At 39.1% G+C, this 142,235-nt stretch overlaps 9 protein-coding genes and 4 long non-coding RNA genes across 17 annotated transcripts; 8 read left to right on the plus strand and 5 right to left on the minus strand.

The window, feature by feature from the left end:
• The first annotated feature begins 1,295 nt into the window (after positions 1-1,295).
• On the plus strand, positions 1,296-4,611 carry LOC118557323 (fructose-bisphosphate aldolase B). Its single transcript, XM_036127178.1, has 9 exons — positions 1,296-1,392; positions 2,027-2,139; positions 2,229-2,440; positions 2,533-2,587; positions 2,666-2,826; positions 2,905-2,988; positions 3,065-3,239; positions 3,940-4,139; positions 4,366-4,611. Exons 2-9 carry the CDS (start codon positions 2,028-2,030, stop codon positions 4,459-4,461), a joined length of 1,095 nt encoding a protein of 364 aa, XP_035983071.1. The 5' UTR covers positions 1,296-1,392; position 2,027; the 3' UTR covers positions 4,462-4,611.
• Positions 4,612-4,793: 182 nt separating this feature from the next.
• On the minus strand, positions 4,794-11,177 carry LOC105920146 (membrane-spanning 4-domains subfamily A member 4D). 2 transcript variants are annotated; one of them, XM_036127179.1, is made up of 7 exons: positions 11,082-11,177; positions 10,737-10,893; positions 10,525-10,644; positions 8,181-8,237; positions 7,932-8,057; positions 7,711-7,824; positions 4,794-6,204 (listed from the first exon to the last, which is right to left on the minus strand). In XM_036127179.1, the coding sequence occupies exons 2-7, from the start codon at positions 10,863-10,865 to the stop codon at positions 6,148-6,150; spliced, it is 603 nt and encodes a 200-aa protein (XP_035983072.1). In that variant the 5' UTR covers positions 10,866-10,893; positions 11,082-11,177; the 3' UTR covers positions 4,794-6,147. The 2 variants fall into 2 exon arrangements, with proteins under 2 accessions (XP_035983072.1, XP_012711109.2); XM_012855655.3 differs by having other exon boundaries at positions 10,737-10,962; positions 11,082-11,151.
• Positions 11,178-16,684: 5,507 nt separating this feature from the next.
• tmco6 (transmembrane and coiled-coil domains 6) lies at positions 16,685-23,284 on the minus strand. The gene is made up of 12 exons (XM_036127524.1): positions 23,108-23,284; positions 21,292-21,392; positions 21,111-21,223; positions 20,833-21,016; positions 20,625-20,729; positions 20,118-20,209; positions 19,880-19,996; positions 19,666-19,780; positions 19,149-19,329; positions 17,340-17,434; positions 16,863-17,251; positions 16,685-16,770 (listed from the first exon to the last, which is right to left on the minus strand). Exons 1-11 carry the CDS (start codon positions 23,196-23,198, stop codon positions 17,063-17,065), a joined length of 1,383 nt encoding a protein of 460 aa, XP_035983417.1. The 5' UTR covers positions 23,199-23,284; the 3' UTR covers positions 16,685-16,770; positions 16,863-17,062.
• Positions 23,285-24,978: 1,694 nt separating this feature from the next.
• Positions 24,979-34,170, minus strand: tcof1 (treacle ribosome biogenesis factor 1). Its single transcript, XM_021312366.2, has 8 exons — positions 33,919-34,170; positions 31,259-31,311; positions 31,076-31,146; positions 29,090-29,166; positions 28,820-28,994; positions 26,275-27,876; positions 26,102-26,202; positions 24,979-26,005 (listed from the first exon to the last, which is right to left on the minus strand). Exons 1-8 carry the CDS (start codon positions 34,024-34,026, stop codon positions 25,976-25,978), a joined length of 2,217 nt encoding a protein of 738 aa, XP_021168041.2. The 5' UTR covers positions 34,027-34,170; the 3' UTR covers positions 24,979-25,975.
• Positions 34,171-35,920: 1,750 nt separating this feature from the next.
• Positions 35,921-37,875, minus strand: LOC105920141. The gene is made up of 3 exons (XM_012855650.3): positions 37,731-37,875; positions 37,216-37,446; positions 35,921-36,942 (listed from the first exon to the last, which is right to left on the minus strand). Exons 1-3 carry the CDS (start codon positions 37,822-37,824, stop codon positions 35,951-35,953), a joined length of 1,317 nt encoding a protein of 438 aa, XP_012711104.3. The 5' UTR covers positions 37,825-37,875; the 3' UTR covers positions 35,921-35,950.
• A 23,494-nt stretch (positions 37,876-61,369) lies between these two features.
• Positions 61,370-67,047, plus strand: arsia (arylsulfatase family, member Ia). Of its 2 annotated transcripts, XM_036127669.1 has the most exons (3): positions 61,487-61,628; positions 61,708-61,855; positions 64,742-67,047. In XM_036127669.1, the coding sequence occupies exon 3, from the start codon at positions 64,860-64,862 to the stop codon at positions 66,144-66,146; it is 1,287 nt and encodes a 428-aa protein (XP_035983562.1). In that variant the 5' UTR covers positions 61,487-61,628; positions 61,708-61,855; positions 64,742-64,859; the 3' UTR covers positions 66,147-67,047. The 2 variants fall into 2 exon arrangements, with proteins under 2 accessions (XP_012711102.2, XP_035983562.1); XM_012855648.3 differs by having other exon boundaries at positions 61,370-61,855.
• Positions 67,048-67,578: 531 nt separating this feature from the next.
• Positions 67,579-68,813, plus strand: LOC118557532. Its single transcript, XR_004927911.1, has 3 exons — positions 67,579-68,105; positions 68,191-68,523; positions 68,775-68,813. It is a non-coding gene; the product is annotated as an uncharacterized LOC118557532 (long non-coding RNA).
• Positions 68,814-76,381: 7,568 nt separating this feature from the next.
• Positions 76,382-81,896, plus strand: si:zfos-741a10.3. The gene is made up of 4 exons (XM_036127459.1): positions 76,382-76,499; positions 76,574-76,915; positions 79,757-79,864; positions 81,145-81,896. Exons 1-4 carry the CDS (start codon positions 76,454-76,456, stop codon positions 81,162-81,164), a joined length of 516 nt encoding a protein of 171 aa, XP_035983352.1. The 5' UTR covers positions 76,382-76,453; the 3' UTR covers positions 81,165-81,896.
• Positions 81,897-85,080: 3,184 nt separating this feature from the next.
• LOC110367215 lies at positions 85,081-87,059 on the plus strand. The gene is made up of 3 exons (XR_004927918.1): positions 85,081-85,262; positions 86,675-86,804; positions 86,923-87,059. It is a non-coding gene; the product is annotated as an uncharacterized LOC110367215 (long non-coding RNA).
• A 966-nt stretch (positions 87,060-88,025) lies between these two features.
• Positions 88,026-88,613, plus strand: LOC118557563. Its single transcript, XR_004927916.1, has 2 exons — positions 88,026-88,186; positions 88,280-88,613. It is a non-coding gene; the product is annotated as an uncharacterized LOC118557563 (long non-coding RNA).
• Positions 88,614-90,457: 1,844 nt separating this feature from the next.
• LOC118557564 lies at positions 90,458-92,432 on the plus strand. The gene is made up of 2 exons (XR_004927917.1): positions 90,458-90,579; positions 90,689-92,432. It is a non-coding gene; the product is annotated as an uncharacterized LOC118557564 (long non-coding RNA).
• A 5,835-nt stretch (positions 92,433-98,267) lies between these two features.
• On the plus strand, positions 98,268-108,899 carry LOC105920136 (hemicentin-2). 2 transcript variants are annotated; one of them, XM_036127347.1, is made up of 8 exons: positions 98,268-98,353; positions 98,991-99,332; positions 99,495-99,755; positions 106,928-107,248; positions 107,332-107,589; positions 107,673-107,765; positions 107,858-107,962; positions 108,080-108,899. In XM_036127347.1, exons 1-8 carry the CDS (start codon positions 98,308-98,310, stop codon positions 108,259-108,261), a joined length of 1,608 nt encoding a protein of 535 aa, XP_035983240.1. In that variant the 5' UTR covers positions 98,268-98,307; the 3' UTR covers positions 108,262-108,899. The 2 variants fall into 2 exon arrangements, with proteins under 2 accessions (XP_035983240.1, XP_012711099.2); XM_012855645.3 differs by having other exon boundaries at positions 107,861-107,962.
• Positions 108,900-119,489: 10,590 nt separating this feature from the next.
• LOC118557400 (uveal autoantigen with coiled-coil domains and ankyrin repeats-like) lies at positions 119,490-121,883 on the minus strand. 2 transcript variants are annotated; one of them, XM_036127349.1, is made up of 2 exons: positions 121,436-121,883; positions 119,490-121,315 (listed from the first exon to the last, which is right to left on the minus strand). In XM_036127349.1, the coding sequence occupies exons 1-2, from the start codon at positions 121,575-121,577 to the stop codon at positions 120,042-120,044; spliced, it is 1,416 nt and encodes a 471-aa protein (XP_035983242.1). In that variant the 5' UTR covers positions 121,578-121,883; the 3' UTR covers positions 119,490-120,041. The 2 variants fall into 2 exon arrangements, with proteins under 2 accessions (XP_035983242.1, XP_035983241.1); XM_036127348.1 differs by having other exon boundaries at positions 119,490-121,883.
• Between the last annotated feature and the right edge of the window lie 20,352 nt (positions 121,884-142,235).

A 142,235-nucleotide genomic window follows, 5' to 3' on the forward strand; every position in this document is an offset into this window, starting at 1 on the left:
CCATGGATTCTTGAAATAATTCCCTGAGGATTTGGAAGTTTTTTTGTTTTTTTCAGATATGTTGTGGCTGCTCTGCAGATTTACTCATTCAACCTAATGATGACAACATTATGCTGTTTCTTTTTATTATAAATCCTATATAATCTGTTATAACTAAAGAAACTTGCCAGTTTGAACGGCGACGTGAGAATTTCCCACCACAAACCCACACACAACACGACGCTCCTTGTGCTGTTCGCTACAGAGAAGATTTACAACTTGGAGGGCTTTGGAAAACTGGATCAACAAAACATTCAAACCAGCAATTGTCCCCTGCAATTCTTTTTTAATTACCATCTTACTTACCCGCTGGGACAAGCAACATTCTTTGGATATGTTTTCAACACTTTCCAAAAAGTGTGAAAAATAAAATCACACACAAAGGTTGAACTCTGAACTGCAGTAAGAAAGTGGACATTGCACATGGTGCAGAGTACAGGTTGTGTAAAAGCTGTCTCATCAAACCTATGTCTGTGGGTGCAGAGGTCCCCATCTGCTGGGTTACGAAGATGTCTGTGCCATATAATAAACTTTATTTTTACGTTTCATTTTTTTAATTAAATGTTTGGCGAATTGTACGAAGGAGACATAAGCTGGCACAGTAATAATCAACATCACTTGTGCAGAACTATTCACCTCTAATAGTAGTTTGAAGTGAATATCAGATATAAAATAACCCCATATGTTTCAAATGTGTGCAAAACAAGGACATAACATTTTTTAAGGCAAACCAAATTTTTATCCATGCATTTTGACTTTAAGGAAATAGTTTTTTAGTGGTGAGACATCTGCGCGTCTGAACTGTTTTCTGTGCAACGGTTGAATCCTTAAAACACATCTACAACACACACATCTTTGCTTGTGGATGTCTCCAACTCCCCCAGAAGGAACAAGAACCAAAACCTGAATTGCAACATTGCAGCCGCGCTCTGCTGTTACATTTCTGCAAAGCTAAGGAAGGAGGAGCCTCTCCCTCATCTCTGTTTGATTATTTCGCTCATGCAGACTTTGACTTTACACTCACACAATGGCCCCTTTCATGTTTCCCCCCTCAAACTCCATCTCAGGACCTGCGATGAACTGCGAGGTCGGCAGAACCAGCAGATCACCATCATGGAGACCGCCTCTGTGGGTTTTGGCGGTGTCCAATCGCGCCTCCACGGTGACGCCCGCCTCCCCCGGCCCGCCCCCCGCCACATCACGAGTACCTCCCCCCACCGCCTTCAACAGGAATAAATACAACTCTTCACCCACTTTCGGTCTTCTTCATCATCATCCCGATCAGCCCTGGGTGGAACAAGGACGCCGTCTGTCACTTCAGCTGTCGTTTAGGAGAGAAAAATAAAAACTCAAGTGAGATGCGTTTTGGTTTTGTCAGAAATAGGAAACTTGGTTGATTGTACAGAATTTGGCTGATTTCTGCAGGATTGCTTCGTTGTGCGGGTTCGCATGTGGCTTTGCACATGTTTGCAAGCTGTAAATCACTACCGTAGAACGGGTTTATTGTTGATTATGTGCATTGCTGATAAAAACCAGGATTCAAATTTTCTTTCAAATAGCACTTTGCATCAATGTTTTTTTCTGATTGGGTGGTGTATTAAAAGCCACGTCAAGTGCAAAAATACAGAATTTGTGCAAATACTGCCTATTGTTTTCCACTGTACTCTTTGTTTTTGCTTTTTTTTGCTCTGCAAGTAAATTATGGTCAAGATTTTAAATGTGAGTGACTTCCTATTGTGATCTCCTGCACAAAAAAAACTTTGGTAAACTTGTTGCAAAGTGAACTCTGAACCCATGGTGCACACCCAAAAGGGAGAACTTATCTGTTTTGAAGGCCAAAGTTTAACCGTGCATGCCAAATATTTAACTGGAGAGGTGTTGCAAGAGAACCAGGATGTGTAATAGCAGACGTTTGCTCAACGTTGAGCAAAAGCAAAACATTTTAAAGTTTTAACTTTAACACAATATTCTCGTTTGGTTCTGCAAGGATGACTCATCAGTTCCCAGGCCTGTCTCCGGCGCAGAAGAAGGAGCTCGCCGACATTGCGCAGAGGATCGTGGCCCCGGGAAAGGGAATCCTGGCGGCGGATGAATCCACAGGTTTGCCTCGGTCCTGGTTGTTATTTTGTCGTGAGGTGGGACTGCAAGTTGGTCATGTGAGACTAAAGGTATGGGCTCCTCCCTTTAAGGCACCATGGCGAAGAGGCTGCAGAAAATCAACGTGGAGAACACGGAGGAGAACCGCCGCACCTTCCGGGAGATCCTTTTCTCATCCGACCCCTCCATTGCCAACAGCATAGGTGGGGTCATTTTCTTCCATGAGACGCTCTACCAGAAGTCAGACAGTGGTAAACTCTTCCCCCAGGTCGTCAAGGAGAAAGGGATGGTTGTTGGCATCAAGGTGAGGAGATCTTCATGCAAACCTATAAGACCTTTAATAAAACTTTCAACATCGTTAGATTCTACTTACCCTTGTTCACTTTATTACCATAGGTAGATAAAGGCACAGCTGGTCTCAATGGAACAGATGGGGAAACCACCACCCAAGGTACCTACCCTTAAAACATTTGGTTTTCTTTGCAAATTTCCCAAAACTATGCAGAGTGAGCCATTTTATGTTGTCCAGGTCTCGATGGGCTCTCGGAGCGGTGTGCCCAGTACAAGAAGGACGGCTGTGACTTCGCCAAGTGGAGGTGCGTGCTCAAGATCTCGCACGGCTGCCCATCAGCTCTTGCCATTGCCGAGAACGCCAATGTCCTTGCCAGATACGCCAGCATATGCCAACAGGTTGGTGTCACAGTTTTTAGCTGCAGCAGCGGCCAACAGATGAGGAAAAGTCATTTGTTTTAACCTGATCTTCTCCAGAATGGCCTGGTGCCCATCGTGGAGCCAGAAATCCTCCCTGATGGTGACCACGACCTACAGCGGTGCCAATATGTTACAGAGAAGGTTAGTATGGTATAATAAATATGATAACTTTCCTAATTACAGGAGATCAGTGCCCACTCAACTATTTCATCTGTAGGTCCTGGCTGCTGTGTACAAGGCTCTGAACGACCACCACGTGTACCTAGAGGGCACTCTGCTGAAGCCCAACATGGTCACCGCTGGACACTCCTGCACTAAGAAATACACCCCCGAGGATGTCGCCTTGGCCACAGTTACCACCCTGAGGCGCACTGTACCCGCTGCTGTGCCCGGTAAGCCCCATGCAACTGCCTCCTCCCACATGCAATCTCCTTAAATTGGTGGATTAGGATTTATGAAGTGAGGTTCTGGTAGGTTAGAAGCAACAGATAACTCTTTCTCATTCAATATAAATCAGATTAATTGCTTGTGTAAAAGGGGCCAAGACCAAGGTGGACATCTATCATCTTAAACTACCTCTCTAAATTCAAATAATCTGCAGCAGTTTATGTCAACAGCATTTTAGGTGCCTTTAAACTGTCGTCATGTCTACATTGGACGGTTATTTTCACAGCATATGTAGTTAGGAGGAGGTGCTCCACCAAGGACTTTCCTATAGGAAACAAGGAATGAGAACATAACATGAATAACAAGTGTTTTTCTGTGATTGTACCTGTTTGATGTTAAAGTAAAGCAGTATAAAAATCTTTTTACCAGGTAAGTTGCTCACAGGAAGATCATTGGTGGTACACCACCTTCAACCTCCTTTTATAATAATCAATGGCTTCTCAGTAAATATAACCACCCATAGCGCACCTTAAATAAAACCAGTTACACAAATGGATAGTAAATAAAGAAATCAAGACGTTTTGTTCTGATGGAAACTGTTAAGTGTTTGTAACCTTATTTTAAAAACTGAACTGTGCCTCCAGGAAGCCCTCATGCGTGTGTCCTCTGGCACCAATTACAGCCTCTTTTTCATGACCTTTCCAGGCATCTGTTTCCTTTCTGGAGGCCAGAGCGAGGAGGAGGCCTCCCTCAACCTGAACGCCATCAACCAAGTGCCCCTCCACCGCCCCTGGAAGCTGACCTTCTCTTACGGCCGTGCACTCCAGGCCTCTGCTCTTGCAGCCTGGGTGGGTAAAACCGCCAACAAGAAAGCTGCACAGGACGCTTTCTGCTCCAGGGCCAAGGTGAGTCTCACACGCAGATTGGCAGGCATCACAGTTCCCACTTATCAATTAGCAAGTCTGGACTTTAAATATTTCTTATCTTGAATTACTCAATTTAACACCGTTTGGTAAATTATTGATTCCTTAAAGCTTTTTGCCCGTTCAGTCTTGCACTCCTGTGACGCATGCAACTTGGCTGATCATTAACGCTCGTGTTTGACTTTGCCCTTCTCCTCTCTCCCATCAGATCAATGGCCTGGCCTCCAAAGGAGAGTACAAGCCCGCCAACACGGCTAGCCAGGCCGCCATGCAGTCCCTTTACACCGCCAGCTACGTCTATTAAATACTACGAACACTAAAAATTACAAATGGACCAAATGAAGATGTTCAGTTTCCCTGCATCATTAATAGCGAGAGAGGATTTCCACCATAATGTCGAGCAACCGTTTGCTAGCTTTATGAAATAAAGGGAAATAAACTAAAAATGCCAAAATATTTGACCTTTTGTCGTTCTTTTAACCTGCCCAAATTATAGAGCCACATAATTACTATTATGAAATATTATTACTATTATTATTGCATCTTTTTTAATGGCTGGACGGCTGTTAGGGCAGCTACTGTCTAGTTTAGATACGACAATTCACAGGTGTTTACAGAAATCACGCACAGACGTGCTGAAGACGTTCTCTTTATTTAATAAACACATAAACATTTATAACTCTGTATACTGATACGTACAAAAGCTACATTTATTCAAGCAAGTTTTTGTGTTAATAACACAACACTATCTCTCAGTTCAGCTAAGATAAATCACAGAATAAAAATGAAATGAGTTAATCAAAAATGTGTAGCTAATCAGTGTGAAAGCTGATATTTTGATTAAAGAAGACAAAAAAAGTTAATAGCAATCAGTAAACAATTGGCTAACCACACTCCATAACAGACATTTTTTATTGCTACAATGAAAGTATTTCAAATGTCAAAATGAGTGTTGGTGTTGAAAAAAAAGAATTTTCTGGGCAATTAACTGTACACACTGCATCCCAATAGTATTTATGTGTTTGTTGCAATGTTAGTACCATAAGCTACTTTATTTCTTATTATCTGAGATAGGCCAGAGCAAAGCTATTAATAATTGTGATGTCGAAGGAGCATGATACATGGTTTCCAAACCTTTTTTTTTTTTTTTTTTTTTTTTTTTTTACAAATACAAAATAAAAATGTGATACTCATTTGTAATCAGCCACCTCCATCCTTCCACCCAAAATAAAATCCAGTACAGCCAACCTGCCTCAGAAGTAATCTAAATTTTAAATAGAGTCCACCTTGATGTAATTTAATCACAGTATGAATACAAACGTTCTGGTAAGGCCTCATGGTTTCTTTCAGAACATTAGGAAAACAATATAATAACCTTTTAATATGGGGGAAAGAGTGCAACTGCAAACAAACCAAAATAAGGATGCCAATCTAAACTGACAGGCAATGAAAGCAATAACCCGTTAACCGTCAAGAGTCCATGGTAGATATAAAGTAGGTTCAGAAATGTTCAGTTTAAGTTGATGGGACAACTTTTAGTCAGGGAAGCTGGTGGTAAGATGGATGGAGCCAAATACATGACAATCCTTAAGGAAACGTGCAAAACCGGTAAGAAACATATCCCTGAAGACCTGCAGCTGCAACCTCAGTAAAAAGTGGAGCAGCACGGTGTTTACTCAGGGAGGCTGAACACAAACTTTACTTATTTTAATTGTGAAGCCTTTCCTCTGTTTTCCTCAGCTACACACAAACAGCAAAACAGATGGTAGAACACAGGCACACACACACACACACACACACACACACACACACACACACACACACGCAGACGCACACACATGTTGGAAGTTTAGAATATACATTACAAAAATGTTGCAAAACTTTACATAGTGAAATATGTATAGTGTCTGCCGTAATTGATAAAAAAAAAGTTACGTCAAATCAACAGTGCTGGTTAGTGAATGTAGAATACTGGAGGTGAAGGTTGGTCCTAGTTTGCTGTTGCTTCACTCTGTGGACTCATCACAATGTGCTGGACAATAACGTGCTATAAATAGAAAGCAAAAACAGCAATGAGTGACACATAACTACCAGACAACATTGTGATAGCTATGTTTTATTATTAACATTATGCTATTTTTTTTTGAATCGGTTAATTTGTTTTTCATATTATTGTCTAATAAATGCCAGTTTAAGGTGTTACTTTGCCAATTTCCACAACATGGAAAAAGATAGTTTACCTCCCTGCAAATGGATTGTCAGTAAATTAAATTCCCCCGTTGAGCAAGGGGGGAGTGGAGTATGTTTTTACAAAATGTAGTTCATATCCAAAATGATTTAGACCCCTGGCAGATATAAACAGCCCTTTTGTGTTTATCATAGAAAATGTAGTACTTTAATCAATCCCACAATAGAAGAAATCTCTCTCAGTAAATTAATTTTACATCTATTTGTGAAATGAAAAAAACAATCATAACACAAATATTTTACTGATAAAAAGATGCATTACATTTTTATAATAGGTCACACAGGATCAGAAAATGGTGCATTTATATCATAGGTACTCACTGGTACTTAGTAAACTAATTACCAGCAAGTTGTATCCTTTTTTATATAGGAAAGTTTAATTGCACTACACCAAAAACGTCACAGTATACAGTTCATTAATTTTCAAACTCCCATTGTCTGTCAGCATTACAGGTGACAGACAATAGGTAAACTGTGACTGATTGGATATAAAGTTCAGATAAATAAATTAAACTTGTTATAGTAATACTGATAATCAAACAATTCACCAACAACAGTCAAATACAGGAATAACTCAGTGAGATGTAATTAGTCCTACACTTTAAATTGGGCTACTGTGAAAACATTTTAAACTGAATGACAAGTACTTTTTTTCACTAAAGAGTGTGTCAAAAAGAAAAAGCTTCTCTCTCTAAAGGTTTTAAACTGCTATAAGGCGAACTAGAGGTATAAAAATGTGTCTTGTTAAAGCTTTTTTTTTATAAACCCTGATTTGAGCCACATAACCTCTTCCACAGCCACACATAAACATTACAAGGGAGGCGTGAGATTTAAACATTGTATAAATAAGGTACAGTTAAGCCCAAAATTGTTAATACCCCTTGCAGATCACATAACCAAGAAGTCTGTTTCTGGTAGGAAATGTGACAGACATCTTCCGAAATATAAACACTGTCATATCAAAATTATTCTCAATAATAAATGGAAAAAAATCTTTATTGGTATTACTGCAGTCACACTCTTCTTAAAAGCACTTGAGGTGGGGTGACTCATTTGCCATCACCTCAATCTTTAGCTTCCTCCACAGTTTCTCTGTCAGATTTAAATCTGGACTCTTTGCCTCTCCAAAGCGCTGGCATCACCATTCTGGCTAATATTCAGTCCGCAAAAAAGTTGCCATCTTTTCGGAAACGTTACAATTAGCTCTTACTTAGTTACACCATTGATCTTCAGCATTAAAAGGTGGAAGGTGAATTGTAACTTTTAATTATTTTAGGTGACACAACATTCAAGAATGCAAGAATACCTGGGTCTTTGTGGATTTCAGTGCTAAACGTGCAATGGTGCTCAAGAAGATGAGAAATGCAAACACACACAGAGAGGATCCAAACAATATGTATTCCACACAAGCAACCTGCACCTGCAGTAAAAAAAAAAGAGTTATACATTACAATATGTGGGTTTTATCCACACAGACAAGAATGTGAACACAGACAACGGATGAAGGGAGTAAATATTAAAGCTCACATCATAGCCGTTCCTCCCATGCCAATTGCGTACAAAGCTGTAATGCATTATGATGGATATCCGTATTCCAAAGGAGACTATAATTCCCAACATGGAGACCACATACAGGGCCAGGCATGTGGTTACCTGTGCAGCCAGATTATACAGTTTACCGAGTTTAATTAAGAAACATTGTGTGGTCAGTGATAAAGTTTGACAAAAAATGGAGTTAGTGAGAGTAAGAAAAAGAAAAGAAAACTGCCACATTACCATTTTCTTGGATGGATGTAACTCGGTGTAGATTGACAGGACTCCACATGTAAAAAACTTAAAATACAATCATTGAAATTAATCAGATGATCCAATCATTTTCTGTTCAGATTAATTTATATAGTCACTTATCCAGTCATGTCCATGGCCAGAACCAGATGAAGATGTAACAGGTGCATTTGCACAGAACGGGTGAGTTGTGTCTGTTGTTCCCTGAGTTAGTGGATTTACAATTCACAGTGAGGAAATTTGTGCTTGGACTCAACCAAATAAATTCAAATCTCTGGCAAACTCTGATAATTAGGGAACTAATTGTTTTATCTTATGATTATTTTTGAGGTATGGGGTATTGACAGGGTACTTTGGATGAGTCGGCAGCCTCAACCTACCTAATTTAAGTGCACCAACCCGGAAGCTAATTGTGTGAAGAAACTGTGAATGTGAAAGTGGAGCTGTTCAATAACTCCTAATGTACCCCTACGAACATTTTCACTCAGAGTTGGTTTAGCCATGACACCAAATTTGTACTTTTTAATGCTGGCATTTCAATGAGACCACCTTAACAAATCTAATGCTTTCCTCAACAACATACTGTGAGGATCCATTCATCGAATAATATATGTGTTATATATATAATAATATATATGTTTCAGCAACAAGACAATTCAAAGTGCTTTTACATGATGAACACATGAGAAAAGAAAACATGTGAAAAAGTACATTGCAGTGGCATAATTATGCAAAGTAAAACACAGTTGGACTATAGAACGAAATTAATGATGTTTCAGTTAATAGTTTAAACAGAACAGTAAAATTAACTCTAAAAATGTGAGTTTTAACTTTGATTTAAATTAACTTGAGCATTTTTGCAGTTTAACAAAAAGAAAGTTTTCCTTAAAAAGTGCAACCTGTACACTATATAATTGCAGACTTATGAGTTTAGAAAACCCATTAGTTTATGATGGCGCAAGGGATTATAAGGCTTTTGCCAAAAGCGCCACCTGCTGGATCAAGAGTTTTTGTAAGCCCTCAAAAGAAAAGAAAACATTTTAACAATAAATATTAAAAAAATGAGAGTAATGATTGTAACAGGTCTCGCTTGTGAATGAGAACTTGTCTCTCAATGACACTTCTTGTATAAATAAAGGTTTAATAATAATGTCCTGATGCATCTCAATAATCTAGGTAGAAAAATAAAAAAATAACTTGAATAATTCCTCTGGCAGGGTTCTTTTTTGTTGAAACGTTCTGTCAGATTAAAGAAGTCTCTTGGAGGAGAGAAAAACAAATTCTGAACCCGTGCAGAGGACTTTCTTATCTTTAATTTTTGTTTTATAATAATAATAAAGTACAGCCCTAGCTGGCACTATTTCTACAAACACTGTTTTGAAAATAAATAACTAGTTAAATACAAAAAAAACAACAAATGGGCCTAATTCTATCAAATAATAACATCAGTTACACATGAAACTCAGCTTGTCTTGTGCAACTGCAATGTTTTGGTCCATTTGTCCACACATGGAGGTAATTAAAGTCTGTTTAAAAATGGCAACACACTGGCTAAACCCTTAAACATTTCCAAAACAAAAACAGACAAAACAATGTGAGCTGTTGCACACACACACACACACACACACACACACACACACACACACACACACACACACACACACACACACACACACACACACACACACACACACACACACACACACACAAATGCACGTACACATGCACACATGTCCTTTTTTTAAATACTGAGAGCTTTGCCTTGACTTCCATTTATTTTTCAACCCGTTCTATGGCCTAAACTTGATCCTAAAACTAAGCCTAGGGGCCTAGTGGTTAGAGCATTATGCTTAGGTCCCAGAGGTTCTGAGTTCAACTCCCACAGCCTGCCACTCTGGGTCCCTGAGCTCCCCAGGTGCCGCACAGTGGCAGCCCACTGGTCCCCAAGGGGATGGGTTAAATGGAGAAGTGGGATCAATAAAGTTCAGTTATAATACCAGTAGATACCAAAGCTAATGGACACATTAGTCCCTAAGCCTAGAAAAAACATTAGGACCAAAAAAAAAAAGGTCCATAGGTTAAATCAAAGCCCTCACTTCACTAGTAAATTGTGCAAAAATGTTAACACTTAACTGCAAGTACAAACACACACATGCACACCAAACTTCAGTTGAATGCAACGTTAGACCGATTCAAAAGTATACCACTATTTTTTTTATGGCAAAGCCTAACCGGTTGTTTCCTTCTATTTTATCTGTCTGTGTTAAGATAAATCTAACAACAGCGAAATAGCTGATTTCTTTAAATCAAATTTATGGGAACAATTTAAGCTTACCAGAATTCCTTGCCACAAGGGAACATATAGTTTGAATGAGTTTGTTGGGTAATCTGAACTATCAAAGGCCAGCACAAACCCCATCATGACCTCAGCACAGCCAAACATCAGAACCACAATCTGAAAAATACAAAACCAAGATGCATTTAGTGTGTACAGTGCCATCACAGTTCACAGCCAGCCTGTTTTTTTTTAACAATAAGATGAATTACCCCAAGAGTTCTGGGCTGTTTTTGGACAAAGCGGTGCAGAGGTTTGCTGGACATCAATAGTATGTTACTTGTCTTCTGATCCTCATCTTCCCCTGTTCGCTCCACTGTAGTTGACTCAATTTCCTCCATTGCTGTGCTGTTACACAACTGTGTTAGGCTGTGGGGGGAAAAGAACAAGAGTTTGCCGTGCCAGGGGTATGTAATCTTCAGACAGTATGGGATGATTCTAAAGACAGGAAACAGACTTGTTGTAGGAAAGGGAAACCAGACACCCAGCGCACACAGAACAGTAAAATACAGCCACAAAAAAGCATTAACTCTGATAGAAAACATGAAGCAACTCACCGAGATTTCGACGTAAGAAGAAGTGCATGCGACAACAGGATTGGGATGTTGTTGGTCAGCAGAGGAAATCAAGAAATTTGAGAACTCTTCCTTTTTTCCCAGCAATGGGAGGAGCTAAAGACCCTCTACTGATAAAGGGAAACTATCAAGATTAAAACTGGATTAAATAGAGCAGTAAATTACAATAATACACAAGTAACCAAATAATAAGCATTTATAGAAGAACACTTACTTTAATAATGTGTATTTACATTCTTTGTATTGATCAATCAAATAATATAAAACTGCTTTTTTTTCACAACACAGTTTACTATTACAACTTAATGAGGATACCTACCATCTGTGACCAAAGTATGTATTCAAGACAAACACTTCCCATCAATTGCAGTAAACAATTTAAACTGGGGGAAAAAAACATTCACAGAAAGAAAAATAAAGTGCCCAAATACTAAACCCATTTGTTAATTAAAACTAATTATGTTTCATGGTTGGTTGAGGGTAGAGAAAGACACTATTGCAGGATAGAAACAAGACAGAACAAAGTCAAAAACACAAGTCACTCGTACACATATAGTACTATAACTATAAATTTACTTGCTTTCAAAAGCCACAATTTGTCCTAAAAGCAGTGGCTGTTTTTAATATGGGCAACATCAGTTTGACTGGGGTTGGGGGTTGGGGAAATAAATAAATTAAAATGAGTAAATCAAAGGGAAAACAATATATAAAAAAAGGTTTTATTTTAGTTGTGCCCAAATTAATTTCTGTAGGTAATCCACATGTCAAGTTCTTTTTTAGCACTTTAATAAAAACCTGTATGTATAACGCGCCTGGCGTTGATATCTTTGCGTTATGCTAAATTACAGGGCCACACAGATTATTGTAGCACTAGCCTTCATGCACAGTTCTCTTACAATAAATGTGTAGAGAGAAGCATGAAGCATGACGACATGCATTGCAATGGAACTTGTTTTAATCTGCCCTTTATGCAACTTCTATTATATTCTAATAGAGCCTTCTTTGATGCTTCTCTGGTGTTGGGGCAAGTGTGAAAAGCCCCCAACATATAGGCTGACCCGATTTAGACTAAATTATTTCATACTGATCACAGATTCTTTAAAACACAGTCCTTTGAAGGCTGCAGAAAGAGGCCATACAACCAAGGTCTCAATTCATGGAAGAATGGCCACAAATACTCACAATGGTCACTCACCCTAAACATACTGCTAGATTAGTTACAGAGTAGGTCAAGAACAACAAAGTCAGTGTTTTAGAGTGGCCACCATAAAGAGTTTTGTCATGATTTGTATTGGATGAACCCAGAACACAGCACACACACAGAGCTAGTTTCAAGAGTTTATTGAAGCAGCAAGAAGTGGATGATGAAAGCCAGAGTCATTTACCAGACGGAGGTTGCAGGGGTACAAGAACTGGCAGACGGGAACAGACAGGACCAGGACCAGGACCAGGACCAGGAACTATATAGTAGTGTCTATATAGTAGTGTGAGCAGATGGAATAAGTCCAAGGTGATTGCAGCCTGCCAGGTGTTCCCAATCAGGGCTGCACAGGGGAAGGAGCCAGAAATGTTCAGAATGCAGCCTGCAGGCTTCATTATGACAATTTATGGTGACTTTATCTTCATAGCTCCAATCAGAGGCCCTCACTAAACCATCCAATCAGTAGTTGCAATGGGTTGTGTGTATGGAGGGCTGGAAATAGCATCTTGTCCTGACCTTAGTGCCATTGAAAATGTAATACTAGAGCAGAAAAGATGTGTGCAAGCAAGGCGGCTTATAAACTGACCCGGTCACACCAGTACTGTCGGGACGACTGGGCCCAAATTGCAGCACCTTATTGTAAGAAGCTTTTGAAAGTCTACACAAAACATTTGAACCAAGTTGTTCCATTCAAAAGGCAATTCAACCGCTGAGGAAATGTATACAAATTTCTGAATTTGAAACAAGTTTAATACAAAGTTATGTAAACTAATCTCTTGTTTCTTCTTCTGGCATTTGAAAAGTACAAATAGCTCTGGTTATCCTAAAGATTGGCAGTCTTTTTATGAGAATATATCATCTTTTTATGTGGTTATTGCCATTTTTACTGTACGAGACTGTAAACTATTTCACAAAACAGAATCATACAGATAGTAACATGAAGAAACCTGCCATGTTTTCTTTTGTGAATGAGTAAAGTGAAACTGTGAGAAGGAAGTTTGGCGGGAAGAAAGGGGAAGAGTGAAATTCTGATGTATTTTTTTCACTAAGAGCTAACAGAATGAAAACCTGAAACTCTTGAAACATGGTAATTCATGAGAAATCTGCTGCTGTAAGTAATACCCAGCATTTTTGTGTGAATTCTTTTGTTTTGTTTTATTTTGCTGACACCAAACAACCTCAATTAGCAATGAAACAAAGATTTAAAAATTGACTATGTCTATGTCTAACGGTGTCTAAGTCTATGACTGCAGTTGGCTTGAAGATGCCACTTCATAGGAAGCTCAAAATCCTCGATGGTGCGCTTAAATCACAGTTCTGTCCAGTTCAATCTCATTACATCGCAACTCTAAATGCAAAACAACTAGAAGGCTCTCTGAGAGTTTCTTCAGTTTATAAAGACATTTCTTTTTGCATTTTTAGTGGAGATTTTTCCATTGGTGATTTATGCAAGTGCTCAAGAACATTTCAAACACTTTTCTCTGCCAGTGAACTAAACAAATTGTATTTCACTGTTGTCTATAAACATATATTTCATGAAAGACAATGCAGCAGGAAAACACCAAATTGAAACAGAAAAACCCCCCTCAGACAAAGTAGAATGTTTTTTGTATTTAATGCAAACATTAATCAAAGTAAAAAAATGCTTTACTGATAAAAAAAAAGATGCACACACAGCAACAGGAAATGGTGTAATCTTATTGCAGAAATCCTGAAAATGTACTTCGCGCAACACTGAAAAGTAACTGCATGCAAATCATTATTTTCAAATCACTGATAAAGTTTAAAAGCACGTGTCTGTAAGCAAGCATGAAGAACGAAGAACAGTCAAACAAGTGGATTAGAACTGTAGAAGTGATCCTTATAAAAGCAACATAATTCAGCAGTAACTCAAATGATTAAAGACTGGATCAGATGGTTAGTGCAATAATTGTACAATAATTTCTCTGGTATTTATTTTTTACTTTTACTCTTGGCATTTGACATTTCTTGGCAATCCTTTGTTGTTTCAGAACTAAATTAAATTATCTTATCCACCCCCCACCTCCCCCCCCCCAACTGTACAACGTCAAATTCAATCAAATCATACAGACAGATTGGTCAAAAAGTTTCCTACCTAACCCAGCAGATTGACAAGTCTTGACAAGCAGTTTTTACTCCATGCCAAAACATTTCTACAAGAAAAATCATTGGTTCTATGTAATACTCTGTGAAACTAATTTTGGGATTTTCATAAGATCTAAACTTAACAAAAATAAATTATGAAAACATGTCACCCTGGGAGGAATAAATGAAAAATGTCACGTTTCACTTAAATTAATTTATTAAAATAAACAACCCTTTGGACAAAAAGTTATTGAGTTGCACTTACATGTCACACAATTCCAAACAAAGTTGTACTTACATTACATTACATATAAATACTGTACAAACCCATTGTAGGAAAATACAATTTAATACAATACACTGTTTTACTGGTTTTATGACTTATGGTGTCCTGGCAGATTCAATGCTGCATATTTTGCTTGTCCTAGTTATAAAGCACAAAGTCGGAAAAGTGAGCTCCACGGATATTTGCAGGCTGATTGCAATAGCCAGTATTGTATCAAAGGTCCTATAAATAATTATTTTGGATAGAATAAATGGGTTTGTTTCAGTTTGGTTATTAACCAAAGCATGGCACTGACGTGCATATATGCACTTAAGAAATAGCAAATCTGTACAGGGCCAAAAACTCATCTGTCTTTATGTGTTTTATTGATGCTTCTAGTAATAGTAATATCATCTTTATTGTCATTGAAACATACTTTGAAACATAGATTACAATGAAATTTGTTCTCTGCTTTTAACCCATCCCCTTGGGGAGCAGTGGGCTGTCATGTGTGGCGCCCGGGGAGCAGTCTGGGGTTAAGGGTCTTGCTCAGGGACCCAGAGTGCAGGCGCTGGGAATTGAACCGGGTACTTGCATCCTTCCGAGTGCAAGCGCGCTGCTCTAACCACTAGGCCAGTACTCCCCATACACTGAGACACAATTTAGGTAGGCAATTTGGGGTTAAATGCCTTGGCCGGGGGTACATCGACATGTGGCAAGGGAAGCTGGAATCAAACCCACAACCTTCTGATTGCCAGACAACTACTCAACCCATCAAGCCACAGTTGCCCTTAATATCTAAAAGGTGTGTTGCACAAGTTTTGAGGTTTAATATGTATTTTCTTTCCCACATATGCCTTTACAATTTACTGATGTGTTAAATGAGTTATCTTCTATTTACCTCAGTTGGTTCTATAGGCCCCATTAGTCAGTCAGTCAGTCAATGAGAGAGAGATATGAGCCGAATCCTTTGGGCAAGCATGTGACGCGCCGCGCGCTCTCATTCAAACTGTTCAACCTGTTGTTAAACTGTTACTTTGTTGGGAGTCTTTGCTGCTACTGAGGCATTAGAGAACACTGACACAAAAGACCAGCAATAAGCTCTTCTCAGACCCCATCAGACTCCATACAAGAGTAAAAAAAAAATCTCTAATGCGACAAAAAGGGCAAAATTGGACTCAGATCGGTAAAGAAAGAAAACCAGAGTAAATATCAGGGCAGTTTTCATGCTATGGAGGGATCTCAGTTCTGCCCTGGGAATGAAAAGGGACCTGCGGTTGGCCCTGTTTTTGTTAAAAAGATAAGAAGCTGGGACAGAGATATTTTTACCTCTGACAAAATCTGTATCTGCTGCGTTGGGAGCGCTCATTCAGCAGAAATAGCTAATCCAGTCAACTCCGCCTGATTTCCAACCAACAACTTGATAACTCTTGATAACAATCCACAGAGTTCATGCGCTGGCTCGCTCGTCTTTTTTCCGTGTTATTGGCGACTTGGGGGAGCCGTGAGTCCCTTTCCACTTCAGTCTCACAAACAGTGGCCTTGTTCTGGTTGCAAACCCCGCTATGAAGTTTATACCTGCCTGCAGTCGTAGCGAGGGTTGCAGCCAGGATGAGGGCGACCTCGTTCTAGCTGCAAAGACAGCGGACAGCGGTCTCACAGGCACCTCTGTCTGTGAGATTGACTGCAGAAGTGGAAAGGGAATCACGGCTCCCTTTCCACTAAGATATTTCATATTTTTGTGGTTAGTCAGTTTTTTTATGCAACTATGGACGTAAAGTTTGTTAATAAAGATGTATTATTATTATTATTATGAATAATAATAATATTACATAGTGGAAATGTAAACGTAATTTTACCTTTACAATATGACAAATTGTGCGGCACTAAAAAGCAAGAGTATGCAATGCATTGCTTTTAAAAGATCTTAAAAAGCTGCACTCAAAAATGAATTGTGCCGGTCTTTTAGCAGTAGGGAGATTGTAAAATGTAAAACAAGACAAAATGTAAGCATTTTCTCAGTGTCCTTTATCGATATGTCTCTTTATTTTATATCAAACGTCTTAGTGCGGGGTCGGGGTACCAGTAAAGATTTCCACCTGCAACACAAATGTTCACAATGATTTCTTGCAATCCCTGAAGTCAACAAATTTAACAACATTGAGACAAACACATAAAAGGTATAACATACTATTTTTAGGGGAGTATGTGCTGCTCCAAGAGGTAGGCTGCCCTTCGCCTCACTTCTCCTTCGCTGTTGTACTGAATGGCTTCTAAAACTGAGAGTCCACCTTGCCTCACAAACTGCTCCGCTATCTGCATGAAACATGAATATTTAACACAGATTAACGCAGTTACAGCAAAATAAATAAACAAATAAAACGAAATAAATTAAAAAATTTCCTTGCATACCTGTGGCGAGTTAACAATCATCATGAACAAGAGCTCCAGACTCAGAGTCACCATGTCTTGGTTGGCCATCTTGAGGGTGGCAGTGATGGCTGACAGCAGTCCGAGCTCCGCCAGCCGGGTGCAGAACTCCTTTTTCTTGTGGGCAACATTAGCTAAAACTCTTAGGACCTAAATGAAACACAAGAGAATGTTACATGTTGTACCTAAAGGAGAAAGCACAACAAATACCAGCGTTGGGCTTTTAAGTTTCACTCACCATCGTATTAATGCCCTGAGAAAAGGGCAGAAGCTCCACCAGTCTCGGCACCAGGTTGAACGTTAGGAGAGCGGCGCAGGATTCAGTGCAGTGGGCTGGAATAGAGAGGTTTGGCACACTTAGATTAACCCAGACCAGCAGTAACAGAGATTGATGCTTCTGATTAATTCCAAAGAACTGACGTAATCACTTGTTCGGATGATTTAAATGATAGTTTAACAACATAGTAAGGGATCCAAAACATTCAGACATGAAAGGATAACCAGATAACGTTTCTCTCTTACACAGCAACAACCTCTGCTCTTTTGGAGCTGCTTAGATCTTAGCAAATGCGGCTTTTTCACTTAGTCAGTTTTTCTTGTACAGGTTTTCCATATTTCATCACATTACAACTACAACTTTCAATGCATCTTGTTTGAAAAGTGTGTCTTGCATTTTATTCAGCACCTCTAAAAAAATTTTCCTGAAAAAAAGAAGCGTTTTCTGTATGAAGTACTGTCATCGGATCCGACGATTCACTTATTAGTTCAGGTTTTAGACTTAGACTGGGCCATTCTAGCATGACTAGAGTGGCACAATAAAACCAGTAAGTATTAAATAAAAGGTCCCTGGGTGCAATTGCAAATACACTGCTTGAACAGACTTCCTGTGGCTTTTATTTCCAAAAATTTATTTATTTTCCGTGCTTTCAGTAAGGTCACAACTAATAGTTGTCATGTCGACAGGTTCTCCCACGCGACACGTGGATTCCCTACAGCTTATTTAGCTTTAGTTGGATGGTCACGTCCAGGTTTGCAGTTGAAGACACTTTTTCCATTTACGATTGTTAGGTTTTATGTCCAGACATTCAAAAATAATCTATAGGCTATCTGTGGTTTAAGCTTCTATACAATTGTATCTCTAACCTGTGAAAAGTATTTAATTGTCATTGCGTGTTAACTTGGCGAAATTCCAAATTATCCATTATTTTGCGTTATTCTATTATATAAAACCACAATACCATTGATTAAAGTTTATGGTTGTAGTGTGACAATATGTTAAAAACCTTTTAGCAGCATTAATACTTTTGCAAGGCACTTTAAGTCTAACAATAATGCTCTAAGAATATTGACATTTACAGCAGCGCCTCCATGTTCAGCAGTCTTGCTGATGTGACATATAAACCCAATAGGTGTCCCTCCCAGATGCTGTTCACGTCATGCAGGTACAAAAACGTAACTTATAACCACAGTAGCTGTGTTTCCATCCAATTATTTTTTTCCGCCAACATTGCAAAAAAGAAAATGCGCGTCAGACATATTTCCATCTACTGGTTTATAGTGGACTACCAGGCGACGCACAGCGTAATGACATCATACATTGTAATAAACAGGAAGTGGCAGTTACTAACTAGCACGGACCACAGATCAGTAATGGAGCGGGGCCTTAATGAATATGCTGATTTTTTTAATTTTTCATGGATGAGAATTGCTCGTGTCTCTTCGTCGGTCCAAACGTACCGGTTGTTGCTTCCAGGCCTGTTTTCGAGCGTTATGGGAAAATCTGGGAAGAGGCCGGCAACAGAAACAGCTGATCAGTCATGTGAGGTAAGCGGTCGCTACATCAGAACTGATTCGACAAATGTTTCCATCTCCTCTTTAGCGTATTTACATTTTTCGAAAAAGTCAAAAACTTTTTTTTTGTGAAATTAGTGAGTTACATAGCATTTTGCTGTTTCCATCAACCTTTGCTAAGGCGATCTTTCAAAATACGCATTGAAAAAGGTTGACGGAAATGCAACTACTGACTGAGATTGGAGATGAATCAAACCTGTGAGGTTGTTGAGGACCCAGGCCGCCTCTCGGGCCAAGGCCGGCAGGGGTTGCAGGAAGGCAAAGACAAATTGACACAGTGGCGCCACGAGATGAACATCACCCAGCTGAGCGCTCAGAGCTTCAACAGGGCAGGACGGCAGGAGGTTTCCAACACACCTCAGTAGAGGACACACGAGCTACAGGGGACATTTTTTTCACTCATCAGTTATAACGGCACAAAATTAGCGACATTTCAAAGTGGGAATAAAAGAACAACTACTAATTACCCAAATGAATGCTTTACATCTTTTTCTTGGCTGATATTTGAAATAAAACAGGATGTACTCCTAATCTGCCCTTTTAAACTAACATGTCTAGTTTGCATTGGGAAAGATTTCAAATCTTGATGTATAGAAAATACGACAGAAGGTCAAAAGTAAACCCATGTTAAATTCTCATTACTTTAATATTAAAAACAACCAGTGTAATGTGACAAACTGAACATAAAAGCTTAAATCCAAGAATTTACATACCAGCTCTATACCTTGCTCAGTGTTTCCATCACCCACAGCTCCACCTAGTGACACTAATAAGGAACTGCATTTCCTCAGAGCCCCTTGTGCCAACAGCACTCTGTGATCCTCGGTGCTGCCGGTAAATGCAGGCGTATAGATAGAAAACAAATATTATAAGCATGAAACGTGCAACGATAACAAACAGCGCTTCATGGTATTACAAAGTTTTCACCTTGATGTGAGGGAGTGCAGACACCAGGCGCACTCTACAGCAGGAGCCAGACCAAACTCGGGGTCCGGGGTAAGGACAGATAACAGCAGTGAAGGTAAGTCGGAGGCCAGGACCATCCTGCATGCAAACAGAAAAGTGTTTCAGAACAAACAGATGTGTATAACGTTTAAGGTATCTCTGATGTGTGGCTGAGAGCGTTGCTTTCCCCAGAGGACCCTGAAGCCACGAGCTTACTGACGGGATAACTTTCTGCGCCGCGTCTTTGGTCTGCAGAAGCTGAAAGAGGGCGAAGCCTGCCGCCTCCACCACAGCCAGGCTATGTCTCTGGTTCTGCGACGGCAAGTAGAAAAAGACGCATTCGATTACAGACCGCATGCGCGTTTTAAGACCTTTAAATACCAAAAACATTTACCTTCTTGATTTAATGGTCTGTATTTGCTACAAATCATTACACAGCAAGAGAACTGGTTTACTTATTTGTTTTGCCAACTTTAAAACCCAAACACTGAATGCTTATTCTTTAAAGCTCACTTAGTCATTTTAATTTGTAGAAAGCTTCATTCTGTGCGTAACAGGTCAGATTTAGGAGTCTCCAGGCCTTGTTTGGCACCTAAATCTCACCCCGTTTCAAAACTATAAACAAATCCAGTCTAAAACTTATCCTCGGGTTCTCCGCTCATGACGCTGGACCTTTTGATTTAAATAAAATTATTTCTTATTGTCATTATCAACACTGACAGCCTACCTGCATACAGCTGGCCAGGGCTGGTATGATTCCCTGGGCCAGAAGCCTCTCTTTCACGGCCTCACCGTCTGGGCAGACATTACCCAGTGTGTACAGGCACAGCTCCTGGGCAGACAGAAATGTGCACAAACCGCAAGTTAGAAACAGTCTCTGCAATAACACAAGGCGTCTAATAATTACGAACACGAGATGTTGGGCGAGCACCCACCGTAAACTTGGTGCTCTGGCCCGACAGGTACGTGAGCAGATAGGGAGTGGCGGGCAGAAAGGCGGACGCCACGCTGGCGTGCGGGGAGTGAGACAGCTCGTGGAGACAGCGGACAGCCAGCAGGCGGCGCCGCGCGTCGGAGCCGCTGAGGAGGCTGACCAGCAGGTGCATGCTGTTCTCCAGCCTAATGGCACACATTCAGACACACATTCAGACACACGTCAGAGGTAAAACCGACTGAAGTCTGTTTTCATGGCGACAGGTGCTTAAACCCGTACTTGATGAAGGTGAGTTGAGCTGATGGGCTACGCAGAGCTTTACTCAAGGCTCCTAAGAGGGCCTCTTTTTCTGTGCCGCTGTGCTGAAGCTGCTGGAGCAAGCGCACCACATCCTGGGGGAAAATGGAAATCAGCACATTCCTATATCGTCAAACATGGGGACAAGGCTCAGGAGACGTACCTGTTCTCCAGGTGTTATCTCCATAGAGTCCTGCTCTTCATCTTCATTAAGAAGGAGCCTCTTGCTAACAAGCTGGCTGTCTCTGCGGGCTTGTCTCAGCGCTGAAGCGGAAAGGACGATAAAAAAAACCCAAAAAACCACAATGGTTTAAAGCTCAGCAGTCTGCAAGAAGCCTATCATAGTTTACAACTTTTGAGATGCTCACTACTTTTTTAAAAACTGGAATAAAAAGTTTCTTTCACAAAAAAAAAAAAAGATTAATTTAGCTAATCTGTTAGTCAGTGATCTAACACAGGATTAACAGAATGTAACCATTTCCCACAGCCTCAATTTCCTGTCTGTACTTTTGTTCATTGTTGAAACTTGAATTTGTTCTTTTTTTCAAGGATTTCATACATACATCCACAAGGTCATTATCTATTGAACAAAGTTCACCCAAAATGAAAAGGCTGCGAGTGAATGAACTAAGTAGACTCCATAATTCAACAGCTTGCTGAACCACCTTTAGCAGCAATAACTTCAAGCAGTTTTCTTCTGAAAGACTTTTTCAGTTCAACACGGAGGAATTTTAGCCCAGCGTTTTTTCCACCTTTGTTTCCGTTCGTTGCCTTTTTACAGACAACCTGTGCACCGCTGGTCTTTGCCTGGGCCCTTGCAACACCTTGATTGCACTCTTGTGTATTTGCTGCTTTATTTGGGATTATTGTCCTATTTATGGCCCAGTCTGTGAATAAGTCTCAGCCATCAGACTAAAACCTTATTACAGAGTAATTTGGTATCCAGAGGAGGACGAGTAACCTAAATGACGGCGAGGCGTCGTGTCATGTGGGTACAAAGCAAGCCCTAATCGTTGCCCCTATTGCGACTAACCTTGAAAGCTGATGTAATTTATTTATGTGCTGGTATACTTGGTTCGTTTTTTGTTTTTTTTTACGATGGCCAGGAAGTGCAAACCAACAATACAAAACCTGAAACAGTTTTCACCAAACATTGCAACTTGTTTATTACCCAAAGTGAATGAAAGCACTCTGCATGCTGTAAAGACTAAAAAGAACCCCCCAAATGGGCTACAGATTTTTTTAACAGTTTTTTTTTTATTGTCTATCTATCTATCTAGCTCTGACATTGAAGAGAATTTGCAGCATTATAAACTGTCTTAAACGCTTTCTATCTCTAAAGAACCCTTTCCCTTGCAGACTTTTGTTGCTTTACATTTGCAGTCGGATCTCGGAAATCCCGACTTCAGATCGAAAAAAACTACTGTAACAGGTGGAAAGTAAAGCTTTAAAGGACGCTTACAATATTTACTAGGAATAAAACAACAGCTTTCCTGGCCATCAGCATTTTGGAATATTAACCTTTAGTTTATTTTGTTTTTATGCTGGAATCCCGACTTCTCCGATTGTGTTAACTGGAACGCCTTTTACTCGGGTTTATCCCATTCTCAGCGCCTATTTTGGTTTTCCGAGGCAGCTTTACAGCCTTTCTCAGATCAATCAATCAATCTCTATTTGTAGAGTACTTTTCATACAATGAAGACAGCAGACAAATACAGGCTAAAGAAAGAAACAAGAGGTGAAACGCATTTGTGTTCATGAGGATAATAATGAGTAACAGCCCTGCTTATATCTCCCCCCGCTGGCATCGTGTTGACGCATTAACAGGCTCCAGATCAGCAAACATCCCCTTATGAGGTGGTTCCACTATCTGCTGATGGTCAGTTTGTGACGCACAGAAGCTGCTTTATTTTCAATGAAACAAGTCGGGCTGTACTTAGTTTATCCACGCATCCATGATTGACAGCGAAGTAGTTTACCTCTTTCTTTCTCTCTCCTCCTCAGCCTGAGCTCCTCCTGGCTTCCAGCATGCCGACCCGCTTTATGGCAAACTTTCTTTAACCTCCACATTTCATAGGCAATAACACACAATTAAACATTAAAAAAGCAAACTTTACATCAGATACTCAGTTCATTATCGGAGGTGCAGCCAGCACTGTAACCAGGCGAATGCCATTCTTCTTCTTTGATATTTCTTGGCGGTTGGCAAACAACTAAATTGTCGCATTACCGCCACCTCCTGGTGGCAGAATGACTCACGGGAATTAAATTATATTGTACAGCAGTATTGTTATTAGATAACGAAATATTGTCTGATAAATGTTATTTTTTTAATTACTTCTAAATAAATCAACTAAACATTACTTCTATTTGCATTTTGAATTAATCATTATCTCTCTTCCTCATATTTTTTTGTTTTCACAGTGCAACATAACATGCTCTATTGTTCCCTCTATTCCACAGTATTCACATTTACCATTACAATGTTTCCCTAAAATAAGAAGAGTGAAACTGAACCCAGTATGCCCAAATCTGAGACAAGAAATTACTGCTTCTTCCTTCCTTGTCCTTCCTGTTATCATTTCTCCTGTCTTCTTTTCTTTCTCCCATTCCTTTTGTCATTTATCCATAATTTTCTGTTTAATTAACCTTTTTATTTCTATTTTACTAAAATTAATAGCTAAATCTACTGATAAATTTAAATAAAAACTTTAATATACTCCTAGTATTGGTCTATAAATCCCTGAATGGCTTAGCACTAAAACATCACAGACTAGTTATCACTGTATGAACCATCCAGACCTCAAAGACCTGGGTTTGATTTTCAGCCCTTGCAAACTATAGCTGGTAATTGTAGGCAACAAACACTTCTGCTTCTTTGAGAAGCAACACATTATAACACGTGGCGAAAAGGCTTTGAAACTGAACTTCTTCAGTCCTCAGTATCAAGCTCTGATTTCATGGACGATGAAATAGATTTCTAGACCTGGATTTTGGTCTAAATTAACATTAAGGGTTAGGACACATCATGCAGAATCCACATTTTTAGCTCTTAAATGTATTTTATTGTGGACTTGGAGTCAACGCATAGTTCTGCTGCTTTAAAATGCAAAGAAAAATAAGGCCCACGATGGTTACATTTAACAGAAAAAGGCTTATTGTAAACTTTTCCAGTCCTCAAATGCCTACTCCAGCTTCCCAGTTGACGAGGAAATCTTCTGGTGAAGCCTTTGATTTTGTAGGCAACGGTGGTGTTGTGGAGAGCATAGCTGCTTGCCAAGCAGTTGACCTCGGTTTGATTCCCAGCCATTGCAAGCTATAGGTGAAAATTTTGGGCTTCTTCTACTTTAAGGAGCAACGCATAATAACACAAGCAGAAAAGGCCTTAAAACTGAACGTCAGTCCTCAATCTCTAGCTCTGAATTCATAGACTATGCCTTCCCTTTTGTTGACCTGGATTTAACCATTTCATGACTTTATCGTAACATTAAGAGGGACATATGCAGAATCCATTTTTTAGCTTCCAAATACATATTGTTGTAGACTTTGAATCAAGACACACCTCTGTTGCTTTAGGCTATTTTTTTCTTACAAGTCAGATCTTCCAATCCTCAAATGCCAACTCTGGCTTTCCAGTGTAAGGTGACATTTTCTGGTAAATCCTTGTGGCAATGGTAGTATAGCGGTCATTATAATATTTTGCCAAAGAGCTGACATGAGCCTGATTCCCAGCCATTGTGTGTTATAACTGGTAGAAACTCATACAGTACTGCATAACCCAGACAGTCAGTCATGTATTACTGATGGGAATCTCGACAGTCTGGTCAGATTAAAAAAAAAAAAGTCAATGTAAGTTATTTTATTCACCTTGTTTAATGGACAATTTGCATCACAAACTGTGCCACTTGTTCATCTTTTTAAAAAACAAACAATTATTTGACATATTTTCAATCCACTGAATATACATATGTAGTGAAATTGAAGGTTGTATTTTTTTTTTTAGCAAGACATTCTGCTACTGCAATAAAAGAAAGTGTAAAAACCTAGAAGTTGTGACACGCGATCCTGTCAGGTGGAAGAAAGCATGCGGCTAAGATTGTTATTCATGTCGAGAAGAAAATACTGAATTCTTATGACTGAGAGCTCCTATAAGAAAAACTGTTTTTCATTCCGGTCCAAGTTCTGGTATGTCTACCATTTCTGAGAGCAGAAATCACAATTCATAGTTTTTGATATGGTAGAACCAAATAAAGGATACTGTCCATATGTACTGTAGCAATTAAATGCTCTACATGGTACAACACTAGAGGGAAGACGAGTACAGTCTAATACAAAACTATGGTGTTTATTTTGTATTACAAGCAGTCATGTGGTTGAAATGTTGCAATAAAATAATCTTTGTTGGAGAAAATAAGCTTTTTAAAATACCCTAAACCCACACAAAAAAAAAACAATCATAAAACTTTCCTTAAATACAAAGCTGGTAAAAATGTTTGCCTATTTTCCTTATCCGCAAAATATTTGTGTTACACAGAATACATCTGGACGAGTAAATTAAATACAGTTCTTGAATCACGATAAAAAGTGAACTCTGGGTTCAGGGAATTCCTTTAGATGGTTCCCAGGTGAACTTCAAGACACTAACGGAGCATATGGAGAAACACACATTTACTTCTTACAGAGTGCTTTAAAAAAGTATTTAAAAAAGTAAAAACTGTACCACAGTTAAAATATCCATTGCTATTTACAGTTTTTCACGGGGAGCTTCTAACCGTGCAGTCCTGGTTAGACAGGGACAGAAATGGCGAACGGCTTCGTCCTGAGCAGGGTGGAGGACTCGGGTCCTGTCAGGACTCTGTGCTCTTGGATTTTTTTTTCTGTGGAACAAGAGAAATTTCCGTCATGATTGAACAGCAATGGAATTGATCATTTGGGAGTTCATTAAAAACTGCTGATCCTGGGTGTTTTTGTACCTTTTTGTGGACGTCGACTGAGTTGGTTTGTGTTGCTGAGACGTCTTGTGGAGAAATGTCAGCTTCCTCCGGGAGCTTGTCTGTTTTTAATTTGTTTTTCTCTGAAAGAAAGACGAGATATTGGTAACCAAACTCAGAGAAATTGCCTTTATTACATTAGGCTACTGACTCACTTTTCTTCTTCTTTTTTGCAGGAGTTGTGGTTTCCAGGCTGCACTCTGATGTCTCTAGTGTAGATTTATTTTCAGTACAACCACCTTCATCGTTGGGGTTCTCTTCTTCTACCGACCGCTCTAAATCGTTCTTATCGGACTTCTCGTTCTTGTGTTTTAGTTTCTTTTCCCGAGCCACTTCCTCTGGGACTTCTTCGCTGCCAACAGACTCATTTTTCTTCTTCTTCTTTTTTGCAGGAGTCGTGGTTTCCAGGCTGCACTCTGATGTTGCTAATGTAGATTTATTTTCAGTGACACCACCTTCATCGTTGGGGTTCTCTTCTTCAACCGTCTGCTCTAATTCGTTTTTATCGGACTTCTCATTCTTGTGTTTTAGTTTCTTTTCCCGAGCCACTTCCTCTGGGGCTTCTTCGCTGCCAACAGACTCTTTTTTTTTCTTCTTCTTCTTTTTTTTCTCACTCATTTGCTCAGAATTTTCTTTATCATCAACATTTTGTTCGATTGTTAAATTTCCCTCCACATTTTTCTTCTCTTTCCTTTTCTTTGCCTTCTCTCCCTCAACATTTTGCTCGGATTTCTCGTTGTCTCCAAGTTCATTTGTATTTATTATTTGCTCTGCATTTGCTTTTACATTATCATTTGTTTGTTCTGCATTCCCTTCATTATTAACCATCCCTTTCTTCTCTTCCTTTTTTTCATCTATTTGGGTGGAATTTTCCTTGTTGCCCGTTTTCTCTTTTTTCTTCTTTTTCTTTTTCTGACCTATTTGCTCTGAATGTTGTTCATCTATAATGTTTTGCTGAATGTTTGCTTCCTCTGCCGCAGTTACATGCTCTAAATTTCCCTCCGTATTGTTTTTCCCTTTCTTTTTCTTTGCTTTTTTATCCTGAGCACTTTGCTCAGAGTTCTTGTCGATTCCAACTTCAGTTGCAGGTAGGTTTATTTCTCCAACTAGTTGCTCTGTATTTCCTTTATCACCAGCCGTATTTTTCTTTGTCTTTTCACCTGTTTGAGCTAAATTTTCCTCACTTCTGGCTTTCTCTTTTTCCTTCTTTTTTGCTTTCTTTTTCTGTAAACCTAACTCGGAAATGTTCTCATTGGTACCGTTGCTCTCTCCAATCTTTCCTACTTCGTTCTCTGTCTTCGCATCTTCCCGCTCTGTGATTTCACTCCTCTTCTGCTTCCTGTCATTTCCTGTTCCATCACCATTTGTCTTCCCTTCTGTCTTGTCCTCCTTTTCTTTCTTTTTCTTCTTTTTCTTGGGCTCAGGTGCCACCTCTGTTCCATCTGTTTTATGGTCCTCGGCGTTCACAGGGACAGACATTTCTTGTAATTGTGTTGGTTTTTCAGGTGGAGGCATGGAGGTGTCCTCTACACTTTTTGCTCTTTTATTTGGGCTCTTCTTTGCCGTATTCTTCTTCGTTGGTGTCTGTGTCGCAGCTTTCTCCTCGCCCTTTTCCTTCTGTATAACCGTCTCACCCTTTTGCTGGACAGGCGTGTTTGCTTTGGACAGAGGCTTGGCTCGTGACTTTCTGACTCTCTTTTTCTTAGGTTCAGGGGCGGTCAGAGCGTCGATGGTTTCCAACTTGGCGACGTCGGCCTCTGCAGAGACGCGGCAAAAAGAAACTTGGCTGAAAGATCCAAATATCTATGGGAGTCACAGGTCACTTTAACCTTTTTATGTTTTGCTGGGTTACATTCACAAACTTCAATGTCAATTTGGAGATTTTATGACACAAGATAAAGAGGTGCATAATTGAAAAGTATCAAAAATTATATACAGCATTAATTTAAAAAGAAAAGATAACCTGTTAACAGGACAAAAAATAGTCATACGCTTCCACCATTCTGGCCTTTATAGCATGGTGTCAAGAAGAAAGCATTAAAAAGTAAATTTTGCAGGTAGGAGCCATTAAGAAAAAGGTTTTCTGCTCAGACGATTCCAAAACTGAACTTTCGGGCCTACATAGTAAAAGTAGGCAAGAGAGGACGATAACTGACACCCCAAAAGCACCATCTCCACTGTAAAACATGGTGGCGGCAGCATCATGCTCCCAGGATATCTACCTGGTCAGAGCTGATGGGGAAATGAATGGAGCTAAATATAAAGCAATGCTGGATAAAAATCTGTCAAACGTTTTTCTGCAGGGCAAAAAACTCCTAAGATACTTAGACCCAGTCAAGACCTAAAGCTAATCTGTGAAGACTTGAAAACTGATGTTCACATACTCTCCGTATCCAATGTCACTGAGTTTGGGCTATTTTGGAAAGAAAAAACGGACAACGAATTTCTTCTCTAGACGTGTAAAGGTGGCAGAAACATATTCAGAAAAACTTGCAGTTGTAACTGAGGCAAGCCGTCCCTGTTAAGTGTTGAATCAGAGGGGAGCTGAGCGTACATATGGCACGCATCTGAATTTTGTTCTGCCTGTTTCACCTGTTGTTGTGATGAGACACAACGTAAAAAAAGTCCGAGCCGTACGAATATTTTAGCACAGCGAGATACAAATATTCATTTTGCCTAAACAAACTCAACTTTACAGACCTGTGAACTGGTAAAGCAGTTTCTTCCACTTCTCGACGTCCAGACTGCTGTCAGAGTCTGAGCCATCACCCACAGCAGCTGCAGCTGTTTCTGTTGTGTTAAGCTTGGATTTCTTCGCTTTAGGTACACTTTGGCCTGCCTTTTCATCAGCTTTTTTCCTTTTTACTGGAACAGACTTATAAAAAAAAAAAAAGAAAAAAAACAGTGAAAAGTAACTGGAGGTATTTAAGAAGTGCTACAAAAAGAAGAGGATGGTACAGCAAGGTTTACCTTCTTTGGTGATGACTGAGGCAAGCTGAGGTTTTTAACTGTCTTTTCTGTCTTCTTTTTAGGTGTGGCTGACTTGGCTGTAAATGACAAGCAGACAAAAAATAAAAAAAAAAGGATCTGAATACTTCTAGGGGTCGAAATCTCAGCAATACATACAAACATACTCTTTTTTTGGACCACATTTGGCAATCCGTAATTTATTACAATGGAGATATAGAACCAATGTACATATGGGGTTATTGTTTGATAAAACTGTTGTCATTGCACATTTTACAAAACAGGAACACAGTTCAAAACATAGAGAAAATAAATGTTTCTTTTTACAGATCAGAATGGTCTGATCATGAATCCTCATGGGTTACCAGTATGACAGAAAGATAAAATGATTGAGCACTGATGTTGCTTTTGTACTATGCGTCAAACACTGTCTACTAGGTGGAAAACATACCTAAATACATGGATAAAAAGGCCATTCATGCTCGAAAACCCTCTAATGTAACTGAATTAGGTCAATTGTGCAAAAATGAGTGGGCCAAAATTCCTCCAGGACGCTGTAAAAGCCTCATTGCACGTTATCGCAAACGCTTGGTTGCAGTTGTTGCTGCTAAGGGTGGCCCAACCAGTTATTAGTTTTAGGGGGCAATCACTTTTTCACACAGGGCCATGATGGTTTGGATTTTTTTTTTCACTTTTAATAATAAACACCTTCATTTACAAATTGCATTTTGTGTTTACTTGTGTTGTCCTTGACTATTGTTTAATTTGGTTTGGTGTTCCGAAACACTTAAGTGTGACAAACAAGCAAAGGAACAGGAAATGAGGAAGGAGGCAAACACTTTTTCACACCACTGTATGCAGATTCCACTGCGGGAGGACACCTTCCTGATTGGCTGCCAAGGAGCTGTGAGCGCATTGGACCAGCAGAGGACTGCCATGCCAATCAGGCCGATGATGAGGCCCACCTGCACCATATAAAAGACTCTTGGACTCATTCCTTCAGTGGGAAGCTAGCTAGTAGGAAGCTACTTGTGAAGTTGTCTTCCCTCTTGCTGCATTGGGTTGTTTAAACCACTTGTGCTTGCCTTGGGCTTTAAGTTGGTTTTGTTTTGGTTGAGGTTTGACCTTATAGTTGTTCAGGAGGTTTTGAGGCTCCCTTTGTGTGTACTTTTATTTTCTCTATTAGTCCTCTTGGGTGGTTTGAGTTATCCTTTATCTGACACGTTGAACCTTATGTATTTTCTTTTGTATTCAGCATACCCAAAGTTAGTAGCCATTTTCTTTGGTTCTATTAATTCTGTTAAAGTATTGTGTTTTGGTTATTGTAAAACCCTTCCCCTGTAAATAAACCCTTTCACATGTTACTCCGCTTCTCTGGACACAGTTTTGTTACCTCCTCTGAACCCCTAGACAGAGGGGGCGTAACACAGCCCATGTGGGTTTTAGTAGTTCTCTGTGTGAAGAATGTTATGTTGCGTGACATTTGACAGCTCTGCCTATGAAGTTTGATGCAGGAGTAGAGCAAAATGTGCTAAAATACAGGCCTAACAAGTCATCATTGACTTGTTAAATAAGCTCACCTGCCCCCCCACACGGATTGTAAACAAAAGAAAAGATTCAAAATTGTGCACAACCCCTCGCTAATCATATCAATATTCACTACTATTAGGGCTGAATGATAAAGAAAAAATGCATATGAATAAAATAGAAATAATATTTATCGGAATTGATAATTATCAAAAAAATTGGTGACAGAGTCTTCCTTTGTGATTGGCTAAGAGGATGTAATGACTGCAGTATTAACTGACATGATAGGCTGAAATGCAAACGGAAGGAAAACTGATGGAACTTTCTACTAACCCCTTTTCTTTCCTATCACACCACACGTCTATTGATCGCAGTATATTGTTATTGAATTATGGTCCGGCCCTAACTACTATCATTTCCAAAATTGTACAACCCTGTAAGAGAGCAATAGGAAGGCTTCACCTTTAGCAGAAGACTTTCCTTTTCCTGGTTTGGAGCATTTCGATGAGTTACGCCCTTTCCTTTTTGGGTCTCTGTCAGGAGAAAAAATATGGCCATGTTTTTGAAGGCAAAAAAAAATTAAATTACATAAAATAAGTTACAAAAACACAGCAAATCATTGTTTATTTAATAAAAAATACTCACTTTAACCATGAGTTATAGATGTCCAATAAAGACACTGATGGGCCTGTCTCCCCCTGCAGGAAATTAAAGAAATTTAGGGCAGACATTTAAAATATTTCATACCTCAAAACAGTTTTCTGATATTTTTTGCTTTTGAAGGAAAAACAAAGATAAATCAATAATATCTACATATTATAATATTATAAACTGCCCGATGATCAAGTTTAGCTGCATTTAGAGTAAATATGCCACCTTTTAAATTGGCTTTACTTTAATGGAGTAAAACAAAAAAACCTGAAACAATTAAGAACAAGTACCAGTGGTTCTCATATATTTATTTGACCTTATGGGTCAAAAAAGGACCAAGCTCGAACAGATTATGTCACAATATTTGAGTGATGGCCTTTTAAATGGCACATTGTTCTCAGTTTTGGTCTGAGCTCTTTCTGCTGCCATGAGCATCCTCAGTGGTAGAAATGTACGCCGCCGTGAACATTTCTGGGCATCCACAGTAGAGATCAATCAGTGAGGAAAAAATAAATAACTGTTTTAAACAAGATACAAAAACAGCGTTGAGAACATTATTTTTACATCTAACAAATCCTGTAAAATAAATAAAACTGAAGCTTTCTTTTTAATGTACATTTGTAGAATTTAATTTGATCAGAGTGTCTAGAAAATAATGTTAAGACTTCCTGTTTTTCTGGGTGATCAATATGTTAAATTTAATGATTGGCGGATCGCATGGTAAAAAGATGTGGATCGAGGACATAATTAACGAAGGTCATATGGTAATACTGCCAGAAAACACTGGCTCTTAGAGTTCATGGTGATATTATTTATTTTGACAAAAAATCTACTTCACTCAGTTTGCAGATGGATAATAACTGCTTATACAAAAAAAGAGGATTCAAAAGACCTATTATGAACTGATGCAAACAGATTTTTATCTATCTATCTATGCAATTTAACATTCTTTTTTTTTGTGTTCTAATTCTTTAATTATGTTTGTGCGCATTACAAATTTCTTCCAAATGTCCTGATGCAACCTTTCGTTAAGGCATGTCCAAACTCCAGCCCGGGGGCCATTTGGACTGATTTTGTGTAGCCCCCCCAACTGCATTCCAAGAAAGTTTTGGTCCTGCAAAAATTATTACAGGTTAAGATCTTATAATAGAAAATGTTAGATAAAACACTGTGTTCATCTTTTAATAACCACACTTTTGTATTCTCTTTAATATCATAGTAACTAGGATTATATCTATCTGAGGACTTTAACTCAAAAGCAAACATTTGTGCATTAAAACTAGTGTTGCACCGATACCAATACCAGTATAAGACGGGGCCCCGATCCAGCACTAAAATGGTGGTATCAGTATCGGCGAGTACCAACAAATAGGGCAGCGATACCATTTTGATGTTTGTTTGTCACTTGAACACAGCCTTCTCTCTCCCGACTACTATTATACATGTTATATAAGTTCATGGAAGTTGCACTATTTTGGCCTTTGAGAGCCAAAAGTTTATTCAACTATTGTCACCCATTCCAGGTTGGCAATAAAAAGTTCTACTACCCTAAGTAGTATGCAGTTCTTCATATATACACACACACACACATCAATTTCAAACAGATGGTATCGGTATCGGTCAATACTGCACAGCCAGGTATCGGTATCGGGGCCAGAAAATGGCATCAGCGCAACACTAATTAAAACCTGTTTTAAATTCACTTATTAAAATCAGCTAAATACAACAAGTGTTTTCAAAGAAATACTGGCATGAATCCTGTTCTTTATATTGCTAGACCAAAAATAATTCAGTTTTTTTGCAACAGAGCCTAAAATTATTTGCATAATGGGTGACCATATTTTAATAAAGCAAATAAGCAAAACCTGTTTTTTTTTGTTTTTTTTTTTTTTTTACTTTGGATCTATAGTTATTTACACATCCCATTACTTCAGATAATCTGGGAAAAAAAGATCATATTTTGAAGAGCTCGTAAAAAAAAAAAAAAAATCATTTTAGGTTGTTTTACGTATTTCTTTCTTTCTTTTTTTTACTTCTTTTTTAAACGTTTTTATCCGGTCTCAATTTTTTTGACCCTCGAGTCCTTTTGACTTGACAATTTCAGCCCAACTGCCAAAAAGTTTGGACACCTCTGCAGTCATAGCCTAAAGTTGTGGCTATATTTAAAAACAGTTAAAGTTGCCTTTCCCCCCTAAATTTAGCACAACGGCATTAAAACACAACATGCACATGTGTAATAACGCGGTTATATACCTACCAATCAAACACTACCTGCTTGGTTTTCAGCTTTAAGCGGTCTTTTCAGTCACAGCTTTACTTTCTATCAATGTTACTGAAGCAAATGACAGAAAGAGACTATTTTACAAATAGCTTCTAATGCGTGAAGGTATTTTTATCCAAATAACTATCTGCGCTGAAACAGCAGGAGTCTTAATCAGGTCTTAGGATGTTATCTGCAGAAGTTTTGTCACAATAAAGCATAAAAAGACATCATGAACTCACTGATCATCTGATGATTCGTGCTTTTTGAAAGTTTGGCGCATTTTTGCAAACTACAATGTTGCAAACTTCTAACCTAAGTGACTGTGTGTGTGTGTGTGTGTGTGTGTGTGTGTGTGTGTGTGTGTGTGTGTGTGTGTGTGGACTGTGTTGACCTGTGGGCTGTGCCTCTGGAGCTCCTCTGCAGCTGAAACGAAACCATGCTCCTTCAAATGGCGGTAGATCAGCTGGTTCAGGACCAGCTGTGTTGCGTTCACAGACATGTTCAGGTCGAAGAGAGATGACCAAACTACAACTACAGAAACGACGACGGTGTGCTTAAAACTAGCCACATGGTGCACGGCGTCGTTTAAACTGAACCCCGCATGGTGAACTCTACCGCAGGATGTATTTCTTTTCCCTTGCCGCGGTGCATCGTGGGAGATGTAGTTCATAGCGATGCGACCGCCTTTCTCCTTCCAGTTTCCACCCTTTTAAAACACATGATGATGATGAAATGTATCTGGATATACATTCTTTACGGATTATCAAAAACACACCTTAGAGGGAAGCAAATGAGTTCGTAATTGTAGGTCAGAATTACTTTGTGCTTATTTCGCAGTCAATTAAACAGCTTTTGAAACACAGCATGTGATATTATTTGCCATGAAGTAAATGTGGACTGAAGTACACTGATAATACTTCAGTCCACAGGACTGTATAGGTTCGGACCCGCACGGTGGCACAGGTTTCCCAGTACATGAAGGTTTCTCTCTGGGTACTCCGGCTTTCCCCCCACCACCCAAAAACATGCCGTTAGGCAGAGCTGAACCTGGACATTTGGGGGCCAAAACCACAATACGCTAGATTGTGAAAGATAGTGAAAAGCAAGCGATGTTAGCTATTGTATATCTTATGCACAACATGTTCCCTCAATGACAATTGTGTATCATATTTAACTGTTAACTGAGCACACAAACGGAAAATGCTGTGTGGTAAATGAGGGCACAGCCTGTGTTGTAAAGCGCCCTGAAAAACCTGGTTGGCTGAAAAGGATCAGTCCATTTACTTGTTGGTCTGAGTATATAGACCGATTCATTGTTATTGTTTTGATTTCGGTTTTTCGTGCTTGCGCACTTGACTTGTAGGCAAAAGGCGAACAAAATGGGGGACGAAAACAGAGAAAATGATGAGTTCTCGACGTATTTTTGTTCTTTAGATAACGTACCACAAGATCGTTATATGAGAAAGTTGATGGTTGATGGTATCAGATTGCCAGATCCACACAGCAAAAGCCTGAAGGGATGGAGTGAGTCTGTGAAATGATGGCCAAGGGTTCCGTACAGCGACATATACAGCTGCCTTATAAACATGCAGGCCAGTACAGACGAGAGAGCATGAAAGCCATGAAATCACTTGACGGCTACGATTATTTCATATCGGGACATGTTCGGACATGTTTGTGTAACACACTGGAGGACACGACTGTGAAAGCCAAGGCACCCCCATCCCAACGGGCCAACGACAAGCCACATGAGCCATGGGTGTGCCTGAACAAGAAGCAGGGATACATTATAGCTGCACATTGTACATGTGCATTATTTATTTTTATTTTATTACTTTTTCTAATGCGGACTGGTCGCCGCGTTTATCAGCTAAGTTGCTGGAAGCCAGGCAATAAACGCTGAAAGGTGACATGGCCACAGGTGGAAATAATTCATTAATTAACAGCAGGAGCAGCAACAGACACACTTACCGATGGAAGTTGTCAGATGGTCAATCCGCTGAACTTTCCGATCTGCTGGTTTGCATAAACCCAAAGAAAACCTTTGACCATCGCTACTTTCATTCATACCATCTGTGGTCAGTTTGAGATGCTCTTCCAAAAGTTAAAATGATTGAACACCGATAAACCTCAGACTGGTAGATGTCCGCTTTGCAAAGACCCGCCTTACTCTCTGATTGGCTAATGTCCTGGCTCTGCCAGGTTTCATTGGCTGAGAGCAGCTTCAGTTTAAAAAATTGAATAAAGAGTGTAGATGGAACAATTTGCGCTCATTTTCCAAATGACGGTAATCCGTCGCAGCGACGGAGAACTTTAACCCCTGCAATACACCCTGTAGTGGGAGCTTTATTATAACAACAACTTTACCAAATAAAAAAACTGTTGACAGCTGCTTGTGTCCCATATGTTTATTTATTGAAGTGTCACTCCAACAGTTTAGGCAAAACATTTGTAATTGCACAACATATGATCAGTATAGAATCAATATGACGAGACAGTGTTAATGGCACAGCATTTTTCAAAATTCCAAATCGTGTTACACGCTCAATTGCTCTTTGAACATGAATCCTCAGCTGCAATAAGCTCCTGGCCTCTTCCACTTCTTTTTGCGAGAATTGTTGCTTTCCTTTGGCAAATGGAGGTATGGCTAATGATGCCCCATAAGCAGCCAGTTCTTCTGCAACTAGAAATCCTTTATCTGCCAACACCAAATCACCAGGCTCAAGTCTATCATAGAAACTGGATTGTTCAGTGAGTTCTTTATTGGAAACTCGTCCACCCCAGTTGGACGAAACGAAACTAACAGTACCATAAGGGGTGATGCCAATCAAGAATTTTGCTGTATTATGATGCTTGTAGTTGGACCATGTCTTCGTCTGGGCACTCAAATTTGGAGGACTCTGAATGAAAATCTCAATACAGTCAATTATTACTCTAGCTCTCCTGTAGCGCCGCCTGAACACATTTGGCATATTCTCCAGCACCTCACCTTTTGTTGGCCACTGTATGAGGAATTCCAGTTTTTTAGCTATTATGGGTATGGCACTATTCAAGATAGCAGACACCTGTATCGGGGCAACCTTAAACCGTATTGCCAAGTCTTTGTTGGTACAGCCAAGTTTCAGTTTCATCAAAACCAGCAGAAGAATGTCACCAGAACACAATTTACCGACTGGTTTCAGATAGAGACACACAAGGGACATTAACCACTGGAATAAGTCCATAGTAGGAAGTCCTGTCAATGTTTTTATCAATGGGTTGTTGAGGTTTGTGTAGGTAAACAGACTTGCTTCACGTTCTGCCTTGAGATGTCGATTTTCATCCATGACTCGTTGATACTCCTGTTGAAGTCCTGCGTAATCCCTTTGCAGCAGATCATACTGCCGCTGAAGAGGGTCAGGGTCAGGATTTGTTCCTGAAATGTATGAAATTTTCTTTCTTAAGGATGGTTCAAAGCCTTACTATTTCATTTTACAGTTAAACAACCATTATTTGAAGAAATACATTTCAAAGTCAAATATTGCAGAATTGGACAAATAATGTAGTATATCCTCTTTAATTACTTCAATACATTCTGTATTGAACAACTACAATACAACATTGTTACAATGTAAATAATTAACTATTTGCAACTAGTGTTCGTTAGTGTAGGTTTTCATATTATTATTAACATTAATATCTTGCCAACCTGAATCTTTGTATGATGGGGTATGATGTGCCAGATCCAACAAGTCCTGGGCGGCTGCTTGTTCATGATGGCTGTTCGGTACAGTGTCCTTCCTTTGATAGGGTGTCAATGCCAATCTTCTTTGCCGTTTGGTCACCCGCTTGAGCTTTTCCTTAACTGGCTTGGTCAATGGCATGAAGTTGAAAATTGTGGGCACAAAGTCGGGATGGTTTACGTCTGTTGAAGGCTCACCTAAAATATTGGACAATACAGTATAAATCTCAGATCTAAATATTTTTAGAGTAGTCGCTGTAAAGTAGCTCTAAATCAACAATTCAATACATATTCAGTTACCGGATAAATTGTCTTATTAATCCTTTTCACAGACTCATGCCAGAGGGTTTGCATACATTGTACATGTACGTACATTATTACGAAACAAACTTTTACGTCTTGACTTAAGTATATATCCTAATTTTTACTTATATTATTATTTAAGTAGATCAATGACTAGTGCAAAATTAAGTTGTATTTACCGGAGATGAAGTGTAGACTGCAAATTCTGTTGTGATTTGATGGCTCCCTCAGTCGTTTGGGATTGTCTGCCTGCGTCCTTTTCATTGCAATCATCCATTTGTTTTTTCTTTCTTCGTCCTTCGGTATACGAAAGAAACGTACATTCGACGATTTGGAATGCCTCTGTGTGCAACCGGGAACACAACAAGTCGTAGGCATTGTTTAGATCCCAAAAATAAACTAACTAAAAGTACGCTCTAATTCACCCGTTTTGTCACGCTGTTTTGTCTCCCGTTTAGTCTACATCCGGTTCACCAGCGTGACCCGGATGTAGACGTAGACGCCTCGTTGGGCGGGTTCTGCCCATAGACATAATATAAGAGTAGACGCGTCATTGGGCGGGTTCTGCCTATGCTGCGATGCGTCAGAGCGTCCGCCATCTTAAATGTGGCAAATCTGCAGTTACTCAGTCACTTAAACAGTATCAGAGGGACTTTAATCTCTGAATATACTTTGTATTCGTAGTATTTTTTTTTGTAATATTACAAGTTTATTTTCGTATCCCTTTAGCTTCATTCTCCTGAATTTATTCTCCTAAAGAATAAAAATATTTAAAATAATCTAACCTGGCCCTATTACTCCAGGAGTGAAATAATTCTGCAAACTGTGACTATTCTGGAAATTTTCCCCCTTAATTCTCATAATATGATGTTTTTATCATAACATTATCACTTTTGTGTTTGTTTGTTTATTTTTACTTTATTCACCTAGGACTTTTTTTTTCCTCATGTTATTAATTTTACCTCTTTAATACTCACCCAAAAAGTCTGTTCCTAAAGGTTCACATGTGACACGGTTTTTTGAAATAATGAAGACCACAATGTTAGATTTAGCAAATTGATCCTTATATTCATAACACATACACACACACACACACACATATATATATATATATATATATATATATATATATATATATATATATATATATATATATATATATATATATATATATATATATATATGTATGTATGTGTGTGTGTGTGTGTATTTATTGCAGCACAGGAATGAGGCATCTTCTCTGATCCACGTTCACAATAACAGAACTCAACTTTTTTCTGCCACATACAATATGGCGGTGACGTTGACGTGCGAACCTGCGCTCTATGACGCGTCTACGTATATTATGTCTATGGTTCTGCCTAAAGTCCCTTAAAAGATTTAAGATCATTTAAGGGACTTTAGTTCTGCCTATGCTGCGATGCGTCAGAGCGTCCGCCATCTTAAATGTGGCAAATCTGCTGTTACTCAGTCACTTAAACAGTTTCAGAGGGACTTTAATCCCTGAATATACTTTGTATTCGTAGTATTTTTTTTTGTAATATTACAAGTTTATTTTCGTATCCCTTTAGCTTCATCCTCCTGAATTTATTCTCCTAAAGAATAAAAGTATTTAAAATAATCTAACCTGACTTTATTACTCCAGGAGTGAAATAATTCTGCAAACTGTGACTATTCTGGAAATGTTCCCCCTTAATTCTCATAATATGACGTTTTTATCATAACATTATCACTTTTGTGTTTGTTTGTTTATTTTTACTTTATTGACCTAGGACTTTTTTTTCTCATATTATTAATTTTATCTCTTTAATACTCACCCAAAAAGTCTGTTCCTTAATGTTCACATGTGACACGGTTTTATGAAATAATGAAGACCACAATGTTTAGATTTAACAAATTGATCCTTATATTCATAACACATACACACACAAATTGATCCTTATATTCATAACACACACAAATATATATCCATCCATCCATCCATCCATTTTCTGATCCGCTTTATCCCTCATGGGGTCGCGGGGGTGCTGGTGCCTATCACAAATATATATATATATATATATATATATATATATATATATATATATATATATATATATATATATATATATATATATATATATATATATATATATATATATATATATATGCTTGTAAATTTGCTAAAAACAAACCCAACCTCATTGTTTTTAGAGTTTATGTAAGATGTTTTTTGGACTCCTTAAAAATATGCACCAATTCTAAAGCTATGAAACTTCTAACCCTAAGTGATGAAGTTAATTTGTAATCTGTAATTTCCTTTTTCTGTTTCATGGAATCCTGTGGTTCTGTTACCCCAGCACCTCGAGCATACTACTGTCTGCAATTGTATATTCTTTATCTGTAAATAAAGTTTGTTTAAAAATAAATAAATAAATAAAAATTTGGTAAAACCTGTTAAATTGTATTAACTCCATTTGACCACTAGATGGCACCAAACCAATCGTTTTGAATAAAATATACAGTGAACATCTCAGAACAAAAATGAACCCAGTAAAACATTATAGCCATTTTTTCATATTTATTCTCAAAATAATACCTGGTAACATGCCAGCAGTAAAGCCTCCTGATACAATCAATCAAGCAGTGTTTCATGCTTCTTTACAATTTTGCTGAAAGCACTGCCATTAATGAAAAGGGGAGTCAAAATATCCAGAGACAATTTGGTGATCATCTGCATGGTGGGGCACCGTGTTTTAAAGCAAACATGATGGGAAAGCTGTTGAAAGAAAATTGACATATTGGCACTACTGCCATGAAATGCAGGAAGGAAAAGATAAGATAAGATAAGATAGGCTTTATTGATCTCACATTAGATAAATTCACATGTCACATCGGTTCAGTAATCAGCAATCAGAAGAAGGTGCCAAAAGTAGGACAAGGTGCATCAGGTATATACAGTGTGTCCTCGTTTATACAGTGGATCAAAAAGAAGTAGATAAGAAAATAAGAATAAAAATACAAAATAGAAATAAGGCAAAGGATGTCTTATGTAGTGATGATGGTATAGTGGTGAGCATAGCTGCCTTCCAAGCAGTTGATCTGGGTTTGATTCCCAGCCATCGCAATCCATAATTTGATGGGTGATGGTTTAAAAGCAGAGAACAAATTTTGTTGTAATGTATGTTTCAATGACAATAAAGATGATATTACTATTACTATTACTATGAACATTCATGGTGACTTATATACATGTGTATATTGACATATATTCATGTGCAATAGCAGCAGAAGTCACTTCTTTCAGGATTATTGCACAGTGTATTAAATACAATTGCACATTAGTTATTGCAAATTGGTTATTACAGTTACAGTTATAGTTAGTTGTGGTTACAGTTATAGTGCAGCATTGTATAATCTGATGGCAGCAGGAATGAATGACTTGCAGTAGCGCTCCTTTTTACAGACAGGATGTCTAAGTCTGTCACTAAAGGAGCTGCTCAGCTCCTCTACAGTCTGGTGCAGGGGGTGGAATGATACAGCAAGAATCAGCAAGCAACTAAAGTGTACATCTTTACCAACTATTAAATTAATATAGAAATGTCTAATAAAATGAGAAATTCCATTTTGAAAAAAGAGAGAAATGTTAAAGTGATGACTTTGACTAACAATGTCTAATGTGAAAAAATGAATATGAATAACTTTGACATGTGAATAAAAAGAATATTCTATACTTATTTTATTTTTCATGTAACCACAAATAACCGAGTGGATTTAAAAGCCTGGGGATTGAAGGGTGGGGCAAGGGTTGGAGTAGGGTTGGTTGAGATCCCCTGCATTACCTCTTTGAAGTTTGAAGGTAAGTTTGGTACAAATGAGGAATTCAGCACAGGAAAGCATTAAGTACAGCAGGTTTTAAAAGGGCAAAACATAGTGCTGGAGATGGAGTATCTTCAGTTGAGTCAAAGGCAATTTACTATCTCATAATCAGCTTGGGATCTGTTCTGGGTTCCATCAGCTGTTTATCTCAACTGGAAAGGTCCTCAGCCTTGGTTTGAGTCTCTTGATACTCTGAGGCCGGAAGGCTGTGGTTCCGAGCTGTTCCTTGCTTTAGAGGAGTTTTTGGCTCCTCACAACCCCAATTGAGCATTTTTCTTGATAAACCTTACATACTGTTGTGCAATTATACACTGTTTAAAGTTATTAAATGTTTATTAAATAACTCTCTGTTAAATATTGTCTGGTGATGATCAGCTCTTTAGCTGATATCAGGACAATGGTTGAAAGTGATGAATTCAAGTACTAGCGATCTTTTAACAGCAAACTCTGCACACACATAGAATAAAGGAGTGACAACTTCTTCAAGTTCAAGAATTTATAAACAGAAATTAAATGAACATCCAGAGAACATCACTATGTAATGCTGTTTATCTGAATTAACACAATATTTCGATTAACAAATCCTCTCTACTAGGCTAGTGAAACTTAACTAAACTACTAAGCAAAATGAAGATAAAAAGAAGCTAAGCTAAGGAACTATTTACATGAAAACGTAAACAAAAGACAAAACAAGCGTGGTTGAATATAATCAGAATAATTCAGTGAATCCCGTTCATTGCAGATCTGATTCCAAAAAGCATTGAATGGTGTTAAATTAGCTCAACTAATAAAAAAAACATTTGGCATGTCCATTCACCATGCGAATCCTGAGTTAAACAAAACATTATTTGATGAAATAATATTTTGTTTAAGTTAAAGAACCAAAGTTCACCTTAAAGAATGTGAATTGAGGTTAAATTACCTTAACTAATTCAGAACAACATTTGACATGTGTTTCAACCCATTCACAACGCAAATCCCAAGTTAACCAGAACATTATTTAGAGTTTTAAAGCCACCATGTTTAACGCAATACACAACATTTCCCAATAAACCTTTTAACCTGTCCTTTTTGGGTCTCTCTCTGTCCGACCTGCCCGTGCCTCGTGTGAGTTCAGTCCACTTTGGTCATCCAGGGAAGGCAGTAAAAGGGAACCGTTGTTCCTTCAGCAGCGACTAGTGGCTCAGCTCTGCAGCTATGAGCTAACCGACAGCGTGGTCGGGCAGCTTGGAGGCATGTAGCCATGAGCTTGCTAGAGCGTGGAGCATCGGTCGAGGCCTGGATGTCCTGCAGACAGCTGACAGAAATAAACAAAGCTGTTTCGGCATTCTGTGCTTCGCGGCTGGTTGCAGAAGTCAGAGTGCAATTTAGCTTCGATCGGTGTGATGAATCTCCGGGAGAGCGAGAATTCCCCTCTTTCGCCCTGGTCACTCCATCGAAGCAGGCAGATGAGTTTCACAGAACGGCTGCTCTGTGCACTTTGTGGGCTTTTGGGGCCTTGAGGCCCGCATAGTGCTAGCTGTTCTCAAGCCAGCCTCTCTCCTCCTTTGACCGAGGCAGAAGAAGTAGCTTTGTCCTGGACTGCTCCAGGGAGTAGTGGTCGTTCTCTGAGTCTGGTCAGAAGAGAGGGTCTGGTCTTTTGTCAGTGGGGTTGGTTTACAGAAGGCACCCTGCTGAGAGGAAGGCCGTCCTTGCTGACTTTCTTTGCATTGTGGCTGTGTGGTCAGAATTCAATCTGACATCAATTATTGATCATGGCTTTAATATGGCACAACAATACACAAGTGCACTCTCCCACACACTTATAGGTGCTTGGATTCAAGTGCATACAGATTCACTTCTGTACAGAAAACCACTATATTTAGCTTTAGTTGTCACTTTATACATCTTGTATCAAATAATACTGTGTATTTTTCAATGATGTTATCAAGGCATTGGTTGTTTGTACCTGTAATGCTTTATCGGTTGGTTTTGCTTTTCTTATTGTATCTCTCTTTGCAGGTGTAGTAGCAGACTCCGAGGATGTTACCTTGTTCTCTCCTTTTGTCTCCTCAATTTTTTCACATTTTCTCCCTTTTTAGCTTTTGCCTCTTTTTTCTAGCTTCCCTTTTTTCATCTATCTTCCAGTTTTTGTGTGAACTGGACGTGTAATAGTCCCGGAATAAAATCAAATTAAGCTTTTTGCATATATAAATCAAGCGGAGCACTATGGCGAAAGCAGTAATGGTTCACTTGTGAAAGTAAAGTGTGTTGGGCTCTCTTTGTGTCAGGGTGCAGCTTTGCCTGCTGCACCCTGAGCATTTCCTGGCTCCTTCCTCCTCCAGTGTAGCCTGATTCCACTCTGCTAGATCGTCTCCACCTGCCGTCTCAATCAGCAAGGACTCAGCTCACCTGTCAACTCTCCTTTATAAGCATCCCTCAGTGTAAGAGCCATATGATTGAAATTAGTAATTATTGATGTGACGGGAGCTCATCGTCTAGTGTGGGGGTGATGGGTGTGTCTGGAGGGGCGTGACTGTCACCAAGATATGAATGGGAGCCAAACGCCGCGCGCTGGTTTTGTATGTATGAGGTAGTGGGTGCGTGGGTGTAGGTCGTAATTTCTGTTGACCGTGCTATAATGTCGCTTATTGTTGGCAACAACGAATGGGTTTAGCCTGGTCAGTATGTGTCAGTATCTGTAAAGTCGAAGCATAGCTGTCAAGTGGAATAAACGGATAATTGCAACCACCAGAAGCGATTTGGAGTTTATTGAAGCACGCGTCGGACAGAGAGGAAGTCACCACGTCAGCCCAAGTGCGGCCCTCTACAAACTCATTAGTTTGCCGCACAATTATCGTCAACAGAAAGACAATCGAATGAGCGGCTCATCGGAAAGACAAGTCTGGATTCTTCATCTCTGCTTGGAACAGTTTGGAAGCGGTAATGGCGCACGCAGCGCAGCGTTATCAATTAATTGAATGAGATTCCTTCACTGCAGCTCAATCAAGTCCGCTGGAACTGAGGTATGGACAAATACACACGCATTGAGTCTCTTTGAAGAGGAATTGTTAAAGACAAACAACGGGAAATGGAGTCAGCTGGATTTAAATCGAGTTCCGTTGTAAGGAGTAATGATGAAAAAAGACGATCCAAATTAACTGTTAAAGCATTACAAAATAAAATTGAGAAGCTTCAAAAGGATCTCAAAGCAAAGGTTCATAAAATTAAAGGAGAAATAAACATTATTAAAGAACTTATGAAAAATTAAGCAAATCTTGAGAGTGTTCAGTCTCACTGTGATGATTTAAAACAATTGCTTGAAATGCAAATCAGCTGTATGAGTCTGTTATTCCACTGTTTCCTGCTGAAGAACAAGAAAAACAAAACACCTGGTTTTTAAGCTTGAGTAAATATAATTATGAATTCATACAAGAAGTTGGAAAATGGCTATCAAGAGGAGAACAGTTCAACAACGCAGCTCAAGTGAGTGAAGAAGCTGAATTACAACAGGCTCAATTGGCCAGTGTTGAATCCTGTGTGAATAAAGAGCTTAATGCACCTTTAGTTTCTCAGCATGTAGAGTGTGATGAAAATGCTGATGTTGAGGATGATGTTAAGCCAAGCGACAGTGTTTCTAATGTAGAGAGCAGAAGGTCTAGAGGAAGTCGTTCATCAAGAATTAAGTCCTCTGTGTCTTCTATATCTTCAGCTCGTGTTAAAGCAGAAGCAGATATGGCTGCATTAAAGGCACGACACAAGCTGTTGAAACAAAAACATGCTTTGGAGGAGCAGGAGGAACAACTAAGGAAAAGGAGAGAAGAAATGGATTTGGAGATTGAAATTGCAGCCTCTATGGCTAAAGTTAAAGTGTTTCAGGGCTCTGTTTGTTCTCAAGTAACTAGTGCTGCACAGATTGGATCTGACGGCATGAATTCATATGCTGAGCATGAAAATAGAAGATCTCAAATGCTGAATGTTGATGCAGATATATTTGTACCTACAGCAGCTGGAACTGATGGTCATGATAAAGCTCCAACCTTTCAGTCCTATTCTCATTTGGGTGCACGACCTAAAGACATAAAGGTTAGAAAAAATCCAGACACATTGACTGACCAGGTGAAGACAAAAACAACACGAGTTGAAATTCCAACAGATCAAATGTTACATCAAGCTCAGCCGCAATCATCACATCATAAAAATGTATTATCAGTTGATGAAAATAAACAACTGTTAAGTGTATTGGAAAGGCAGAATGAAATTACAAGCTTGCTTGTAAATCAACAATCTTTATTTTTTCTGCCAAAACGAGACATACCAATATTTGATGGTGATCCACTCCAATTTAAGACATTCATGACAGCTTTTGAACACAGCATTGAAACAAAGGCGCACAGTGCCAAAGATTGTTTATACTTCCTGGAGCAGTACACTAGAGGCCAGCCTCATGACCTAGTAAGAAGCTGTGTTCATATGCCCAGTGATTCTGGATATGCTAAAGCTAAATCCCTACTTCAAGAACATTTTGGTTGTTCATTGAAAGTAATTGCTGCATATATGAATAAGGTTTTGTCATGGCCGGCTTTGCAAGCAGAAGATGTAAAAGCTTTACAAGCATTCAGCTTTCTGCTCAGAGAATGCTGTAATGTGATGGAAAACAATGGCTGTATGCATGAGTTGGATGTGCCTGCCAACATGCAAGCAATCATCAGAAAACTGCCCTTTAAACTGCGGGACAGATGGAGAAATGATGTGTGTGATTTGCAAGAGAAGTTAAAAAGAAGAGTAACTTTCAGTGACATTGTTCAGTTTGTAGAAAGGCAAGTGAAGATCGCCAGTGATCCACTTTTTGGTGATATTCAAGATTCTTTATCTAGACCAAAGAAGGATGTAGGAATCTATAAATCACAACAGCGATTAAAGATAAAAGGAAGTAGTTTTGCTACTATTGTTGGAGATATGCAGAAGAAAGCTCACTTTGAAGTAAAGAAGGGACAAGAGACAGCTGTTATAAAGAGTTGTTTATTTTGTGGAGCTGGACATTCCTTGGACACATGCCCTCTACTGGAAAAGAGGACACATGGGGAGAAGTTGACATTTCTGAAAGAAAATGGGGTGTGTTTTGGCTGTTTATGCACTGGGCACATCAGCAAGGACTGTAAAAGGCGACATCACTGTAAAGTGTGTAGTTTAAGACATCCCACCATGCTTCATGTCTTCTCCAAAGAAAAGGAAACTCGTCCAGTCCATAAGAAGAAGGAAGTGGAGACAACAAGTGGAAGTGCCTCCATCTCTGCTCAATCCAGTGGTCTAACTGGGGCCGGTGAGCATGGCTGTACTCTCTCTATTTTACCAGTCAGAGTGAAGTCTACAAAGAGCCAGAAGACAATAATAACATATGCCTTTTTTGGTCCTGGAAGCTCTGCCTCGTTCTGCACTGAACAGATTATATGTCTCTGGGAGACATACAAGCATCCTTTTACGGACAATGGGTCAAGAAAGGGTGGTTAAAAGCAACATTGTGTCAGATTTGGAAATTGCTGGGTTGAATGAAGACATCTTTTGTGAATTACCTGACTTATTCACACAGAGAAGTATGCCCGTTCATAACAGCAACATCCCCCATCAAGAAGATATTGAAAGATGGCCACATCTGAAAAATTTGAGGATAACTGAAATCAATTCAGGAGTTGATTTGCTTATTGGGACCAATGTGCCTAAAGCGCTGGAGCCATGGGATGTCATCCGAAGCCAAAGTGGAGGTCCCTATGCAGTTAGAACAATTCTTGGGTGGACAGTGAATGGACCTCTCAGAGGAGACGGTGATGTCGACACCAGAGAGCTACAATCAACGGTTACTGTTAACAGAATTTCTGTGTCAAGACTTGAGAACTTATGGCAACAACAACTGAAGGTTGATTTTCCGGAATGTTCTTGAGATGAACAACCTGGATGGTCCAGAGAAGATAATCAGTTCATGGAGCTAGTTACAGAATCAATTAAGCTGGAAGAGGGACATTACACCATTGCTTTACCTCTGAGACACAAAGATCTGAAAATGCCCAACAATAGGAAATTGGCTGAACAGCGTGTTTTGAATCTCAGAAGGAAGTTTACCACAAACCATCAATTTCTTTCTGATTATACTAACTTCATGAATGATATAATTTCCAAGGGTTATGCTGAAAGAGTCTCGGTTGAAAGTCTTGAACGGTGTGATGGGAGGGTTTGGTACATACCACACCATGGAGTATATCATCCTCACAAGAAAAAGATAAGAGTCGTGTTTGACTGTGGTGTAGCATTTGGAGGAAAATCTTTAAACGACCAACTTTTACAAGGTCCAAACCTCACCAGTTCATTGGTTGGTGTAATCACCAGATTTAGGAAGGAACCTGTTGTTATCGCAGCAGACAATGAGGCCATGTTTCACCAGGTCCTAGTACCACCATCTGACTCTGATCTGTTGAGATTTCTCTGGTGGCCAAATGGAGAATATGATCAGCATCCGGTGGAGTACCGAATGGTTGCACATCTTTTTGGAGCTACATCATCTCCAAACTGTGCATGTTTTGCACTGAGAAGGTGTGCAGAGGACAATAAAAGGATGTTCACTCCAAATGTCATAGATGCGGTGCTTCACAACTTTTATGTGGATGACTGTTTGGTCTCTGTGAGCACAGAAGAGGAAGCTGTCTCATTATATCAAGAACTCCGTGCTTTGTGCAAGAAAGGCGGATTTCAATTTCTCAAATGGATAAGTAACCGACGCAGTGTTCTTACTGTTATACCACAGCATGAAAGATCCATTGAGGTGAAGAACCTGGATATGGATAATGATGATCTACCTGTGGAGCGTGTGTTGGGAATACAGTGGTGTGTACAATCAGACCTGCTGAAATTCAAGATCATTCTCAAAGATAGACCTCTGACAAGACGAGGAGTCTTGTCCATCATAAGTTCCATCTATGATCCTCTTGGATTTCTGGCACCAGTTGTCTTAGTCGCAAAGGGGATTCTACAAGATCTAAGCAGAAGACACGTTGGCTGGGATGATCCTTTGCCACATGATATGGTCCAGAAGTGGAAAAACTGGTTGGAAGGACTTCATCGGCTTGAACGGTTTGGAGTTAACAGATGTCTGAAACCACAGGATTTTGGACAAGCCACAAGTTTGCAGCTACATCATTTCAGTGATGCAAGCGAGAATGGATATGGAACAGTGAGCTACCTGTTGCAGTGTAATGCTGATGGACAAGTGCATTGTGCATTTGTAATGGGTAAAGCCCGGGTAGCTCCACTGAAACCCATCACCATCCCTCGCATGGAGTTGACTGCTGCAGTGGTGGCCAGCCGTATGGATAAGCTGTTGAAGAAGGAGTTAAGGATGGAACTACAAGACTCAGTATTTTGGACTGATAGTACTTCAGTTCTGAAGTACATAAAAAATGAAAGATTGAGGTTTAAGACTTTTGTGACCAATCGAGTTGGAGAAATACTCAATTTGTCAAATCCTTCACAGTGGAGGTACGTTGCTACCAGTATTAATCCAGCAGATCTGGCATCCAGAGGAACAAGTGTGGAGTCTCTTTTGAAGGCTAATACCTGGGTGTCGGGACCAAAGTTTCTTCATGGCCCTGAATGGAAATGGCCTGTAAATCCTGAGGACATACGTCATTTTGCTCTGGAGGATCCAGAAGATCCAGAGGTTAAGACATTGGTTTCTGTTAATGCAACATGCACCAATGAACAAGTGGATCCGATTATGGACTTCATTCATTCATTTTCCTCTTGGGATAAATTGAAAACAATGGTTGGGTGGCTACTCAGGTTTAAACAATTACTGTCCAAACTTACTCAAAAGAGAGCACAACTGAAGTTGGACCTTGCAAACTTCAGGCTTGATGATGTTAAATTTCAAGAAAGATTGAAGAAAGAAATGAATGTGTACAAGAAAAATGTTGCATTGGGAGCCTTATCAGTGGAGGAGTTTGGAAAGGCTGAGAGTGCTATCATCTGCTATTGTCAAAGAAAGCGATATCCAGAGGAAATGACAAGTTTACAGAAACATGAAGGTGTGAAGAAAACAAGCCAGCTCTATAAGCTTGATCCTGTTCTTGAAGGTGGTTTACTAAGAGTTGGTGGAAGGCTAAGCAAAGCAGCTATGCCTGCTGAAGCTAAATACCCAGTCATATTGGCTAAAGACCTTCACATCTCAGAAATTTTACTGAGCCATATACATCATCAGACAGGCCATGGTGGACGTAATCATATGCTTGCTGAACTGCGACAAAAGTATTGGATCCCAGGTGCCAGCGTTGCAATCAGGAAGACCCTATCAAAATGCATGATTTGTCGAAGACTCCATGCTGTACCAGGAAGTCAAAGGATGGCAGACCTTCCACATGAACGAGTGTGTCCAGACAAACCCCCATTTACTTGTGTTGGTGTGGATTGTTTTGGTCCCTTTGAAATTAAGCGTGGAAGGAGCCTGTTGAAACGATATGGAGTCATCTTTACTTGCATGGCAATAAGAGCAGTTCACCTTGAGATGTTGTCATCACTGGATACTGATTCCTTCATCAATGGGCTCCGAAGATTTATTGCTAGACGTGGTCAAGTGCTGGAGCTGCGTTCTGACAATGGAACCAACTTTGTAGGAGCTGAACGCGAGTTAAGAAAAGAAATTGAAAGATGGAATCAAACTCTAATCAATAATACTCTCCTTCAGAAAGGAATAAAATGGTCTTTCAATCCCCCTACTGGCTCACACCATGGAGGTGTATGGGAAAGTCTTATTAAGTCTGTTCGGAAAGTGTTAAATTCTGTTTTGAGAACACAGAGTCTTGATGAAGAAAGTCTTCGGACGGTTTTCTGCGAAGTTGAGGCTATCATCAATAGTCGACCTATAACCAAAGCCTCTACTGATGCCCACGACCTGGAAGCACTAACTCCAAATCATCTTCTTCTTTTAAAGACCATGCCTTTATTGCCACCAGGCGTGTTTTCCGAGAATGATGTCTACGCTCGGCGAAGATGGAGACAGGTGCAATATATGGCGGATCTCTTCTGGAAGCGTTGGTTAAAGGAATACTTGCCTCAACTACAAGAACGGCAGAAGTGGCAAAGAACAAGACGGAACTTTTTTCCAGGGGATGTCGTCCTCATCGTGGACGACTCTGCTCCACGCAACTCTTGGTTAATGGGTAGAGTTGTGAGTGTTGTTCCAGATAAAGGAGGACTTGTGCGGACAGTTCGCATTAAGACCAAGACAAGCTTCCTGGAAAGACCCATTACCAAGTTGTGTCTGCTCCAGGAGGCGGCGATGCCATGAACATTTAACAAACTTTTCTCTCCTTTCTGTTTATCAGTGATTTTCCTTTCTCTAGTTGATTGCTTATTCTAAATGATAGATTAAGATAAATTTGATGCTGAGGAAATTTATGATTGTGTTTCGTAGTCTTATCTCTTACAGTGTTAACACAGTAATAATTATCTTTGTAATAATTAGGGGCCGGAATGTAAGAGCCATGACACATCATCAGGGGGACTGTTAGGATATCAACAAGGTCAAGTGGAACGAGCTGTTTATCCCAGAACTGCATGGCACACTTAGATGGCACTGACCCAAAAGATTGGCACATATCTATCAGATACCACCCTGGAGGTGACGCAGCTTCCCTGCTGATGTCACAGTTTGGATGTGTACCGCCCTTGTATGGGTGTGTCCCGAGATCCCTTTATAATGTTTGTGTGATGAGCACTCGAGGCCTCCTGCCGATCAGGGGCCCATCAGCGCTGGTGTGACTGTAACTATTTCTCTGTCTTTAGGAGTACAAAAAGTCGGCCCTCCAGGAAGAAAAAGACACTGGGAGATAAATGGAATCTCCTTACCTTTTGTGCGGCCGCACGCTGTGTGTTTTTCTTCCGGAATGGCGTCCTGACCGGAAAACGGAAGGTGGTACGTCGTCCTTTGGGTCCGGGCGGAAACACCAATTTGTTACTGTTTCACCGTGCCGTGTCTAAGGTGAAACACCCTCGGTGGACCCAGTTCGTTTTACCCAGTCAGGCGACCCCCACTTACTTATTACCTTGAATGTAGGAAGCATAAAACAGACAAGTATGCTTTTAGTTATATTTTATCTAGGTAAAGACAGAGAAATAGTTACAGTCACACCAGCGCTGATGGGCCCCTGATCGGCAGGAGGCCTCGAGTGCTCATCACACAAACATTATAAAGGGATCTCGGGACACACCCATACAAGGGCGGTACACATCCAAACTGTGACATCAGCAGGGAAGCTGCGTCACCTCCAGGGTGGTATCTGATAGATATGTGCCAATCTTTTGGGTCAGTGCCATCTAAGTGTGCCATGCAGTTCTGGGATAAACAGCTCGTTCCACTTGACCTTGTTGATATCCTAACAGATTGAAATTAGTAATTATTGATGTGACGGGAGCTCATCGTCTAGTGTGGGGGTGATGGGTGTGTCTGGAGGGGCGTGACTGTCACCAAGATATGAATGGGAGCCAAACGCCGCGCGCTGGTTTTGTATGTATGAGGTAGTGGGTGCGTGGGTGTAGGTCGTAATTTCTGTTGACCGTGCTATAATGTCGCTTATTGTTGGCAACAACGAATGGGTTTAGCCTGGTCAGTATGTGTCAGTATCTGTAAAGTCGAAGCATAGCTGTCAAGTGGAATAAACGGATAATTGCAACCACCAGAAGCGATTTGGAGTTTATTGAAGCACGCGTCGGACAGAGAGGAAGTCACCACGTCAGCCCAAGTGCGGCCCTCTACAAACTCATTAGTTTGCCGCACAATTACTCAGTCTTCTCTTCGCTGCCGGATTGTCATCGGTCTCCACTCACACCACGTCTGTCAGCCAGGAACTCTCTCCGCTCTGCTGCTGAATCTACTGCAGTCCCTGCGTTCTAAGGACTCTCTCTCTGCTGCTCTCCTGGTCGTTCTGCAGCCCCACGTCCAAAGAGCTCTCTCGCTGCACCTCTGGTTCCACACCAGCCCCAGCACCTCCAAGAACCCTCTCAAGACCCAGTTCGGATTCCAGTCTGACGCTCTCCTGCCAGCCTTGGGTTCCGCCCCAAGGCTCACCCTCGGTCCTCCAGCTTCCTCCCGTGAGCCTGCTCCTGCACTCATCTCCCATCAGCTCCAGTCTGGTAACAGACTCTGGTTTTCTACCCCACAATCCATCATCCTTAAATAAAACTCTCAAACGAGCTCTGTGTGTGTGCTACTGTTCAGGTTCATCAAGACAAATCATGACCCTTTGGCATTACGACAGCAATTCTTAATGCAACACTGCCAGACAGGACAAAATAGTTTTATCTTTTTAATTGATTATCTTGAACCACAATTCAATGGCAATATCTGATTTTTATTCATTATTTTTGTCAGTTTAAATTTTTTTCAGTGACCATTGCGGGATTTTCCTTGATTAACAGATGGTTACCAACAAATTTGTCCATGACTGTTAGTAGACACAGTTATTGAATTTTTGCAATCTCAGGTCACCAGAGTGTGGAGTAGATCATTTAAATGTCACCTTAAGGGCCTATCGACGGTCTTGGTCAGAATATTTGGAGCATGTGCATATTTGCGTGGATTAGTATGTTCAAGATCAGATATGATGCAATATTATCTTGCAAGCTAAAAACAAGCTTACTGTTGTCAATTGGTAAAGTTTCAGTACAGCAGAGCGTTTAAATTTTGCTCATCTTTCCTGTTCTTGCTAAAAGAAAAATCTATTTTTCATCCCCACAGCCAGACAATCCACAAACCAACCAGTCAAACAAGCTAATCAGAGAGTTGCCAGGAAGGTCTCTCATCTCTCAGGTGTGTTTACATAAAAATGTGAACCTTATTTCTCTGATTAGTTTGGGAAGGAAATAAAGGCAGCTGGGCAGAGGAAAGGCTGCCACGCTTGGAGAGCTGGTGGTGAGACCTTGGGTCAAATTAAAGGAGAGTACGCAGAGGGCTGAGAACTGAAAGAGCCCCATTCATCAGGAAAACCAGGGAAGGAAAACAGACTGGATTCCAAACCTAATGTCAGTGCTCAGCGGGTCTCAACAAGATTGATTTCAACACCTTCCACAATCCTTTTTTACCTGACAAGCGCATATAATTATAATCAGCTCAGGCTTACATGATGGTTTTATGGCTGAATCAGTTCTTATTCCCAGCAACGAAAGGACAGACCACAAGGTTTGAAATAGGAACAACAATTTATGTAATGGGTAGTGTTAGATTAATTTCATTCACACATCGTAAATCAAGCAGCAGTTATAGGTGCAAAAAAAGGTAGTGAACATAATAAAAAGGAAACAAGAAAAAACATGAATATTTCCCTCTGCTATGATAGCAAGCGGCCACAAAATAACAGGTATATTTATACAGGTTAGCCCAGGAAATACATCTGCATTCCACGTGTTTAGCATTGCACATCTGTGGTCTCTTTGCAGGTAATTTACCTGTAACTACTAGTGAAATTTGTGTGCCACAGCCAGCCAGTGCTGCCACCTGAGTACATTCAGAAAACAGGTTTAAGAAAAACACTTACACAGATGTGTCAACCCTTAGATCATTTCGTAACAGGACCAACGGGGCGAAAAAAAGCACATGCACTCATGCACAGCCTTTATTTTGATTCAACTGTGGGACCCTTGTAGTATTTAATCCAGATGCTTGGAAGGAAGGTTGTACTGAAGTGTTGAGGCTGGCCAGGTGCTACTACAGCTCCATGAGATCCAACTCAAACACATGCAGTCGAGGTCTGGGTCTGAGGGAGCTCCACCTGGGAGCTCCAGCCTTTAGCAGATGATGAGTGGATGTTAAAATTCCTAGAGAGGGTAAAGCGTGAATGCATGTGTTCTGCACCGTTAATTTTCTAAAAGTAAAGGTTGTGTTTGTGTAATAAATTGCATGCCATTAAAAACTTTCAACCACACAAACTCATTGAAGCTCTTCACTAACTAGCAAAACTCTTAATTATCCATTATAAGCAGCAGGTCTTGGGAAATATACTACTACTAATCCTTGTTCCTGTCATCTGGAGAATAAAGGGTGTAATTCTTCTGATGTTGTCTATCTATCTATCTATCTATCTATCTATCGATCGATCGATCTATCGATCTATACAATATACACTGATAACGTTCCACAATGAGTTGCTATTTCCAACCTTCTATACACACCACCCATTGCAACTACTGATTGGATGGTTTAGTGAGGGCCTCGGATTGGAGCTATGAAGATTGATGAATTTGGGCGCAGAGGACGATCAAACTTTAATAAAGGAAGCAGAAGTTGTAACAAGATTTCAATAGGTGAACCTAGGGAAGGATCCCTAACAGGATGCCAGGCCTGTATCCTGGGCCGACTGCCCTTTCTTCCTCTGTTCCCTTTAGCGGGTCTGACTCGTCTGCACTCCACCTCATCTGTGGAAGGCCAGCGGCAACCCTCGCAAAGTAGGGGGCTAGTTCTGTGACCTCCCCTTGTGCCCATTTGCCAGTCTCTAGTCCAAGATCCTGCTACCCAACAAAGATGCATCTGGCATAACCCATGTGCCTCTGCTCCAAAACACATTGACTCGCGCTCCAGGCTACAACCTTGAAACTTATACTTCTTGCCCTGGTATTTATGACAAAGTTCTTTGCTATCTTTCTTAGACGCAATTTTGAAAAAGAGTTTCCATTTTTCTTTGATGATGTTTGTTAATGGCTTGATAAAAAAAAAGAAAAAAAAACAGCTGAAACAAGCCCCGATATTGTACACACAGAGGCAACAAACTAAATAGACATGAAGTAAACCTTTAGGTTCTATCCTGGCAAACAGTGAAAAAGAAACACTTCCATCCAGTCTCACTCAGATTAGTAAAGAGGGGGAGTAATGTCCAGGCTTACGGGCAGGGCTCTCTTGATTAGAAAGGGGTTAGTGTTCATGGTCAAGGGGAGCAGCCGTATTCAGTAACACTAATGATTCCTTTTGCCAAAGCTAACATCTGGCGCAGACCAACACAGAGCAGCAGCAGCAGCAACCCCAATTTCAGCTCTCTCTTTTAAGTCTGTGCCACGTTTTACTTCAGAATCTGTTTTAAAAGAACCAGCAGGCAGATATAAAGAATACGTTCAAACCATGTTTACCTGTATGAGGTACTCCTGAGAAAGAAATCTTTAGAGGAACCAGATTTTTTGATGAAAAGACAGGAGACCCTGAAAAATAATCTCAAAGCTTTCCTCACGTTTAATGTGAAATGTATATTTGCACAATTCAACCAAGTAAAACATTTTGTTGCAAAAAATAAAGGATATATCCATTCACTCAGGTTTACATTTAACAGTCCCCAAATCTAGCTATTTGTAAGGCTGTGGCTTGTTCTAAACACCCTTTCAGATTTAGAACTAACAAACCACAAATTCAACAACACATGTTTAGATTTTGCACTTATCTACAATTGATTTATTCCTAAAAACTGATAATGTAATAAATGAAGAGTTAAAAATGAGTCCATTTGATCTAACAATGATTTGTACACTTGTGCTGTTTTTTGTGACTCTGAGTGACCTCAGACCCACCTGACATGACCTCTGGCTTCCTCTCAGCCATGCTGTTTCTGTATGTATACAGCTGAGGTTTTACGAGAATATCGCTCAGCTCCCACATTTCAGTCTTAGTTGCAGACAAATATTTATAGAAATTGATGACATTCAGAAAAAAAACAACACTATATATATTTAGCGTTTAGGTTGTTTTTAGTCCCTCAGCAGGTGTTTTTTTTCTAAAAATATTGTTATTACAACATTCTTGGTTAATGGTTAGGTTTTTAGTAAGGTTATTTTTGGAGATATGTTAATGTGCAACAGGACAAGAAAGTGTGGAACTTGAGTGCACACTTGGGGTCAGTATATTTTTAAGGTGGTGTTGGAGATGGATGGGGTTGTTGCTGTCCACCTAAGACCGACCGAATTTAGTGGAGTCACACTTAATAAAGACTGAGAGATATTTTCTTACTTAAAGCTTCGCCACAACATTATTAATCATCGGTTCTGCTTTCTTCTGTCATCATATTTTAAAGCAATAAATAAATAAACAAATTACATCTTGGATGTATGAAACATAGATAAATCTCAGCCTTTAAATTGTTTTCATTGTTTCATTGCTCATTGTTTTCAAGCACATAGATCATTTTTAAGCAAATCTTTCTCACACAAATTTACTTTTGAGTCATCCCTTCTAAAACAGGAGGCGCTTCCATATTTGTACAATGATGTGGTGTCTGTTTTCACAGTCTGGAAATCTCTTATCACAGAAATCAATTATTTATCACTTTTTATGTTAAACCGATGTGTGTTTGCTTATTGATAATACAGAAACAGTGAAATGTCAGCACTTTAGCTGCAGAAATCATCTATGCAGAAAGTGCCCAAGCTCTAGCTGTCATATCCTCATGGTTGTGTGCAGGATTGTGTGTTTGTGAATTATCTCTTATGATTGCAGGGTGCGAGTGGCCGCTGGAGCTCGTTTAGGCCAAATATGAGGAGCATAAAGAGGAGTGAATTCCTTGCGGCAGATGCCATATAGTTCTACCTGCTAGAGTTGCGGTAAGGCCATTGTATTGTTTGTGTATTATTTGCTCTCATGTTCCTTTGCCTGACTGTATTCTCCTTCCAAAAAGAAGTTTTCCTCCAGTCCACAGTCCTCTCTCTATGGTTCCCTGTCCTTTTCCTCCACGCTCTCTGAAGAACTCACCTCCAGAATCCCTACGTAGAAACTCCTGGTTGCTCCACTGATCGCTCCTCCCTGGATCTGCTACCTAGACTTCTCCACATACCAGTCTTCGCATCTGCCGTATACCTTCCAACAATCAATGACTTCACAGTCTCTCTTCTGGACTAGGGAAACAATCATTATTGGAAACTGCTCCACACACCACAGCCTGCCAAGCTCCTGCAGATATACCCTCCTTTTCTCAGCACCACCTACAACAGTAAGTTTCTTACTGCATAGATATCTTTATATTCTTTTTGGGTCATATTTTTCAAGCCGTTTCTCTCTTTCCTGAAATGTCTTTTGAACAATTAAGTCACAGTATTTTCTGTGGAACTCCCAAACAAAGTCATGGACTTCCAGCATACCAAAATCTCAAGTCTGCCATTTTATAATTTTTTTGCTGCAATTTTGTATTCCAAGCTCAAGGATTGTGATGCTATAAGTGGATAAGTGAAATTTTTTTCTGATGTTGGGTGTAATAAGCCACACAGTTCATCACATAATCCCACAGCATTCTACAAAAATAGCAGAACTGGGTGGAATTAAACTCTGAAAACTGAAGTGGGGCGAGGTGTGAAGGGCCTCCTTTGCATTTAAAGAGGTTGCACCAAAACAAGTTGTTCTCAGACAGGGAAAAAAGAAAGGCTTGTTGGGCAACAATAACTGCAAACTGCCTGTGCTTTAAATTATAGTTTCTGTTACATGCAGTCATTAAACACTGCAGTGAGTTACAGACGGATGCCTTTGAATCCATCCGTAAGGTGGAACACATCCAGAATTTTAGTGCTTTAAATTATAGTTTTTGTTACATGCAGTCATTAAACACTGCAGTGAGTTGCAGACGGATGCTTTTGAATCCATCCGTAAGGTGCCGGTTTATTAGGCCTCCAAACTACTGCCCCCATACAACATATTTTGAGACTTCCGGCTCCTTAATGCATAATTAGCTTTACAAATGTGCAAATCAAATTCAAGATCAAGACTTTGCTTTCTCTAGTTTTTTCTTGGCTGGACCTTGTGTTATGAACTCATGCATGAGACTGGTATTTAAAACATAATGGCACTCCTCCTGCAACTTTTGGCTGCATTCTTATCATCTTTGCCCACTATATTTTTTTATAATTCTTTTCACACATTTCTCAATTTTGGTGATACAAATAAATGCAGCTATTGTGAGCTACAAGCCTGAACACATTTGAAAAGGAAAGGGTATAAAAGTTAGAATAAATGCCTTTCAAACATTATTTCTTTGAACTCCCATAAAATGCATGTGCTTGAGTTTTTTTGCTGGGATTTTTGTAAGGGCCTCCAAATATTTAAGCATCTCACCATTGAAAAACTACATAAATAAACATGAGGGTATAAAACATAAAGCGCACATCTATCTTTTTTTTTTTTTCACTGGCTCAACCTTATAAACTCCACACCAAAGATGCTGCCGCGGCTGCTGAGCAAACATGTCCAGTCGCAGTTTTGCACCCTTTGGAACATAGGCTCACACCGCCCGTAGCTTCCCCTTGACGTTCTTGCCCGCAGGCCCTAATATCAACATTTGCAAGGAATGATGTTTTACCTTCCAGTGTGTTTGCCAATTGCTGTTTTCAACAGATCAACTAGTATCTGGGCAAACTCAATATTTCAAAAGACCTAACTTCTTAAAAAAAGATTATGCCCGAGGATGCTGAGGGGAAACATGCTTCCTTCTACACTGCTGAAGAACTTCTGTCATTGTATAATTGAGAGTTTCCTGACACACAGATGCACAGTGTGTTACGCCAGCTGCACCACAGCTGAAAAGAAACAGTTGCACTCAATTTTCCATTACACTGAGATTCTGAGCCCTAAACAACATTTAAATACACCTTCTCCAGAGCTGTGACAAGATTGCTGCAGGAAACACAAGACAGTCTCCCCAGTCCTTCCTCATCTTCTCCACACACATATTTATCTATATGAATGAGACATGTCCAGTCAATTCTTTGCACTAATCTGGTATTTTGGGATATTTAATACCTTTGAGCATGGTTATTTGTCCTGTATATCTCTGTGTTGCCCTGCGATGGCCTGGTAGCCTGCCCAGCGTGCACCTCGCCCCTCGTCCAAATGGCATCTGTAGATGGGCACCAGCTTGCTGATATTGTCCATAAAACCATATTCTGATGATGTAATTTTCCTAGTTTTGCTTATACCTTTTTTCAGTTTCTTTGGTGAGATCTGTTGTGTACTTCCTGATGCTCTGGTGGTTAATAATCTTTTATCAGTTCCTTTCTCGGTTTGACAGCTTTCTCATTGCATGCCTGTCCAGCGTGCACCTTGCCAATCGGCCCTCAAATATGTTCAGAAATATCTTGCCAAGTGTTTTTTTTTTTGTTTTAACCAAATGCCTCATAAAAAAAATTATTATGATTTCAAGGCCACACACAGAATAAGGAATAGTTTCACCTATTCCAGTTTATGATTATGTCAGAACAAATGCATTAAAGGGTAATAAAAAGAGGAACATTGCCCAAAACACATGTTTTTTTGTACATTTTGTCAATGTCTAACTTAACTGCTCTGCAACCTTAAAAGTTACATGGAATACATTCCCTCCTTTCCCGTCAAAATCAATCTTCAGCACCATGAAGGGCTACACAGAGGAGTTGTTGTGGAGGAATACCTCCACTCATGAGCTGCAGCTGACGCTCCGCAGTCATGCTGCGCTCTGCGGACCCTCGGGGTGATTTGTAAAGTGCTTCTCTTACGGCTGCTCAGAGATGTTATCAGAGGCTGCGGAGTCTGCTTTGTCTCTCCGCTCAGGTCTGCTGCCCTCGTAAAACAGCAGGAACAGTAGGAACGTGTTTGTGACTGCCGTGGAGCAAAGTGGGGAACAGTGTCTGGGATTGTGGCTTTGGCGCCCCACAGCCACTCAAAGAACCAAATCTCTCCCAGCGGGTATTTTGAGAGTGGGGTTCTTTTCTGTAGATTCTCTGTCAGTCATGGGTACACCCCATAGGTAATTTGCAAAGATTGGAGTGGATGTTTAGAATAACATGAGTAACCAGGGGTGAAGCGTAGGGTTTATGATTTGATTCTTGAGGCACTAAAAATCATTTCCATACGGCTCAGAGCAAAATGTAGAAATATGCAAGTTGGCAAATGAATTTGTTTTGCTGGATTGTGTGTAACTTCAATCAATTAATCAATAGTTTATTTATATAGCTCTTTACAGCTAATAAAGGTGATTAAAATAATACTAAACACACAGAGATAAACAAAACAAAGCAATAAACCATAAGAATTGGCAATAAATATGTTTTTCAGGCTGGCCTTTAACGGCTAGTAGTATGACCTTGACATTATATTCCATATTTTGTTTAGAGTTTTGATTTAAAAGGACTGAAATCAGTGGTGCAGTGTTGATCCAGAGGGAGCTGGTTCCAGTGTCTGGTTGCTGCTATGGAGAAAGCCCAATCCTCCCAGTTTAAATATGGAGATATGACAGCTTAATGTTTCAGACAAATTAGATAAAAAACAAACAAAAGTTAAAATTTCTATTCAAAAATGTGCAGGAAGCCAATGTAGAGAGGACAAAATTAGGGTGGTGAGATCATGATGGAGGTATCGGTTAGAAGACGGGTAACTGCATTTTGGACAAGCTGAGGGAAATTGAGGGATCACTGAGAGAGACTGAAATAAAGAACATAATAATCAATTCTGGAGCTGATAAAAGCACGGGTGGCCTTTAAACACCATAAACACCTAAAGTTAACTTAGCATTAACACCTATATGCACCAGTGCTACCTGTGTGTGTGTGTGTGTTCTTGTACTTGCAGCTGAGTGAGAACAGTTTTTGCTAAATTTACTAGCAAAGTGAGGATTTTTGTTATAAAGTGAAGGCAGAAAAAGGTCCTCACTTTTTTCTGGGATAGGAGTTAGGTGTAGGACTAAGGTGTCAATTAGGTTAAGGTTAGGGTTAGATATAAACCAGTAAAGGGCAGGTTTAGGATCAGGGCCAGGCCATCGAAAGACTTCAAAATGAATGGAAGTCTATGGAAGTGCACGGTCCTCACTATGTACATTAAACAAGGATGTGTGTGTGTGAGGCAGGGGGGGCTCATGTTTTTTCAGTGGGCCAGCTAGGCAAATGGGCGGGGCTAATTGGACCTCTAGGAAAAGTGAAATGCTTTCATTAGGGCTGGCACAGTTTGGAGAGCCAGCGAGGATGAAGATGTATTTTTGCCTCTAGGAAGGTTATGGATTGCTTAACTCCAGCTCAAGTGTATCAAGAGACAATTGCAGCAGCTAATGACAGGATATTTTTCTGACTGCAACACGATTCACTGAGAATACACAAAATATCTACCAGCTTCATTGATTTAAATCATGGCAACAACAACCCTGACTGGTTTCTCAGTGATGAGCCTGCTCAGCCTCGGCTACCTGAGCTGGGATCTGATGAGCCCCAATCAGGTGGAAAATGAGCCTGACCAAACTTTTGATGACAGGTCTCCTGTGCAGCAACCTCCTCACATAATCTTTATCATGACAGATGACCAGGGCTTCAACGACATCGGCTATCACAGCTCTGACATTAGGACACCGGTGCTGGATAAACTGGCTGCAGATGGTGTGAAGCTGGAGAATTATTATGTGCAGCCCATCTGCACACCATCCCGAAGTCAGCTCATCACCGGCAGGTAGAGTCTACGTCTTGGACTACCCTTAGTTTTTTATTGTATTTAAATCTGACCAAACAGAGATGTAAAATTTACTGGATATTTTTATTTCTGTACTAAATGTTTTGTGCACCACTCCAGGTGATTTACTGATGTCTTTAATGTACTGTTGCCTGGGTTTACACAAATATCCACTGAGCACAGACATTTCCTCAGAAATATCTTATGAAAATCTTGTAATGATTCTTTGTACACTAGTTGATAAAGTTCACCAAATTTTTGACAAAATCACTATTTTAGCATTTTCTCTCTCAAAATGCTAAAATAGCAACTATGTTTCACAGAGTAATATACCATTTCTGAAAAATTATCATTTCTAAAGTGTTCTTTTTATGCTCTGTGTGTGCCAAGGTAAGCACTGGTTATACTGTCTGAATTTCAGCATCTGATGTGTTTCCTAGCAACTTTTTACTATCTGAGAAATATTTCATCCTTTTTTGTAGATTTTACAGTGTATCTTAAGATTTACTTGTCAGTTATTTAGAGTTATAAGCAGAATTTGTTTTCTTAAAATGTGAATATCAAAAGATAAACAAGGAACCTTTTCGCACTTCTTGAAAGTATTAGATTAAGTTTTCCGTTCTGCATTGTTTTAGCACTGCAGGAAGCAGAATTTACTGTATAGATTGTGCAGAAACACTACAAAAACAAAACAAAACAGAAAAGTGCTTCCCAAGTGTTCAGGGTGACCGAAAACCCCCGCTGCCCGGGGTGGTAAGCCCTATAAAATACCAGAAACCACCCATTGTCTGCATTTACTATGAACAGTAGTAACTCTTCAGACTACCTTTACAGGTGGTATTTTTTTGCTCATTTTCTTTTCAGAGCAGAGACTTGCTATGAACAAGGTTTATATGGTATATTTTCTCTAATAATAGTAAGTATAGGCTAAATTATCAAACAAGTTGACCTGCTCTATTTCACGTTGCATTTGTACGGCAAACATCAAGTTATTCCCTGTAAAATTTGCGGAAATTAATAAAAATCAAACAAATACAGGTAAAGCTAAATGATTTAGTGAGCAAATGTGCTTATGAGGAAATGCAATATGATGTTAGGAAAATGTACGGAAAAAAATTAAACACCCAAATTAGAATAAGAGAAAAAATATGCATATATATCAATCACAAGAAACATTGTGTGGGCATTAAATTGCAAGAGCCATAAGTCGAAGTTTACCAAACTTAGTTTTTAAGTGACAGCAACTCTTTAAAAAACAAAACAGAGAGATGACATTTAGCTCCCTTTCTATTCACAAGGTTTAAAATGGTGATCTACTTGTCTTTAAGTATTTATTTTCCCCATTTTTTTTGGTTTGCATTAATAAAAGCAATTAACAGTGGTAACTATTGTGACTCAGTTTATCTATTCATGGCCAGTTAATCACAAATAACATTTCATACTTGACAAGAATCAAGAATTCATTATGTGTAACCATAATGACATTTTTGTTTTTGGTGAGGCAGACACTGGCCCAGAATGCAAATAAATACTTATAACAACACACGATCTTCCATTTAAAAATAAATAAATAACACAAGTTGATTGCACTGGCCAAGCACATATACTTATACATGTATATAGTCTTTCAAGAGGAACCGGTTGAGTTAATATTTAGATATACATAATGAAATCATTCTATTCATCTGGACAGATTAAATTATGCACACCATAAATCCGTTCGTTTGCTACCTGGTGCTTGCCGGCATCATGTTGGTGACCCCTGATCTAGGGCATGGGTGTTAAGCTCCAGTCCTCAGTGGCAGGAGTTCTGTAACTTTAGATGTGTCTCCACTTCATCACGTATAAATTAAATAATTAGGTCATTAGCAGGACTCTGTAGAATTTGCTTCAGGTTGAGGAGGTATTTTAGTCATATCTAGACAATGGCCCTTGAGGAATGGAGAAAGATGTCACTGTAATGAAAAACAGAGTACACCTACTCACAGCACTACCAGTTTCTTCATTGGCTTTGAACAAGAACAAGGCATGGTTAAATAAAGCATGACAGGTCCAAGTGTCTCATCTGTAAGAGAGAACATGATGCTGTTGGCAGCAACATCATTATTGTAATTACACTTTGCCATTCACACAGAAATTAATATTACAGATGCTTTCATAAACCTTTATTTGACAACAATAACTGAAGGCCAGGTCCAAAAATTGGACATGGTTCAAAACCAAAGCAGTGGGCTATGTGTAGCTTTTCTTAAGAGATAACATACAGAGGAAAAAACAAACTTTGTGGAAGTCATAATTTCAAATAAACCGACGAGTAGCAGGAGAAAACGAAACATGGTGAAGAAAAGTGGTGAGTAGCTTTGTGAAGGGCTACAGCAATGACTGAAAATAAACAATTCAGTACGCTTCTGAATCAGTTTTGACTAAAATGTTGAACAAATCAAGATTTCAGAATTGAACTTTCAAACCATCGTGTTTTTACTCATAATTACGTCTTTCAGTCACTAAAAGGAAAACTATGCCAACAATTACAGCTGTTTGTTTAGCTGTTTTTCCTGTTACTTTGTGAGTTTTCTCCCTCAGCTGCTGTGGCATAAACAAAACATCTGCTGCACCTTTGGCAAATACAAATATTGATGTACTTCTTGCAACTTCTCTGTATTTTAACTATCAGTTTTTATTACTCTCATATGCCCTAAGAAATGTTTGGCTGGGAAGTTCTTACATATGTTATCCTAATGTGAACCAAATGATGAGCGAATCAAGGTCCTTTTCAGTTTCTTTGTGTCTCTCTCATCATCTTACAGTGTTTTAGATCTTTCAATTAAATTTACGTGGATGACCAACTTTTTTCTTCATGATTGTCTTCTATATTTACCTCTACAGGTACCAAATTCACACTGGCCTCCAGCACTCCATCATCCGTCCCCGCCAACCCAACTGCTTGCCGTTCGACCAGGTCACTCTCCCTCAGAGGCTTCAGCAGCTTGGCTACTCCACCCACATGGTTGGCAAGTGGCACCTGGGCTTCTACAAGAAGGAGTGTTTGCCCACTCGACGAGGCTTTGACACATATTTAGGCTCGCTGACGGGCAGCATGAACTACTACACGTATAACTCCTGCGATGGCCCCAGGTTTTGCGGTTACGACCTCCACGAGGGGGAGTCGGTTGCTTGGAGACACAGGGGTAAATACTCCACACATCTGTACACACAGAGAGTTCGTAAGATCCTGGCAGCCCATAATCCCCTGTCCCAGCCGCTCTTCATCTTCCTGTCCTTTCAAGCCGTTCACACACCTCTGCAGTGTCCTCAGGAATACATCTACCAGTATGATGAGCTGGAGAATGTCGCGCGTAGGAAGTATGCTGCAATGGTCTCGACTGTGGACGAAGCCGTTCGTAACGTAACATACGCTCTGCGCAAGTATGGATATTATCAAAACAGCGTCTTAATTTTCTCCACTGATAACGGTGGTCAGCCTTTGTCTGGGGGCAGCAATTGGCCACTTAGGGGACGTAAAGGCACTTACTGGGAAGGTGGTGTCCGCGGATTAGGGTTTGTCCATAGCCCTCTCTTGAGGAAGAAGAAGAGGGTTAGCAAAGCACTGGTACACATTACAGATTGGTATCCCACGCTGGTGGGATTAGCAGGTGGCAATGAGTCCCTGACTGAGGGAGTTGATGGATACAATGTCTGGGAGGCCATCAGTGAAGGAAAAGAGTCACCAAGGTTTGAGATCCTCCACAACATCGACCCTTTGTACAACCATGCACGCACCGGCTCCTTGCAGAAAGGATTTGGGATCTGGAATACCACCATTCAGGCCTCCATACGAGCAGGGGACTGGAAGCTCCTGACGGGAGACCCTGGTTACGGAGATTGGATCCCACCTCCCATTCTTCCAGGTTTCCCTAGGGATTACTGGAAACTGGAGCGACACATTAAACCCCGCAAATCGGTGTGGCTCTTCAACGTCTCCGGAGACCCCTATGAACGTTTTGACCTGTCCGAACAGAGACCAGATGTTGTGAAAGAGCTCTTAGCTAGACTGGTGTATTACAACCGGACGGCGGTGCCGGTGAGGTACCCAACAGAGGACCTGCGGGCAGACCCCCAGCTGAATGGAGGAGCCTGGGGTCCCTGGTTGGGAGATGATGAGGAGGAGGAGGAGAACTGGGACACGGTTTTCCAGAAAAATAATATGGAATGGAATAGGAAGCTCAAGATGTTCAAAAGCAGGTCATCTTTTAGAAGACTCAACGCAAGGATGATCTCTAATCGAATATAGAAGCAAAACAACTGACTGAATTGAACTCTGCTCACAGAAAGAACATCTAAAAATAGTGTTTACGCCAAGAACAAGGTGCCTGTGAAATCAAGCTGGAGTGAATTTTTCACTTGATCAATAACTCATTCTCTAAGCTGAGTAATGTAACTTTACATTGCTGATTTGTTTTATTTTATAAACGTGTCATCCTGAAGAAAAACATCACAAAATGTTTAAACTATATTCAAAAACACCTTTTCCAATTTTATTTTTTAGGAAAGTGAATTATTGACAGAATCTTGATTAAGGTTTTAGAGAACTTGAAAGATTTTTAAGTGAAGGGCGCCTGAGGAAAGGTTCAGGAAAAGTGGGGATATTAAAGCAGAAGCCCAAGATGAGGAAACCTTTACAATTTGGACAATTAGTAATAATTGATTGCTATACTGCACCAGCTCTTATTTCCACACTGCAGTTAAATCTGGCTGGGTTAAAACTTTTGCTGGCCTTGTGTACTTAATTATAAAGGGTTTAGGTCAGTGCTTTACTGAGCCAAAATGCAAGGAGAGAGTTATGTGCAATATAAGGATTTTTTGTGATAAGACAGATGTACTGCAGTTGCCACACAGCATACGCCGGATACCTTTTTAAAATCAACCTGAACTCCTCTGATGTCTACGTCGTGCCTAAACCACAACCTCATGTTACAGATGGAGACAGGTTCGGTACTTCCTCAGGGAATCATCAGAAACACCTCACATAATATACAATCTGATTGTTTTTATTATTTTAGATGTTGGTTAGAAACTTTTTTTTCATTTATGTGTATTTGGGTTGATAATAAACCTCATTCCATCTAAAAGTGGTTGATGATTATTTTCTTTTTTTTTTTATTCAAAGAGGAAATAAAGCAAAACCTTGTGGCTTAAGTCGGTTGTAAGGATGTATTTACAGATTTGTTGTATAAAATCATTAAATGAAATAAAATTTTTGTAATTTCGTCAAAGCCTTAAGTGGCTGCGAACTGATAACTTTATAATCAGAGCATTTTAATATAGAGTCAAAATTAATAGGTTCTATTTCCACTATAGTTTCTTCTGGAGTGTTAATTAGTGGAAATTCTTCTGATTCAGTTAAAGGTATTTGTCTTCTCACTTACTTTTTTGAGGATTAAAATGATTAATAACCTTTAATAAGATGTGTTATGTAAAAGTTATACAATATCTTTTTGTGGCAAACATGTTAAACAAAAATATATGAAACTAAAGGTAATTTTCAACAATCAAATTATTCTTACTTTATTTATTTATTTTTATTAAAATATCATCATTTTTAAAGATATAATACAGGTCTGAACAGGGGTAAAAAGGGCGATTTCAAAGGGGGATAACAAGGATTCAGACCATTTCAGACCAAAGCATTGGGGTTCCACTTTATATTGACCACAACTAAATTATTTCAGTGTGAAAAAAAGGATTTAAAAGCATGATTCTTTAAAGGTGCAACACGTAATGCAGCACAGCAGCAGTATACTGTCTAAAATGCTAAGAGTGCTGCCACTGATCCCAATATACAGAGACAAACTGCTGCGATTCTCACTTCCATTTTTCTTTTTCTTATTTTTTTTTTTTACTTGTACAACATGGTGGAACTGAAATTACAAGATGGGTTGGCATTTAGTGGTTGCAATATTTTGTGTGATCTTGGTCACGCCATGTTTGGACTGGTTCCCATGTGTCTCCTAACAACTGAAAACTAAGGTTTACCAGGAGAATTGAAAGCAAAGCAACTTCCTTCTTTGCAAATCATAAAATACTGCTGGTATTCGTTGGTACTTCTCAGTGTCTGGCAAAATCGTCTCATATTTATTACAGTGTTGGTACTAATTGTTTGTAAATTATTTGCATTATTGAATTTAAAATAGAATGCAGAAGATTATGGAAAAATCTTGTCTTCTTCTGATGTTAGTTGGAGGAACCTATGGTAAGACTGGCATCATCACAGACAAATTAAATATTAATGTAACATGAAAGTCATTATTTTTGCATTATCTGCATTTTTTTCCCAGCACTAGCCACAGTTCCAAAAACTAAATGTGATATCCAGATAGTATCCCGTTGCACTTCTGTTACTGGAGGAACTGTATACATCAAACTGATGGATAATGCCTTCGACTACATTCTGGATTTATACAAGGAACTCTATAATGAAAGCGTAATAGTGTTTAGTGCGGAGAGAGGACATGTGACAATATGGGAACAAAAGGTAGATTTTTTCATCAGGACTGGGATACTGAAGATCACTGATGTGGAGGAGGATGATGCAGGCGAGTACTCTCTAGATATCTTCACGCCAAGGGGATACCTAGTGAAAACTCTGATTTTCACACTCCAAATAAAAGGTACATTTTCAGACACCCCTCTTAATATCTTTTGCAATATTCAGTTTTTTTAATTACTTTTTCCATATTGCTAAGGCTCAAAATGTAATCAATATGTGCAAATGAAAAGATAAGGTGATACTATGACAAACATTGTATATTATCTACTTTTGCAGCTCTTTGATGAAAGCCTAAAATTTGCATGTGAAGACTAACAAATAATGGGTACTTTACAATATCTAATTGCATAATTGTTATTATCTTATTTTCAGCACGAAGGATTGACTTTGGGGTCTCACTCTCTGCACCAGCTGCTGTTGTTGTGATTTTCATTTGCTTTGTGGTTTGGAAATATAAGTGTTGCAGAAAATCAGGTAATCATTTGATGAACTGTTGGTGATTACAAAAAAGGTCATAACTAAAGACTTAATTTTATACTATGAAATATTGAGCAAATTATGAAGTTTTGTATTTTAAAAATGACTTAACATTATATATATATGTTATTGTTTTTTTTATTAATGCAGGTTATGAGACGTTTAACTAAGAGTAAAGATCTTCACAGTAAGTTGGGACTTCTGTATTCTGAAGTCGGGACAGTCGTCTGGCGTGGATTCAACCTAAACAGCTTACCATGAAAACTGGCCGCAAACACAACTTTTACCAAACTGAACAATTCAATGGCAAAATTTTGTCTCAACATGTTTGAAAATTATAGTTTAAAACTTACCTTTTGTTACTTATTTCAGTTATTTACCGCAATAGGATTTTGAGGTCAATAATCTGTTTAAATTGTTATTCATGTTCATGTTCTCCTAAACTTAATGATTTATTCTATTTTCTATATCTGTTGTTTCTATAAAGTAGATTAAAAATGTCAATTTTACATCATTTTAATTTATGAAACTAGTTATTTCGTTGTCATCCTGACTGCAACTCTCATATTAAAGTCATATGTTTGCACTGTACTTCTGAAAAATATCTTAAAAAATAACATGATGTGAAGCAAATATATATGTAAAAATGTATCCAATGCTTTCGTGCTTTTAATAAAAAAAATGATTGGAGCAATTTTTAGTCTAATCTTAATAGGAGTTTAGGACTACATTATGTCATTTTGTGTTGTTAAAAAGATGGACTCCCATCATGAATTAACTTAAACTGTGTCAACAAAACGAGAACTAAGCAAAAGAGCAACATGAAAAGGTGATTTATTTAATTAAACAGACTACTTCATTAAAAGTACTACTTCATTTAAAAGTTAAAACTATTCGACAAGCATGGATAACTTCCCTTTTTTAAACACTAAGATAATTTCTACAGATCTGTTAGCTGTAAATGTGTCTTACGAAAAAAAATCATGTATAAGTTTGTGTCAGTGGTTTTCATTTTTCTAACTAAAAATCTGAAACAAATTGGTTTAATACGGTGGCACAGCACCACAGAAGACTGAAGCTGTTTTTTTTCTGTGCGTTTCAAAATTACTCATGTTTAACAAGTTTATGATTCCACATGAAGATGAGAGAAAAAACTTCTCGCTTCACCATTCCCTCGTATTTCTACTGAAGAGTTTTGGTATAGCCCTTCCAGTTTGGCATGCTCATATAAAGAGTGACTACAGCTTTGTTTTAAACCTCTACTCGTTAGGATTTTCAGGTGTGAAACTAAAGAGCTCATGAATATGTTCCATCATGCAACTTTAAAAAACAGATCCAAAAATCAACCAATGTTCCAACTATCACTACAGTCTCCCTCTAGGGACAAATAAGTTTTTTAGATACACTACTGCTCAAAGGTTTGGGGTCATCCAAATATTGTCATATTTTTTCCAAAAACAGTCAGATTTTATTAATAACATTAATAAAAGAAAACCTTTCTTACACACCATACAGTTAAGCTACTCCCACAACAGCTCAGTAGGGTTTTAGATCTGGTGGCTGTGCTGGCCACTCCATTTATAGGTAGAATACCACATTGACAATGTCTAGACTGAATTGCTTACTATTTTAATGTTATTTTAATAGAAGAAAAGGGCACTTTTCATTAAAAATATAAGAAAACTTCTAAGCGACCCCAAACTTTTGAGCAGTAGTAGCTGTTTATCATCAGCTATTGTGATGATGAAGAAAAACGGTGGCAAGAAACAATCTAATTCAATTCAATTTTATTTATATTGCGCCGATTCATGAAACATGTCATCTCAAGGCACTTTACACAGCTAAGGTTCGTAGCTCTGAATTACTTAAGTAGTAACATTCAACTTGTCAAGCAGAATGTAAACATCATTGATAAAGAGAAAATTAGGTCAAAGTCAAATTATAAGATAAAATAAAATTAGTGTCAGAATATTTTTCCTTTTTTGTTTGCTGAATTTCTTTCTGTCATTTACAAAATTATTTTTTAAAGTGCATATTTTTATCAATTTTGGCAACAAATAATTGTAACAATGCTCACATGTCATTTAATTGAATTTTTCAAAATGCTGAAATATACAGTTTCCATTTATATTGGTGCTTGTGTTTGGTAGTGATGTGTGCAAAGTGTCGAGTAATACGGGCAGGTTGCTTTGCAAAGCGCGTATCGAGGCTTCTGTCGATGACCGGTCACACCACATGACGGATTCAGGAACTGGTTCAACAGTTTGCATTTTGTTTCTATTTAGTTTTAGATCAAGCCATTGTATAAATATAAATTAAGATCACAATTTGCATTACGCAAACACAATTTCATTATTTATTAGAGTTTAAAGCTTAAGACAAGAAAAAAATCATGTTATTATCATGCCATCAAGTTGGCAATAAATGCTTTACATTTGTTACATTTATTGCCCACTTGATGGCACCATAGAGCAATTAAAGCATCTTGATGATCCGGCTCATGAGTCGAGCAATTGGATGGAAAGCCTCAGAGCCTCAAGAAGCTTCATCTCGCCATCACTGGTGTTGATGCTTATGAAATACGTATGACAAATAGTGACCTCCAATCAAACCAAAACTCTGAAAAATTCCCTTCTGGTGGATAAATACTTTTGAGCCACATTTCATCACAGTTGATAGCTTTTTTTTTTTTTTAATACATCAATCTTTCTTTAAAAAGAAGAAAGAATGACTTGTTTACATGCCGTTGTCTTTAAAATCAGGTAGCAAAGACATGGAGTTGGATTCTTTGAAAGGAGAACAAAGACTGCATGCTTTATTTCCTTCCTTTTTACAAAAACCAAAGCATCACCCGCCTTATGTGGATCCCTTTAAGTGTCACAACTGAGCTTCGTGTGATATTACTACCAGTTATTGTTTGTAATTTATCTGATTTTATAGAGGTCAAAGCAGAGGACAAAGGAGTATGGAGCAATTTCTTCTCTACATGTAGACGGAGGATCAGTCTGCATCCAACTACTGAGAAATGCAACTGGCTACAAGCTATGTTACAAGGATGGCCTCAAAGTTTTTTCCTTAAGGGGAGAACATCTGATTGTTGAAGAGGGATATGAAAGCAAAACTGATTTCCTGATCAGCACATGAATGCTCAAAATCACCAATGTGGAGAGGAATGATAAGGGTCTATACGGAGTGGAAAGTTGTGATCCTGATGGATTACATAAAGAAATCTTTTTCAACCTCCAAGTTAAAGGCAAGTTCAAATTTGTGCGGGCTAATCTGTGTGCCTACGCATTTTGTTAGAGTGCATGTTTGCCTTAAAGCAACAAGAACTATGAAACTCAAATATGAGCACAAAGATAAATCACACTCATGTAAATAACTTTATTTCACTTACTGTATATGCATATAATTTTTAGCTACTAAGTTTTAGACTTTTGTTAGAAGTTCACTGTATCTTTCTCTCTGACTCAAGCAAACAAAATTTGTAAAATCAAAGTGTTGGGTGTGGTCCAGTCTCAGAAACTGGCTGTGGTTTAACAGATCCTTTCAGCGAATGTCACTTTGGGTGTCAACGTTGTATTCACATGTTAAGTAAAAAAAAATCGCTCTTACACCACAGAGTTTAAAGCTGCAGCTCTTTCATCACTATAAATCTCAAATGACAAATGTTCAAAGTTCTGTTAACAAAAATTAGAATGAATTTATGTTCGTGAATCAATTTTAACAGCTGAAGTTTTGTGAAAGAAATTTGACAACAAAACCGAGTGGTTTTATTTTTGCAAAAGAACGTCACAACTAACACACTTAAGACATCATCAAATATACTGATATACGGTGAACATAAAAAGAACTCAACTGTGCAGGATGGCTTGATTTCAGAACTAATAAATGCTTGCCAAAATCTGCTTCAATATCTGTCATTGTAAGACAACGGTAAAAACCCACGTAAATGTGTTATTAATCTGATGTGATGGATATTATAAAGAATGTAATAGTTCCACTTTGCTTTCTTTCCTCAGAAAATATTTTCCTCATTCTGAATCCGTTGCGTCTTGCAGTGACCGCCCTGCTGACTGCGGTCTTATTTTACAGTAAATTGAAGTCTCCTGGGGACTCAGGTGAATGTTTTGGCATCTTAAGCCAGGCATACACTGTGCAATATTTTCAGTAGTGGTACTCATATACAGCTCAAACAATACGACGAAACCGCAGGGTTTAAAAGTGACCGGAGTGCTCACACTGTACGTTCAAAAACCACAGGTGAGACTCATCCCCCTAAGAAGATGGCGCTACTCGGACTCGTCTACCCGGAAGCCAAATGTCAACAGTAGAAGAGGAAAAAGGCAGAAGTGTCGATTCTCACTGTTAAATATAAGGCTCACTAGAACGAACCGCGCTGCCTTGGCAATTCTACGAGTTGCTCCTCGGTAGTTTGACTCCATGTCACACGTAACACCGTCATGCTTCTCTCTACTCCTTTTGTTTGAGAAGAAGAAAAGAAGAATTGCCTTGTCTGCGCATGCGCAGTACGCGAGGTTGGGGGAAATCGAGTCGTAGACGGTTATATATGTAGACGCCTTGTTGGGCGGGTTCTGCCTATGCTGGGGATGCGTCAGAGCGTCTGCCATGTTAAATGTGGCAAATCTACAGTTAGACTCAGTCACTTAAACAGTATCAGAGTTACTTTAATCTCAGAATATACTTTATATTCGTAATATTTTTATTTTTGTAATTTTACAAGTTTATTTTCGTATCCCTTTGGCTTCGTTCTCCTGACTGTATTCTCGTAAAGAATAAAAACAATTATAAGAATCTAACCCCTATTACTCCAGGACTAAGATAGTTCTGCAAACTGTGACTATTCTGGAAATGTTCCCCTTTAATTGTAATGATATGACGTTTTTGTCATTATATTACCACTTTTGTCTCTTTTTTACTTTATTTCCTATGACTTTTTTCTCATTTTAGTAATTTTATCTCTAATACTCCCCCAAAAAGTTTGCTGCTAATCTGTGTCTATACCAGTTTTTAAAAGGTTCACACGGTTTTATGAGATAATGAAGACCACAATGTTTAGATTTAACCAATTGATTTTATATTCCATCCATTTTCCGACCCCCTTATTCCCTCATGGGGTTGCAGGGTTGCTGGTGCCTATCTGCCTAGCAAGAGGAGAAGAGGAGTACCTGGAGAGAACATGCAAACTCTATGCAGAAAGACCCAGGGTTGGATTTGAACCCAGAACCATCTTGCTGCACGGCAACAGCGCTACCCACTGCGCAGCCCAATTTTATATTCATAATTCATATTTCTCCCTCTCTTTCTCTTTCTCTGTCTCTCTCTCTCTTTCTTATATATATATATATATATATATATATATATATATATATATATATATATATATATATATATATATATATATACATATAATCTGGACATATACTTATAATCTGGACATATACTTATATATAAACAAACCTATTTCTGTAGAATACTTCAAAATCTATATATGCACATCGATTAAAAGCTAATTTGGCTGCCAATCTCTGTCAATTAATCTCTCTATATTTTTTTACAAGTATATGTAAGCTCCATCAATATCTTTCTATCTGAATACTTAAAACATATACACAGGGAACATAGACGTTTACTACTTTCTGCCACATACAATATGGCGGTCACGTTGACATACAAACCTGCACCCGATGAGGCGTCTACGTATATAAATGTCTATGGTCGTAACTTCGCTTCAACAGCAGGACGTGCTCACGATCGTTCATGAGGGCCGACTGAATTTCAAACATGACCAAAAGAGATTTTGATCGTCCTGCAAAAAACATGCAAAAGTAGAAAGTGTGCCAGATTTGGAGGAGATCACAAACATGGGTGGTGTCATTAGGACCAGCTAGAATGCTGAAGCATATATAAATAAAACTTCAAGTTAGAGCATTTTTTTAAATGTACAGATGTTCTATCATTTGTAACCATGTAATGGGGAACATTTGAAGGAATCCAAAGTGCATAGATTGTTGACTTTGTAGTAAATTAAGTCATTAGCTTAGCCTTATTTATCACAGAGAGCCAAGCTCTACGATCTACCAGAAAAACACAATAATCCTTAAAACCTTTCACTTTCCACACCTATTTGAGCCTCCATGTGTAGTCCTTTTCGAATTTCACAGAAGACTTTATTTTAGACTCCACAGTGGAGACACACACAGGAAACAGCCTGTGTAGTTACAAAGGGTGCCAGATAAAAATCATTCTGGGACTCGTAGTCAAAAAAGTTCCACATCTACTGCTGCTTCCTGTTTTTCTTTGCTTTACAAATAAAGTGTGGGTCGTTTTTTTTCCAGTTCTATTTCTACGCTCAACCCAGACTCCAACCTGCAAACTCGGTTTTATTTTTGTTTGTGAGCCTTTTAAGTTCTCCTTTTCTTCTGTGAGAACCAAAGAAAAGATTGTAAATTACTTACACCAGATCTTCTCTCCTGCAAGATCAATGTGCTAAGTCACCTGGCTGCCCACCAAAATAAACTCTCTTCAGTTTCAACAAGTGTCAAATTTAGAAATTATTCTAAATCGCATGACATTTTAATAAAATCCCTCCACCTTGTGTATGTTAGAAAATTTCTATATTGGACAAGAAAAGAAATAACTGCAACAATAAAAAACAGCTCTACCAGCGTGAACCTTTAAAAAAAAAAACATCCGTACAAAGTTGTTTCTAACCTGTAATTATTCAACAGATTTCCCATCAGTTTAAAAATAGGAACATTTCTGGTTTAAATGTAATTTTTCAGTCAATGGTGCTTAACTTCTGTTTTTTTTCTTCCTTGTTTTGAAACGAGAACTTTATTATTTAAATGAGCTCACTAAAGCAAAGCAGATTTTAAAACGCTTTAGTTGTTTAAAAAGATCTTATTGGTAGAGCATGGGTTAAATTATACTAGCTGAAATGATAATTAATTTTGCAACATATGGTGAGAAATACTGGTAAAATATATATTGTCCAGGATTCAGTAATGTTATTTGGATTAAATAAGAAAACAATTCAATTTTTTGGCTTAATAAGTGGATTAAACAGAATGGTACTGCATTTTGCTAAAGAGTCCATTTGATTTAGTGTCTTTAATTTGTGTTGAACAGAATGGGACATGGTTAATCCCCATGTAACAGAGATCTTAGACTTAGACTCAGACAACTTTAATTATCATTTTGTATGTACAGAGTCCATACAGAACGAAACTTCATTGCATACAGCTTGTAAATTACAGTATAAAGTGCAGCAGTGATTAAAAAATAAACAATTGAAACGTAAATGTGAACGTGAATGTGAACAGTGCAGGATACAGTGCAGTGTCTCATAATAACAGCATGCAAACAGATGATTGGTTTATAAGGAGAAGTGAAAGTTAAGTTCTGTTGCTTCCTTTTTGCAAATGTAAAACCTCTACTTGACCTTTTGTGCTCCTTGTCACTGTCTGGTAGAGGCGGAAAGCAGAGGGTCTTTGCTGATTTACTACACTAGTTCATTGTAATTTGTTGGTAATTTCTTTTTACTGAAGAATATGAAAGAATTTTTTCTTCTTGTGATATTAGCTGGAGCAGCCAGTGGTAAGAACACTGTCACAAAAAAAACAAACAATATTGTCATAAATGTTTACTTACGTGCTGTGTCTCTTTTTCAGCATTATCCGTTATTTCTGAGACAAAATGTGATCCCAGGCAATTTGTCTCATGTAATCCTGCTCCTGGAGAAACTGTGTACATTAAGCTGATGGACAATGCTACTGGTTATGTGCTGGTGTTTTCCAAGGATCTCACTGGTGGAAAATTAAACGTGTTTATCGTGAAGAATGGAACAGTGAAAATACGCGAGTCCTACAAAAACAGAACAGAGTTTTCCATAGACACTGGGACACTCAAGATCACTGATGTGGAGAAGGAGGACGCAGGTCAATACACTTTTTCTATCTACACTCCACGTGGAATTCTTGTGGAAATGCTCAGTTTCACCCTGAATGTTAAAGGTAAATTTAAGAAATTATCCACTTTTATCCTATGCAAGTTGTCTTTTGCTTTTAATTTCTTTTAATTTATTGTTTCTTTTCTTCCCTTTTCATTTATTTTTCCTTCCACTCCTTTTTAATGAAAAAAAAAAAACAGAAAAGGTGCCTGCAGCTTTCTTAGTGGATTAATTTTGTTCAGCTTGTCTTTCTGTTTTACTATACAAAAAATATTATTTTTTTCTGAAATAAAATCTCTCCTCCTATTATTCCTATTAGTGCTAAACTAGTGCTTTAAAATAACTAATTCAGCATTCAGTAGCCACAATAACAGAGTCAAATGTTTTGCTTAGATTTTTTATCATAGTTTTCTCAAGTTTTGTTAGTTTGTGTCAATGATTAAAAAGCCAGATGTTGAATATTATATTTAACTAGAAAAATTTGCATTTCCTGTGAAAATGCACTGTGAATGCAGATAGCTGAATGATTGAGCAAAAGATGCAGAAGTTCTTTGAAGAAGAGAAAAAATAGATGAAAAGAATTGAAGAAGTTGAAAAAGTTGAAGAAGTTGAAAAAGTTGAAGAATTTGAAAGAGTTGAAGAATTTGAACATGAAAGAAAAATAGCTGAATGATTAGAAGAAGAAAAAACTGAGGGAAAGGCACCAAACATTTCCTAACTCATTCTAAATACTGAATCTTTTAACAAAGCAGAAGTAGAATTTCAAACTTGAATATACTGTAGCCATATGTGGGCCTGCATTTCTAGGAGTATAAGGGGTTTTGCCCCCCATTGAAAAGCATTGGATGTTTGACACCCCCTAACTTGGAGATGCTTTACGTGACGAGGCCCAAACTTATTGTGGAGCATTCTGTATAAAGGAGGTACAGACTCCGTAAAGCAGAAGTCTGTCCGAGCTTCCTAGAGCTACTTCCAATTAGCAACATGCTAACCATTAGCCGCTAACATGGTTGTGCTCAGGATCACTGAGTGATTGTACTCTGTCAGTTTGGTCCAAATCCTGTACTGGGAAGTGCCTCAAATAGGGGTGCCAATACTTAATGTCACCAAAGGTCACCAAAGTTCATGGGTCAGATTGGCCTCCTTTAGCAACTAAGCCTCACCACATCTGGGCCCAGAACTCAACATTTGACCAAAATGGCGTGTAGCGCCATTTCCCACAGGTGGGTGGTGCTGTATTGGCCAATTGGGTCGTGTCTGGGCATCATGCCAGGTCCTGTTGGAAGCAAAGGCCCAATAGGAAAGCATGTGAAATCCAAAATTCGACAGAAAAGTGACACATAGCTGAAAGTCATTTGAAAATTTTAAAATGTCAAGAGGAAGTGACTGTGCGAATTTCAGATTCCTACATTAATCACAGCAAATGCGGTGAGCGTCGAAAGTTGCCATTCTTGCCATTCGATCCTGTCCCTCTGGCCCTCAGAGTTCCGTCGTCATGGAAACTCACTGACACACCTGCAGCGGCCAGTCTACCGAAGTGCAGAGACTTTGCTCAAAATAAGTCCCATTGGATTATAATGGAGAACTTTGCCCCGAACAACGCTTCATATCTCCTGATCCCTAAATGGTAGAGACGTAATTTTTTCTGCGTTTATTTCTTAACGGATAGGGGAAGAAGAAAAGCTATCGTTTTTTTGCTGGAAAAAGTTTAATAAAGGCGTAAAAAATTATGATCTAAAGGGGGTTTTTAAGGAATTTCCAAAATCCTCTAAAAACAGTCCCGAACAAATCGCTCTAGCTGAAAAAGTATAAGAGATATAAAAACAATTATTTCACTGTGAGTATCAGCAGGCTTTTGAGGACTATGTTGCTCATTTTAATGTTTGTACAAAAATCGGTGTAGGCACAGCGACGATGTAAAAAAGTGGATCATTTGGGGTGATGGAGGTCCAAAGCGTCTTCAGGATTTTGCAAATTCGCTACTCCCGAACAAATTGTTCCTGCGGAAAAACCGTAACAGTTATCCACAAAATTCCTTTTTTGTGAGTGCCAGAAGGGTTGGGACATTCATATGTGAAAGTGTCATGCCTGTACATCAAACAGTTTAGGAGTAGCGACGATGCGAAAACGTGTGATGTTTTGGATTTTCAGACGTCATTTTTCAAAACCGCTCCATAGGAAATGAATGGGGGAGGTTTCGGGTTTGTGTCGCTCTGAGGTGATTTGCGAAAAATCTATAAATGCTACACCAATGACGGTTACATTTCCTGAATCCAGACAAAAATTCCTACGTTTTGATGTATAATTTATGTGGATAGGTTGAAAATTGAGCGAGTGAGAAGAAGTTGTTCGGAGAAGAAGAATTTGTTGAATTTCTAGAGTGCGCACTCTATAACTGCCTCCTTGACGACCATAGCAACGCATGTTATTTGCTGAATTTCTTGAAAAGCCAAAATTATTTTAAGGAGGTACTATATGAAAATGGTAAAAGATATGAAAAAGCTGAAATAGACCATAATAGCTGAAAGATATCACTACATTTTAAAAGTTGAATGGCGCTTCTAGCTAAAAGTAGGCTGAAGCAGTAAGCTGTCAAAAAGCAGCTGAAATGAGCGGAATTTTAGTGAATTACATTCATTTCCTATGGGAGAAAAAAAAAGCTGAAAATGTGCAGAAAAAGCTGAATATTTTAAAAAGTTGAAGAGTTAAAAGTACAAAAAGACATAGCCATCCATTCCAGAAGAAGCTGAATAGTTTAAAAGTTGAATGGTTGAAATCGGAGAAAAACTGTAGGAGGAGAAGCGAAGCAAAGTTTAAACAGTAAAAAGGCGGAAGAGGATCTCAATAACTGTGAATGCCTACTGCATTCACAGTAATAATGCTCTTGTGTAATTTTTTTTTTCAGGAAAGAATGGCATTTCTATCAAGATCCCTATCCCTATAGTGGTGGGTGTTCTCATTTTGATTTTAGTTGCCTGTGTGGTGTGGAAACTGAAGCCCTGCAAAAAGAGAGGTAATTTTTTTTTTAATAAAGTTGATTTTTAATAAAGTTGACTGGCTGTTTTACACAGGTTCCCTTTATCCCTCCTGAACCTTGTGGAAAGTCAAGTTTTTCTCCAGTTGTTTCCTCATTGTTCCTCCTTAAAGCAGATCTTTCATCTCCAGAGTTGGCTGTCCTCTGTCTAATTGCTTAGGTTTCATCTGAAAATCCAGTTTAGATAAATCCTTTAGTTTTAAGCGGTAATTTTTTTTTGTCAGAGGAAATTTAAATAAGCGTAACGTTATAATTGTATGTGCAACACTCAACACTCTGCATAGAAGAAAAGCACGAAAAAACATCCACCTGTTGCTCCCCCATTATTCCTTAGAACTGCCTCCTATCAGTGCAGCACAGTCCTTACTGCCTCACCCTGTGTATTTTACTGCACATTTATGGCCAATTAGAAAGAAATTTGTTTTCACTTATCATTGTTTACATTTTACTTATCATAATGGCAGGTTAAGCAGGGGCTCACCTTTCTCCCCTGACTGCACGTCACTGACTTCAGATGGCCAACGCTTGTGGCACTTCTTCTTCTAAACAGTAAATGTTGCTGCGGAGAATAGTTTCCTCTATTCAACAACTGGTAGAAGAACTGGAGGCAGCATCCGAAAAGATCTGATTGAGGAAGGACAATTTAGCTGAAGAAGAAGTGCATTTGCCATGATAAGCGCTGTTTGAATAGTGCACTCATTTAGGAAGGAGGTAGGAATAGGAGCCTGTATGCTTCCTATCAATGTTCCTAGGAGCTATAAGGAAACCCACCCTTTCATGTCATGTCATGCAATCCTTTGCACGACATGACATATAAGTGCAGCCGACCTCATTTGAATTAAGGAAAATGTCCGGAGAGAAGAGAACGCACACTTAGTTGTTCTTTTTTAGAAGGCCGTTGGCACAGGAGCTATAATTGGAATGTTTCGGATTCAGCCAGCGTCTAGAAGAAGACAATTCCTTATCTTAGTCACCTTAAAATCACAGTTTGATTCATCAACTTTACTCCTAGTGTTTTAAGTTTAACAATTGAAAATAAATATTCAGTCTGTGGTTTTATGCAGTAAAACGTATGTCTACAAACTGTTTTATAAAGTGACTCTTACGTTATAAAAATTGGGGAAAAAACAGTGTGTTTGGGATTAAACATTAAAGTACACAAATAATAACTGTATTAATTTTAAACTGTCAAATAGTTGGGAAAATATGGACTTTTTTTCTACTATTGTAATTATCATTTTTCATTTCTCTTTGTGCAGGTTATCAGACATTACACTGAAAGTTCGGACCAACACCTTTGGACATTCATCATCTGGTCATTATTCAAATCCTCCACATTTTTTCTTTTTTTCCAAAGAACACCAAGATCAGCATTTAATTTGACCCTTGCCCATTGTTAAAGGCAGTGTCTAAGTTTAGATTAAAGTTAAACTTGGATCTCTGGAACTGCTTTTTGGTGTTGTCTTGCTTATTTAGCTTAATCAAGCTTTTTAAGATCAGTGATGGAAATATTGTTTTGTAAATCATTATGAATATACTCCTCTTTCTGAAACAACATACATTTTTAACTATGCTAATATCTTGTTTATTTTCCAGCAATTCTTGCTCGATAATTTTTTTGTCAGATTTTATATTACACAGTGTCAGGGTTCAGTTTTTGCTTGCCTCACCCAGGACAGTTCCAGCATCTTCCACCTCCCATGCAGCCCAGGTTTTCCACTCACCTGATCACTTCCACCTGCCGTCATTAATTAGGGAAACGCTGTTCACCTGCAAGCCCAACTATATAAGCTCACCTTAGTCTGCTCTTTCCTGCTGGTTCGTCTCTCTTCTCTCAACTTTCCTCGAAGTGCTTAGGATCCCACTCCAAGCTCTGCTCAGGTCCCATCCAGAAGCTCTCCTTGCAGCCTTGGGTTCCGTCCCTGGGCTCACCCACAGTCCTGCTCCACCCCGGTAAAGACTCTCTGGCTCTCATCCTCCATAATCCATCAACCTTCAATAAAACTCTTGAAACAAAGCTCTGTGTGTGGTTGTGTTCGGGTTCATCAGAACAAACTGTGACACCCAGCAAATTATCTTATTTTAAAATTTAGATTTCACTACTTTGCTTTTCAAATCAGTCAAAAATAGTAAAAATATTATAATCAACGGCACAGCAGTGTGTAGATGTGTATTTTCAAGTTTTAAATGTTATTCATTGAGTTCTTAATTAAACAACCTTGTGTTTCTGTGGGTTCATGAAGCAGTATTCTGAGCAGACCAACTGTGGGTTACATCATAGTTAAAGTATAACAGATTTATTTCCAGAAGTAGTCAGTTATTTTTTTTCTGTTTTTAGAGCCTTTATGAGAAATAACCTAATATATGAACTGCTTTGGTTCAATGAAAACCAGCCTTTGTTGTCATTGTTTCATATAGATTTTACCATCAGTTAACTATATATTCTAGTCTGTTTTTTTTATATAGGAATTTTTCTTGGGCACAAATGACTCTGTCCTTTTTATTCATTCATGAGATGGAAAAGGAGATTTGCACTTTACCAATTTACTTATCAGTCTTTGCGAAAAGGATTTTAAACTCAAAACATTTTCCAGTCTGTTGTTAAAGACCTAAAGCTGCTCATTACCTGGACTCCAGGATCTTCTGTCTGACATGGAGGCCACAAGTTAGGAAAAAAAAATTGAATTGTGTCACATCTGAAATATTCTTCTTCTACAGGACCTGAAAACTGCGCTGTGTAAAGCCTGATCTGAATGCCCATATCTAACCTAACATTTTCAATGAAAAGACACATTTACTATTGATTTTTTATTTTTTTAATGGTGACAGTAGCATATGTCCTAACAGCAACACATCTAAATCTTTTGTGTTGGGTATCTAGATGTAAGCTACTGCAGTCGTGCAAAGTAATGTAACCATTCATGGCCTCTTTGTCTTTGTGTAACTAGGAATAAGCATTTAAATATTTTTTTGTTCTATGGTAGATTTTAATTAAAAGATAATACTTTTGGAATGGATTTTTTTTTCCATTCCAAAAGGAAAACAATACAAAAAACATGTTTTAAATGCCCTCAAAACCATGAACATTAAGATAAAATATATTGAAAAAGTATCTTCTCTTCAATGTAGGAAGAAAGTAATTTGTCTCAGATTTAATTTACTCAAATTATCAGAAAATAATTTTGGGTTTAAAATAAAATACAATTTATTAGTTGGAGCAAGGTTTCCCTCTGCTGGTTCACAGAACACTCAAAGTTTACCTCTTCAGACGTGGATACACTTGATGCATGTCACCAGGAAAATCTTCATACAATTGGTTCATTCTCCTTGGCTTTAACACGTCTTTGAACTCACTTAGCTTCTGTTCTCTTAAAAGCCTGTATGCTCAAACTCTTTTCTCAGAGCATTGTTTTTTTCTGTCCAGGCAACGAGAACATTATCCCCATTTTCTTTATATTTCCGCTTCAGGTATTTCTGCTTCAGGCTAAATAGTGTCTCTGTGATCACTCCTAAAGCGCTGAGAGATTTATCTCAATAAAATCCAAAAATGAAAAAAATTAACAAATAATAAAAATAGTGTAGTCAGTATTGCCAGCTCGGGGAGGTTTACACCCAATTGGGCTTCTTTTGAACACATTGAGCTGAAAAAAAAAAAAGCTTATGGGTGGGTTTTAAAATTTGGGAAGCTTTCCACAATATTTGGTGTGTTTTTAGAAATAATTAATGCCAAAATATATCATAGTTGTAACTGTGAGGTTAGAAAGCTAACAACTTCCACATTTTGATCAAATTCAATCTCTTCTCAGTAATTTTAATTATTTGATTTTGAAATGTTTAGAATCTGTGAAACCTGACATCATCAATGATTAATAGGCTCTGGTTAATCAAGCTTCAGTATGAAATTGTATTGGTCAATGTTGTAGGGTTGAGTTCTACTGATCAATTTAAAAATGTTTCATGGCTGCGTGTGAAATAGAAATGTTAGATGAGAGAAGAATTTTATATTTGTCATAGTTTGGGTTTTGTTTTGTGTTACTTTTGGACTATTTGAGACTTTTTCTTATGTAGCCTGTCACTCCTCTGCCATTAACCAATCAGTTCAGTCCACCTCCAGCCACCACAATTCTCTAGATCAGCTCCACCTGTTGTCGTTAATTAGTTTTCAACTCCGGTCACCTGTTCACTTACTTACCTATACCCGCCTCAGCCTACTCTTTTCTGCCAGATTATTTTGAGTCACCGGTGAGTCTAATCCAGTGCTGCCTGCCTGCCTGCCTGCCTACCTGCCAGCCTGCCAGCCAGCCACCGGACTTGTATTTGTGCCCTGACTTGGCCTTTGGATTCTGATTTGGACTATCTTTGGATTTCAGATCACCCGGTTCTGACTCTGCATCTGCTCTCGGATTACGGACTCTGGTTTGTCCCTTCGGTTATCCTGCCTGCCTCTGTCCTTACGGTTCTGACCTATTGAAATGTCCAGTTGCTTATTGTGATTGTTAAATTGATTTTTTGTTATATGGTTGCCTGATTGCACATTTTGTGTGGAGCCTGTATAAACAACTTTTTTTGCTCTGCATTTTCTTTACTATTTGTTTAACAGTTCTACACTTTTAAAATGAGTCCAACAGAGGTTGAGATTTGGGCTGTATTTTATTTATTTATTTAATTGGGCGGGTTTTATGTTGTGTTTGGGCTGGAAATTATTTATCAGATCTGGCAACACTGAAGGCATGTGTCCATTCAATGAACTCAAAAGTTCATCATGTACTGTGATAAACATTAGCACTGATGTCAGCATTTGCTGCCGGGGCTGACAATATCTTTGAAAAAATAAATAGGGCAAAAAAAAAAAAAAATACAAAGGAAGAATAAAACAGACAAAACTATCAAAGCATGCATAGAAATGTAAATAAAATAAAAATAAGTGTTACAGTAAAAAAAAAACAAATGGATCAAAAATAAGGCAATTATTGCAAAGGTGAATAAATAAAGAGGCTCATTAAATCAGATGTATACATTTAAGTCACATTGTATAATTCAACTACTACCTACATTTATTTGCATTTTTGTTTAATTTAATTGCTTAATTTAAATGCTTATTTATAACATTTATTTATTTCCGTATATATTTTTAAATCTGTCAGAGTTGGTCCTCCATAATCCATAGAGGGTGGCCAGAAAGATCTCTTCCATAAAACCCCAGAGACAAACAAAGTGTAGTGATGAGGAAGAGAGAGGATATTTGAGCTGTGTGAGTGATCAACTCGACAGTGTGGCTGCTACACCAGCAGCTCATGCTGAAAAGAGGAGAACGTGGCACACAGTACCGAAAGCGGAAGGAGAGGAACTGTCTCACAGACCGCAGGACGACCATCGGGTGAGGCGGAGTGCATGCGTGTTACTAGCCTGCTACGAGTGAAGATAAATTTAGATGACAAATGGTAAAAGAGAGGTGAAATATTTAAAGTAGATGTTGAGTTTCTATTCCTATTCCAGTGTATTCACTCTGTGGCAAAAAGGCACTTGTTTGGAGAGCTTCTTGGTCTTCATGTTGTGATATTTGCTTAGTGGTGCTGCAGCCTCTGGGGCATTTCAAAAACGTTGTGTTTATACTGATGCGTCACTTAGATTGGTCACAGGTGGATTTCATTTCACAAATTATGCAACTTTAAAAGGTATGTGGTAACACCAGAACTTTTTTAGAGACTTCATAGTACAGGAGGTAGATACAAAATTAATGCACATGCCAATTTTCAGTTTTTTTATTTTCTATTTACTTTTTTTACATACAGTCCCTTGAGATGACACAAAGGTATTTCTTGTTTGGGTTACATTCTCAATGTTACAGAGTCCAAACAACTCCTATGGTTAGGGTGCAATTTTGTGTCTAAAACCATTCCCTCGCTTTTGTCTAAACTGACAACATACCTTCACAATATGTGATCAGACTCTCTGTTTCTGCATATTCTTGGTCATTGGCATAAATGATCGGACTAGACACTATTTATCTAGCCTGGTTGCTGATGTACAAATGTGGGGAAAAACGTGTGGCAACAAAATCAGTACAATGTGAAGAGAACAGGGTTGTTTATGCTGTTACTGAGTAAATAAAGATGTTCAACTCAACAGCACACATCTTTTAAAGTCAACCACAAAGTATTGAAAATGCGACTCATACTGCTATTTTCACCCATATCACCTAGTTACTAACCACAAACCCCAGTTAGACACACACACCCCTACTCCACCCCCCACAAACCACCAACCAAACATGTCATGTTCAAAGGATTGCAATCCTGTAGGTTGGCTGTGTAGCTGTGCTTTTAGTTTACTGCAGATCTCATGCAAGCTATAGTGCCTTAAGGTTTAACGCCCTTTAATAGGTCCCATGGGACAAAAACCACCGCATGACTGTAAGGTGGAAAGACAAGGATATGTGATTTTCTAAATTTATAACAAAAATCTAAAAGGTGTGGGATGGATTTGTACTTGGCCTCAGTTACTTTGACATGCACTATAGAAAATCTACTGCAACCAATTTCCTTTAAAAGCAACCGAACACGTAAATAGAGTCCACTTGGGTAAATTAATTTCAGTGCAACTATAGTTGTTTGTTAGAAAACATTAGTGAACAACAACCATCGCAATGACCAAAGAACACAGCGAATGTGTTAGGGACAAGGTTGTGGAGAAAGGGGCCTATATCATGCAAAATCCTTTTGTTAATATAGTTTTCAATTGTAATATGATGCTATTCCTTCCTCCCTGTGAATTTTGCGCTCTGAGCAGCAGCCCCTCCCTGTCCTGGAAAATGAATGGCCATTACCGTCTAATAAACAACACGCCCAGGAGCGGGGATGTGAGGCAGAGTGCGATTATTTCTGCTTAAGGTTGAGACAGTGAAAGAATGAAGGAAAAGGTAAGACTGAGCTCTTTTATATGCCTGTAGTTGACTTTGGAAGGCTTGAGAAAGCATGATACAGCACATTTAAAGGAGGATTAAGTTATAATATAATAGCTTTTTATTACATCATCAGAGAAAGGAAAGAGTGAAAGGCAACTGCAAACCTACCAAGACATGGCAATTCATATGAACTTACAGGCCAGGAAAGGAGAGTGTAAATCAAAGAAGCAGCCAAGAGGTCCATGATAACCCTGGAGGAGCTGCAGAGATCCACAGCCCAGGTGGGGAAATCTGATGAGAGTACAATGATTAAAAAGAGAAGAAAGAAAATAAGTCTTTGTCATTGCAATAGTACGTACATTCGAATGAAATGCGTCTTATGCATTTAACCCATCCCTCTGGGAGCAGTGGGCAGCTTTACAGGACCCGGGTGGGGGGCATTCTGGGGTTAAGGGTCTTACTCAGAGACCCAGTGGCAGTGGCAGTCTGTGAGGTTTAAACCAAGTACCCACAGCCTTCTCAGAACACGAGTGCCCTGCTCTCAAACTACTAGGCCACTACTACCTCTCACTACCTGTTAATTGCACATTCTAGAATCTGGTTGTTATACGAAAGTGGGAAGAAGAAAGCTATTGCTGAAAGCAAGTTGTCTCAACAGTGGGAGATACTTTTCTTCTTTTCTGCTTTTCTAACTTGGTGATTGCACCTCCATGCCCGTTGACAAGTTGTATACCTTTTAACGTTAATGCAAGATCGCACGCATTCAGAATAAGTGGGGCAAAAACAATAGCCCATCTTGTCACATGCTGCAACCGCCTTCCTCAGTCAGATATAACAACCACAGACAGAAAAGTTAGCCTGCCACTGACTCTTACCCACATGGTTATCTGTTTCTCATGGTAAGACACATGCACAGCAGAATACTCTACAACATGATAGATATGCAACCAGTTTCAATCGTCTCTCTTCCTCTTTTGGGTGTAAGAGCAGAGTATGACAATCCAGGATGCATTGGCAATATGTGATTTCAAAATATTGTCATTATGGCGGATCAAGTTTCACTAATATATATTTAACAAAGAGGGAAGAGAGACCTATTGACATGTAGTAGATATTTCTTAAGACTTTGTAACAAAGGCGTGAGGGCAGGCAGTTATTTTTTTCAAGAAGAAGTGAGACTGTTGAAAATTCATTTCCTTCCTTATCAGTAACACCCTCCTTTTGCAGTTCCTGTCTGTATCTGGCACTTCATGACAGCTGAGCTTCATGGCAGATTTATAAACTTATACCTCAGTGTGTTTGTAACATCTCAAACTTTTTTACAGGTTAAACCACATAATAACACAGAACCATGGAGCGATTTCTTCTTCTTCTTGTATTGGCTGGAGGAAGTAAAGGTAAGACGCAGAACATAAAAAAATGAATATTTGTGTGTTGTAATATCAGTGATGCCGGATAATTTACATGCTATTTAAATGCATCATTCACAGCATTTTTTGTGGCCACCGAGAGCAAATGTGATGCCACCCAGACTACATCCCCATGCTCTCCTGTTATCGGAGGATCTGTCTACATCAAAATATTTAGCAACGCAACCGGCTACAGGCTACAATGTCGGAAGGATGATCATGAAATTCTTTCTGTGAAGAGAGGAAATGTGAATGTAGTTGAGGCATATAAAAACCGAACTGAATTCATCATCGGCACAGGGACACTCAAGATTATCAACGTGGACTGGAATGATGCAGGCCAATACAAAGTGGGAGGCTATGACCATGATGGACAGAGAGTAGAACGACGTCATTTTCAGGCTTGAAGTTAAAGGCAAGTTCAAACTTATGGAACCTTATTTCTCTGCATATACTTGCAATTTTAAGTCTACTTTTTCTCTCCTAGTTATTAGGAAAATTACTTTATGATTCAAATTGCAGCCATTTTTATTTTCAGTTACTGCATCTGTAGGTTAGTAACATTTTGATTTATTTAGCTTAGTATGTGTAAAGCCACACCTGCAATGAGTGTTGTGCAGCTTCACTCTTCAAGCATAGTTCAGATTAAAATAAACAGCTTTACAGTTAGACCCAGAAATATTTGGACACAAGTTTTGTTATTTTAGCTGTTTATGAAAACATATTCTGGATACAATTATAAGATCAATATGTCTCAGCTGTAATTTGAGAGTATTCACGTCCAAATTGCAGCAAGGGTTTAGGAATTACAGTTCTTTAAGACGTAGCCGCCTCTTTTTCAAGTGACTAAAAGTAATTGGACTATTAACACAGAAGATTGCAAAATAAATAACAAGGCTGCATGGGCTCTTCCCTCGTTAACCTGTCATCAATCAAGCAGTTAAAAGGTCTGGAGTTGATTCCAGGTGTGGCCAAAACCCTTCACAACATCCACTTAAGGGAATAACACTGTCCAGGAAGTAGGCGTACCAGTATCAAAGTCTACCATAAAAAGAAGACTTCATGACAGTAAATACAAAGGATTCACTGCAAGGTGCAAACCATTAATCAGCCTCAAAAATAGAAAAACCAGAATTGACTTTGTCAAAAGACACCCGAAGAAGCCAGCCCAGTTCTGGAACAGCATTCTTTGGACAGATAAGACTAAGTTCCACCTGTATCATAATGATGGGAAGAAGAAAGTTTGGAGAAGAATTAGAACAGCTAATGATCCAAAACACACCACATGTTCTGTAAAACATGGTGGAGGCAGTGTGATAGCATGGGCATGCATGGCTTCCAATGGCACTGGGTCACTTGTGTTTATTGATCAGGTGACAGAAGCAGCCGGATGAATTCTAACATGTATAGGGATATACTTTCTGTTCAGATTCAGCCAAATGCAGCAAAGTTGATTGGACGGCTCTTCTCAGTACAGATGGATAATGATCCAAAACATAGAGTTTTATAAAGCAAAGAAGTGGATTATTCTGCAATGGCAACGTCAGTCACCAGATCTCAACCCAATCGAGCATGCGTTTAATTTGCTCAAGATGAAAGTTAAGGCAGAAAGACCCCCAAACAAGCACCAACTCAATGTTTATTTTTCCAATGTTTTTTTTATGTTTATTTTTCCAATTATGTTTAAGCCCCTGAAATGAGGAGTGCTTGTATAACAATAACTACAACTGCTACATGTTTAATCATATATTTTGTTCAACCCTTTGTATTAAACCTTAAAGTTGGCACTTCAGTTACATTGTAGTTGTTTAATTTCAAATCCAACGGGGTGTCATGCAGAGCCAAAATCATGATGATTGTGTCACTGTCCAAATATTTCTGGCCCTAACAGCATGTTCAAGGTTCACCATTAGTAGGCTGAGAACTTAATTATGCGACCCAAATGAAACACTTCATGTTCACCAACCAATGCTGTGTGCAAATGTCCAGTTTAGAAAATGCTGGTAAATAACTTATTGTAATCAGCTTATCTACTGCATCTAAATTTGTGCCAGGAACGATTCCTGTTATGACTGCTTAACCTTTGTAAGGCACCCACTCAGAAGCCCACACGAAAAAAATGTCCTGAATAATGAACAATTTGTTGCAAAAAACAAACACCCTACTGGCTTAGCATGGAAACAAATGGTAGATTTTATTTTTCAAGTCATTATTGCTATAAAATCCTAACATTTTCAATGTGGTTTATTTCCTCAGAAAACATTTTCCTCATCATGGGCATAGTCGGTATTGCCTTGGTTGTTGTTGTTCTCCTGATTGTGCTGATAAGTTGCTGCGTCTGTCGGAATTTGAAGCAACGTAGAAAATCCAAAGAAAGTCAGGTAGTACCTAACACACCTGCTAACACAGAATGACACCATTCACGCCATACCAGTAAATGTTGGAATAAAGTCTTTTCTCATGTAAAATGTTTTATTTTATTTTTTGCAGGTAAAGATGACAACTGATTACTGTAACGTTTGACCATTCCACCTGTTGTGGGCAAAAGAAAACATCATATTAATATAAAAAAAAGCATTTCAAGTTTTAGAAAAAAAATTGATGCGAAACAGCCAGATGACTAAAGAGAGGAACAAGAGAATGAAAGTAAAGGTAAAAAAAGAAAGAAAAGAAATGCCCTGTCTATTGAGCGGTTGACATTGGTGGCGGCAGAAATTTTTTTGCGGTAGCTTAGCAGTTGCTATATGACAGACAAGAGTTGCTGGCCGAACGACAAACTTCTCCATTTTAAAACTCACTGTTATCCTACAAGTTTATCTCTTTGCTGATTTATGTTAACCTTCCTTACATGATATTGCGAGATTTGTCTAAGGTCAAACAATATAAGGATTGCTCCACACAGTCAGTGTTGATCAATCTTTATATTTGAAATAAGAATTAACCCATTATTAAATTACTATGGTGTGTTTTTGGTTTTCGATAACAAAAATCTTGGGGTTGCTTAGCAGTTGCTAGGCCAAATCTACACGTTGCTATAGCAACTCCAAGCTACCCCCTGGCACCTCCCATGGCCGTTGACCAGTTTATTGCAAAACTACCTTAGCAAACTTTTTTTAATCATGTGGTACTGCTAACATAATGATCTTTAAATGTGTATATTCTGAGAGCCCCTGTTTACTCAACATCTGGTCATATTAGCTGCGTTTACATGGACAAAAGTAATCAGAACAAATGGCTGATCGGAATAAAAATGCATCATGTAAACAAGGCAATCGCATTATCGTGTGTCAGAATAATCGGAATGAAATTGTAATCCGAATGAGAGGAGTAGTTTATGTCGATTGATAAGCCGATCAACATGCATATGAATGCTTGTCAGGCTCAAGTTATTCCGAATGCTGCAAACAATCCTGTGCTGTGTTTCCGCGTTGTTGGGTGGCAAAAATACGTTGGGTAGCAAAACTGTCGGGGCTGATGATACAACATTTCTGTTAGAAAAAATAAAAGAGCTCAAAATTGCTGCTTACTTAGTAATCAACAACCAAGAAGACTTTATTGTCACCATGTGTTACCATGGTGAAATTGCCTTTGAGGCAGACCGGCTTAGGATGTACAGAAAACAATAAAACTAAAGGGGAAAAAAAAAGAAAAAGATTAACAGTAACGTTTCAACTGTAATTAGAACCTAGTGCAAGTCGAGCCTGTGCGCTCGAAAGACTGTTTAAAATTTTTTGCTGTTCAGCAAAGATGTAAGTACTGCTTATTCTGTGTTTTTTTTTTTTTTAGGGGAATTTGATAACTGCACATGTCAGTGTAGTTCTGATCTAAATAAAGCCAGGTGCATATACACTCACATTATAATCAGATTAATTGATTATGTTCCCATATAAACGATACAATCTGATTATTAAATCTAAATACATTTTAATCTGATTGTGAAATTTTGTGCATGTAAACATTGTGATTTTCGCATGTTATGTTGTGCTGGGGTAATTTTGTGTTATCAATCTCTGTTAGCTCTGTTTCCTGTTTCATTTTGATATAATTTTCATTTGTTTACTTTAGTTTATTTTACTTTCTGTCCCCTTGTCCTCATATGATTCTGAGTTGCCTGCCCTGCAGAGGATTATGGGGTCTTTTATTTAAATGTTCTATATCTAATGGTTATAGCAAATGGGTCCTCCCATAGATTCTTTTTGAACATGCATAATAAATAAAGATAATGCCCTCAGCATTGATATCTCCTTCTCTGTTTAAAACCTCCTAGTCTTTGTGTCCCCTGTGCTGTTCTCACCGCCTGTGCTAAATCCTTCTTCTCCTGTACTGTGCAGCTCCCATACCATACAGTTATGCCGAGACATAAAACACTTTCTATGCTAGCTGTGTAAAAGTTTTTTTTAGCAATTTAGTGCAAAGTTCAGTCCTTTTCAGTTTCCTGAGGAAGAAGAGCTGTTGTTCAGCCTTCTTTACCAGAAGTGTTCACAGTCCAGGAGAGTTCAGAGGAGATGTGAATGCCCAGTAACCTAATAATATCCACCCGCTCCACTACCTCCCCCTGTATGCAAAGAGGAGTGTATTCAGTCCTCCTGGACCTCCTGTAGTCTATTATCACCTCCTTGGTCTTGCTGGTGTTAAGTATCAGATTGTTCCTGGAGCACCACTGTGTTAACCTGACTCTCGCCAGATGTATGTCACTCCGCCTAGCTTCACTCACATTCATCTGGGACCTCTCCATAGGAATTGCCTTTATTGAAGGCTGGGCCTTATCAAAACTCCTTGCATATGATTGGATAAGCCACTTGTCTGTCATCTTTATCAACGTGCTATTTCAACCACTCACACCGAAGCCAACCCGTGACGCTGTGATAGCGACGCAGGAAAAAAACTATTTTTTTTTTTTTTTATGTGTTTGCGGCTCTAGTGGCACGCGTTTTATTAACAGTGAGCTGACAGGAAGAGGGGGAAGACAGGCGGCAAAGCGCCGCGGGTCGGAGTCGATCCCAGGCCGACCGCGTTGAGGACTAAAGGTCTCCTAATATGGTTTGTGCTAATCGCCGCGGACGCGCCCCGGAAAACAAAACTTGCCAAATCCGGTCGGGAGAAGGGCGAAAATATCATTTCCACCAACAAAAGCCTTCAGAGCCGTCCTCTGGTGTTCTTTTAATGAAACAATATTAGGTAGATTGGACAACACGGAAGGAATATTAGCATCAATGCTAACGCTTGCTTCCTTGATGCGAGCCGCCAGTGTTGTTGGAATCTCACGGTCGCTTCTCCACTACGTCACATTCATGAAACTCCAGCCCTGTGTCCTGATTGGCCAGACAATAAAATTGGTTGGAGAAATCTCTCTCTATGGGAGATGTCCCAGATGTATGTGAGTGAAGCTAGGCGGAGCGACATAAATCTGGCGAGAGTCAGGTTACCACTGTGTCAGGTTGCAGACCTCATCTTTGTAGTGTTTCTTGTCATTGTTGGAGATGAGACCCACCACAGTGGTGTTGTCCACAAACTTCACTACTGTGTTTGTTGGGTGGAAAGCAGAACAGTCCTGGATCAAAAGGGTGAAGAGAGCAGGGCTGAGGACACAACCCTGTGGCATACCTGTTTTGAGGAGGTATGCCACCTCAACACAGGTTGCTCACCTCATATCAGATTTTAATATTGTCATTAATAATTAATACACATTTTTTGTGTTTAAAACATCAAGCATAGCTAAAACAAATGGAAAGAAATTAATGCAGCATACCTGATGTGCAATGAAATTGCATATTCATGATAAAATATATCAAGTAACATAACAGTTGTTAAGTCACTGAGCCTTATGATTTGCATTGAAATAATCACATATTTTGCTGTGATTCCGTGTCTCTGTGGCTGACTGTTTTTGTTACACTTTGCTCCAGCGATTATCCCCTGATTGCCTGCTGTAATTATGGCACTGCCACATCTGTGAGGAGCACTATATATACCTGGCTACTCAGTGTGCAGGCTCCAGATTTTTGAAAACCATTAGTGTGAGTAGACCTTCCAGCTGTCCTTGACTGGCTTCCTGTGTGTGAGACTCAGATCTTTTTTTGAATTCCTGCCTGTTTGCCTTGCCCCTGTCGGACTCTCTTGTTTGGTCTTCAGATTCTGGACACCAACCTGTGCAAGTACCTGACTCTGCCTCTTTGCCTAGCCCTCTCTGTACCTCTGCCTCACCACATGGATTGTGGCACAAGGCCCTGGACCAGATTCCCGATAAAGCCAAACTACTTTGTATGACCCTGGACTGTCCCTACTACTGCCCCTGCATTAAGGCTTACTGCTTTGGTTTACAAGCATCAAACATCATCTTGGAGACACTACTTGGATTTAGTGCCACACTCTGGATTCCATAAAGGTAGTGGCTTTCATTAGTGTACAACATCTCCCATTTTTTTTTTTTTTATAATAACCTGTCCCTCTCCTTCAGTGTTTCCAGTGTCTGTGCCAGCAGTTCACCAGCTTGGCTACACCGTTTGTTTCAATAAACCTGCTCTTTTTGTCTCGCTCAATTAGCAGGTCCAAAACACAAATTGCGACATGTAAAGTTTATTTATTTTCCTTTTGAGACTGTATTTTGTGCACGTGAAGTAAAATATGTATGTTCCGCAGGACATAACAAAACATTGCCCTCATAAGTTGTGGGATTTTGTGGAAATTGGTGTAACACTGGGCTTTGACAACACCTTTGCTTCTTCATCAGCCATTTGTCTAATTTCCTCAAAATATGCAATAGTCTGTTAAAGGCCTTTCTGTCAAACTTAGAACAACTGTTCAAAAACCACAAATGAACAGTAACAATGCCCACATGCATAATAGGTTAATGGTATAGACTACTATAATAGTACTTGACTGAACACTAGTGATGGGTCCGGCAACACCGATGCGTCGGCGCATGCGTCGAGCTCGTAGAGCAATAACTGTGTCGATGAGCGTATCGCTATGGGAAAGTCACGTGACCGATACAGGAACTGTTTCGAACTGACTGACACGCCAAACTGTTTCTGTTCCCTCTAAGCTGCGCACGTGTGCATTCGTGCACAGCACCTGGATTCAGCGCGCACAGCAAAGCTATGCTGCGCAGTAAATAAAATCCAAGCTGAACTGTAAACAAAATAATAATAAACCAAGTTTTTTTTTTAACCATTTTGCAACTCTGGTGTGATGGTGTAACACGGCCCGGCTCAGTGAGCGCCAGGTGCTGATCGGAGCGCACCACTGATTGATGGGTTGGGCAGACGCCTTTATGGTTGGGCAGGTTGAGCTGTGCGTCTTTGTTCTGAGTGTCGTTTCAGAAAAAACGGCTGATCTACACTGAGTAGAAAGCTGCTACTCTGAGTAGTTCTTCCTCCCTTTGTCATACTCAGCATGTCCGTTTTCAGAACAGATGATATTAGTCAGGTAACTAAACACAGCGCCCGATCAACCATTGAACGTGAGCATGAGCATGAAAAAAAGCCCGATCACTGGAACGCAAAAAATGTGATTCAACATGGTAATGACAGGAAATAAGCTTGGAAGTGTGCATGTCCTGCGAGTAGAATTAGAAATCTTTAAAGAAGGCATATGGACAATATTAAACCATAAGAAACAATAAAAGTCATTGAAAGTCATGCGCGATATGAAAGTTATGTGTTGGAGAATTAAAGCTGTTTTCACCACACTTCACTGTTCAACACAAAAGGGGGAGTATGTGTGTGTGTGTGTGTGTTCGTGTGTGTGTGTGTGTGTGGGGGGGGGGGTGCATCGAAAGGACATGGCAGCAAAAAAACTGTAAAAAATTAAATAAAAAGGCCAGTCCAAATCCTCATTCACAACATGTTTACTTAGAGGTTATTAAGTTATGATACAGGTTCACATTATTTATTGACTGTATCTAAAAAAAATCAAATATATTTTAACTTCAAATGGAAATATAAAACAATACAATGCAACATACAATGACTTAAATTGTAAATATAGTGTATACTAAGTCATCAAATCAGTGTCATTTAACTCTGTCAACTACAGTAGGTTGCCTGTAGGGATTTTTAAGGTCCAGCAGGTGTCAGTATTCAGTGACACAGTATCGGCACAGTATCAATACAGTTTGGCAATGTGTCGAAACGCTTCCTGACGCCTCATCGACCCATCACTACTGAACACCAATGTGTATCAGTGGTATATTAATGCAGGCTTATTTAAAAACAAAAACAAAAATGCAAAAAAGAAAACTGAATCACTGACAAAACACATTGGTTTCTGAATAGTGTGACCACTGACTAAACAGAGAAGGCACCAGGATTAACTAAGCATGGCTGTTAGCCTGGTCAGGAGCATCTAGCTGCACAGAATAAATCACCATGGTAACTGGTGTGTCACTGCTTTAAGGCAAAAAAAAAAAAAAAAAAAAGATATATATATATATATATATATATATATATATATATATATATATATATATATATATATATATATATATATATATATATATATATTTCTTTGGGACAGGGTTCTGACACCAGCATTTTCCTTAACCTGCAGCTGGTTTCAGCCAGTAAAGCATAATTATAGTGACTGACCTCACTGAAAATGAATGTATGCTCCAATGTTTTTTTGAATAAACTCTACATTGTAGGGGCTAAAACCAATGTCTGCCCTTTCTGCATTAACCTGGAGAAATATCTGACCCGTGCATTCATTGAGATTTTGGACACTCTGACTCCGTCACTGTGGATGACTATAATGGAGTGGTAAAAATGAAATAAAACATTATCTGCATAGATATGAGATATTGTATTATTCCATAACTGTAGCTAGAGAGATCATGTAGATGTTTTAATGTTTGTAAGAAAAGGATAAAAGAATTTAATGCTGTGGTTCTGCAAGGAATGCTGGTGTTATGGACCCAATTATAGGCCCCCTGAAGGCTGAATCAGGATGACGAATTTGCATTTTAAAATAGAATATTTTTATGAAGAAAAACACAAAATGTTAAACCAATTAAGCATACATAAGCAAGATGACAAGGGGAACAGAGGACTGGACTACAAGGAAACAGATAAGCGGATGTGCTAGGCCGATGAGCTGGCAATTAAAAACAGGTCGATTACTCATACAGAGCAGATGTTAAGGGAACCTAAAAGGACCAAAGAGGACATCTAGAGGGAACAACAAGAACTGCACAAAGGAAAAAACATCTCAGCTGAATAACATGGCTATGAAAGTTTCACAGGAAGTCCAAAGAATCACAGCTTAAAACACTAAACTGGAAAATAAACATATGCGGTAAGTTGGGACTCTACGTTGATTTACTTGGCTGGTCCTCTGATGTACCACTTTCCTACTGCTGATGGCTGAAGTGAATTTTAGGACCCTTGCACTTCACTTCTCTGCAGAATAAGCACATATATGGAAAATTAACTGAACAACTTACTTGTTTTTGTTGTGTTTACCTCTTTTTAATAGTTTGGAAAATCTGTGGAAACCTGCGTCACACAGACCAAAAACCTTAATGAGAAGATCATGAATTGGTCACTAGTTTATCCCGCAGACCCACAACCATGCATGCGCACACTTACTCCTAAATAATTAACCTACATAACTGTTTTTGGTGGGTGGGAAAAAGACAGCACCCTGTAAATACCACACATGTCCTAAAAGGTCCTAGCAAAGATTCACACCTAGATTCTTCTTGCTTTTAGGTAACAGCGCGTTGTTTTCAAGTGGAAGAAGGAAGCGTTGACGAATGAGTCAAAGGTGTACGGGGCGAGGATGCTTCATTACTTTTATGTCGAGCCTAATCAAAGTAACGTAGACATCCTTTATGTCTGCTTCAGCCTTGCAACCACCTTTTATGACGCCAAGCACTTTGCGGCCACGCATACATGTGAAAGTCGCTGTTTTTCTCAGCAAAGCAGTACTACTTGGTTTAGGGGGGAGGTGTTCCGTCTTTGGTTGAGAAGTGACCACGCTCTCATGACTTCCTTTTTCTTTTGTGCGCCCACGGCTTCTGTTCTAAGGCTGATTACTAAGAAGCAGCCATTTCAAACCTTTCAGGGTACTGTACCTGCACAAAGTAGCGTGACAACTGCTGTGAAGACATGAAAGTTGTCGGACTGTTGATGGTGCTACTAAGAGTATCGTGTTGTGAGTTCTTGAAGTTTTATATATATATTTTTATCTTTAAAAAGTCAGTACTTTAAAGGCACTTGTGCTGCATAAAGAAAACTATGGGGGATGTAGATTTTTAGCTGATACTGATGAATAATATGGTTAAACTAATATTTTGAGATCTAAAATGACTGTCCAAAGTTACTATTTATCTTTTACTAATGCAACTTCATCATATTAAAAAAAAAAAAAAAAAAAAAGAAAACATCCTCTGATGTGCTCTATGTTCACATAAACAGGATTTTGGAAACTGTGGGCTTGCTTCGTCAAACCTTTTTCTCACACATATGCTACAACTAGGTCTCATTACATTTGATTCTGGAGAAACTGATGAATAAAATTACAGGGGATGTAGATTTGTAACTGATACTGATGGATAGTATGTTGAAACCAATATTTTGAGCTCCACAATTACTGTCCAAAATTACCATTTATCTTTTACTAATGCAACTTCCTCATAAATTTCATAATTAAAAACAACAACAACACAAGACATCCTCTGCTGTGCTCTACGTTCATATAAACAGGATTTTCTCCATATCATTATTTTTGATTCTGTAGAAACTGATGAATAAAAGATTTTCTTCTGTGAACCTGTTCTTCAAATTTGCAGCAGTGGAGACATACTGTGATGGCAGACAGGACAAAGCTCAATGTTTTGGAGCTTTGGGAGGAACTGTGGCTCTCCAGCTGATGGATAAGGATTCAGAAATACCCAAATACAAATGGATGAAAGAAGCATCAAAGAATGAGTCAACCCTAACGATTCTTTATTACTACCAAACATATAACGTTACGTCTAATAGTATGAGTAGCAGATCTGTATTTTTCCCTGGTAACGGAACATTCAAGATCAATAATCTGAGCAGAAGTGACACAGGTGAATATTCACTTCGGATGTTTGATTCCAATGGAAAACAAATACGAAATCGGACTCTACAGGTGTCTATTGAAGGTACATTTTTATTTTTATTCAACCATATTTAATCCAGATAATAAATATAAATTAAACTATGACATTGTCTTATCCTGGGCAACTTTGCATAGTTAAAAAGACCATAAAACAGATTATTCCTGTTCTAATTTCAGTGGTTCTATCTGTACGTGTCTCTCTCAGCTCCCTTGTCGTCTGTGCATATGACCTCTGAGTGTGTGTCCCATGGACTGATAAGAGTGTCCTGTCTCTCTGAGGGTGGGGACAGTCCTCAGTACACTTGGAGCCTGAATGGAAACAAGACCAGAAACACTGAGATTGTGGAAAGGAATACAGAGAATAACATCATTATTCTGAGACAAAACACCTCAGGATACCTGGTCTGCACAGTTAAGAATCACATCAGTCGTGTGTCCAAAGAAGGGATGATACCTGTTTGTAAAGGTTAGTGAACCAGGGATGAGTTTTACTTTATATATATATATATATATATATATATATATATACTTCCTCCCACAGTCAAAAAAACATGTTTGCCCTGAGAAGAGTGCATGCGCGCAGTGGTTATTTGCAGTGTCTAAGGTGTTTCCCAGCTGTGCTCAGTTGGGCAGAGTTTTAACATTATTCATGTAATGTGCTGGATGCTCTCTGTCATTTTGGGATTCAATGCCTAAAATTCTTGACTCAGATTTACTCATTTTGGTGCTCAAGGCAAAACATAATTCACAATTATAGTCGTCCCATCACATATTTTTAAACAGTAGTTAGAAGAGCAATGGTATTTATCTCTAGCTGTGGATGCTTGCAGTTTTCTCTGCACTCATAGGTGGTGTGACTTTTGTGGCTTGTAGCTTCTTCATAGTTGGTGGAGAGTACACTTCTTTACTAAAATAAACATGTGTGAACCAGTGGCAAGACACGGCTATAAAATTGGACCTTCACTGCTTAAACACCATCAGTTATCAACACACACATAAAAAAGTAGGCCACATATGTCAAGGGTGTCTTTTTATGGTCTAGCTAAAGCCACACTACAACAAATACTAGTTGTACTAGGCTGACCACTAGTATTAATTAAGTCAACACCAAAACCACACATTCTATTGAGGTATTACTGAACTGATAGCTAAAAACACAGTTACACAGGAAATGAACACTGCCAGTGTATCTTATGTAAAGTCTTGTCTTGCAAACAAACTTATCAGATACAAGAGCAAAGCCGACTAAAGCCAAAAACATGAGCTGTTGAATCGGCATGCAAAATAATGAAAAAAAATCAAAGCCGCACTGGGCAGCCTTCACACTTCAGCGCCGCTCAGACTTGCTTCCCAGCCGTGGGTGTTCTTCATCACGGCATCAACGCCTCCTGTCAGTCTGCTGCTCAATTGCGTACATAACTACTAGGAGGTACTGTAAGCAAGCCTCAATATTACGTTCAGTCATGGTCAGCTACGGTGAGAAATCTTCAAAATTTGGCCGTACTCTAAGCTCCCGAATGGAAACTGTGATCTTGTTCTTTTTGATAGAAAAACACTTCCTGTTGTCTTTCTAATATGGCATTCGAAATGATCTTTTATTAGAAATTGTTTGAAACTTCTTTAGACTGTCATGGAGGTTCATTCACGACCGAATTCTGTGACATTTCTAAGTCAGCGGAGCTAAAGTGATGTCATCAGTATGCCTTACCAATGTGTTAAACAATCTTCCACGAGGAACCACATACTTTGTGGTGTTGATGACAAAATTTATCAGGGAGAAATAAATGTTCAACATATTCTAGGGGGCACAGTTGATTCAAATTCCAATGTAATCCAATTGACCTATTTGTGGATGGACAAAAATCCTTTGTTTCCAGTTTGGAGAAAATTGTGTCAGAGCCAACTGTAGGCAAACAGGAAGTTATCAAAATGTACCACTCGGCCACACCCAGACAGTTTAGGAAACAGTCACTGTTAAAAGATAGATTCAAGCATCAACAGTTTTATGGTAAATGGTCTGAACTTATATAGCTCTTTTCCAGTCACGCTGACCACCCTAAGCGCTGTACGGTAGAGCCACATTCACCCAATCGCTCTCACTAACGTGCACACATTTATACACCGAGACGCAGCTGGGTAGGCAATTTGGGGTTAAGTGCCTTGCCCAGGGGCACATCGACATGTTGCAAGGGGAAGCTGGAATCAAACCCACAGCCTTCTGATTGCCAGAAAACTACTCAACCCATCAAGCCACTGTCACCCGCATTCTTGCTGCTGGATTTGTTTGTTTTGTCTCTTTGCAAGTGTTTGTGGTTGTCATGGCTTAGTTTCCCCATGGTGGGGTGCAGTAGCTGGTTGTTAGGTTTGTCATTGTTGTCTGCATATTTTAGAAAAAAACACAACTAATTTTTATATTGTAGTGTAGCAAATACGGAACCTGCTCGCGCTGTCTCCACTCCCTTTTACAACGCCTTTTTCTTTTTGTAATGCTTTTTGCATGCTAAAATTAGTCCACAAACTATTGCCATTATTCTTCCTCGTCATCCCTGTTTGTTTACTCTAAATTCACATTTAATCTCAAGATGTTTTGCAAAATTTCCCATCTGATATCTGAATGATCCTGAGTGAAATCTGTTTGTGCATTGGGCTTGCCGTTTGACTGAACACAGTGTACGAGCTAAACTGTTATTTCTAAGATTTGTTATCATTTTGTGTGGTCTCCCAGAATTTGAAAATCGGCCAACCATTTTAAAATCTTGCCGTTTGAACCCAGCATTACCCTCTTCCACTGTCATGTTTGGCATTAGTTTGTGGATAACACCTCAACAACAATACAACTAATCATCAAGAGAGGAGTGATATATCCTTTTTTGTGTCATCAGCCAAAAACTGACCTTGTATGAGTGAGAGTGTAAAAGGAGGACATCCACCAGTTAAACAAGCCACACATAATTACGATATTATGCAATTCAAATGTGATCCAAAGCTTTGTTTTATTTCACACAAATGACTGACAATTATTCCGGCTAATTTTTGTTGCCATTCAAATATCTCTGTGCAGTTTCTCATTCTGAAATCAAGCTGAAGCTTTGGTCATCTGTCTGTCTAGAAAGTGCTGGTCTAAATTTATTATTTTTCAGTTGCTCACTGGTTCTCACTTGATCGTTTTGCACTTTACCTTTGATTGGTAGTTAGTAGATGTGTGTTTCTAGTTAGTTAAGGAGTTTGTGACTCAAATTTGTATTGGGGCAATTTGGTTCAATAAACTCATATATGTTTGTGCTTATTTTATATAAAAGAGATTTGCTGTCCGGAGTTTAGTGCTGAAATTATCCCTTTTCGGGTTAACAGTTGATAAGTTGCATTGTTGGTGATTTGGTTAATAAAAAATTGCCAATTGCAGTTATAAATCATGATTATAAATTAATTATTTAGTGCTATTGGCTCAATCATCACAAAGCCCTTGTGTACTCTAAATATGTATTTGTTGTGGATAATTTTGTTAGGGGATTACAAATGTTTTATTTTATTTTCAAAATCAAAAAACAGAATTGTGCAATGCTTTGATGCAGCAAAAAACTTTTGATAACTTTAGATCTCCAATGTCTCAAGACCGCACTGAGTCATTTTGAGGTCTGTACGTTGAACGTTTGGTACGGAAATAGTGTGATCAGATACAATATGTGTAAGAGACAAAATGTCAGCTGTGGTCCAAAATGGTGTCTTGCTATGTGGTTTGGCCCAAAGGTCTAAACAACTTTTTTGTAGGTCCAATTTCACAATGTTTTAATGCTTCTAGGGGGTGCTGTGGAGAAATTAGGTCATAGCCACCCAATGTCTACCTAAACATCTTTTAGAGGTAGGATTAATATCTATCATGTTCAATTTGGTGCTGATATGATGATATGAGGAAATTAGAGGCAAATGTATGGCCACGCCACCATGTCGGATTTTGCCGCACCACGAGGGACACAGCATCCAGCAAAAAATGTTTTGTTTTGGAAGCCAGGAGAAATCGACTTATCTCTCCTCTGACGCAAGTAGATTAAGTCTAGCAGGTCAGAGTGGGAGGCTGTGCTAGTTTTGTAAGAGGTAGGCCTTGTATATTCATTCCACTTTTACATTTAGTCATGTTACAGCTACACATTTTTCTTTCATTGGGAATTTATATCCTAGACTAATAAATCCACTCATAAAGGTAAAGTGGAAAGAAATATGATATGATTTTCAAAATTGTTTTCAAATTAATAATTTGAAACCTTTTTTTTTATTAATCAATACTTTATCCTACAGTTACAGTTGCAAGTCTTTTGGTACATGTCCTCAATAGATTTGCAACTTTGCAATAAGACTCAGATGTTTTTAATTATTTATTTATTTTTATTTATTTTTTTTCAGTGCAGAAGAGCTCAAGCTCAATCAGACTATAGACATAGTGTCTGTGAATATTAATTTCAGTTATTGCTACAGATGCTCAGTTTTAATTAGGTCTGGACCATTACCATAACACACGAATGTAGTAAAAATCCTTCAGCAGATCCAGCACACTGCAGTGAGAATTCTGAATTAACACTGCAAAAAAGAGATATCTTATTATTTTTCAATCATTGGCTCATTGTTACATACAGAATTTAACTTAAAATGGTCCTTCTCGCATACTGTAAACCCCTTAATAATCAAGCTCCATCATACATTGCTCCACATGTTTTGAACAGAGAACTTTGCTTTTGGATTACATATTTAATAGTGGTTCTAACAGTTTTGAAAACTAGAATGGGACTCATATCTTTTCGTTATAAGACTTACTTTAGTTATGCTGCTTTAGTTGTGCTGTTCTGTTTTTGTCTTCATGGAAGTTTCTGTTTAGCTGTGACCACTTCCTGGAGGGGGGCATCAGCTAAGTCAATAACTTCATGTTCTCTTTCTATAGATGGTACTGTACATCTGACCCTTTCTCACTGTTTAATCATGTAGGGATAGTTTGGACTAAGAACTTTAAGGGTTTATTGCTGCAACTAATTGTGTGTACTGATTCTTATCCCACAGATGTTACAACTAGTTCAGAGCTTCCATGTTCAAAGTCAAAATGTTCAAAGTCACCGTTTCCGTTAACTTTAGACATTTTTTTTAAAACAAAGAAAGTACCATTGGATCAGTACTTCTTTGTTGTTTTGAGTTTTGCTTTCCACCGTTGCTTAGGTGTCTTAGGTATTTCTGTATTGAATTTCTTAAATATTTTTATAAATTGGATGTCGTTTTACACATTTGTTTTGAATCAAGTCTGTACTATAAATAAACCGAATTGAACTAAACGATTAAACATATGTGTTGATTTAAGGCACCCCATATATCTGGGTACATGTTAAGGATTGTCGCCCTGTTGGAAGATAAAAGGTTAGGGTTAGAGGTCCATGCTGAAAATGAGCATCCCCACAGCATCATGGTGCCACCACAATCTTTCACTGTGGGCAAAGTATGTTTAAAGTGCAGTGTTGGTTTTCCACCCTCAGAGCGTGTATGTGGACCAAAAGTTACATTTATGTTGCATCTGACCAAAGCACCTTCCTACACTTCTTTACTCTTTCCCATATATGGCTCTTGGAAAACTGAAATTACTAGTTCGTATAGCTTTCTTTCAGCAGGGATTCTCATTTTCAAATGATGGAATGGAGAGATCTCCATGAAATGTCTAAAGCTTTGGACACTGTTTTAGGGACTGCGATCTGTTTTATTTAACACAGCACAATGTTTTTACAGTTTTCCACAACCTTCCTGTTCCTTGGTCTTTAGGATTTTGTTTGTTCACCAACATTCTCATAAAAAACTAAGGCTTTAACAGAACAACAATACACACTAAAATTAAGCACAGGTGGACTCTATTTACATTTAGGCGATTCTTGAAGTCAGTTGATTATACTTAATCTTATTAAAGGGCCATAGCATTGTTATTTGAGTTTTTTTTAAAGGTATACGTCAGTAGCTCACTTCGGTTGCATACAACGATTTATTAAAGATTATCACATCCTACTCACGTATTGCTTGTTATTTTTGTGTTTTATGCTTTGTTTTTGCTCAATTTGGTAGTAAATAAAGCCTTTTTTGTTTATTGACGATATTAATGGAAGTACATACTGTAGATGCGCAGCAGGGCTTAAAACAGATGATGAAGTGGCTAACAGGTATAAGCATTGCCCAATTAATAGCTGTAATAACTAAATGGTCCAAGATCCAGTGGAAAGAAAAAAAAAAAAAACGCAAAAAAAATTATTCCTAGAGGGAAAAGACAGGAATGCCGCTGGGAATACAACATGAACGTTGGTGTTCACTGAAGCTTATGATAAACCTGCAGAGACTCAGATATCAACGTAGAGTTGACTGACGTGCGTAAATGATCGGTGTATTTAATTAATAACAATTGGTCTTCGATTATGATAGTTCTAAGATACTGTCGCTAGATGTTGCCACATCTGTTTATATTTGTTAAGTGCCCAAGACCAAATAATTTTTCAGCTCAGAAAAGACTTTCAAAACACTATCAAGATGGAGGCTTGATGCGTATAATCATTTTATCATGATCAAATTGTTTTCGTCTTTTTTTTAATAAGCATATTATGTGCCTATTTCCCTTTTAGGGGCATCAAAGTAAACGGGGTTGACTACAAAAGCACACCACTCTATGTGGAATCAGTCTGACGCACCGAGATTGCTGAAACACTTCAATTAATTCACTGCAGCAAAAACGAAAATAAAAATTCATAAATTTTACTTGCTGTGTAGGTTGTGTTTGATGGTTACGATCCAGTGACAGAAATTATGAAACAGCAGTAAAAATCCTTTGCTACAATGGCATTAGGGAATTTCCTTCAGAAAAGTCCTACTACCTTTGGATGCATTTTTCAATAATAACAGAAACTATCTATGATGCCTTCAAACGAGTGCCATATGTTTTAGTGCTTTTGCTCAGGTTTAGTTCATACAGGTTAGACTTTCAGACCCTCTCTAAAGAACAAGACCTCCTGAGTCAAACTTATCAGATACAGTTAAGCTCATAATTATTCATGTTACAGACATATTTAGATTTAAAACCATTTTAATTTATCCAAGAAGCTGAGTTGGCCCTCAATTAACAAGAGGGCTAGTGAGTTGTGTGGCTCTTGGTCTCGGCTGGTTTAAGCATCTGGTTGGACTGAGACACATATTAGACGTGTAGTGTTGCAGTTTAAGAACCATCTTCTTTAGGCAGTGAGGAAACTGTAATGAGGGACACCGTCCCTTCTTTGTTTCAGATTATTTTTCGCTGGAGCAAAGAAATGCCAGGTTCAACAGGCTAGTCTTATTTTCGCCAGGGTAAAGATATTTTTGCAGCAATTTGCTGCTGGCAAAGAAGCTGAAGGTGCTGCCGAGGTCAGTTTTGTAGCAGGGATTCTAGCCGTAACTTCTCCACCCTGGCAGTATGTGTGAATTAAATGGGTCAATACTCTACAGTTTTTAGCAGTCTCTATTGTAGTTTGTGTGTCGTTCAGTATTTTTTGCTCATCCTGGGTAATGCTGGGTAAAACAGTTCTTCAGAATTTAAGTTGTGAACCCTTAGGAATTAATATTTTACTGTGATTTAAAGTTATGTGTCTAAATTCGCAGATGAGGAAACTCGCTGTAACATCAGTGAAGACGGAGCTGGGTGTTATGGAGCTTTGAGAGGAACTGTGGTCATTCAACTGATGAAGAACACCTCGGAAACCCCCAAATATGAATGGAAAAATAAAACATCAACAATTCTGAGGGGGAGCAGGAACAATTATTTTCCAGATACCCTTAAGGAAAGATTTCTCTTTATTCCTATGTATGGTACATTCAGTATCATGAATCTCAGCAGAGCTGACAGTGGTCAATATACTCTGGAAACCTTTGATTCAGATGGCAAGAATATAGAAAAGAAGACTCTGCAGCTGATTGTTCAAGGTAAATGGTCCCTCCTCCTCTTCCTGTTCAAACCTGTGTGAGTTTCTGGAAGTAAATCAAATGTTTTTTTTTTTTTTTTACAGCTCCTGTGTCCTCTGTCCAGCTGGTTCTTGAGTGTTTGTCCCAGGGAGAGATGAAAGTGTCCTGTCTCTCAGAGGGAGGGGACAGTCCTCAGTACAACTGGACTCTGGATGGGCACACACTGACAGACTCTGAGCTATTCCCAGAAAACCATGAGACTAACGTCATTGTTCTAAGACAAAATATCTCAGGACGTCTGGTCTGCTCAGTTTGGAATCGGTTTAGTTTTCTCTCAACAGAGAAGACCATATCTACATGGGGTAAGTGACAAAATAAAGAATAATAAAAACCATAAAAAAAACTTTAGTGGCATGGTAGTGCATTGTTTTTGTGTGTCTTTTAGGGTGCACATTCATTAACTGCACCTCCAATGGGACACAGATATCTGGTTGGGTGTTGACAGAAAATAACATCCTTTGTGTTGAAAGTGTTATTGGTAAGACAGTTACATGTTGCATCCACTAATAATACATTCCTTGAAAATACATTGACTGCAAAGATCTGTTTGCTTATTTTTTGTTTCTTAAGCAGCTTTGGGGATGGTGATGACCAGTGTACTCTTGCCATTGGTATTTTTCTTAGCTGTTGCGATAGGATTTATCTGTGCCAAGAAGAAAAGGCATACTTACAAAGGTACTAACTTGATATCTTACTCACTGCTTTTTTAATTTGTTTCTTTTTGAATTGAAAAAAAAAAGTACCCTGCAGTCAACACGCTTACCTGTGCTATGCTTTTCTGCCATTCTGCAGTGGAGAAAGACAACAGTGAACCGGTCTATGCTGAGATTAGGGTTGTGCCGCAGCAGGAGAGGCACACGGAGGAAACTGTGGAAGAAGAAGTGGACTACAAACAAGTTACCTTTTCAGAGCTTCCTCAGCAAACAGTGCAAGCAGAACATCCTGTCTATGCACAAATCTGTAAAGTTAGGTGACTTGTGTTACTGAGGTCTACTTTACAAAGACTGCAGTACTGCAATCAAGTGGAAGGTGTGAAGTATGGATGCTAGTATATCTAAAAATGTAATTTAATGTGCTGTGCTTTTCAAAAACAATCAATATTGATGTTTTTCTTTTCTCAACTTTTTCGGTCTGCCCAGGTGATAACTTGGCTTCATAATCTCTTGTCATGGAGTCGAATCAGTGCCATAACAGGATGTAGAGGTAGTAGCTTTGGTGTTTAATAATCCCCTTAAAATAATCCCCCTTAGAGTCATCTTCTTGATGTGAAGCAAGCAATCATTAATATATCTGAATGGATCATTTTGTGATTTACATCATCCAAAGGTGAAAACTGTAGATATCTCATTTGTGCTTTCATAGGATCCTGCTGGGAAATTTAATGGGCACAGCAGATAATTTGCAGCGTTCACCAGAGCAATAGGCTTGAGATTTATGTGAGAGATTTCTAGGCTCTCTAAATATATTCAGAGCATTTGGCACCAGAAAAATTACGTCCCATTCTTATATAGCTACTATCTACGTCAGGTTCTGCCAAACCATGTATTTATTAGATCAGCTAGACACTGAAGGATCATCCAGTGGCCGGCTCCCTCTGTACCCATGAACTGTGCTGGTGCTGCTTTGTATCAGGTGGGTGACACGCATACTTTTGAGAGACTGACTCCCATTCTATGTTATTTAAGCTGATCGCAAGATGTAAAAAAAAAAATAATACATGTGCATCACAGCCTGAAGAGTTCAGGAGGGAAAGCACCTGTAGTTGAACACCTCTCCATGAAATCCAGGTAATCTAGATTGAATTTGGGTATCGGAACATCATTACCAATTTGCCTTGAGTTAATCAAGTAATCAGTTGCAGAGATTATTTTTTCAATTGTTCCTTTTAATGAAAGGATTTTCTTTCCATTGTCATGCTGCTCTGTTTGTAACAGAGTTTTACTAAGCATGACTTGTGTTAAAGACTGGGTACACCAGCCTGCTGCTACATATCTATTTAAAGCCCATCTTACCCCGGTTCCAGATTTGGCCGCAAGTGAAAAAACATTGATCAAGAGGTCGAACAGTGTAATATGCATATTTGATTTATTAGAAATTAAATATAGAGACAAACATTTACATTACCAGTCATCTATGTCCATTCCCTGGCCCATGCAGCTTTTTGTCTGATCTAAGTTTTGCCAAGACATCCTTTTTCATCCACATAATGCTCCTCCCGCTCAGGTCAGGGGGAGGATGGTTGACCCCCTCTCCTTCTGACCACCCCCCTTCCGAGGGCAATAAAACGTCTTGTTCTACCCAGCAACAGAGGGGAGACACACCTTCTGCCTGACTAAGATATTTTCTTAACACTTGTGTGGCATTTGGAAGGATTTTGTAGCCTGTGTTCCAGGACCTGTGTTGGTCCTGGAACACAGTTATTAATGCAAATTGATTATTTTATTAATTCTTTAAGGTAAAAGGAAAATATAGCATATCATTTTCACTCATGCGAGTCCTTGTAAAAAATATCCAGATAAATTAAAACCTTAAAATTTTAAATGTTAGGTATGATACAAAGGTATTAGTGTTTCGTAAAACTGGTTGTCACGGTTACTTTATTTTCATATTAAATAGGAGCTAAAACATCCACTGACTTTTACTCAAAAGCAGCCCTGGGCACACTAATTTATTAAACTCTGCAAAAAAACGCAAGCATTTTTGAAGAATGTTAGCTATATGCCGCATTCATGTTGTACATACACTAAAAACTTTTTAGACCATAAAATCTGACTCAAACAATTTTTCTATTTTGTTACATATATATATATATATATATATATAATTTTTTTTTTTTTACATTTTATGGGTTTCTTGTAATACCAAATACATTATTATCCTTTATATGTTTTGGATCTACATTACTTTCCAAATCTCTACAAAAATCAGACTGCATTTATTTTGTTTGATTATGTATTGTTTGTTCTGTTTATTGTTATGCAAGTAAAAAAACAGTATAATAAAATATTTTTTCAATAAAAAGATTGTACCCTACAAATACTTTTAAACTTGATGGTTTTGGCCCGTTCGTAAAAACGTTGGACAGCAGAGCTCTTTAGATATTGTTTGACATGAACAAATAAACCCAAAGAAAGTCTAAACCAGGAACTGCTAAACGACGTCAAACCTGGCAGATACAAATAAGGCCTGGAGCCTCACTGATCCGTTGTTACCTTTCATTAAGGAAAACACTGAGGGTCAACACCAGCTTTATTTTAATCCAAGTCCAAGTCAGCATAGCATTTTTAGCTTGCAGTTATACACCATCTAAAACTGGTGTACAAGAATAATTTAAGAAATGATTAAGTCTAACTACAACCCAAAGGTCTCTCAAATAAGAGTGGAGTGCCCCACAGTGTTCACAAATTGTAATGGACACTACACACTTCAAACAGAGCATTATCTTACTTTAAATATTGATAGAAAATACATTTGATAAGCCAATGTCATATAATCACCCACTGCAAAGGGAATTACAGAGATAAATTTGGTTTAAAGAAAATATGACAAGTTAAGCTCTTCATTAAAGCGGATGAGTTCCACTGTTTTAGGTGTTTGAAACTATTTGGCTACTCCTCTCTGCAAAGCAACATACTAATGACATAACTTCTTCTGGTAGGTGGGACTTTTTCTGTTCCTCAAAACTTTAGCAATGCTGCCACAATAAAACTAAACCACCAAACCACCATGTGTGCGTCAGTTGTTCATGAAGAACTTAATGGGGTATTTTCTACCTGTGCCTGGATGGGTAAAAATATTTAATTTGATAAGATGGAGCAGAGTCACTGCCGTAAAACTATCCTGGAGATTGGTTATCAAGATGCAGTGGTGTGCACAGCTAACTAAAAAGTTAGCTTCAAAAACTCATATTCTGCAAATGAAAGTATTAGCTTTGCTACAGCTAAGCGATGATAAATTAGGGAAATTTGAAGAAGCTAATGCTAGCTGCTAACGAATAACCATAGCTCTGTTTGAGTGTGTGTGTGTTGCATGAGCACACACAGATTGATGAACGTGCACAGCGCTGCAGGTTTGAGAGGATAGCTGTTTTAATTCAGGATGAATGACTTTTAAATTTTAAGGATTATTTAATGTGCACTATTTTGGAATTAAAAAGCATGAATAAAAATCAGTTTTATAATTGCTGTGTAAAAACTTGTTTTTGCATCGTATATATGCTGGTTAAATGTTTCTCAAGGATTGCCATAAGGTAGACAGTTGTGCCGGTGTTTTGAAATTCCTCCTGGACTCCCTCTCTCCTCAGAATGACGAGCTAGATGTAGTTTCCTCCAAGTTATGAGGTACTTCACCAAGACACAAGCTCTATGAGCAGAGGTGGGTAGTAACTAGTTACATTTACTCAGTTACATTTACTTGAGTAACTTGTTGGACAAAATGTACTTTTAGAAGTAGTTTTGCTGCACTGTCCTTCCAACTTTTACTTAAGTAATATTAAAATGTATCGCTACTCTTACTTGAGTAAACCTTCTGGCTACTCTGTCCATCGTGGATAACTTCAGTGAATATAGAACGGGCTTGTTTTAATCAAAATTGCACCAAAGACACACCCACAGTTTATTCAAAGTGAGACTTCTTGTTTGTACACAAGCATTGTTGTTTTACTGTTATTTTCTATCTGCAGTAGAAATTATTTCTGGAAGATATTTGCACATACTGTATATACATAAACTGCTTTAAAGTATTGGTTTCATTGGTGTTATGTTGAAAAAAAAACATCAGAAAAGCGTTTTCCCATCTGAATTTGTTATTTTGTAATTGTAGTTTTTTTTATATATTTTAAAAAAAATCTATTTTAAGTCTTTATGAGACCAGAATTTATACTTTATGTTATTGTCTGACTGATTAGATCACTTTTAAATATTAAACCATATGTTATGATTAGTTACTCAGTACTTGAGTAGCCTTCCTACAGAAGATTAACTTTAACTTGAGAAATTTCTTGGTTAGCTACTTTTTTGTTTTACTTGAGTAAAAATATGTCTGCTACTCTTACTTGAGTAATTTTTTTTCAACTCTACCCACCTCTGTCTATGAGGCCATCATAAAATAGCAATCAGTTTCCTTTTAAAACAAGTTATTTTAATGCGGACAACGTCTGTGTGTTTACCTCTGTGTTTAAATCTAACACATTTAATAAATGCCTTTCTGTTAAAAATCCATTCAGTATATTTTCTTTTTCTCCATGGGTGCCATTGTTAACCATAATAAAGCAATGATCAGGTGGCTCATTTAAATGCACATTAACATCCATGAGGTGCTTTGTATTGACTTTTCAGATCAGTAGTTTGAAAGATCGTCAATGAAAAAAATTAACAATGAACTGTCGATAACTCTGCCAAAACCCAACTAAAAAAGTTGACATATGTTTCAGTTCAAAATATGCTTTCAAATGTCCTTTATGCGTAATACTGTAGGTGCTACATGACTTTTGACCTTTTTTTATTATATTTCTGTTATAACACGTGGCCAGGAGGGCACATTGTTCTACTTGTTTTTTTTTTTTTTTTTTTTTTTTTTTTTTTTTTTTTTTTTTTTTTTTTTTTTTTTCCCAGTGTCCTGTCTAGCAAAGTGGCAATAAAAATTGATATCTTAATGCCAAATAGAGCTCGACAGATTTTACTTTCACAAGTGGAGCAAACAGCTTTCGCCATAATGCTCCGCTTGATTTGTGCGTGTAAATAGCTTTATTGTGATTCCTGCAGGGAGAATTTCAAATTATATGGACACTACAATGGGAAAGTAGGAGAGTAAAAGAAAAACAAGAAGAGAAAAAAAAGAGAAAGAAGAGGTGAAAGAAAGAAGAGATAAAAGGAAGAGAATGATAAAACTTCCTCTGTCTGCTCCATCACCTGGAAAGAGACACAAAAAGAACAGCACAACCAACAGACATAAAGCAACAGATACAATCGTGTAACACCTTGATACCATTGCTAAATCATATGTATTATTATTTAAGCTGACATGTGTAATGTGATACCTAAAAAAAAGTAAAAGAAAGTAAATAAATTATAGCCTTTCTATATATAAGTGAACATTTAATACCTGGGACCCAGCACCTGTGGGAGATTGTGAGAGTGCACTAATTTAGGTGAAAATTATCCAGAAGGAAATGGCTTGATAGTGATTGTGGAGAACCGAAGACCCACCTTCCCCGAGCACAGAGGCAGGGGTCAGGGAACCCATAATCCCGGACTCCCAAAGGGGCCCCCAAAGCAGTGCGCCCGAGAGGGGCCTTCACAGGAAATCTGCAACCCCCCCCTGAGGAAAGAGGAGAGACGACCCCGAGGAAATCCCCCAGCCACCGCAATGCCGACACCCTCAAGAGCCGCGGGGACGAGCCCGTGGGCTCCGCCGGCAGCCGGCCGCGCTGAAGTGGTCCTGGCCATGGGCCCTGGGGGCCAGAGGCCCCAGGGGTGCCCCGCCCCCGCGGCGGGGGCCCCGGCCGCCCCCCGGGGGGCCAGGCCCCGCGAAGCCACCGCCGGGAATGGGCCGGCGCCCACCCGGGAACCCGCCCCAAACCCGAGGACCGTCAACGCGCCAGAGGGTCAAGGCGCCCGTCAACGCAGCAGAGGAGGGCAGGACGTGGGGGGATGGGCTCCGCACCTAGCGGAGACTTGAGATGATCTTGGGAGAGGGAGCGGACCGAACCCAAACCTGGGAAAAAAAAAAAAAAAAAAAAAAAAAAAAAAAAAAAAAAAAAACACTCATTCACACCATCCCTCCCTTGTGCCCCACTCGCCACACACAGACACCAAAAAAATAAATAAATAAATAAAATAAAAAAAAATAAAAAATAAATAAAAAAAGGACGCTTTACACACATTCCCACATAGCATTCACATCCAAAAATCCCAAGTGGGGGGGGGGTCACCACAATTCAACAATACGACTGCCTGTGCCCGACCCCCGGCCCCGCCCCCGGACCAGGCTCCCCCCGGACCAGGCCCCCCAAAGAGGGGGGGCCGACACGACCCGTACGGGCCATCCGACCAGAGCCCCCCATCACCCACTATATACCTAATAAACCCCCTCCCACCCCGACCTTACCCTAGCCACCCCTGCCCCCCATCCCTTCCTGGGGAGAGCAGAGGCGTCAGCCCCAGATCCGGTAAGCCGCCGGCCAGCCGCAACAGCCCCCCGCCAAGACCCCGTACCCAGTGGCCCGCACCTCCTCCAGGCCCCAGACTCCGTGCCGCGATCGGAGATCGGGGGTGTGCAAAAGACCCCCGATCCTCCCTACGCCCGCTCAGATGTTGTGTTGTTGCATGTTGTTCTCAGGTGTGTTTAAAACTGGGAGCACCGAAGGGGGTGCACGGCACAGCCCACCCCCCCTCCGGAAGGGAGCTGGTGCCAGTGCCCCCCCTCCAAGCAACTACCCAGAAGAACCCTCAATGTCTAAATGCGAGAGGGGGTGAAGGGAGCCGCCCGGGGCGAGGCTCACACAACATAAGCCCCCCCCCAGACGTCTTCCCCCCACCCCCCCCCATATCGTGGCCTATATGGATGTGCGTTGTAAAAATGTTTGGAGTGAAAGTGTCTAAAATGCATGATAAAATTGGGGAGAGGGACGTCACCAAAAGGTGGCAACCTCCAGTAACGCCCTCTCCCCAAGGACCTACATGTGTGGCGGCGTGATGGAGCAGGCAGAGGGAGGAGTCCGGGGATGGGGAGCAAAGGACTGGGGAGCCAACCCAGGGAGCCAGCTCCCCTACTGACTCCAATAGGCACCCCCGCTCCCCGAAAGCCCCACCCGGAGAAAGGGGCCCCTCCAGCGGCACCACCATAGCCCGGGGGCCGGGGATAGGCCGCAGGGCTCGCCAGCCAACCACCCACCAGGACCAACACCTCTACCTCCCCCAGCCCACCCCCCATGCTAACCCCCCCCCCAAAAAAAAAAAAAAAAAAAAAAATATTAATAATAATAATAATAATATATAATTAAATAAATTAATTAATAAGATGGGGGGCCCTGGCCAGCCAGCCCGCAAGAGCCATCCCAAACCCCACCCCCCAGGTGAGACCCGCACCGGGAGACTACACGGACCAGGACCGGGACAGGGGGCCGGACACAAGCCCACCAGAACGTCCACCAAACCCCCCCCCCCCCCCCCCCACACCACCCGTAGATTTAAACCCTCCCCAACACTAACATTCAAACATCTCACCATACATTCGACACTAGACATCCAGGCTGGGTAAGTCACTACTCCCCCTCCCTCCCCTCCCCCCACTAGCAGAATGCCAACCCAAAGAAGGGGAAGAGCATCTGCCCTGAGATGTTAATGACCATGCCCCCCTACCAGCTCAACAGGCCCTGAGGACCCCCAGCGCACCAGAGGCCCCGTGCAGGGGCGGACACCCGGGCGCCCGCCGGCCCAGACCCCAAGCGGCACACCCCCCGGAACCGGAACCCCCGAGGCCCCGCCGGGGCCCCCGCCCGAGGGCGGCGCGCCCCAGGGACCCCAGGCCCCCAGACCCACCCAGGACCCACCCAGCGACAGCACAGCTACCAGGTCAGTAACCCACGTCCGTCCCTACATAGCTCCCCAAGAGCGCCGCAAGCGGCTGCTGTAGGCCACCCGTAGGCCTCCCAAGCTCCTCCCATATGGGGGCAACAGACCCTGGAGTCAGACCCACCAAGCGCCCCACTCCAAGTGCCCCCAGAGCCCCAGGAACCCCTCCACCCAGCCACTGCACCCTGCAGGAAGCAACCCACCGCCCCCCATTCCACTAAGTGATAGTGCTAATCAAAGGAGCCCAAAGAGATCGAACAGATGTGGATGCAGATGCTGTCTCAAGATTAATATGATCCAACAAAAGATCTCTATATTGATTGATACTGAGATTCTCCTTACTTTTCCAATTCATGAGGATAGTTTTCTTTGCGATACATAGTGCAGTGAAAACCATGTAAACTATTTTATTCCCCAGAGGGCTTTCCTCAAAATTACCAAGCAAGCAAACTGATGGGGAAGGTGTAATTTTACAGCTCAAGCACTTTGATAAGTCAATACATATCTGTGTCCAGAACCTCTGGACTGGTGTGCATAACCATAACGCATGAAAATAATTATCAGGATGATTGCCTATGCAGTGAGGACAGATATTAGATTGTGCCAGACCCATCTTGAATAATCTTTGTCCTGTGTAGTGTACTCTGTGAAGGATTTTGTATTGTATTAGTTGTAAGTTGGTGTTACTAGTCAATTTGAAAGTTCTTAGACATATCTGAGCCCAGAAGTCTTGTTCAAAGTTGACTGATAGATCCTCTTCCCATTTCGTAATAGGAAGAGATATTGAATCATCTATTTTAGTCAGTGTCCTGTATGATTTAGACAGTAGTTTGGGGGGGGTTAAATCTAGGAACTCTAATATATTACTTGGAATTTGTAAACCACCTTTAATATGCTTAAATTTTTTTCTAATTATAGATTTAAGTTGTTCATATTCCAAAAATTTATTTTTACTAATGCCATATTGCATATTTAGTTTGGAAAAATTGATGAACTCGGTTCCATCAAGTAAATGTTCCAGATATTCAATACCTTTATTCTTCCAGTGTGTAAAGTTTATCATATTATTATTTTGTAGGATGTCAGGGTTGTTCCAGATGGGTGTACGACTGCATGGGATAAGTGACGACTTTGTCATTTTAAGAAACTCCCACCATGCTGTCAGAGTAGAGCTGATATTGATATTTTTAAAGCATGTATGCCGTTTTATATTTGAGCTAATAAACGGCAAATCTGAAATCATGATATTATTGCATATTTTCTGTTCTATATCTATCCAGGGCTCGTCTAACGGATTTTGCTTTATCCATTTAGTGATATATTGTAGTCTATTTGCCAAGTAGTACTTATGGAAGTTAGGCAAATCTAGTCCCCCCCTGTCTTTAGTTTTCTGTAGCGTCTTTAAGCTGATACGGGGCGGTTTATCTTTCCAAAGAAATTTAGAGATTGAAGAGTCTAGAGATTTAAACCAGTCAGATGATGGTTTATTGGGGATCATTGAAAATAAGTAATTAATTCTAGGTAAGACCATCATTTTAATCGAAGCTACTCTACCCATGAGTGAAATTGGAAGCGATTTCCATCTATCCAGGTCATCTTCTATCTTTTTTAAAAGTGGGATGTGATTAGATTTTACTAAATCTGCAAGTTTAGACGACACAGTGATACCCAAATATGTGATGTTTCCTGAGCGCAAATGTAAATCTAGGGGGTTTTGGAAAGAGCAATTAATTGGCAGTACCGTAGATTTAGACCAGTTTATAGAGTAATCAGAAACCTTTGAGAAGGATTCTAGTAATCTAATTACTTGAGAAAGGGAAGAGTTTGAGTGCTGAAGATAGAGTAATACATCATCAGCATAAAGACTAATCTTATGCTCTATATTCATGCATTTTATACCTTTAATAACCTTTGTTTGTCTAATTGTTGCTGCTAGAGGTTCAATAAAAATGGCAAAAAGTGAGGGGGAAAGTGGGCATCCTTGCCTAGTGCCCCTCTGGAGACAAAAGCTGGAAGATGTTTGATTATTTGTCCTGACACAGGCTGTAGGAGAGCTGTATAAAATTTTTAACCAATTTATAAAAAAATTGCCAAAACCAAATTTATGCAGAGTAGCGAATAAAAAATTCCAGTTTACTCTATCAAATGCTTTTTCTGCATCTAAAGACATTATAATAGTTTTATTATTTGTACTGTAGGAATAATCTATTAAATTAAGTAATCTGCGTGTATTTGTGGATGACTGCCTTCCTCTGATAAAACCAATTTGGTCTGGGTGGATTATGAAAGGAGTGACTTTGTCTAATCGTTTTGCAAAAGCTTTACATATTATTTTAATATCCACATTGATTAAGGATATGGGACGATAACTGGTGGGCAACATAGGATCTTTGCCTGGCTTAAGCAGAAGACTGATGGTGGCAGAGTTCATATTAGCTGGAAATCTGCCATTTTCCTGAATTTCTTGCAACATTCTGTGAAACGTTGGTGCCAGAATACTCCAGAACTCCTTATAAAACTCAGTAGGGAATCCGTCTGGACCTGGAGCTTTTTTATTGGGCATGCTTGTTAAAGCTTCCTGAACTTCAACTGTTGTCAGCGGTGAGTCCAGTGTTGTTCTTTGGTTATCTGATAGTTTAGGAAGTGTAATTTTATCCAGAAACTGCTTGATGACATTGTCTGATGGATTTATCTGTGATGTGTATAAAATTTTGTAGAAATCACGGAAGGTGTTATTTATACATTCTGGATCATGTAATGTATTCCCATTGGAATCTGTAACTGCAAATACAGTTCTACTTGTTATAGTGACAACAAAATAATCGGTTCTATTCTTTTTTTCATCACATTTTTCTTAGTTGATGAAAATGTCATCAAAACACCAGATAAATCTCGTTCCATTTTCATATGATAGATTGAACAGTGCCAGGAGATACTTTCAAGGCTTTGGACATTGTTTTGGAATCTAAATCTGCTTTAAAAGTCTCCAAAACTTCCTCCCCGACCTGCCTGCTGCAGTTTTTTCATTGTTCTCTTACAAACACTGGAGGCCTTCAGAGAACACCTACATTTACACAAAGATGTAATTCAACCATTTATACTTGAATTATACTTGAAATGCATGATGATTCCTCTCAGACATTCAGTTTCCCTCCACATCAGACCTCGACCATGGTCCGACTTTATATAGTCACACATAACTATATATATATATATATATATATATATATATATATATATATATATATATATATATATATATATATATCATCATGCATTTCAATATATATATATATATATATATATATATATATATATTGTAGGATGCCGTCTGCATGATCTGGACATGGATTATGCTGTAAGAGTCCAGAGAACGGCCAGAGGTATTGCCACATATTCCACCTACCTGGGCAATCCACTTCCATCAGCAACGTTCCAGAACCAAAATCAAAAACTTAATTGACTCAGAAACAGCTTCTTTTCAAAAGCTTTAAGAGCAATGATATCCATCAGGCAGATGAATGTTTTTCTTGACATAACCCTCTCCATTTATTTGGGCTTGGGACCAACACAAGGAGCACAAAGCATTCTTGTGGCTGGATTATTATGTCTGTTTTTATTTATTTTTTATTTTAAATGTTTTTATTATGAATATATTTTAAGAGGAAGACTAAATGAAAAAGACAATGAAAGCTTCAGAGGGGGTGGGGAATAACCTGAACAGGTCTCCAGTCAACCATAGGGCGACACAGACAGGGGATAAACAACCATGCAGGCACAGAGTCACTTCCTGTGATCAATTTACAGAGACCAATTAACCTAAAATTCAAATTTTTAGGACTGTGGGAGGAAGCCGGAGCACCCGGAGAGAACCCACGCATGCACGGGGAGAACGTCAAAAACCCAAGCAGCCAGATCTGTTGCTGCGAGGCAACAGTGCTAACAACTGCTGCACCGTGCAGCCCCACTCCACTCACCAGGGTAAAACTAGTTACCCTGGTAGGGAGCCAGAACTTTTGCATTTACAAGAAATTTTTGAATAGTTTTGTGCTGAGGAATGCTGGATATTTTGCAATGGTTGCCATTTTAAAAAGGGGGTTAAGGTAAAGGGGTTTAAAGGTTAGAAGATTTTGTCAGTTTGATGGTTTGATAGGAGGAGGTTTCATGAGGTTCAGTGGTGGTCAGTTTTCAGGCTGAGATGGAGCTTTTTTAGACCTTTTAAAGAACTTGGCGATTTTTCTCCTGAAAGATTTCTTTTTGGGTTTGCTTTCTTGTAATTTGTCCATCTCCTGTTGCAGGTTTTTCAGTTTCTCTATCAGGTTCAGTGTTGAAGTTTTACTCTTCACCTCCGCCTCTTCCAGAAGCTCCTTTGTTGTTGCAACGATCTCTAGAAGGCAGGACTTCTCTGTCCGCCACTCCTGCCTTTCATTATGCAGAACCTCCAGAACGTCTTTCCTGGCTGCTTCCACATTTCTCAAAGCTTTCTGCTGCCCTGTCAGAAGACTGGACTTTTCCTGGGCCCAGAGCTGTCTTTGGTTCTCCAAGCCTTGCTCCATCTTGACCAAAGCAGCCTCTATTTCACAGGTTTCCTTCACTTGCTCGGCCAAGCAGTTCTCAGCCTCCTTTGTTCTGCTCTTCTCAGCAACCAGAGCAATTTCAAGCTGAACAACTTTTCTTGCAGAATCTTGATGACTTTGGTTCTTTTTCTGCTGCTCCAAAAGCACAGCAGCTATCTCCTGTTCTGCCTCAGCTTTCTGTGACTCTAACTGCTTCACCAGCTGCTCCAGCTCATCTCTTTCTTGTTGTTTGGTCAGAAGATGGGATTTTTCCTGCTCCCACTGCCACCGCTGGTCCTCCAAAGTTCTCTCCATGAGGACCAGAGCAGCCTGGAGGTTAGATGTCTCCTTTTTTTGCTGGGCTAAGCAGTCCTCAGCCTCTTTTGCTCTGTTTTTCTCTTCAGTCAGGTCTTCCTTCAACTGTTCGGCCCTTTTGATGGCATCTTGACTCTCCTTGTTCTTCCTGATCAGCTCGTTATACAGAGCAGCAACCTGATCTTCATGCTTAACTGTCTGCTCCTGCAGCTGATATTTCAGCTGTTCCACCTCAGATGTTTCTTGGTTATTGGTCAGAAGACGGAGTTTTTCTTGCTCCCACTGCCGTCTTTGTTCCTCCAAATTGCTCTCCATTTTGACCAGAGCAGCTTGTAATTTAGAGATTTCCTCCATCTGCTTGGCTGAACAGATCTCAATCTCTCTTGTTTTGTTCTTTTCTGCGATCAGAGATACTTTCAGCTGATCGGCCCTTCTGATGGCATCTCGGCGGTCTTTATTGGTCTTAATCCGCTCATCATACAGAACAGCAACGTCGTCTTCATGCTCAGTTTGCTGCTCTTCTACAATCTGAGTCAACCTCAACACTTCATCTCTTAAAGCCTTTTTCTCCCGGTCGTCCTCATGTTGGTGGACCGGTGCAGCTTTAGCTCCTGGAGCTAATTGTCTAATGGAGATCTCAGCTTCCTGGACCTTTTTCCTTTCGGTAGTTAGCTCAGACTCAAGCTGCCTCGCCTCGTTGGCATGTTGGTGCACTACCTCCATTTTACGAAGCTCGGAGGCGAGACTCTTCAAGCTTTCTGATAATGCAGCGTTTTCTTGTTGAAGAGCTGAGATCTTCTCGTTTTTGGCGCCTAAGACGGCATGAAACTCCACCTCTGACATCATGACAACAGCTCTGGTGTTTTTTTCAATGGCTGTCTCACTTTTAAGAAGTTTTAAAATTGGTTGTTGTCTTGTGTCTTCACCTGATTTGCTGTCGCTGAATGAAGAGCTGATAGATGTCAGCGATTCTTTCCGACGGCAGCTAATCTCCACAGATGAACGTCTGCTGACAGACTGTAGTTAACAGATTTGTTGATTGGTTTTCAAAACAAATCTTCTATAAGAGATGACTGGACTGATTTCTCTTTGCTCTTTGAAAAACTGGGTTTTTCTCAACACGCAAGAGAGTGACTCAAGAGATGCATTCACTATCAGGATTCTGAAGGAATACAATTATTTGCTGAAGTCTGTAGATTCAAAGGCTGCTGATGATGTCACAAAGGGACAGAAGCAATGATGTCACAGAATGGATGGTCAGGCCATGTTTCCTGGCAACAACATGGCCCCCGCCCACATCAGCCAGAGGCAGGCTGTGCATACTAAACGGATTTGTTATTTTGTAATTGTATTTTTTTTGTATATTTTAAAAAAATATCTATTTTAAGTCTTTATGATACAAGAATTTATACTTTATGTTTTTGTCAGTTTGATTAGATCACTTTTAAATATTAAACCATATGTTATGATTAGTTACTCAGTACTTGAGTAGCCTTCCCACAGAAGACTTTAACTTTTACTTGAGAAATTTCTTGGTTACCTACTTTTTTGTTTTACTTAAGTGAAATTATGTCTGCTACTCTTGAGTATTTTTTTTTACTCTACCCACCTCTGTCTCTTAGGCCATCATCTAAAATAGCAATCAGTTTCCCTTTAAAACAAGTTATTTTAATATGGACAACATCTGTGTGTTTACCTCTGATTAACACATTTAATAAATGCCTTTCTGTTAAAAATTCATTCAGTGTTTTTGATTTTTCTCTATGGGTGCAAATGTTAACCATAATGAAAACAATGAACGGCTGGCTCATTTAAATGCACATTAACATTCATGAGGTGCTTTGTATTGACCATTTATGGTTGAATCTGGGTGTGTAGAGAGCAGAGCATGAGGCAGAACCAGGTACGTAAACGTTCAGGAAGATCTCTGATCAATAAAGGGAAAATGTATGCTGGGGTGCATGCACATGGTTTTATAAATCTGTGCCTATATTAACAACGATTCTTAGAGTCCCCTCAGAGAGGTCCTATCTAAGGCTGCATCTGAAAGGGTCTAGTTGGCAAGCCAAGTTTATTTGTACAGCATTGTGGACAGGTTGGCAATGAGGGGGAGGGATGACAGCGTTTTATGCCAGAGACTGGTGAAGAGTGCCAGCCATAACAAGGCCTTTGTTGGGCAATACTATAAAGCTTGGAACTCCACACTACTCCAGACATTTCGAACTGAGAAAGTTTTCTGGATGGGAAGTAAAACGTCTTGAAACTTCAGAAAAAGGTCCAGTTGCTTTGTTTTTTACCTTTTTTTTGGAATGACCATGACCTGGATGACTGAGAATCTTCACCAACATGTATTAAAACACGTGCAAATTAATTGATGTATGCAAAGCTGATCTTCATGCCAAAAGCAAAGCAATTTGTGTGTGTAAAATGGGTGAAACAGTGGGTGTAAACTTTTTTGTGCCTTCATGAATATGCTAATGACCAAACCTCACAAATTTATGGGAGGAGGTTATCTAAATGTAAATACTTACCACCCACAAAGTGATGACTCAAACCTGGAACTGATTCTGGGTGCTTTTTTTGCATTTATATATAGTACGTTTAGCGTCTTCAAAGATTCCAAATAAGGACCGCGTTGACAGGAAGGCAGAAAGAAAACTGTGCAAGCAAAAAGTGGGCGTGTTGCAGGTGCTACACGTGTCCACTGTGGGTAAGAAGTACAACACAGATTTGGTCCGCGTCATTTCAATGAGTAAACTGTGTGAACTACTGGCTGTTTGAGAGCTGATGTCAAAGAAAGAGGAAGCTCAAATCCTTCACATAATCACTCCAGACACCCAGGACGCACAAAACCATTTTTAATGAATGGAGAATTTCTGCTGTTAAATGTTGTCTAAGAGACAATATTAATGGTTATATAAAAAAAAAAAAAAAAAAAGGTTGTTCAGAAGGAAAAAATAGTAATTTTAAGTCTGAGTTTAATAGAAAATGGTTAAAAAACTTTGCAAATAAAAATGATGTAAAATAGATCTGTTACAGTTCCCAGGGACCTCAAGGCAGACCAAAGCATTTCCGTATGAAACTCTGGGACCTTGAGCCAAACACTGAATTGATCAAATTAAAATAATGGCACAGCAGTGATGTTGGTCATGTCAAAACCAACAGCTGGACAGAGCTGAACAGTCAAACCAGCACTGCCTTTATTCCCCTGTTCATCAAGTTTGAAAAATCTTCTGCACAGCTATAAGTTTTGAACCTGTCTCTGAAACCGAACGTATTTCTTTAGCATCCTCTTTTGTCTTTACATTTATCTGGATTTGTACATAATGCAACTTCCTTGCCTTATTCAAAGAGGTATTAATCTGGGTTTGAACGTTGTATTTTTATTTGGTATCTCAGTTTGCTCAGTATTTTGTTGTTGGCACCTTATTTTCACAGGTAATGTGACTTTTGCAGTTTCATTGCATTGCACAAGAATTGTAATAGTCTTTAAAACAAGAAGTTTTCAGACATTGCATAAGGAAATTCTATGGTCAAATTAAAGTAGTTTGAATATTGGTTCATATACTTACTGTAGTAAACAAAACTATTATATCACCGACAGGCCGAGTCTTATCAACTGTCTCTTTAAAGTGTAGGCTTGTTTTTTTGTGCCTTATGATTAAGTAATAGGTGAGATTGTCCTGTATCTGACAAGGGAATAAGATTTTAGAAATAAATAATAGAAATAATGAAAGGAGGATAAAAATACTATTTTTATTTTCAGATAAAAATCATGTCCCATGTTGCTCTGACTGCTCTGGGATAGCTGGTGCTGTGTTTGCATCTTGGTGCACATCTGATGTGGGAGATGTAGGTGGAGCAGCAGCTCTGCTAACTGCTGTTACATTCTCCCGTCTCATTGTCCTCCGTTGAAATCTCTTGTGATCTGCAACTCTCACTTGCATGTGTCTGAAAAGTAAGCGTTTGGATGGGTTTCATTAACTTCATTAGCATTAACTTCATTTTCTCCCCTGAAAAAAACACACACACATCCATTATTACCTTTACCAGGCTGCAGCCTGGTAAAAGCTCAGTCTAAGGCACCATAGTAAGCTTTGATAAAAAATTAACCAGTCTGAAAATGCTGTGAAGACACACACACACACACACACACACACACACACACACACACACACACACACACACACACACACACACACACACACACACACACACACACACACACACTGAAGTGTTAGTTACCATATCACAATTTTTTTTATGGAATGTGGGAGGAAGATGTAGTACCCAGAGAGATCCCAAGGGGAGAACATGCAAGGACAGGATTCAAATCAAGAACCTTCTTGCTGCAAGGCACTAGTGCTACCAGCTATGCAGCCCTATTGGTGGTTGCACTGGATTTGTGTGCATGACCCATATACAAATAGGCCTCAGTCCATATCTTCACCCTCTCTCCCCCGTTCCCAGTCACCCTACTTTCACATAAAGGCCACTAGGGCCACAATTAATAATTATATTTATAATAATACTAAATAATGAAACACAAATGTCATTGTCCATCATGTAACATTTTTTTCTGAAACATTTTCATAAAAGTTGGTTGGTGAAAAAGAACTGTATGATGCTGGGAATATGATTTTAGCCAACTTTTTAGAAGTGACCTTAAATCAAGAGACCTTGAATTTATTCAGTTTTAATCTGTATAATTTGATGTATAACTAGCTCTTCTGAAGCGTAAACCTGCTCAACACTGCCACCTACTGTATCCATGGGTCTATCAATTTACATGTCTGTTTGCCTACCATCCATCTTATTTGTTTTATTTGTTGATTTCTACATCGTCTTACCTCTCTGTCGGTTAACTTGCATCATTTTAAACATGTGGCGGTGAAAACAAATTCTGCCCACTGACAGTTTTATTTTTAGTTTTTGTTTTGTCGTAACACTTCAATATTTTGATGATCAAACAAATGTTATTAGCGCATGCATTTTATTACCATTGGTTCAACTTATATAGAATCAATAAAGCACTTAAATAGAACCTGACAAAATGAAGCAAGAGCCCAAAAAGGAACCAATCATCCCTTTACCTAAAAAATAAAGAAAAATAAGAAAAGATTACAGACATTACAATTAAAAAGTAATTGAGATATATCAGTCTGGAAAAAGTTACAGATCAATGCATAATGCTTTGTGACACCAATGAAACTATGGAGAGAGCCATTATCCAAAATGCAGAAAACAGTAACTTTGGCACAAAACAAACCCTTGATGTTGCATATTTAATGTCTGTTAATAAACAGCTGGTATATTAATTAACTAACATGGTTGGCAATATATGACACTGAGAGATATTATTGTGCAGTTTGGCTGCAATTCACCACGTTACCATCTGCGCTGGCAAATTCCCCTGTCTCCAAAATTAGCGTATGCATGGGTCAGAGTTGCCATGAGGACCGCACGTTTTACTATCAAGTTTTGTTTTTTTCTAGATCCTAACCGTTTGAGTGGAAAGTAACGTACAGAAGTTTCAGGCCCCATTTTGTGCGTATGCAAGCTTTATAAATGAGACTCCTGGGCATTATTTTGACAAATTGGTGCATATTTGTTAAAACCCTGCTTGTGTGTCTTAACTGACAGTGTGGCGCCCTCCTGGGTTCAAATGGTTGTCTTGCATTGAATTTTGAATCCATATTGCTATTGGTTCAAAAGTATTTGTGACATAATTTGAAGAAGCTGAAGTCAGCAACTCTGCTGCTGTGGGGTATAAAAGCTGCTCAGTCTAAAAAAAATACCTGCACCACCGTAGAGAGCACTGCTGCACTTTTAAGACCCCTGTAGTGATATTTTTTTGTTCAAAAAAGTTACTAGGAACAAATCTACCAACTTTTTATTTGTCATTGGGGACTTTACATGAAAGCACCAATTCTTCCGTAGTTAACCGCCTTGAGGCAGGCTGTAAGGGACTGCTGTGAGTGGCCTTCCCATTTCCTTAAGCGCTGTCTTCCAGGCAGACAGCTGCTGCCTTGTCCTGAACCCACCTGCAGTCAGAGCAAAGAGAGCAACGAAATCAACCACACTCTGTTTCCACATTGCAAATTAATCATGATATGCAAAGCTGTTGGTGATCCTGCCCTGGATTACAAAGTGGAAATAAATGTGATTATATACAATTGGACTGATCCTTTCCCCCACTGGCTTCAGGCATTGCTGAGTCATGACTCCCTCATCTCTGGTGACAAGAGGGGGTGAAAACCCATCCACCTCAAAAGAATGAACCGTGGCGTAACTACCTGCGTAACTCTGCTCACTATCCATGATTCAATATGGCAATTCAAGCTATCTGCTAATTTGCCCCATCGTGAATACAGAATTATTTTAAAGAGTCAGTCGCCCCAAAAAAAAATCAAGATTTTTTTTCTCCAGGTAAATTGTATAAAATGGGCCTATGGGATAATTTAATGTTTCTGTGCAAATCTTTACATCAGGGTGAGTTATACTTTGGGGCCACATTGAGTTTAAAAATTGTTCAGATGGGCCAAGCCAACATTAGATGGATAGAAAAAGGTTTAGTTCATACAAAATATCTCCAATACAGGTTATTTAAAAAAGGATAGTCTTTAATTAATACATTTTTTTCTTCATTTCATTATTTTGACTTATTGTAATAATTTTACTTTCCAACCTAAGAATTGAGCATTAATTGTTGCTATAATGAAATTAATAAGATACAACATTACTGTGACATTGCATGTTCAAATCAAATCCTTGCTGCATTAATTTTCGTGGCTGCATTTGCTTGGTTTACACTTATCTTGGGAATGTATTTTTTCACAGTTTTATATATAGGACAGACTGAGGCTAAAATAGAGAAGCCTGGAACAAATGGAATGGACCATCAGATTATGGTGCCTGACCACATTGAGTGGCCCAACAGAACTGATTCAAATAATTTAAATGTCACTTCGATCTACTTTTAGTGGGAACAGTGTTGTGAATCACCCTTTTTTGCCAGTGCATCAAAGTGCGGTGTGAGTTTGGCTGTGGCAATTCTCAGAACAGATGTGTTTATCTATGAGCTGGGATCTGTCAGACGATTTGTTGATGTTCATAACACTAAAAGTTTGCTCACACACGTAGGTAGAGCCAAACAACACCAACATCCTCTTTGCCATCTTCTGCATGTTTGGAAATTTGGTTTCATTCAATGAAGCATATGATTCACCCAGTTTAAGCGAGCTAAACTTCACTTGTAAGATAGGGTCACACTCAAGATCGATCACTTTAAAATGCAAACCTGGTGGTGCCATTTCAGGATCTTGTGAGAAGGAAAATGACACCAGCTAAAGTGATGTCTTAATTTTTTTCTAAATCAGAGAAGTGGTGGCAGAACTCTCTGTGCAGGTTGTCCAGTGACTTCCTGTATTTTCCAACATGTCGATGGCGCCCTTCAGACAGCACAACTACTCATCCGTCATGTTTTCAGACTTCATGGAATACCCACAGACATCCTCTCTGACCGGGGTCCCCAGTTCATCTCTCATGTCTGGCGGCACTTCTGTTCTGCTCTCTGTGCCCGCTACACTCTCATGTCTGGATATCACCCACAAACCAACGGTCAAACAGAGAGGATGAACCAACAGTTAGAAACAACCCTCTGCTGTCTCACTTCATCTTCTCCCTCAGACTGGAACAGATTTTTTTTCCTGGGTCGAGTATGCATTAAATTCTCACGTTTCATCAGCCACTGGACATTCACCGTTCGAGATTTCACTAGGATATCAACCACGTCTCCTACCCACTGATGAACAAGGTATACCCTTTTCATCCACCGCTGCCAAGATCCCGGGAGGTCAACTGTCACTGCTCTTTCACGCACCGCAGAGCAGAACAAGAGTTTTGGCGACCAGCACCGGTACCTGCCCCCGTATATGGCCCCAGTCAGAGAGTTTGGTTATCTTCCAGGGACGTTATGTCTAACCCGTCAGCCAACAAACCTGCTCCTCAATTTACTGGACCATATAAGATTGAGTCTGTCATCAGCCCCACCTCACTCCCGCGTTTACCCCATGTTCCATGTGTCACAGATCAAGCCTGTTTTGGAAAGTGAGTTTTCCAGGGAAGGGAACTGAGGTTCCCTTCCCTGGATTCTGCTGGTTCCTCCGCATTCTGGTTGCTCCATCTGTTACCCCTGCCTGCCGTGGCTCGCGCAGGATCCCTCGCTGACTTACCATCAGTCCGCCCTCCAGTCGCTAACCACCAACTATCCACCGTGAGCATTTGGTCTCAGAGTTCCCTCGTCACTACTTCCCCGGTTAGGTTTGCCCAACTAAATGGTAAGCGGCTAGGCTTCTGGACATTTCTCTCTGGTTCGATCTCTCTTAACAATCCTCCTTTTCTTCCCACAGCCCACACGGAAAGAACCTATATGAGGATATATGCGCATATATGAAACCTATATGCGTCATATATGCACATATATGCTGCATATATACAGCATATATGTGCATATATGACGCATATATATGCACATATATGCTGCATATAAGCTAGATTGAGTTGCATATATGTGCATATAATATAGGAAAACTGCCAATTTTATATGTGTACATATATGTGGTATGACATATATGCAGATATATGTACATATAATATAGGAAAACGGCCAATTTTATATATGTCACATATATTTAAAACCTATATCAAAACCTATATTAAAACATATATGTTTATATAGGTTATTTCCATGTGGGAGTTTCTCCAGCACTGACGTTCAGACCTCGACAGATTCCATCAGCAGTATCGAACCTGAGACTGGGTTCTAAAAATACCTGGATGGGCGGAAAACTTAGAGTCAAGACTCCAACGGAGAACATTAGCTCCCAACATAAAGCTCCCTAGTGCAAGTGGGGGGGGGGGGGTAGTATCCGTGCTGGTTCCTTCTCCTCTTCCTGGGGTGCAAACTGTCGAGACAATGCATCGGGCTTGACGTTTCTGGAGCCAGGACGGTAGGTAATGGTTAAATTGAACCTGGAGAACAACAGGGACCAACAGGCTTGACAGGGATTCAGACGTCGGGCTGACTGCAGATAAGCGAGGTTCTTATGGTCGGTCCAAATGATTATGGGCTGCTCGGATCCCTCTAGTCTAACCAATGCTGCCCTGACAAAATGGACAAGTCTTTAATTTAGAGAAACACAAACAAAATTGCTCTCTGTCTTAAACAGTTTGACATTACTTCCTATTTTTATAGATCTCCTCATGATTTAATCTCCCTTTTACATGCACCAAATATGTATATCTTATCAGCAAAGACAAGATAGTCGTACGTATTTATATTAAAATGCTAAGTATAAATACACTGCACTTTAATTGAACACATTTTATGTGGAAATCCCTAAAAGGTCCAAATCAATATTCATTAGTTACTTTACTGTTCCTATTTCTTTAAAGGGAGATGGATGGTAAAATAAACCTCAACCTGCGCATTCTAGTGGCTGACTTTGAGTGAGTTAATGATCGAGCAGATCTGTGTGGTGCTGCTGTTTCTAGCAGAACCCTGTTCTACAAGCAGGTCTCTGTCAGCCTAGTGCAGAGCAACTAAATCACATTGAGAACATGGTGCTGTTTCACCACCTCAAGGTTTCCCTTTTAAGCTGACCTTTTAGTGCAAAGTTCTTTTTGTTCCTGAATTTGCCTGAATTTAACTGGCTTATCTGGTTTCCTTCCACAGTTATAAAGCGTGCACGTTGGGTTAAAGGGTGATTTAAATTAGATCTATGCAGTCAGTCTTTGTCCTCCAGGACGGAAAAGTGAAAGACCTACAGGATGAAATAACACACGCAAATTCTAAATCTACCTGCATGCCATGAAAACTAGTGATTTTATAACATTTGCATTGATAAAGGAAGCACATATAAAATGCAATGACATTTGCTTCACATAGGTGTGCTACTTGCTGATGCTGTAAAAATAACAACAGTAGTTTGTTAGAGCGTGTTCTGTTTTTGGCTAAAAACTCACTTCCCTTTTCACGTCTGCACAGCAGCTTCTTTTTCTCAGACTGATCAAATCAGGAGACATTTTCCTACTGTACATTCTGTGTCAAACAATGGTGCCTGTTAGCCGCTCAAAACTCCTGAAAGTTGTTGGATTGTTGGTGGTGCTATTGAATGAATCCCAAGGTGAGCTAATATTTTTTTCATGATATTGCATATACGGATGAATCTGTTGGTTGGTTGCTCTATTATAAATAGATATAAAACTTTTCCAGTGGGCCTATTTTAAGTGACTGTTGTTTCTTGGCAAAACCTGCTGTTTATTCTTTATTTTCACTCAATGAAATGTTTTAAGGTAAAATATTATTACCAATTAACTGAATGGGTTGCTTAATTTGAAGAAGCTGATTTAAATCCAAACAACAACCAGTAGTTTATGCAGACAGGTTGAAAAAGTGATGTAGTCTTTATAAAGGTCATTTAAACTAAGTTGTTTCTAACAGATAATGGGATATGAAAAAACAAGCAAAAGAATTGCATGCCAGAATAACAAAATCAAACTGGTCTTATAATGTCCTTTGCAGCTGTGAAAACATACTGTGATGGCAGACAGGACAAAGCAAAGTGTTATGGAGTTCAAGGAGGAACTGTGTGGATCCAAGTGATGGGCAACTCCTCAGAAATACGCACATATGACTTGAAAAAAGGATCACAAAAGGTTATAAATGGCCGAAAGAATAGCGCTATGCCTAATGAAATGAACAGTAAATTTGTTTTAATCTCAAGCAATGGAACAATCAGGATTAGTAACCTGAGCCAAACTGACTTTGGTGAATATACTCTGGAAGTCTTTGATTCAGTGGGACGCAGTACAGGACATGAGGACTCTTCAGTTGTTGGATAAAGGTAAATGGTTTGAATTATGTTGATAGATCTTGATTCTGTTTGTATAATTCTTAATCTGTGATACAATAAACAGAGATGTGTGATTTTATTATATGTACACAGAGCCTGTCTGCTGTCCAGTTTTTCTCTGAGTGTTTGTTCCAGGAATAGATGAATGTTTTCTGAAAACTGTAAAGCTGACTGTTACTTACTGATCCACATATGTTTGTTTTCAACCAAATATTCCATCCATTAACAATATTTCTAAAGGGAGGAACATATCTGAGTGGGCAGCAAAAGAAAACGGCACTCCGTTTAATGGACCAACAACAGTCCCTACACAAAACATGGGTAAGAAGCCATAAATTAATGCACCACTGTTGGCAAACTCTCCAATCAAATTGTGATTAAGCATTATACAACTTTGGTAACTTAGTTCAAAAACTGCTTTGGATTAATTATATTTGAAACTCTCTTCCTCTCTTTGCTTGCATAAAAACGTGGGGGGTTCTGGCAAAGCAAAATTATTGCCCTTTCTGGTTGCTGTACTTGCAGCAGGTCTTCTACTTGTCTTAGCTATGGTTGTAACGTTCATCTGTGCCAGGAGAAAAGAACATGATAAAGGTATTTTTATTTTTGAGTATTTATGTGTTTATTTTAACACTGAAAAAATACATTCCTGTGAATATATATCAAACTTGTGACACTGTTTCCTCTTTTGCAGTCGAGGAACATGATCACGAACTGACCTACACTGATGTCAGGCTTGTACAACAGAGGAGGCAAGTGGAGCAAAGTGTAGATACAGAAGAGGAGTATGTCGGTGTGGAGATGTCAGACCTGTCTGTGTATGCACAAGTTGTTCATGGATGATGAAGTCAGGAAAGCTGCCAAATTGTACTATAGAAGTCAGATATTAGTGGGGGAGGGGGGTGGGAGGATTTATTAAGTATGGATGCCTAATGATATTTTGTGTACAATGGTTGACATTTATCAAAATATCTAACCAAAGAGTACTGTCATATGATCAAGACAATGCTTTTGCTTGTTGATGCGTCTTGTGTGTCTGCACTTTAATTTATTCAACTGAGCTGAGTTTGTGTAGCAAAACAAACACAGCCAGAAGAAAACAGTGATAACCTCAGCTCTGAGCCAAAAATATTCACCCTTAAATTTCAGCAGTGAGTGCAGAGTACTTACACGCCATTTTACTCAGTTCAGTTTTTGTAGCTAAATGGTATTTGGAACAATTGAACTAAAGACTTATTTTGCAAATAAACTTTTAGACATTTTCTTTTAGCAACTTGTTGCTAAGATGTGATGTGATCCTATTTGTTTAGCAAAACCTAAAAACAAATAGAAATGAAATAATAATTTTAGTGCCAAAAATGTATTAAAGAGAGGCAAATGGTTACCCTAATGGTCAATGGTTTCTTTCAAGCTGAGTCAGAGTTCTCTGAAATTTGCAGTTTCTGTGACCAATAAGCTTCCCTAAAGTTTTTTTTTAGGTTTTGCTAAGATATGCCAAGTTGACTATAATTAGATATGACCTAAAAGCTACTGAGGTAACAAAGAAAACTATTGCTCAGAGGTACTTCAAAAGATTTTAAGAGGTTTTAGATGCTATAGCAGTATGTGAACATAAGAGAGGTGCATTACGATTTACAGCAAATCTTAATTTAGATTTTAGCAAGTAAAAGCAGTTTGTGACATGCTCTCATGTTCTAGTTATCTCAAAGCTCAGAGCAAAAGTAGCCTACTCTAGTGTTTTTTTTTTTCATGACAGAAATAGGATGATATTTTGAGAAATATCACCTAGGGTCTCTGATCATGTTTAATTTTTCACTTTAATCACTTTTGTTGATTTTACTTTCTTTTATTATTAAGTGAATATCAGTAATTCTACCAAGCTTTAATACAGTAAGAAACAAATATAGTATTGGGTTTAATACAATATTAAAAATGTCACCAATAATTGGGCTGTCAGATACTGGGTAATTTAATAAAACTTTGGAGTCTATGTATAACCAGATGTCCGTAAACAAAATCCACTTTGTCCAGAGTAAAAAAGAAGGTTCGAGGCATGAATAGTTTTTTTAGAGGAGTGTACTCTGCCAATGTATACATGAAAATAAGCTGTCTGTGCATTTATTGATGTTAATATAATGTATAAGAACTGGATTCTCATAAAAAAAATATTGTAAACAATCTCTATGGTCTCAATTCCTGTTTGGTTTTTCCACATTCATCACTTCTGTTGCTTTTACCTTCTTTTATTATTAAATCAGTATCTGTAATTCTACTAAGCTTTAATACAGTAAGAAATAAATATAGTATTGTGTTTAATACAATATTAAAAATGTCGATAGTGTTTGGGCTGTCAGATACTGGTGATTTAATAAAACTGTGGAGTTGATTATTAACCAGATGTCCATTAACAAAATCTACTCTGCTCCTTCGCCAAGCGTACTACAACCCATTACATGTAGCAGTAGAAAACAAAATGGTTTTCCAATGTTTCAAAGCCTCTTACTTTCCTCCAAGAGTGAGGGCGATTTCTGTTGAGGAATTGTTAACAATTTGTTAAAATTGTGATCTATTTTGGCCAAATTATAAAGATGTCTATATCTATGAATCTCCTTCAAAAGGAGTGATTGCTGGCCTGCCATGTTTTTCTGTGCTGGACTGTCTGCATAGTTACACATTTTCCAAAGTGCATGGAGCAGAACCTTTTGACCGCGTGGAAGGGGCATGGTAGCCAAAATGACGTAATACAGTTGCACTGACATTGCAAATGTGTAAACCAGGCGTCACTCACTGCAGAGGTGTCAAACAGGACGGCTGAGACTCAGACCTGGGTCATGCATGAAAATTTGAACAGGGCTGACAAATCATGGAGTAAGGCAAGTGGTACAAATTCTGGTTGTGGTCCAGATATCAGAAGTTGGGTAGATGTCTAACAATGTCAAGGTAGGGAAAGCCATGGTTGTGACAAGGCAGGCAGGCCTGAATAGAACGCTGGATATTTACCTGCCAAAAAGCTTTCAACAATTTGCAGCTGTCTGGCTGTCTGCAGCACTTATAGCCCATGACAGTCTAGGGAGGAGTCTTCAACCATGGACCTCAGGACCCACTGTCCTGCATGTTTTATCTATTTCCCTGCCTCTACACACCTGACCTAAATAAATGGGTAATTAACAGGCCTCTGCAGCCTTTTATGGTTGCTGAGGTGGCCACACAAACATTTGCTTTAGGTGTGGTGGAGCAGAGACATGTAAAACATGCAGAACAGTGGATCCCTGAGTAAAAGAGCTGAATACCCCTGGTACAGAGGATTGAACAAGTTATGCTGTCTGCACGGAGAGAACGCATTTTGCTTCAAATGAAGCTTCTAGCTATTTTTAATCAATCATGAGTTCTGTATAAACGACCTAATCATCATTGATTGTTTGTGCTTTTAGCACAGTTTATCTCTATCCTGAAATATAACAGAAATAAATAAAATAGGTACTAATACAGATATGTGTTGTTTTACTAGGAGTACATCAAGTCCTGAGTGCTATAGTACTCTACATAATCCAAGGCAAAATTAAATGAGGGTAAATTAACAAAACTTCACACTGCAAATCTTGGTCTAATGAGTTGATGTAATTTTTAACCAGCAATACTGTTTTATTTATGCATAATTCAAATTCATACAAGGTCTGCTTCATGATTGCTACTGACATCGTATGAGTTTCTGTGATGGAGTGGCGATCTGACCAGATTATAACCCTTCTCTCACACATTGACCAGTGGGGAAGGCACCATCACTGATGGCCATTAAATGGATGTTTGAACTAAGGGAGAGATGAAAGGAAAGATAGATGTATCAGGACAATTTGGTGTACTTCCAAAATGATGACAAAGATTCAGATTGAACTCTTGCCCTCATCTTTTTCTTTCTCCGTCTCGTCTTATGGCTCCCTTCCATTTTTTTGTCTGTGCTTGATTTTAGTGTTGTCCATTAAACACCAGATCCGGCAGTTGTTACCTTGGTCTAAAAAAAAAAAAAAACATTTCAGCAAAGGTTCTGACAGTAAAAAAAGCTACAGGTCATTCATTTCTTTCCATTAATCACTTTTTTCTCTTCAGATCCCAGATTTATAATCCAACCATCACTAGGCCTGAAACAGGTACAACATAGACAGGTTCTTCAATAAAACAAGGGCTGCACATATTGCGTGACAAAAATAGATTAACCGACTTGCTGTTTCCATTCCACTGGGAGATATTTTTATCCCCTGTCTCATTTCCTCAAACCTTTGAAAAAAAGATTACCTACAATATATGTTAAATAGGTAAAAAAAAACATGTCAAAAATATAAAAATATCGCAGTCACAGTTTTTATCTTTACCTTGGGCAAACTTAAGAGATCGGCGTATCCTATAGCAAAGCCAATAATTTTTATATTGCAAAAGATAATCTGTTGCCTTTCATTGTACGGCAAACTTTTTTACCATTGCAGTAGCAGAAAAATGTGGTGAGGCTAGTGGTGAATGCTGGTGGGTAAATGAGGGGGAAGGCACATGTACCAGGAGCTGACCAAGCTTTCAGCATTTCCTTTTTCATCTGTGCAGTCTCAGTTTCTACTCTAACCTCCATCAACCATGAGATACAGTACTTTAGAGTTGAATTTTAAATCACTGCTGCACCTTATACAGTAATTTAATTTTACTACAATTTAAAAGCTGTATGCAATGAAATTTCGTTCTGCACACACTCTGCGCATACAAAATGACAAATAAAGTTGTCTAAGTCTAAGAATTTGGCTGCACTCACTGCGTGATCTAGCAGCCACTGTTAAATCATGAAAAGACTTACTGATCCTGACTCAGGTTATTGCTTGGTGAGTGTTTTTATGTGTAAAACTGTTTTTATTTTATTTAGCTTATTCACAATCTTCACAACATTTAAAGCAGTGAAAGTTTTGCAAAATAGTTTTATAAGTGTGGCAAATAGTTGACCATGGTTTCTCATGTTACCTGAGTTGTAACTTATTCCTGATAGTTATATTACATTTTCTTCCTATAATATAAATTTACAAGTACCCTATCACAGGCTGACACCTTACCTTTTACTGTTTGGGCTTAATTAAAATCTTAGGCCTCATTACAGAACCCTACAGGAAGTTATTAATAAAAACACCTAAATCTGCAAATAAATAAGATTAATAAATAAATTAAATTGCATACCTGGTCACATGTTGGTTACCAGGTATGCAGTTTAATGTCACATGAATGCTATAAGTTAAAATGTGTTTAATTTCTGTTTAATTGAAACACATTTTAACTTGTAAAAGATAATGTAAATATACTGTAAAATATGTAATATGTATGTTGTTAAGACGGCCTCTAGTTCTTCCTGTTTCATTTTCTACGGCCCGCCTCACCCGGTTCGGAGATTTGGCAACAAAGGAAGAAAACAATTATCAGAGACAAAACACTTATAATATGCATATATTCATTACATTTGGAATTCCAAAGGGAGACATATACTTACATGCGTTATCATAATGCTCATATAATATAACCCGGAGTCCACCTGTCGACGCCGGTTGTAAGCTAGTGTCTGCCAGAAGATGCCCTGGATAATATCTTTTGATAGACTGACCAGCCCCTCACGGAGTGTCCGAGGAAGGGTGAGGTCCCCGCACACATTCGCTTATCTTCTCACAAGCAAAACAGATCTGCACTCCGGTGTTACTCAGGAACTAACTTTTAATTCATTGACCAGATACTTTTAGGTTTGTACCAGGAAAAACATTAATGATTAAAAAGCTTTCAAATCATAAAACATCTTGAAGGAACCCCCATAAAACCCCATGTGACTCCCATTTTTCCTAGTATCCCACAAGACAAATTAATTTATTGCATTGAGTGAGTCTGGAAAGCCCCATCCCATGTTCAGTCCAAGCCACACAGTTTAGTGATTAGAAGGTAACTCTTTGTGCTTTAAGAAAAATACATGATTAACACAAAAAATTATTATATACTTCCCTAACAACGTCGACATGTACCTATATTTGATAGTTACTATCAAATATTAGGGAAATGTTTTTTTGAGCAAGACATCAGCTGCCAACCCCAGTCTTGGTGCAGGAAACTGGGTTTCTGCTTATAAGCAGGAAAACGTTTTTTTTTGTTTTCATTATGTCGATTTTTAAGAACACATTTTTTTTTAATTTACTCTCTAAAACAGCAGTAAAAATATTTTTTGATGGCAGACGACTGTAACTCAGTATTATGGAGGTCTGGGAAGAACTGCGGACCTCAGGCTGATGGACAATAGCTCAAAAATACCAAGATACAGCTAGAGGAAGAAAGCAAACAAATTCAACCAAATTATTCATCTATGTCAAAAGAACAAGATTACATCCAACACAATAAACAGCAGGTCTGTCTTTATCCCCCTAGATGGAACATGAAGTATTAACAACCTAAACAGGAATGACAATGGTGAATATATGCTTGAGATGTTTGAATCGAATAGAAAATGCAAAGGAAATTGAGTCCTACCATTGTCTAAGAAGGTAAACTCTTTTTATTCAACAATATCTAAATTTTAAAGGATTCTTGTTACACTGCTTCAGATTTATTGCTACTTTAAATCAAAAGGTCCAAAATAAATTCAAAGGACTCTTTTGATTTTGGTTCTGTTAACTCAGTGAGGATGTCTCTCAGCTCCTCTGTCTGCTACTAAGCTGGTCTTTGATTTTATCTCCAAGGCATTGATGAGGGCATTTTATCTCTCTGAGAGAGGGGACTGTCTGTATGGCTGGAGTCCGTACGGAGAAATACTCACAACTCTGAACTCTTCTCTGGACGTAATAAGATAAAGTCGTTCTGAGAGAAAATACCTTAGGACATCTGGTTTGCTCAGTCAGGAACCAAGACAAATTGTTATTAGAAATAATACAGATATCTACTTGTGGTGAGTTAGTACATGATTAATGTATTTGGATGTATTTAAAACTAACGATGATGAATCCCAGAAAAATCTGTTAATCAGACACAGTGGATTCATCAACCTTGGTACAGTAGTAAGTGAAAATCTACTCCAAATCTGAGGATGTATTAGTGTGAGTATAGTGTTTTCTAATAGATATTCATTCATTTCTAAATGGTTTTACTTTTAAACAGAACTGTGTGTTTGGAGCTCTGCCAATTAGCTCACTACACCAATGAGGGATGTCTGTGGAATAATATCACTCATTTCTAAACTTCAAAGTTTAGATAAATATTAGGAAACCCTACAGTGAGTTTCATCAGTTTCAAGCAGAAAGCCACCATCCTTCAATGTTATTCTGAATTTGTGATAAGCTTAATGTAGAAGAATAAGCACACCATGAGCAAGAAGTCATGCATTCTGTTTAAAAAAAGTTATATTTATTATTGAACTATACCCAGTTAATTTGATGCTATTTTTACTTGCTTTTACTGCTTTGAAGTAGATTTAATACATCCTAGATTTCTTTAAAATGTCCCGCTTTATTTCTGTCTCATTTCCCCAAACTTTTGAGAAAGACGATTACCTACAATATTAAATAGGTAAAAAAAACAAAAAAAACATGTCAAATATATAAAAAATATTACATTCACAGTTTTTTATCTTTACCTTGGGCAAACTCAAGTGATTGACCCATCCTCAGGCAAAAAAAAAATATATATATTTAGTAAAAGATACTCTGTTCCCTCTCATGGTCCTGTAAACTTAAATCTTTTCACCAATCCAGCAGCAGAGGAATGTGGTGAGGGCGAGTGGTGAATGCGGGTGGGTAGATGAGGGGGAAGGTGCCTGTGCGTGTTTGCCTTTGTATCGGAAGCTGACCAAGCTTTCAGCATTTCCTTTTCCACCTCTGCAGACTTGGTTTCTACTTCAACTTCCATTAGCTGTGAGAGTTACAGTACTTTAGAGTTGCATTGGTGCACTCACCATATGACCCGACAGCTACTGTCAAGTCATTAAAAGACTTACTGACTCAGATAATTGCATGTTCAGTGTTTTATGAACCTCTTTGAAACTCTTATATTTTAAATAGGCTTTACACTTTCTTTACAGTATGTTTTGCAAATGAAACACAAATCGTTTCTTATAAAACTAAGTGTGGTGAATGGTTAACCAGGTTATTTTTATTATTTGAGTTGTAGCTTATTCTAGATATTTTCATTATATTTGCCTTCTATAATATAAATTCACAAGTGCCCCATCAGAATTTGAAGAAGGTTTAATATATATATATATCAATCAATCAATCAATCAAATTTTTATTGTTAATTACAATTTGCATTGCAATCGAAAAATCAGTTCCAGTACAACCGTCCATCACATACACTTAAACAAACAAACATTTGGGGGAACAATTGACTGAGGCCTTGCTTTGCCAAGGAACGCAGCCAGTTGGCCGCTGCTATCAGCGCAGCTGTTAGGCGCATTCCTCCAAACTGCCCCGAACCCCGCCTACACAGAGTTTACGAGGCACTGCCCTTGAATCTGTCGAAGGAAGAACAACAACATGGGGGAAAAAAAGGGCGGGGAGAAAAAAAGAGACAGATGCTTGCCAATTTATGCTCTCACAAATAAAGAGTCAAACAACCGACACAAAAAACCTCATAGCATGAAAAGCACAAATAACACAAGACAACATATATGCAGAAGGTAAACATTTGAGATCCGTTGCGTGTGCGTTTCGGTGAAAGTGTTATATCTCCGTGAAATTTTGGAATTTGGAAAATCCAATTTTTCAAATTGTTGGGGCTTTTTCGCGCTTCACTTCCAGATTTTATCTCACCTCCCCTTGAGTTCAACCACCAAAGCCAGTCTGCATTCCAGGACAGCCAGCTTTCGGCTCTGCTCCATTCACCTTCCAAGTTTGTCCATTCACAGCCATAGTAAGCGCGTCATGCAGCCGGCAGCCTGATCAAGGCCAAATGGCTACCGACATCTGCTGTATTTGCCGATACTTCAAAAATCCACAAAAAACAATAAGTAGAGAACCAAGTATCCTTAATCCAAATGTGAAAGTTTCAAACGTCCAGGAATGACAGGGTCGAAAGACACACTGTTTTCCTTCCAGGAATTTAGGGTGTATCTCACAAAATAAGTCAAATCAGGACCGGACAGGGCCCCCTTTCGTTGCCTACCCATCGAAAAAAAATTATCAATTGTACTGAGAGACCAGCTTACCAGATCCATGTTTTTCAGAGTTCGGTTCATATGAAGAAAGTGCTCAGAAAGACAAGACATGGTAAAGCAGGAGAGGGGTGGGGGGTGAAACACTGCAGAGGAGAGAAAAGACGCAACCGAACTCGGAGAGAGACAGAGATATCCTGAATTTCTTTCAAATATTCTGCTTATCTGGTAGTACAAAGTGGGTTAGGTAGCTCAACCCAAAGTTGATGACTGTGGAAATGAACACGCTGACATAAAACAGCATGACTTGAACCATGAGGAGCAATCACAATAGAAATGCAGGAAAAAAGTTTGCCATGTTAGACAGCAAATAAAAAACAAACAAAAGAAAAAACAACATTTAAATATGCCAGTTCACATGTTTTTTATATATTTATTTAACTGTGCAGGCGAAATATTGAAGTACAGAAGAAATTATAATTTTATCAGGGCAGATTTGTTTGTTTTAAACACTGCATGTCTCTGTGCCGCTGTTTTAAAAGTTCTCTCTAAATAAAATCTAAAAAATAAAAAAGAGGGGAGCAGAGGGAGCAACAACAAAAAGTAAACCTCACAGTCAAGACGTCGGCATTTGACGCCCCAGCATTGACAGACAGAACAGGTTTGAGAGTCCCACTGGACGCTTTGGTGTTTTACAAACTAGTTCAGCTAAGCTACCTACAGTTCGGTCACACGACACCCTCCCAAGATGCCGACTATGATGATGTATGCTCCGCACCCTTGCGTGATGCGTGAGGGGAGGTCTAAATGACGTAACCATGCTTACGCTGATGGGGTAATACCTCGCTTCGAGAGGGCGCGGCTAACCAATGAGTTTAAAGAAAAAACGCAAACCAAATTTCACACAAAGCGATCGCCTCAACTGATAAGTAGAGCAGAGAGAGAGGGGGAAAAATTGAAGAAGATGGGAAAGAGTTACAGAAGGATCCGCAGCGGGGTCTTTACGAACCACAAATCAATCACAGCAAAAATCAATTGTAAACAGGCATGCACACACATAGAAAGATATTCAACGGTTAAAAATACTCTGCCTTGGAGTAAAAAGCATTTACTAAGTCCCTAACACCTGCCCAGGCACTTCTAAACACCCTGTGGGTGAAAAAGAAAAAAAAAGGGAGAACCCTGTTACTTTGAGGTGAATCAGGAGTGAAGCCCCGGCTCCGGGGTCCGTGAGTGTCCTGGAGCTCTTGACGACCGCAGGTGCGCGCCGCAGCGGGAACGGGTGAGAAAGTCCCTTCGTCTCTCTCTGTCCGGGCTTCCAGACGCTTTGCTTGGCCCAGCAAAAGCGTAGTCCTCTTTCGATCACTGGGAGATAAGGCGGCTCCCAGTGTTTGATCAGAGGGAATTAAAAAGTATTTTTTAAGTCGACCTCCTGCGTCAGCAAAG

Source organism: Fundulus heteroclitus, chromosome 23, assembly GCF_011125445.2.
Source record: "Fundulus heteroclitus isolate FHET01 chromosome 23, MU-UCD_Fhet_4.1, whole genome shotgun sequence".
NCBI lineage: Eukaryota > Metazoa > Chordata > Actinopteri > Cyprinodontiformes > Fundulidae > Fundulus > Fundulus heteroclitus.

Excerpts from the sequence above, each read along its gene's own strand:
- arsia (XM_012855648.3), top strand. The coding sequence starts at position 61,542 with ATGGCAACAACAACCCTGACTGGTTTCTCAGTGATGAGCCTGCTCAGC. Across the intron at positions 61,856-64,741 it reads AGTCAGCTCATCACCGGCAG|GTACCAAATTCACACTGGCC; the intron begins GTAGAGTCTACG and ends TTACCTCTACAG.
- tcof1 (XM_021312366.2), bottom strand. The coding sequence starts at position 34,026 with ATGTCTGTGAACGCAACACAGCTGGTCCTGAACCAGCTGATCTACCGC. Across the intron at positions 31,312-33,918 it reads TCCAGAGGCACAGCCCACAG|GGGGAGACAGGCCCATCAGT; the intron begins GTCAACACAGTC and ends AATTTCCTGCAG. Across the intron at positions 26,006-26,101 it reads CAGTCGACGTCCACAAAAAG|AAAAAAAAATCCAAGAGCAC; the intron begins GTACAAAAACAC and ends CTTGTTCCACAG.
- tmco6 (XM_036127524.1), bottom strand. The coding sequence starts at position 23,198 with ATGTGGAGGTTAAAGAAAGTTTGCCATAAAGCGGGTCGGCATGCTGGA. Across the intron at positions 21,393-23,107 it reads GAGGAGAGAGAAAGAAAGAG|CGCTGAGACAAGCCCGCAGA; the intron begins GTAAACTACTTC and ends TTTCCGCTTCAG. Across the intron at positions 20,210-20,624 it reads CCCTGGCCAGCTGTATGCAG|AACCAGAGACATAGCCTGGC; the intron begins GTAGGCTGTCAG and ends TTGCCGTCGCAG.
- si:zfos-741a10.3 (XM_036127459.1), top strand. The coding sequence starts at position 76,454 with ATGAAAGAATTTTTTCTTCTTGTGATATTAGCTGGAGCAGCCAGTG. Across the intron at positions 76,916-79,756 it reads TTTCACCCTGAATGTTAAAG|GAAAGAATGGCATTTCTATC; the intron begins GTAAATTTAAGA and ends TTTTTTTTTCAG. Across the intron at positions 79,865-81,144 it reads GAAGCCCTGCAAAAAGAGAG|GTTATCAGACATTACACTGA; the intron begins GTAATTTTTTTT and ends CTCTTTGTGCAG.
- LOC118557323 (XM_036127178.1), top strand. The coding sequence starts at position 2,028 with ATGACTCATCAGTTCCCAGGCCTGTCTCCGGCGCAGAAGAAGGAGCTC. Across the intron at positions 2,588-2,665 it reads TGGGGAAACCACCACCCAAG|GTCTCGATGGGCTCTCGGAG; the intron begins GTACCTACCCTT and ends TATGTTGTCCAG. Across the intron at positions 2,827-2,904 it reads ACGCCAGCATATGCCAACAG|AATGGCCTGGTGCCCATCGT; the intron begins GTTGGTGTCACA and ends GATCTTCTCCAG.
- LOC105920136 (XM_036127347.1), top strand. The coding sequence starts at position 98,308 with ATGAAAGTTGTCGGACTGTTGATGGTGCTACTAAGAGTATCGTGTT. Across the intron at positions 107,249-107,331 it reads TCTGCAGCTGATTGTTCAAG|CTCCTGTGTCCTCTGTCCAG; the intron begins GTAAATGGTCCC and ends TTTTTTTTACAG. Across the intron at positions 107,963-108,079 it reads GAAAAGGCATACTTACAAAG|TGGAGAAAGACAACAGTGAA; the intron begins GTACTAACTTGA and ends GCCATTCTGCAG.
- LOC105920141 (XM_012855650.3), bottom strand. The coding sequence starts at position 37,824 with ATGATTGCAATGAAAAGGACGCAGGCAGACAATCCCAAACGACTGAGG. Across the intron at positions 37,447-37,730 it reads CAGTCTACACTTCATCTCCG|GTGAGCCTTCAACAGACGTA; the intron begins GTAAATACAACT and ends CCAATATTTTAG. Across the intron at positions 36,943-37,215 it reads CCCATCATACAAAGATTCAG|GAACAAATCCTGACCCTGAC; the intron begins GTTGGCAAGATA and ends CATACATTTCAG.
- LOC105920146 (XM_036127179.1), bottom strand. The coding sequence starts at position 10,865 with ATGGAGGAAATTGAGTCAACTACAGTGGAGCGAACAGGGGAAGATGAG. Across the intron at positions 10,645-10,736 it reads AACAGCCCAGAACTCTTGGG|ATTGTGGTTCTGATGTTTGG; the intron begins GTAATTCATCTT and ends TGTATTTTTCAG. Across the intron at positions 6,205-7,710 it reads TGAAATCCACAAAGACCCAG|CACGTTATTGTCCAGCACAT; the intron begins GTATTCTTGCAT and ends TTCTATTTATAG.
- LOC118557400 (XM_036127348.1), bottom strand. The coding sequence starts at position 121,577 with ATGATGTCAGAGGTGGAGTTTCATGCCGTCTTAGGCGCCAAAAACGAG.